The sequence below is a fragment of the Prionailurus viverrinus genome, chromosome B3 (genome assembly GCF_022837055.1).
Source record: "Prionailurus viverrinus isolate Anna chromosome B3, UM_Priviv_1.0, whole genome shotgun sequence".
Lineage (NCBI taxonomy): Eukaryota > Metazoa > Chordata > Mammalia > Carnivora > Felidae > Prionailurus > Prionailurus viverrinus.
Window position 1 is genome coordinate 66,917,280 of NC_062566.1, and position 136,733 is coordinate 67,054,012.

At 42.3% G+C, this 136,733-nt stretch overlaps 6 protein-coding genes, 2 long non-coding RNA genes and 1 other non-coding gene across 13 annotated transcripts; 4 read left to right on the forward strand and 5 right to left on the reverse strand.

Annotated features, from left to right (window-relative positions):
* Nucleotides 1–11,410: 11,410 nt before the first annotated feature.
* Nucleotides 11,411–18,444, reverse strand: KLHL33 (kelch like family member 33). The gene is made up of 4 exons (XM_047860969.1): nucleotides 17,691–18,444; nucleotides 12,350–13,274; nucleotides 12,071–12,238; nucleotides 11,411–11,963 (listed from the first exon to the last, which is right to left on the reverse strand). Exons 1-4 carry the CDS (start codon nucleotides 18,442–18,444, stop codon nucleotides 11,411–11,413), a joined length of 2,400 nt encoding a protein of 799 aa, XP_047716925.1.
* A 17,329-nt stretch (nucleotides 18,445–35,773) lies between these two features.
* On the reverse strand, nucleotides 35,774–42,369 carry OSGEP (O-sialoglycoprotein endopeptidase). 2 transcript variants are annotated; one of them, XM_047863404.1, is made up of 11 exons: nucleotides 42,177–42,369; nucleotides 41,790–41,912; nucleotides 39,529–40,007; nucleotides 37,853–37,948; nucleotides 37,680–37,729; nucleotides 37,454–37,532; nucleotides 36,822–36,887; nucleotides 36,618–36,708; nucleotides 36,316–36,391; nucleotides 36,121–36,219; nucleotides 35,774–35,975 (listed from the first exon to the last, which is right to left on the reverse strand). In XM_047863404.1, exons 2-11 carry the CDS (start codon nucleotides 41,902–41,904, stop codon nucleotides 35,936–35,938), a joined length of 1,191 nt encoding a protein of 396 aa, XP_047719360.1. In that variant the 5' UTR covers nucleotides 41,905–41,912; nucleotides 42,177–42,369; the 3' UTR covers nucleotides 35,774–35,935. The 2 variants fall into 2 exon arrangements, with proteins under 2 accessions (XP_047719360.1, XP_047719361.1); XM_047863405.1 differs by lacking the exon at nucleotides 42,177–42,369 and having other exon boundaries at nucleotides 39,529–39,704; nucleotides 39,888–40,007; nucleotides 41,790–42,113.
* A 72-nt stretch (nucleotides 42,370–42,441) lies between these two features.
* On the forward strand, nucleotides 42,442–45,129 carry APEX1 (apurinic/apyrimidinic endodeoxyribonuclease 1). Of its 3 annotated transcripts, none has more exons than XM_047863406.1 (5): nucleotides 42,442–42,522; nucleotides 42,858–42,983; nucleotides 43,183–43,370; nucleotides 44,003–44,195; nucleotides 44,337–45,129. In XM_047863406.1, exons 2-5 carry the CDS (start codon nucleotides 42,926–42,928, stop codon nucleotides 44,852–44,854), a joined length of 957 nt encoding a protein of 318 aa, XP_047719362.1. In that variant the 5' UTR covers nucleotides 42,442–42,522; nucleotides 42,858–42,925; the 3' UTR covers nucleotides 44,855–45,129. The 3 variants fall into 3 exon arrangements, with proteins under 3 accessions (XP_047719362.1, XP_047719363.1, XP_047719364.1); XM_047863407.1 differs by having other exon boundaries at nucleotides 42,481–42,553; XM_047863408.1 differs by lacking the exon at nucleotides 42,442–42,522 and adding an exon at nucleotides 42,564–42,707.
* Nucleotides 45,130–45,217: 88 nt separating this feature from the next.
* Nucleotides 45,218–49,368, reverse strand: PIP4P1 (phosphatidylinositol-4,5-bisphosphate 4-phosphatase 1). Of its 2 annotated transcripts, none has more exons than XM_047863410.1 (7): nucleotides 48,835–49,368; nucleotides 48,302–48,492; nucleotides 47,805–47,911; nucleotides 47,000–47,105; nucleotides 46,745–46,797; nucleotides 46,552–46,642; nucleotides 45,218–46,060 (listed from the first exon to the last, which is right to left on the reverse strand). In XM_047863410.1, exons 1-7 carry the CDS (start codon nucleotides 48,974–48,976, stop codon nucleotides 45,917–45,919), a joined length of 834 nt encoding a protein of 277 aa, XP_047719366.1. In that variant the 5' UTR covers nucleotides 48,977–49,368; the 3' UTR covers nucleotides 45,218–45,916. The 2 variants fall into 2 exon arrangements, with proteins under 2 accessions (XP_047719366.1, XP_047719365.1); XM_047863409.1 differs by having other exon boundaries at nucleotides 48,814–49,366.
* A 6,574-nt stretch (nucleotides 49,369–55,942) lies between these two features.
* On the reverse strand, nucleotides 55,943–63,790 carry LOC125168583 (uncharacterized). Its single transcript, XR_007153210.1, has 3 exons — nucleotides 63,740–63,790; nucleotides 62,974–63,151; nucleotides 55,943–56,381 (listed from the first exon to the last, which is right to left on the reverse strand). It is a non-coding gene; the product is annotated as an uncharacterized LOC125168583 (long non-coding RNA).
* Nucleotides 63,791–69,735: 5,945 nt separating this feature from the next.
* Nucleotides 69,736–79,049, forward strand: PNP (purine nucleoside phosphorylase). Its single transcript, XM_047863726.1, has 6 exons — nucleotides 69,736–69,868; nucleotides 73,291–73,460; nucleotides 77,089–77,192; nucleotides 77,386–77,561; nucleotides 77,672–77,862; nucleotides 78,427–79,049. Exons 1-6 carry the CDS (start codon nucleotides 69,858–69,860, stop codon nucleotides 78,642–78,644), a joined length of 870 nt encoding a protein of 289 aa, XP_047719682.1. The 5' UTR covers nucleotides 69,736–69,857; the 3' UTR covers nucleotides 78,645–79,049.
* On the forward strand, nucleotides 74,532–74,683 carry LOC125169376 (U12 minor spliceosomal RNA). Its single transcript, XR_007153671.1, has one exon. It is a non-coding gene; the product is annotated as a U12 minor spliceosomal RNA (small nuclear RNA).
* A 3,839-nt stretch (nucleotides 79,050–82,888) lies between the features above and the next one.
* On the reverse strand, nucleotides 82,889–94,835 carry LOC125168582 (uncharacterized). The gene is made up of 3 exons (XR_007153209.1): nucleotides 94,798–94,835; nucleotides 92,847–92,911; nucleotides 82,889–83,148 (listed from the first exon to the last, which is right to left on the reverse strand). It is a non-coding gene; the product is annotated as an uncharacterized LOC125168582 (long non-coding RNA).
* A 9,654-nt stretch (nucleotides 94,836–104,489) lies between these two features.
* Nucleotides 104,490–105,153, forward strand: RNASE10 (ribonuclease A family member 10 (inactive)). The gene has a single exon (XM_047861528.1). It carries the CDS (start codon nucleotides 104,490–104,492, stop codon nucleotides 105,135–105,137), a length of 648 nt encoding a protein of 215 aa, XP_047717484.1. The 3' UTR covers nucleotides 105,138–105,153.
* The last annotated feature ends 31,580 nt before the right edge of the window (nucleotides 105,154–136,733 follow it).

Here is a 136,733-nt window from a genome sequence, read left to right on the forward strand (position 1 = left end):
TTTGGGCAATTTTGATATATGCTGAAGTTTAGTAACCCCTGATTAAAACTAGGATTGTTGCTTACCATCCTCCATTACCCACCCCCCACCTTGAAAATTTCTGATTCAGTAGATCTGGGATAGGACCCCAGAATTTGTATTTCTAACAAGTATTGCTCAGGTAATATTGATTCTGATCCCTGATCCCAGGACCACATTTTGGAAACCACTGGTCTAAAGTGATTCCCCAAAGAGATAGTCACTACCTACCCCAGTGAAGCTTAATAAGGAATGCCCTTTGCCACATCTGAATTTCATATATATATATTTCATATATATATATTTCATATATATTGGGCCCAATTTGATTCCATCTCAGAGAGCCACTGACTGATCCCTAAAGGATATTTCAGCTGGACTTCGAGGGAGCCAGATAAACTCTCTCTGCGTTGCAACAGAGAAAATCTCTCAACTGGCAAAAAGTTTACAAAGTCCAAGTTTAGCTTTTCTTTCAGATGGACAATGCTAAAGGCATCTTGCCAATATTTGTTCTTTTGAGTTCTGCTTTTCTAAATTAGCCACCCTCTTGAGGAGAAGCAACCTTTCTTCAGATTACTATCATTGATTAAAGCAGGGAGTGTTGCCAAACAAATAACTATACCAGAGCTGAGGAGGCATTGTGTTCTCCACTGTGTTAACTCTCATAGACTGATCTTATTTGCCTCATTTCCTAGTTCTTAGAGGATACCACTCCATTTTTCCTTTATATCCAGCCTACACCACTAATTGCTCATCAGTGGCACTGAGCTACATGTCTAAGTGATGAGTGTGGTGTCCAGGCTGATTCCTTTCTGGGGTAAAGGAGCACTATCCTCCCAGCCCTCAGAAGTCCCTTTATTTTTTTTAATGTTTATTTATTTTTGAGAGAGAGAGAGATGGGGGGTGGGGAGGGGCAGAGAGAGAGGAGGACAGAGGATCTGAAGCAGGCTCTGTGCTGACAGCAGTGAGTGGGGCTCAGATTCACAAACCATGGGATCACAACCTGAGCAGAAGTCTGACACTCAACTGACTGAGCCACCCAGGCACTCCTAGAAGCCCCTCTATTTAGGGCCTTACCACCTATGAATATTGCTCATCTCTTCTCGTCAGTTTTATTGCACATTTCTTGTCCTCCCTCGTTTTGATTCAACAAACACCTGTTCACTAATATAACATAATAAAGTGTCAACTACACTTCAATTAAAAATATTGTTTAACTTGTTAAGCATCTATCAAGTGCAAATGATAGCATGTAAATTGTATAAAACATGAGTTCTTCTCAAGGCTTCATGGTCTCATGAAGGAGATAGATACATGCAGAAGTCACAAAAATACCAGGCAGATTATGAGAAATGCTACATTCCACTAAGAAACAAACTATAGGGTTATGTGGGGAAGGGACTTTGAGCAATTACCTGGAGGGATAGGACTTTGAACTGGGAAGGGCAGGCCTCCGATAAGAATGTAAAGGCCAGCCTGAGTAGCTCAGTCTGTTAAGTGCACAACTCTTGCTTTGGCTCAGGTCATGATCCACCGAGCCCCTGGTGGAGCCCCAGTCACACTCAGTGTGGAGCCTACTTGGGATTGTATCTCTCCCTCTCTTTCTCTGCCCCTCCCCCACATGCGTGCATGTGCACTTTTTCTCTCTCTCTCTCTCAAAATAAATAAACAAACCTTTAAAAAAAAGACTGTAAAGGCCACTGGTTTCAGTGGATTTTTCCTCATTTTAAATAATTGCCTTTAGATTTACAGCTTGTGTTTCTGTTCAGTCTAACCACTGCCAACTTTAAAATATCGCACAAGTTGTGATGTATGTGATATACTACTACAGTAGTACTTGGCATCCCAAAGGAGCCCTTCTGGGCCATCTGAAAGCCACAGAAGCCAATCAGTAGTTTACAAGAACTTCAGGGCCTTCTTCCTTCTGACTCCTCTGACTCAAAACAACCTTGCGACTGGTCTCCAGCCTGTTGACATTTGCCAACACCTCTCTTCATCCTCCTTCAATGAGCATTTCCCACTGTGAGCCCTCCTTCCCTGCCTAGTCTCCTTTACCAGGTATGGCAGATTAAAGTAGACCACATATTTTTTGCTTCTCCTGCCACTGAGAAATGGCGTCTGATTTTTCTCTTCTTGATTCTGGGCTGACCTGGTGACTTGCTTGACCGAGATACATGGCAGAAGTGTCAGTCTGTGACTTCTGAGGCCAGGTCAAAGGAACTTCACACCTTCTACCCAGGACTCTTGGAATACTACCTCTGGGGGCTGCCACATAAGTTCAACCACCCTTAGACTGCCACATGGAAGAGCCACATACAGGTGCTTCAGTTAACAATCTCAGCTGAACCTAGTTTTCCAGACCTCATCACCAAACATGTGAACCAAGCTGGCTTGGGCACTCCAGACTAGTCCACTTGCAGCGAATACAACCAAGTAACTTCTATCAATGAAAATAGGACAGAAGAATCATCTAGCTAAATCCTGTCCAAATTTAAGTGAAACCAATGACACATAAAGTCATGAGAAATATAGTACAATAGTTTTTGTTTTAAGTCACTAAAAGTTTTGGGTAGTTTGTTATGTATCATTACATCATTGGAACACTAGACCTGCAACATTTAAGGCTAGTTTACTTCAGATTACATTGTAGTGAACTCACTGTCCTAAAATCTTGTTGTTGTTTTTTTTTTAAGTTTATTCACTTTGAAAGAGACAGAGAGCACAGGCAGGGGATGGGCAGAACGAGAGGGAGAGAGAGAGAATCCCAAGCAGGCTCCTCAAGATCAGTGTGCAGAGCCCAACGTGGGGCTCGAACTCACAAAACCATGAGATCATGACCTGTGCCGAAATCAAGAGTCGGATGCTCAACTCACTGACCCGCCCAGGAGTCCCTCCTTAAATCTTCTAAATCACTTAATTCCCCATACATTGGTTTGTGCAATAGTTCCTTGTAATAGAATTGCTTATCATGGAGGTGGTTAGCTAAAGTAGATGCCAATCCATGTGGCAAGAAGATCTGCCTGGACAAGGAGCCTCATGTTTACAGAATAGGTTACACTCCCTCATCATTCATTCAACAAATATTTATTCATTGATATCAAATTAATCAACATCCAAACCAACCTCTGGGATGTATGCAGTGAAGTCATGTTTTTCTAATAGCTGTGCGGCCCACAGTTAGAGTCAACAAGTACAAGGAGACACTGGATCTATCAGATCCAGCACTCCTTCCTACCCTTGATCTAGTCTTTGTAGTGAGGGAAGTGGCCCTGTTTCTCAGCTTACAGAGAGGTATTGGGAAGAGGTCTTGACAGAAGACAATGAATAGATTTAATATATTGTTCCCATATATTCTTCTGCCTTTTGCATAAAAATTTAGTATCAATTTCCATACCCTCTTGGGATACTGGTTTTTAAAGAGTATCAGCACTAAGTGATCCCTGTTGTCTAAAACCTAACAAACAGGTAACTTTGGCACCTGCTCCTTGCATATTAGCAAAACACGTGTTTAAACAGACTATGCAAGTAGTCAGAGGCCATTTGGGATAGCCATATTCTAGGTGTGTACCACAATAAAAAACTTACCAAAATTCACTTCAGAAGTTACCAGGGCCAGGTACTCTAGCACTTAGCATCATATCCCTTAGCACTACCTCTTGTAAGGACCTGGAAAGAGGAGTCCATGCTGTGGATTAGTGATCCTGGAGGCTGTAAACCGGGCTTGGACAATCTTACCTCTTGCTTGCTAGCCACATTTTAACAGTTGGAGAAAAACAGCTCTTAACACTTTCCTAACTCTCATTTGACAGTCCAAAGGGTTCAAATGACTTGCCCAGGTTGAAATAGCTGGTCAGAGAAGGAGCTAGACTAGAACACCAGTCCCTTGATTCACAGTCCAGCCCTTGGCCACAGTAGCACCTGCTTCCTTTGACATGTCTTTAGCATTATTGTTTACAGAAGACCACTGCTAAAATGAACCATTGCCCTGAAGGCCTTTTACATGAACACATTAAAAGAGTATATCAGGGGACAACTGGGTAGCTCAGTCAGGTAAACATCTGACTCTTGATTTCAGCTCAGGTCATGATGTCATGATCGTACCATCAAGCCCCATGTGGGGCTCTGCATTGAGCAGAGCCTGCTTAGGATTTTCTCTCTCACTCTCTCTCTGCCCCTCCCCTGCTCACTCTCACACTCTCCCTCTCTCTTCCAAAATAAATAAATAAATAAGTGGTTTTTTGTGTGTGTGTGTTTTTTTTAAAGACTATGTCAGCAGTCCATAAGTCTTGGAAAATGGGACCTGCTTGAGAAGTACAGACTCATATCAAGAAAGTAATCATATTGGGGGTGCCTGGGCGCTCAGTCTGTTAAGCGTCTGACTTCGGCTCAAGTCATGATCTCAAGATTCATGAGTTCGAGCCCCAAGCCGGGCTCTGTGCTACAGCTCACAGCCTGGAGCCTGCTTCAGATTCTGTGTCTCCCTCTCTCTCTGACCCTCTCCTGCTCATGTTCTGTTTCTCTCTCTCTCTCTCTCTCTCTCTCTCAAAAATAAATAAACATTAAAATTTTTATTAAAAATATTTTTTAAAAGTAATCATATTAAAAATATGATCAGGACACCTGATCTCATATAGGACTTGAATGCTGTTACTGGGTGGGCAGGGCATTTCAAAGTAAACTTTGTATGTTAAAATAGTGGACTTGGGGGCATCTTTTAATGGCTTATAGGAACAATGAAACAAAACATGGGAATTAGGATGGTCCCAGGAGGACTGGAATACTTGGCCACCACGTTAGAGTAATCTAAGATGGGTGGAAATGGTATAAAATTGTATACATTTGCACTCTGGAGTCCAACAGATCTGTTTTTAAATTCTGCTTTGCTATTGATGGGCTGTGTGACCTAGGCCACAGAAAAAAATAAGGTAAATAATCTCATAAACCCTGAATGGCATAAGAGACTGGCCCTTGAGTCTGCATAAGAGCAGATGATGCTGATAAGGTAACAGGGCCAGTCAGGGTCCTCTATTTGAAAATTTCACCCAGTATATTGTACTCATAACAATCCCTGACTCAACACATCTTAATAAATTAAACAAACTATTGGAAGAAGAGCCCCTTGCTCTAGCTGAGCTTTGAAATTCATAGCTAGTATGTGTTATAGTAGTTGGATGTCAGATTCCTCAAGATTACATCTCTAAGCTTCCAATACCATGTATACCCTTTAATTTCTCCCATTTATAGAGTCCAACGATGAGTTTCATGAATAAATCCTGCCCCTCCGTGGAGATGGATCTACATCGGAGAGATGGCACAATAAAGAAAGCAGGCTCGAAATCCTTCTACTTGAGTTTAAATACACGCTCTACACTTACAAACTGTGTAACCTTGGGTAAAAAAATTCACTGCTCTAAGCTTTAGTTGCCTTATCTGTAAAATGGGATAATAACAGCATCTACTTTTGATGGGTTGCATTGACATTTAAATGATATCATGTATATAAAGCATTTAGCACACTACCTGGTACAGAGCGAGCATTTAAACAATGTTAGCTATAATCTCCAACAAGTGGTTTTTACTTTGTTATGAGAGAGTTGGCTTTCATTAATGACAGTTTGCTTGAAAAGTATGTACTGGGGATCAAATTGCCTATCTGATGATTAGTCAAGCTGGTATATAGTTAGAAGAATCTTAATCCCCAAAATGCTTTTGCCTTAGCTAGAGTCCCGATGAACCCACATCCTTATCTTGGCAGCAATGTTAGACCAGAGTAGCTGGGGATAAACTTTGTAACCCTTTGTGTGGCACTCATGGTCTCAGAGGCCTATCTTGTTTGACATCATCTAGCTCACTGATCTAAAAGGATGTGGCCTGGGAATACAAGCTGGTACAGCCACTCTGGAAAACAGTATGGAGGTTCTTCAAAAAACTAAAAATAGAACTACCCTACAACCCAGCAATTGCACTACTAGGCATGTATCCAAGGGATACAGGTGTGCTGTTTCGAAGGGACACATGCACCCCCATGTTCATAGCAGCACTATCAACAATAGCCAAAGTATGGAAAGAGCCCAAATGTCCATCAATGGATGAATGAATAAAGAAGATGTAGTGTATATATATATATATATATATATATACATACACACACACACAGATATATATATATATAATGGAGTATTACTTGGCAATCAAAAAGAATGAAATCTTGCCATTTGCAACTACGTGGACGGAACTGGAGGGTATTATGCTAAGTGAAATTAGTCAGCCAGAGAAAGACAAATATCATGACTTCACTCATATGAGGACTTTAAGAGACAAAACAGATGAATGTAAGGGAAGACAAACAAAAATAATACAAAAACCAGGAGGGGGACAAAACAAAAGAGACTCATAAATATGGAGAACAAACTGAGGGCTACTGGAGGGGTTGTGGGAGGGGGGATGGGCTAAATGGGTAAGGGACACTAAAGAATCTCTTCCTGAAATCACTGTTGCACTATATGCTAACTAATTTGGATGTAAATTAAAAAAAATAAAATGTAAAAAAAATTAAAATGCAACAGATTTTTGTGTATTGAAAAAACAAAATAAAAAAATAAATAAAAGGATGTGGCTTTGGAACTATCAAGGCACACTTAAGGACTACCAGAGCATACTTTTCTAAATGTGCCTAGAGTTCCTTAAGACTGTCCCAGGCTCTGGGGCTCACAACTATAACAGCACTCTGATGTTTATAGTACAGCTAGTCTTCCTGTTTTATGGATTAAGATACTGGCATTCAAAGTGATTAAGGGATTTACAATTACCAAAACAGTAATTGATTTGGGGCTCGAACCCAAGTTACTGATTCTAATTCAATATGCTTTCAAGCTGTACCTTTTTTCCATCATTCTAATCACAAATACAGATGATTATATCTTGAATCATCAACTATAACAATAATACCATGAACATCTATCTCTGAGGAAAAAAAGACTATAATCTCATGGCTAATGACATATACTATATCCCTGCATGTATGTATTTTTTTGTATTGCTAGGACCTGTGATAAATTCACACTTTTCCACTTATAGCCCCTTGATCCCAAGGGTTAGCCAGGATTTGGAATATAAATAGCCTGTGGCCCTGAAAGAGTGTTAGGACTTTCCTGACTATAGACGGAAACCATGATGCTTGTTCAGGCCAGCCACTTGATTCTTAGGTAAAGATATGTCACCTGGAAACTGCTCTCACAAAAGACTTTCCTCTTCATTATCCAGACTGTGCCACATTCCTTGGCTCTTTGCACTTTACAAATAAGGGTTTGAATTACATGATTTCTTTCTTTCTTTTTTTTTTTTTCAACGTTTATTTATTTTTGGGACAGAGAGAGACAGAGCATGAATGGGGGAGGGGCAGAGAGAGAGGGAGACACAGAATCAGAAACAGGCTCCAGGCTCTGAGCCATCAGCCCAGAGCCTGACGCAGGGCTCGAACTCACGGAGTGTGAGATCGTGACCTGGCTGAAGTCGGACGCTTAACCGACTGCGCCACCCAGGCGCCCCTTGAATTACATGATTTCTAACATCTCTTCATTCCATGATTCTATTAAATAATCTTTCTGTGCAATATTTCACTCTTCTGGTTGGACACTGTTGCTTCTACAGTCCAGACCATCTGGGTAAATAAGGATACATGGTTTTGTAGCTAGTAGGATCTTTCACCCTCCCCCCCCTTTTTTTTTTGATTGTTAACCCTTTGCTGCCTTCAACTTTCCAGGTGTCCAAAGCATCATACATGTTGTGTATTTGACAGAGAAAATATTGGGATAAGAAACCAGTTACGTTTCTATTTCAGCAGTTCAAAATCACGTATGAGTCAAGTGAAGAAGAAAGATAAGGGGAAAACAAGCCTAAATGACTTCAAAGCTTTGTGTCTAGGAAAAAGGGAAAATGAGAGTGTCAACGAAGCCTGATGAGTCTGAAGTCATGATAGTGGTACATCCAAGTAGAGGTGAGGAATGCTGAAAAAAAACAATAGTCTAGAACCCAGGTGAGTTATTACAACTTTAGATGGAAGTGAGCTGTCTGAAGAGGAACATAAAACAAGGTAAGAGAAGAACATGGGCAATCTATAATGAAGCACAGGAGACAAAGGACTCAGGTAGTCCAATGCATTTACTGGTACATCAGCCCACATGCTCAATCCTATTCAGTTCCTGAGTCACTCTTGAAAAGATGTGAGCAATAGAAATCCCTCCCTCACTCACAAAGGAGGTTGAAAGACGAGCGTAGAGGGAACTAGTAGGGAGAATATCTAAAACACCTTGCCTCTGGGGCGCCTGGGTGGCTCAGCTGGTTGAGCGTCAGATTTCGGATCAGGTTGGTTGTGATCTTGCAGTTTGTAGGTTCGAGCCCCTCGTTGGGCTCTGTGCTGAGAAGCTCAGAGCCTGGAGCCTGCTTCAGATTCTGCATCTCTCTCTCTGTCCCTTCCCCGCTGGTGCTCTGTCTCTCAAAAATAAAGAAACGTTAAAAAATTTAATAAAAAAAAAAACAAAACACCTTGCCTATCATCTGATGTACCAAAGGTAAGAATCCTGGGCCTCTATACACTCACCAAACTGTAGCCTAATCCCTGGATTGCCATGATTGCCCACTCTGCGTGAATGTTTTCCAGCCTAATTCCTGTTTCTCCTTCCTCTTCTGTTCTGGGGTTGCAATACTACCTTGAATCTCAGACCACTTGGCTAGGGCCCCAACCTGTTACTTGCCCTATATCAGTCCTCTCTCACTGAAGAGTGGACTGTTGACTGGTGTCCTGCTACAAATCAGGGGCCTCCTTCTGTCTTCTCACTCTATCCCTACTTTAAAAACTAAATAATGAGGGGCACCTGAGTGGCTCAGTCGGTTGAGCATCTGGCTTTAGCTCAGGTCATGATCTCACGTCCATGGGTTTGAGCCCTGCATCGGGCTCTGTGCTGACAGCTCAGAGTCTGGAGGCTGCTTTGGATTCTGCATCTCTCTCTCTCTCTGTCCCTCCTCTGCTCATGCTCTGTCTCTGTCTCTCAAAAATTTTTTTAAAAAGTTAAAAAATAAACCCTAAAAACTAAATAAGGAGAGCTAGAGACTTTTATAACTAATTACCCCCATCTGTATACTTTTGGACCCTCAAGCTGTCACCTCCATCTGGGATGGAGCCATTCCTTTGGACAATATTATTTGGTTTTTTTGATACCTGTTTGGATTGGTGAAATAAGAGAAGGCCCAGGAGAGTGTGCTCTCTGGAGCCAGGGGAGGAGAAATTTTTTAGGGTAAGAGTCAGTTTTCAAGCCAGTTGATACCTGCAGAAAGATGAAGGAGAATGAGGATGGCCTTAGATTATTTGGTGAGAAGTAGGTCATGGTGACGACGAGGCAGGGTAGTTTCAGTACTGTGGTGGAGATAGGAACCAAATTACAGGGGATTTTTAAGAACTTTTTATATTAGAGAAACTCAGACGAGAATCATTCATCAATGATGAAACCTTTATTTAAGGCTGTTTTTGCCTCCAAACCACAAAGAACATATTCATAGAAGTTAATCTTAAAGACTGCATATTCATAGTGTCTCAGTACCTTCAATTTCCTTCTTTCCTGGTTCTTCGATTTTTCTTCCCTTTTCTCAAATACATCCTATATATCCCTCCTCATTTTCATCTATGCTCCGAAACAGAGATATAGGGGAAAAAAGAACTCAATAATGAAATCTCAAAAAAATAAACAAAGCATGTAAACACCTCTAGGCCAGGATGAAGAAATGTAGAAAGGAGTCTCCTTTATCTCACCCTTAGGAATATGAGAATCTTAACAAACAATGGTAATAGAAAACTGACCTATACAAAGAACTGGCCCTTCTTTGCCCTGAGCTGCTCAGGGGTCAGAAATGGAAATACCAGGCAGGAAAGACTTAGAGGAGTTGTGGAGGGAGGGAATATACAATTAAGCGAAAGCTATTGTCTTCAGAAAAGCTCCAGAGTAAAAGATGGGCTGGTAACAGCAGCAGAATTCTCTAAAGAATCCTCTGGAATACTGACTTCCCCTTTGCTATAGAGACACAGGGCACGACATGACTTCTTTTCTCTGACTGGAGTGCCTTCCTCCTGCTCTGACTAGTGAGTTTCCAAGTAGTCTTCAAAATCCAACCCCAACTATACCCATTTGATGATGCCTTCCTTAACAGGAGCCTTCCCTGGGCAGAGTTCACTCCTCTAGTGTCTGGGCTGTCATACCTCTAAGTGCCTGGTGTGAGAGCGACGAGGTAAGTGTCCATACCCCTAAGTCCACTACAAAACCTGCATTAGTTTACAAGTCTACCTGCTGGTCAGGACCTCTCTGATCTTTGTATCCTTAGAGCCTCATTTAGTGCTGGCACCTAGTAGGTGATTGATCACTGTGTGGGAGAAGGGAGAAAAGAAAGAAGGGGGGAAAGAAAAGGAAGGAAGAGCAGGGTGGAAGAAGGAAGAGAGGAAGCGTCTGATTTAACTTTGCCTGGCCAAAAAAAAAAAAAAAAAAAAAGAAAGAAAAGGGGGAAATGGATTTTTAAAACTCTAGAGAAAAGGGAAAGAAAGGGGGAAAACCACTTTTCTGAGTCTTCTCTGCCTCTCACTTTTCTCTCTGCCACTTCCTCTCACAACTTAGCAGCTCACACCATAGCTGTCCTATTGTCATTCCTGATCCTTGACTACACCCCAAAGGGAAGGAAAGAAGCCAGTCAGGCTTCTGGCTTCTTCCACCCCACCCCTCAAACCTCACGCCATCCCTTCCCCACTCCAGGTGCCTGGCTCCTTCACCTCCGCCCTCCTCATCTTCCCCACACACAGCACTCGCGCCTCATCAGCTGGCACCCTGTGCAGCGCCAGGTCCAGGCAAGGACTTCCGCTTCAGAATGAAAACCCAGAGGCTCTTAGGGGCTGCAGGCTGAGGCAATGCTGGACTGAGCCTGCAAGTTACCTGAGAAAGAATATAGTTCATGGTTGGCCTTTCCACATTTTTCATCTTGATCCATGGGTCAGAATCATCATTTTTCTGACTCTCCTCTCTTGGCCCCTACACATTGGCTACTGGAGCGTCTTGACTGTCTTTCCAGCCAAATGCACTTTCCCCACCAAGAATGGTGTCAGGGTCCCTAAACCTTGTGGAGTTGTTCTGGGCCTCCTCTCCTTCCCTTCTCCAACAGCGTTTTCCAGGAATTCTGGAGCCACCTTTTCCTCAATGAAGACCATATATACAAAAGCGGTTTGTGAGTTGTAAAACACTGTGCTGGAATAAGATGCTATCATGAATCAAGCCTTCTCTTTCTCCCCCCATAATCTCTGTCCTTCTCTCATGACGTTTCTCATCCCTTCCTCCCTCCATGCACTGCCGCTCCCCACTCACCCAGCAGGTTTGGTTTGGTGCCGTGAGGGAACCAAAGCTATGTGCTGCACAGTGGGCAGGGTCAGGATGCAGGCAGGCATCTCAGCCCGAGGCCTTGGCAGAGTTCCCAGGCAGAGCCATCGGCCCAGGCCAGGAGAATAAGCATGGATAAGGTGGGAGAGGGCGTAAGTACGGTGGCTGTAGCCCCCCAGCACCAGAAGCTCTCCCTGCAGTGCAGCCCCTGCGGCCCCCACATGGGGGGAGGGCAAGGGTGCCAGGTGAGTCCAGCTATCAGTCCTTGGTTCATAGGCCTCGAAGCTCAGCAGGTCCCCAGTCTCACCTAGCCCACCCGCGACATACAACCGTCCACCCAGAGCGGCCATGACGTGGCCAGCCCGAGGTACCCCCATAGCGCTCAGAAGCACCCCTGGCTTCTCAAGTTTGGGGTCATAGTGCAGCAATGAGGCCAGGTATTGGCCAGCCCCGCTGCAGCCACCGCTCACGTACAATCGGCCCTCCAGAACCGCAGCTGCGTGGGCAAAGCGTGGTGCTGGAAGAGCAGGTGCCGGCCTAAGGGAGAACAGGGCACACGATCAGGCAAAAATCCTCTTCAACTCTCCTCCTCCGAGTCCTCTAGGCTTTCCCTGATGTCTAGAAACAGCCCCTTCCCTGCTCACCTCCAGACATTCAGCTCGGGGTGATAGGTCTCCACAGAGTTGAGGGCGACGCCACCGTTTCGGCCGCCCAGGGCATAAAGTAGTCCGTCCAGCGCCACCAGGGGAAAAAAGCTCCGAGCCTGGCACAAAGGCGCCATCTCCTCCCAGTCCTCTTGACTGGGGCCCCACCTGGACACAGCGGGACCAAAGAAGAGTGACCCCGGGCCCCCGTGGCTGGCTGGGCCAACAATTCCCCCTCAGCTGCCCACCTCGGGGCCTGCTATTCCGTGGGGCCCCTACCTGAGAGTCGAAGCCAGGGTGTTGGAGTGGCTGTAGAAATCCTGTCCCCCACACACGTAGAGCTCACTTCCTGCGAGGCTCGCAGCCCCGTGCCGGAAGCGCCCCGGGGCAGGCAGGGCAGGCAGCCGCCCCCACTCCACGGTTCGCACCAGTCCCGTGCCGCAGCAGAAGGCGCGCGCCCACCACACTCCTCGCGACGGCTGTCTTATGGCCATGTCTGCTCTGAGCCCGTCCCCGCCAATCACTACCAGTGCCTGGTCAGGCTCCCTGCGCCGCTCTTGACCTGGAACGGCAGCCTCTACCAGGAGCTGATGCAGCAAGTCCGCGGTCAGGGGTGGAGGCAGCCCCGCGGCCCGCACCCTCCGCAGCTCTCTGGTGGACATGCGGCCGAAGCGAACACATCGAAGCAGGGCCTTGGCCTCTGACTCCTGGGTCTCAGGGTTGGCAGCTAACCAACGCCACGCAGCCATGAAGGCCTCGAACTCCTCTTGCACGTGTAGTTCGTCGCTATCCAGGAGCTCAGCCAGGCAGGCAGCCGGTAGAGAAGGGAAAGTGGGGCACAAAGCCACAGCAGGCAGGTGGGTGAGGAGGTAGTGACGGGCTTTGCTCCAGAGCCTCTCTAAGCCCGGGGCTTCCGCTATGGGGAACAGGGCCAGGCAACGTGCGGGGCTGAGGCCCCGAGCCAAGGCTCTCTGGCACAGAGCAAGGCAGGAAGAGCTCTGGTACTGGAGAGCAGCCTGGGCAGCTCTCAGCAGTCCTGGCCACCTTGCCCGCACAACCCCGGAGTAGGCGAAGGAGACGAGGAGTCGCAGGTCCTGGGCAGAGATAGTGTGCAGAGACACCTCTGTGCCCTGGGATTCCCTCATCCCGCTCAGGAGCATGGCACCAAAGAACTCGCTGCCACAGGCCAGGGCTGCTCGGTGCACTGCAAGGAGAAGCAGAGGGGAATCCAGAGTGTTGCTGATTGCCAGGCACCCTGCTGACTTCACGTCCCCGACTTTGGGCCAACCACCCAAGGCCACAGGCTAAACCATGGTGTGCATCAGAATACTGTGCGGTGCTTGTTAAACTGTGGGTTTCAGGGACCCACCCCCAGAGATTCTGATTCAGTAGGTCTGGATGGAGACCCTAGGAATTTGTATTTCAACATTTTCAAGCACCCTGCATGATTCTCATGTTAGTGGCCTGAAGACACTGTGATAAACATTGCTTTAGTTTTTTGATCCAGGTCAATTAGAAAAAGAGTCTTGATTGATCAAGTTGAGTAGATGCTATAGACAGCTTTTGCTAAAAGGGGGCACAAAATAAACTGCAAAGACCAATGGTGCAAATTACATAGGTCTCTATCATGCACACACAAAAAAGTTCTTTCCTTTACAATTGTAAGAGCCACTGACATCAGCCAGGATTTTACTTAGAAAGTGGTACCACACGGGGTGTTTGGGTGGCTCAGTCAGTTAAGCGCCCCACTTTGGCTCAGGTCATGATCTCACAGTTCATGGGTTCGAGCCCTGCATCAGGCTCTGTGCTGACAGCTCAGAGCTTGAAGTCTGCTTCAGATTCTGGGTCTCCCTCTCTCTCTGGCTCTCCCCTACTCATGCTCTGTCTCTGTCTCTCAAAAATAAATAAATGTTAAAAATTTTGCCTAAAAAAAAATGGTACCACACTTACGAATCTCTGTGACCTAACCTAATCTAACTGCCGTCTCCCACTTAAGATTTCCCATGTGCAGCTTTTCGCTGCACACCCCATCTTCATCTCAGTACATTTCAGGTAATCGTGACATTTTAAGCTGGAAACCTTCAAAATCATCCAGTTCGATTGCTCCTTTTAACAGAAGGAAACTGAAAGAGAGGAAGTGATTTATTTTCTATTCCATGTAATGGCTGCCCGAGCAGATCTTCACCCCCCAACGCCACTGATGTCAGGCTGCAGTGAGCATACTTGTGTATCGGTACCCTTCTTACCTGCATGGCCCTCACGCCACTGAAACTATTCTGTTACCGGATGCTATTAAATATAAATGTAAATAAATTCTTTCTAATGTAATGCAATTTGAGATACTTGGCATCAGGTATGGAGTATTCTGACTAAACTGTTGAACCTAAATCTAATTGAACCCTTAGATCTAAATTCAAATTTATAGGAAATTGAGAAGCTAAAGGAACAAGCTAAACAAAACCATAATGGAAAACACACACACATCTAGAAAATGGAGCATTCTATAAGATAACTAATCTTATTTCTTCAGTAAGTCAAGTCATAAAAAAGGAGAGGACTGTACAAGAGTAAAGGAAGCTTAAAAGACATGTATCTGAGTACAGCATAGTCCTTGATTGACTCCTGGGTTGGATAAGCCAGCTCTACAAGACATTTTTTGGACAAGTGGGAAAATTTCAACTTGGACGAGGTGATACTAAGGAATTATTGTTAATTTTGTTAGAAATGAGTACGGTATTGTGGTTATATGTCCTCTTTTAAAGAGACATGTACCCAAGTATTTGTAAGGGAAATGTCACAGATTTACTTTAAACTTCGGTGATAAGCAAAATAAAGAGATGAGACAAATATCATAAAATGTTAATTGTTAAGTCTGAGATATGGGTGTTTGAGTGTTCATGTTAATACTTTCTTGGGGTGCCTGGGTGGCTCAGTCAGTGAAGCATCCGACTCTTGATTTCAGCTCAGGTCATGATCTCACAGTTTGTGGGTTTGAGCCTTGCGTTGCAGAGTCTGCTTGGGATTTTCTCTCTCTCACCCTCTCTCTCTCTCTCTCTCTCTCTCTGCTACTCCTCTGCTTGTGTTCTCTCTCGCTCTCTCAAAATAAATAAACTTAAAAAATATTTTCTTAATTTGCTATGTGTTTGAAATGCTTCATAATAAAATAGGGAGAAAATGCTGCCAGAAGTCCTCTTAGGCAGGTACCAGGGCCAAACACCCAGTGAAGCTATGAACATGAGGCTGCTTTGACCGACCGTGGCACGTTTGCCTGTCTCAAAGGACATGTGATGTTAATGTGGCTTTCCAGTGTCTTTTTAAAAAAAATCTTAAATGTTTATTTATTTTTGAGAGAGAGAGAGAGAGAGAGAGAGCGAGCAGGGGAGGGGCAGAGAAAGAGGGAGACAGAGTATCTGAAGCAGGTTTTGTGTTGAGAGCAGAAAGCCCAATGTAGGGCTTGAACTGACAAACCATGAGATCATGACCTGAGCTGAAGTCAGATGCTTAACCCCCTGAGTCATCCAGGTGCTCCTCCATTTTAAGCAGCAGGTAGTGCCTACATGCTTCCCAAATAGTAACTATCAGTGACAGTTTTCAGATACATATTGCCTGAGAAAACCTGCATTCCTTGAAGCAGGTAAGCCATTTCATTTTCCATGTAATCAACCAACCTATAGCTCAGAGTCACTGTGAAAGGGTCACAACTATTTACATTCTCCCTCCTCCTCATCATTATTCCCTAGAATTTTAAGTGACAGGTTTCTACCATTACGTTGGAATGTTTCTTAGGAAAATGAAAGCAAGGATAGAAGTATGTTTAAATTTGAAACCCTAGTGAGAATTTTATAACTATGAAATTTTATTTTATCTATTTTTAAAATAATTTATTATTGTTTATTTACTTTTGAGACAGACAGAGTGTGAGCAGGGGAGGGGCAGAGAGAGAGGGAGACATAGAATCCGAAGCAGGCTCCAGGCTTGGAGCTGTCAGCACAGAGCTTGATGTGGGGCTCGAACTCACCACGAGATCATGACTTGAGCCAAAGTCGGATGCTTAACTGACTGAGCCACCCAAGTGCCCCATAACTATGAAATTTTAAATCCCCCCTCCATCTACTACTATCAGAAACAATAACAAACACTTTAGAGACCTGCTATGGATTGAATGTTTATGTCTTCTTCCCTCCTTCCTGTGTTGAAGCCCTACTCCCCAGTGTGGTGATATTTGCAGGTGGAGCCTTTGGGAGGTAATTAGGTATGAGAGTAGAACCCTCCTGAATGGAATTACTGCCCTATATAAGAGATATGACTGAGATAATCTCTCCCTCCACCAAGTGAAGAGGATACAGTGAGAAGGTGGCCCTCTGCAAGCCAGGAAGAGAGTCCTAATCATAACCTGACCATACCAGAACCCTGATCTTGGACTTCCAGGCTTCAGAACTATAAGAAATAAATTTCATCACTGGGTTCTACTCCTGAAACCAATACTACACTGTATGTTAACTAACTTGAATTTAAATAAATACATTTTTCTAAAAAAGAAATAAATTTCTGTTGTCAAGCCATCCAGTCTATGGTATTTTTGTTAATGCAGTTCAAGTTATGACAGGATGCTTTTTCATCTGGGGGTCCCAGAAACACTGTGGGTTCCAGTCATCCTAATGAGCAGTAGCTATGTGACTTTGGACATGTCTTGAAGTCTGATTTCTTTGTCAATAAAGTATAAAAGCTGAACTAGATACTCTCTAAAGCAATACCTTTTAATTTAACATTTTTATGTGCCTGCATTCCAACTCCATTTGTCAGATCCTGTGTCTTTGGTTTGGTTGCACAGGAGGCAATGCATGGCCTAGTGAAAACAGACTGGGCTAGTGAATACTAGGCTTATATCCTGGTTCTCACCAGTTAACATTTCTGAGTTTAATGTTCTTTCCTTACACCTAGGGATAGTGGCATCCACCTCACTAGTTTTCAGCGAGAATGCAAAGACATGGCATGTGTAAAAATTCCTGGACCCCAGTACCTCACTCAGTACTGACAGAATCTGAATAACATTCAACTTATTCAACCCTCCTTAGCTTTCCTAGTGATGAGCCTAGTTAACTTCAAAGTGCCAGGTCCTGGTAGCTTTAAGATTATGGCAAAACAAAACCAGACCTTGCTCGTTAGCTGTAGAACCCGTATCTACCATGGAGTCAAGGACACTTAGGTGAGAGGACACACTGTGAGTTATTCCACCATATTCATCTGGCTTTCCTGTGTCCTAAATAGAAGATGCCAAGAAGGGCTTTTGGTTAATTCCTGTTTAAGTCAATCACTTTCTACTTGTTCCCCTGGCTCAGACTGTACTCATGACACCAGCCAACTGGCTGGAAATTCTTTGGTACTGGCCACGGGGAAAGCCACAGGTTGAAGGGTCAGCTTAAGTCTGCCTGGTGCTCCTGGGTAAACAACTCAGCTGCTCATGCCTTGCTCTCAGTGGGTCAGGAAAGGCACCAAAGGCCAACCCCAAGGAAATTCTGCCTGCAGCTGTGATCAAAACCACAATGGAAGGGATCAAACCACCTGCAGCTTGCACACACATAAATGAACCTGCAATAATGTAATGCCAAAAGGCCCTCACCCCGCAGCCTGCAGCCGCCTGCCTCCAGCTCCAGGTCACACCCGATGCCCTCTTGGTATAGGAGCTCGATGCTCCGCAGGTTCTCCCTCAGCTCCTCTGCCTGGCTGGGCTGCTTTTCATCTTCCCTGGCGCTTCCAGCCCCTTTGCATCTCCACTGGGCCACGGCCTTCACCCGGGGCGCTCCCAGGGCCTCTGCCACGACCAGCACATCTCCCAGCCGTGCAGGGCCCAGCAACCCCTCATAGGCAAATGTCAGTACGGCCTCCCAGGCCCCGGCGGCCACGTCCAGGCTGAGGGGGGGTTGTGGACCTCTGCCACCCAGCAGCCTGTCACGGAAGAGGCTGCTAATTGCAGCCAAGATTACCCGATGCACCCCGTATACTCGCCCCTCAACTGACACCTCTTCGTCCAACAACAACCTCTGCTCCCGCAGCCGCTGTGCCTCCGCGAAAAACTGGCTGGGATGCTCCTCGCTGCGCAGCTCCTCGGGCTCTGCCGCGTCTTGTTCGTCTTGGTCGTCTTCCTCCTCTTCTTCCTCAAGGGACAAGACTGGAGAGGGAAGGCTCCCTGGGGCCATGGGCCTGGGGACAGGCTCTTCCAAAGGAAAGGGGGGCAAACTGGGATCCTCATCTGGGGAAGGTGGCCAGGAGGGGGTTCTCGGGTCGGGCAAAGGTAGGTCAAGGCGATCCTTCTGGGCGGGAGCAGAGACGCTCCCAGGGTCCGAAGGACGATGTGAGGAGTCCGAGACGCTCATCGTCCAGGTTCGCTGTTTTGCTACAGGTGAACAGAGGGAAGGGGTGGGGGGTTCAGAGCTGGACCCACAGAGGCCGGAGGAACCCCTATCTCCAGCCCGGCGACATGGCAGTCCCTCTCCCTACTTCACAGCCCACTCCCCACCCCCTTCCCAAGGCTCGAGCAGCTAGGCTATACTGCCCAACACTGGGGTTCACGAAGAGCACCGAAGCGTGCCAGAAACATGTGTACCGATCCAGTACCCGGGACCGTATGCCACCCGGCCTGCCCCCGTCCCACCCGGATAGTCACCCTCCCTAGACACCAGCGTTCCTCCTGGCTCTCCCTTGAACCTTCTCCGCTTCGCTTTGGACCCTGTGACAGAGGAAACTGGCCCCTCAATCGGGTCAGCGGCCCCACCCGACTAATTATAGCCGGCGCTGACCGGCTAGGGGGCTGGGCTCCGGGAGCCCAGACTCTGACACCCAATCCCCCGGGCTCCGTCCCGAGATGACCTCCTCCCCCCTTCCACCTGTAGGTCACGTCCTTGTGCTGAGCGAGGCAAATTCAGAAGCCAGGGAAGATGTGGGGATCGGGTGGAGTGAGCCAGGCCGGAAAGGCTGCGTTCACAAGACGGGTCTGGGGGAGCGGGGGAGGGGGGGGGAGGGAGAAGAGAGTCTGGACTGCGCAGACCCTCCGGAACGTAGGGCCAGAAGAGGGAAGGGTGTGTTTGGAGTCAGTTCTAGGCTTTGACTGTTGGTTTTTCTGTGCACGATAAAGTTGCCGACCCTGGAGCGAACAAAATACCTACATGAAATGCGTACGTAACGCAGTTGAGTCCACCGAGGGCGAGCGGGAAGGGGAAGGGATCAGGGCTACGTGTAGGTAAACCACCCCCGGCTCGGAATTTCCTCCCTGTCCCCAGGTGGGGTCGGTGGTGAGCTAGAAAGGCCCAACCCTGTGTGTTCAGGAATTCTGGAGGAGTCTAACCCTCACCTAGATCTCTGGGATGAGGACGGATCAGTGGAAAGTGGGGTGACCGAGGCTGCGGGGACCAAAATCCTGGACTGGATGGGCCGGGGCGGGGGTGGGGGGGGGGGCGAGTAAGCACTCTCACTTAGGTAGGACACCAACAGCCACTCCCTCTGCCCAGGATAACACCTCTTTCCTATCCTGACACACCCCGCCCCAAATCCGGGCATTTTTGGCTGCATTTCTAGGTATCCTCATGGGGGAAGAAAGGGAATGGGACAGCGATGCCACTTCCCTCCCCTCTCCTGGTAAGGTGGGACAGGCCCAGGGGGCTGCTGGGGGTGGATTCTCTGGCCTATAAAAAGATTGGTCCAGTCTGGATGGATTGGCCCGACAAGCTGACTTAACCGGGGAGCAAACGATTATTCCTTAGGACTCTGTGAGAGGGTGGTGTTCACGTGAGGGAGGGGTGAGACTTGACCGGCTCCTCTTTCCTCTCCCCTCAGGTGGCACGCACTTCCTTATTTCGCGCAGCCTGAGTCCAAAGCTTGGCGTTTGCATCAGGATCATCTTCACTTTCGCCAATGCCTTAGTCATGGCTGTGCACACGGTGGGCTTCACAGAAGTCCTTTCAAACCTGCTCAGGACAATGCCCATCCCCTCCCTTGATATGCCCTTTTCCCAAGTTGGCTCACCACCAGCCTGCACTTTTTGTGACTCCAGCCTGGGCAAGTCATTTTACTGAGGGCTGATGCGGGGGTGGGAGGGAGGGGAGTGTGGGTGATGGGTATTGAAGAGGGCATCTTTTGGGATGAGCACTGGGTGTTGTATAGAAACCAATTTGACAATAAATTTCATATATTAAAAAAAAAATGAATCAGATGGGGGAGCCTGGGTGGTTCAGTCGGTTGAGTGTCCCACTTCGGCTTAGGTCATGAGCTCACACTCCTGAGTTTCCACCCAGTATTGGCTCTGTGCTGATAGCTCAGAGCCTGGAGCCTGCTTCAGATTCTGTGTCTCCCTCTCTCTCTGCCCTCCCCTTGCTCAAGCTCTCTGTAAAATGAATAAATGTTAATAGTTTTTTTTTTTTTTTTAAATCAGATGGAAGCATCAAATCAGTCAATAAAGTCTCTCTGACCCACTACCTCTATGTTCTGCCCTTCCAGGAGCATGGGTGCAGCTGCCTAAGGTGGATCCAGAAAATGAGTTGTTTGGTGGGCATGGTGACCATGATCGTCCCTCTGTGCCTGGCAATGGCTAGTGTGGAATGGAGGTCTAAGGCAGGGGGCAGGGAGTCAAGGTAGGGGTAAGAACTTTGGGGATGGGGGAGAGAGCTGGACATATCTGGAAGAGGCCAGCGTGGGGAGATGTGGAAGTGTGTGTGTGTGTGTGTGTGTGTGTGTGTACGCACACGCGCATGTGCGTGCACACACGCTCCTGCTGACAGAGCAGATTCTCAGGGACCCAACCTGAAACTGGACAAATTTGCTGGAACAGACTCCATATACCAACTCTTTAAGGGAAAAACAAGGACGTATTCTAGGGATCTGTTGGGACAAGCACTAGACAAGACTACCAGATGAGAAATGCCATTTCCTGCTCCCAGATAGTTACAATCTTGAGAGCCATCCCTCTGGCAAGGGAAGGGACACTTTGTAGTTTGTGGCAAGAAGGAAAAGGACACCCATTTACCCTTTTAGCTAGACTCTGTTATGGGAAGAGTCTCATGGGAAAGGGAACTGGAGGATGGGAAAGGAGAGTGAGGAGGAGGAGGAGTTATTCCTCCCCTTACATTTATACTTCTCCTCCCCCTCTCCCCCATAGTATTCCCAGCCCAAATGATCTTAATGGTCTTCCTGATCCTCTCTTTTATCAACTATCTGCCACAAACCCCCCATTCCTCCCCAGAAACCCCAGCCTACAAGCCACTTGTTTCTTTAGGTGAACTCAATGGGAAGCTGGCTGAGAACTGTATTAAGGGGAAGGCATGCCTCTGAATGTCACCTCCCCTTGGAGCAGGGTACGTCATTAGCCCAAGCCTGCTCAGAAAAGACATACATTCTGTATGACATTTGCAAGTTGACCATCACACTCAGAAACCTATAAGTCCCTGGGCTGGCCAGTTTACAATCTTGCCTTATTTGTCCCAGCCTAACCTAAGTCATTGACACTAAACTGGGTAAAGGGGTAATGATCTTGGCTGAATGAAGGCAAGCTAGGAGGTGCCCCTCAAAAACTTAATTTTTCTCTGTTCTTTTACATAAATAGTATTTTCTTTGAAAATATGGTCCCATGGCGGTGAGGTCCAGAGGGTAGTTGCTTTGGCATGTTTTCCATCTTCTCCTCAGCCACTGGGGTACTCACAGAGACCATGATCTCTGGAGACCTCAAGGTGAGAACCATGTTCAGGCACGGAGCACACTTGTTATCTCCCCGCCTTGTCTTGCCACTAATGGTTCAACTTCTGTTTCCGGGACCCTGCTACAGCTATCCTTGCCTTCCTGTGGACATACTTTCCTACCTGTGCATTTCTGCCACAATTGGCAAGGCCCTCTACTCCAGCCTTCTGTGCAGAATGACCTAGAGCCCTGGTTTCTGCCTGAGGGCCTAGGGCATAGGTAATGAAATGGCAAGAGGCTTCACCAATCACATCAAGAGTAGATTACACATAGGTAATCTCACATCTCACCTTCCTTCACCATTTCTCCCCATCCCTCATTTCACTGACAAATTGTATGATGTTCTTTGGTTATCAAATTTGGTATTTCCACCCCCCTCCCCCAACTTACACACAAACTTCCATTCCCCTCTTTGGCACTGGTGGTACCTAGATAGTCCTACTGCTTTGGGATGGGGTTCTCTCCCCACGAAGAATGTGTGTTCCCAATCTCATTTCCAGGCTCCTGTATGACTGGAGAGGCTCCAGGAAATAGGACTGGCATGGGTGTGCGGAATGGGAGCTGCCTGGGGCCAGAGTGTCAATATGGCTAGGATTTCTGCAGTTGTCAAGGGCAAGGGTCTTGCCTGTATGGGCTCCCTAATCACTACTAGGTGAGTGAACAGAGGGGCAAGATCAGTGAGATAAACTTTACCTAGCCCATTGTCTGGCATAGAGGAGATGCTAAAAAACCAATAATGACGGGGCGCCTGGGTGGCGCAGTCGGTTAAGCGTCCGACTTCAGCCAGGTCACGATCTCGCGGTCCGTGAGTTCGAGCCCCGCGTCAGGCTCTGGGCTGATGGCCCAGAGCCTGGAGCCTGTTTCCGATTCTGTGTCTCCTTCTCTCTCTGCCCCTCCCCCGTTCATGCTCTGTCTCTCTCTGTCCCAAAAATAAATAAACGTTGAAAAACCAATAATGACTTAAGGGGATTCATGTGGGTGGGGTAAAACCTTCAAAGAATAGGATAAAACTTAATATGCCCAGCAACCTCTAGGAAAGGTAGGTGAAAATGAGTGGAATGCATTGCTTCTGAAATGCATTGATTTCTGCCTCTGCCTGCTCTTCTCCTCAAGCCATGAGCATGGTGTCTGCCTTTATCCCCCTGAAGTCTATTGGAATCTTCGGTGCCATTCTGTCCTCTGCCCTTTCCTGTTTTGTTTCAACCCCCAAAGTCTTCTAGGTTAGTTGGTATCTTACCAAGAGGCTTGGGGGAGAAGGAGAAAATGCAATAGAGTCTAGGGCCATCCTAAGAGTATATTTTTGAGGAGGAGTACAAGAGGGCTCCGTCTCAGCAACCAGGAGTTAGATGATGATTTAGGGAGGTGGAGAGGACTGTGGTTGGTTGGTGTTTAGGAGACAATCCAAGCTCACATAGCAAAATTCAAAGTCTGCCTGTATATCAAGGCAAAGTTTAGGGAGGGTATCAATCTTCCATCTGCCTCCCGTTTTCCCTCCCCACATTACCAGGAATCTCACCACACTCTACTCTCATCCTTTCTTCATGTTAAGACCTGTAAGCTCCCTCAACTCTTTCCTCTGTGCTCCTCACTTGCTCCTGCCTCTCTATAGGAGTAGGGGCTATTCCCCCTCTTCCTGGAACCATCCCCCAATGACCACCATGCCTTCTTTTAGTGGTTGTGCCAGAATAAACTACCCAGTAGTTGGCTTTTTTAGGAAAAGCTATGGCAGGAGCCATGAACCTATGTGAGGCTATCTGCTCACGTTCTGTATTGCTATAGCTTTCATCCTTACTGGTGAGTACTTCTTCTCCACCCTCACACAGGGCTTCATTAATCACCTTTCCCCTCATGGCCCTCACTGCCCTACCTCTGACTTTTAGGGCTTGACCCTAAAGCCTCTTTTCTAGATCTCTAGTCCTGAAAGTGGAAGTCTGTTAACTTGGTGATGGTATGCATGGAAGTTGGAGGGGGGAGTAGGGAATAGGGAGCATGGGGGAAGGAAGCCAGAATATGATGATGTCCTTGTATCTCTAGACCTCAATCCCATGACTCATTTGGAGACCAACCTCCTGACCCTGCATCTCTTCCAAAGCTGATGTGGACACCACCCTATCATCTCCAACTTTTTCCTTTGCTCCTATCCCCTTGTCAACTTTGGTAGTTTTCATGCCTCCCTTAACTGGGTGCCTGGTTAGTATGGGCACGTATTAGTATGTGGTTATACTAACAGGGTTGGGAGGACCTGAGAGAGAGGAGCATCCTTGGGGTGCAAGAGTGGGTGGTACTGAGGCTAGGACAAAGGATTGGCTGAATTTACTCTCCCCTGCAGTCTAGTGCCCTTCTTTTCACAAGTACAGCCCCTGGCTCACCCTCCTGGGCTTTCTGCTCTGCCTATCACATTCCTTCTCACCTGGTGGGCAGCAGTCACTGCTATGTTGCTTATCCTTTGGCTACTGCTCTTTATATTCTACAAGAAACCTGGTGAATAAGTGGGCAGGTGGGTAAGGGAGTGAGGGAGTGTGATATGGCACGAGGTTGACGCCCATAAGAAGCCCAGAACTACCAACAGTAACTCATTTCCTTTCCTACCTGAGAAATGAGGCCCCACCTCTAATCATTCTGCACCACCCCTTCTGCAGCAGATGTGAACTGGAGCTTTTCAGTCCAGGTGAGCATCTATCACATGGCACTATCCTATTCAGTGAACTTGACCAACGTGCAGGACCATGTCAAGAACTTCTGGTGAGATTGAACACTGGTGTCCTCCGGAATGGATCTTACCTGCGTGAGTTCAGATGGTACAGCATTTATAATTTTTAAAATTAATTGCCAATATTTAACATGCATCTGGGAATTTGGGGCCTCCATCCCACATGACACATTCTGCTGGAGCTGAGTAGCTGCTCTCCCATGGGATAGGGCACTGATTCTTCAGTTTGCCACAGTTCCCACCTGGTCCACTTTATTCTTTGATACTATATAATGACTGGTTCTTAAAGGCTTCTGAGATTTCAATCCCTGCTCTAGCCATAAAAGGAAACCAGCTTCCCCAAATCTAGGAGGGGCCGTGAGGAAAAGGAAGGAAACAGAATGCTAGCAGGGTAGATGGAGTAAGCCTCCCTGAGGAAGGATGCTCCATGGCAGAGCAGATGCCACAGGAATCAGTTACCAGCTTCCCTTGTGCTCTGAGATGGAAAAGTCTAATACTCTTGGTTTCTCTCTAAAATCCCCCAGCAGGTGGGGAAGAGCTGATCTCTATTCCTTGCTGAAACTAGAATTCTTTTTTCTACAGCTAAAAGGCTTTTGAAGACTTAGTAGCCTTATACCAGCTACAACAGCTACCACCAAAGGGGGAACCTGAAATGTACTTTTCTCAACACTCCTGTTCCTTCAGGCTACACCTCTGAGCAGGACTTACAGGCAAATAAAAAGCAGGTATATAGGAACAGGGCCAGCAAATGGGGAAATAGTCTCAGAGTAGGAACTGACCATGGTGCTCTCCTGTCCTCTGCTCATTCTTCCTAATCATGTAGTCAGAATGGCACATATCTTCGTGAAGTCCTGTGGCAATATTCCCAGGATGCTGCCCTCATAGACATGGGAGTCTGCAGAAATTCCAAACCACAGAGCAAAGGCCCCAAGGGTAGGGCTGATCTGATGATTAGGTAAACTGAGGAACAGGTTCCCTTCCTCACACTGCCTTTTGTTAACAGGAGCCTACCTTTGATCCCTCAGTCACCCTGCCTTGGGGCCCTATACATGACTTGATTGGATGCTATCCAGTGGCCTGACAACCCCCCACTGCCTTCATCTGTGGAAATCAGCAGGACATAATGATCTTGTATACTGTCAATAAGAGACTCAGGAGAGACTGAGCTAGGAAGAGGACTTCAAAAGTTAGGACCCAAGCAGCCATGATTTTAGTCTCTTGGTTCTATAAACTGTGAGGCTATCTTGGGAAGCCTCAGCCAAGATCCCAAAGCTCCCTAAGGAAAGAAGTCTCCTAATAAGCAGTACCAGCTGGGTCTACAGTGCTAAATGTCTTCCCTGTAGGATCCATTCCATCCTATAATAGTAATAAAAACTTATAAATAAATACCCAAGGCTACTGTATAACATACTTGATGCCTATTTATAAAATTAACTCCCCAAGCCTAGAGGGCACAGATCATTCCTGTACTCAAATATATTTAAGGAGAGGAATTTATCTTTCTACTTGTGTCCCACTCTATTTTCCACTCTCGAATTTCTGATTTTAAATGTCCATGTTTTAGTGTATTTTCAACCCTCTATGGGTCTTTGTCCATGAAAATGTCTTTATCAGCACTTTCTACTTAGTAAGTAACTGAAAACGTATTCTTTTCCTAAGCGCATATAATCCCAATTCTTTTTATCTTTTGGCCCAAGTCTTACATTTATAGTCTTTGATTATCTCTTTGGTTTACCTCTGCATCAATTTATTCATTCCTTCAGCAAATGCTGAGTGTCCACCCTATTCTAAGTACTGGGAGATGACATGGCAATGAATCAAACAAGATAAAAATCCCTTCCGCTCAGGGAATTTGTATTCTAACAGGAGGAGTCAAACAACAAACATAAATAAAACTATTAGATTAGAAGGCGGTAAGTGCTAATAATAAAGCAGAAAAAAGGAGGGAAACAAAGGCAAAACATCATAATGCAAGACTTAGAGAACTCAGTGACTTATAAAAAGGAATAAAATTGGAATCATAGGAGTCCCAGAAGATGAAGAGAGAGAAAAAGGGGCAGAAGGTTTATGTGAGCAAATTACAGCAGAAAACTTTCCTCTTCTGGGGAAGGACACAGACATCAAAATCTAAGAAGCACAGAGAACTCTCAGTAGATTCAATGAAAACCAACCATCACCAAGGCATACTGTAGTCAAATTCACAAAATACACAGATGATGAAAGAATTATGAAAGCAACAAGGGTAAAAAGTCCTTAACCTATAAGGGAAGACAGATCAGGTTTGCAGCAGACCTATCCACAGAAACTTGGCAGGCCAGAAAGGAGTGGCAGGATATTTTCAATGTGCTGAATCAGAAAAATATGCAGCCAAGAATTCTTTATCCAGCAAGGGTGCCATTCAAAATAGAAGGAGAGATAAAGCATTTTCCAGACAAATGAAAATTAACCATCCCTGCAAGAAATTTTAAGGGGGACCCTTTGAGTGGAGAAGACAAAACAAAACAAAAAAGACCAAAACCAACAAAGACTAAGGATGAGTACTCACTCTAAATGTCAATAGACTAAACACTTCAATCAAAAGATACAGGATATCAGAATGGATAAGAAAACAAGACCCATCTATATGCTGCTTACAAGAGATCCATTTTAGACACAAAGACACCAGCAGATTGAAAGTAAGGGGATGGAGAACCATCTATCATGCTATTGGTGGTCAAAAGAAAGCTGAAGTAGCCATACTTAGACAAACTAGATTTTAAAATAAAGACCATGACAAGAGATGAATAAGGACATTATATTGTAATTAAGGGGTCTATCCCCCAAGAAGATCTAACAATTATAAATATATATGCTCCCAACGTGGAAGAACCCAAATATATAAATCAATTAACCACAAACATAAAGAAACTCATTGATAATAATACCATAACAGTAGGGGACAGATGGACAGATCATCCAAGCAGGTATCTACAAGGAAACAATAGTTCTGAATGACACACTGGACCAGATGGACTTAACAGATACATTCAGAACATTTCATCCTAAAGCAGCAGAATACACATTCTTCTTGAGTGTAGATGGAACATTCTTCAGAACAGATCAGATACTGGGTCACAAATCAGTCTTCGACAGGTACAAAAAGATCAAGATCATACCTTGCATATTTTCAGACCACAACGCTATGACTCGAGAAACCAACCACAAGAAAAGTTTGGAAAGACCATGAATACTTGGAGATTAAAGAACATCCTACTAAAGAATGAATGGGTGAACCAAGAAATTAAAGAGGAAATTAAAAAGTACATGGAAACCAATGAAAATAAAAACACGATCAAAACTAAGAGGCAACTGACAGAATGGGAGAAGATATTTGCAAACAACATACCAGATGAAGGGTTAGTATCCAAAATCTATAAAGAACTTATCAAACTCAACACCCAAAAAATAATCCAGTGAAGAAGTGGGCAAAAGACATGAATATACACTTCTCCAAGGAAGACATCCAGATGGCCAACTGACACGTGAAAAAATGCTCAACATCACTCATCATCAGGGAAATACAAATCAAAACCACAATGAGATACCATTTCACACCTGTCAGAATGGCTAACATTAACAACTCAGGCAACAACAGATGTTGGCAAGGATGTGGAGAAAGAGGAACCCTTTTGCACTGAATGCAGACTGGTGCAGCCACTCTAGAAAACAGTATGGAGGTTCTTCAAAAAATTAAAAATACAACTACCCTACGACCCAGCAATTGCACTACTAAATATATATCTAAGGATACAGGTATGCTGTTTCAGAGGCACACATGCACCCCAGTGTTTATAGCAGCACTATCAACAATAGCCAAAGTATGGAAAGAGCCCAAATATCCATCAATGGATGAATGGGTAAAGAAGACGTGGTATACATATACAATGGAGCATTACTCGGCAATCAAAAGAATGAAATCTTGCAACTACGTGGATGGAACCAGAGGGTGTTATGCTAAGCAAAATTATTCAGAGAAAGACAAATATCATGACTTCACTCATATGAGGACTTTAAAATATAAAACAGATGAACATAAGGAAAGGGAAGCAAAAATAATATAGAAACTGGGAGGGGGACAAAACATAAGAGACTTTTAAATATGCAGAACAGAGAGTTACTGGAGAGGTTGTGGGAGGGGGGATAGGCGAAATGGGTAAGGGGCATTAAGGAATCTACTCCTGAAATCATTGTTGCAATATATGCTAACTAACTTGGATGTAAATTAAAAAATAAATTTAAAAAACTTAGGGAAAAAAAAAAAGAAAAACACAACAACCAAAAACCTCTGGGATGCAGCAAAGCAGTCATAAGAGAGGAGTATGTAGCAATCCAGACCTTCCTAAAGAAAGAAGAAAGGTCACAAATATACAACCTAACCTTACACCTAGAAGAGCTGGAAAAAGAACAGCAAATAAGGCCCAAAACTAGCAAATAAGGGAAACAATAAAGATTAGAACAGAAACCAATGCTATTGAAATTAAAAAAAAAACAAAAAACAAATAAGCAAAAACAAACAAACAAACAGTAGAGCAGATCAATGAAACCAGGAGCTGATTCTTTGAAAGAACTAACAAAATTGATAAACCCCTAGCCAGATTGATCAAAAAGAAAATGGAAAGGACCCAAATAAATAAAATGATGAATGAAAGAGGAGAGATCACAACCAACACCACAGAAATACAAATAATGAGAGAATATTATGAACAATTATATGCCAACAAATTGGGCAGTCTGGTAGAAATGGACAAATTCCTAGAAACATATAAACTACCAAAACTAAAACAGGAAGAAAGAGAATTTGGAACAAACCCATAACTAGTAAAGAAATTGAATCACCAATCAAAAATCTCCTAACAAACAAGAGTCCAGGGCCAGATGGCTTTCCAGGGGAATTGTACCAAACACTTAAAGAAGGATTAACTCCTATTCTTTTGAAGCTATTCCAAAAAATAGAAATGGGAGGAAAACTTCCAAAGTCATTCTACAAGGCTAGCATTACCTTGAGTCCAAATCAGACAAAGACTCCACTAAAAAGGAGAATTACAGACCAATTTCCCTGATGAACATGGATGCAAAAATCTCAATAAGGCACTAGCAAACCAGATCCAACAATACATTAAAAGAATTATTCACCACGATCAAGTGGGATTTATTCCTGGGATACAGGGCTGATTCAATATCTGCAAATCAATCAATGTGATACATCACATTAATAAAAGAAAGGACAAGAATCACAGGATCCTCTCAATAGATGCAGAGAAAGCATTTGACAAAATACAGCATCCTTTCTTGATAAAAACCCTCAAGAAAGTAGGGATAGAAGGATCATACCTCAAGATCATACAGGCCATATATTAAAGACCCACTGCTAATATCATCCTCAATGGGGAAAAACTGAGAGCTTTGCCCCAAGGTCAGTAACACGACAAGGATGTCCACTCTCACCACTGTTATTCAACATAGAATTGGAAGTCCTAGCCTCAGCAATCAGACAACGCAAAGAAATAAAAGCCATCCAAATCAGCCAGGAGGAGGTCAAATTTTCACTCTTTGCAGACAACGCGATACTCTGTGGAAAACCAAAAAGACTCCCCTAAAAAGCTGCTAGAACTGATACATTCAGCAAAGTTTCAGGATATAAAATCAATGTACAGAAATTGGTTGCATTTCTATATACCAATAATAAAGCAGCAGGAAGAGAAATCAAGGAATCGATCCCGTTTACAATTTCATTGAAAACCATAAAATACCTAGGAATAAACCAAACCAGAAAGGTGAGAAGTCTATACACTGAAAACTATTGAAAGTTTATGAAAGAAATTGAAGACACACTAAAAAAATGGAAATAAACATTCCATCCTCATGGATTAGAGGAACAACTATTGTTAAAATGCCGATACCACCCAAAGCAATCTACATATTCAATACAATTCCTATCAAAACAACACCAGCATTTTTCACAGAGCTAGAAAAAACAATCCTAAAATTTGTGAAACCAGAAAAGACCCCGAATAGCCAAAGCAATCCTGAAAAAGAAAACCAAAGCTGGAGGCATCACAATTCCAGACTGCAAGCTGTATTATAAAGTTGTCATCATCAAGACAGTATGGTACTAGCACAAGAACAGACACATAGATCAATGGAACAGAAAAGAGAACTCAGAAATGGACCCACAAACGTATGGCCAACTAATATTTGACAAAGCAGGAAAGAATATCCAATGGAAAAAAGACAGTCTCTTCAGCAAATGGTGTTGGGAAAACTGGACAGAGACATGAAGAAGAATGAACCTGAACCACTCTCTTAAACCATACACAAAAATAAACTCAAAATGGATGAAAGACCTAAATGTAACACAGGATGAAAGACATCATAATCCTGGAGGAGAAAACAGGCAACAACCTCTTTGATCTTTGGTGCAGCAATTTTTTACTTGACACAAGGGAAACAAAAGCAAAAGTGAACTATTGGGACATCATCAAAATAAAAAGCTTCTGCACAGTGAAGGAAACAATGAGTAAAACTAAAAGGCAACCAACAGCATGGGAGAAGATATTTGTAAATGACATAGCAGATAAAGAGTTAGTATCCAAAATCTATAAAGAACTTATCAAACTCAACACCCAAAAAAATAATCCAGTGAAGAAATGGGCAAAAGACATGAATAGACACCTCCAAAGACATCCAGATGGCTAACAGACACATGAAAAAATGCTCAACATCACTCCTCATTCGGGAAATACAAATCAAAACCACAATGAGATACCACTTCACACCTGTTAGAATGGGTAAAATTAACTCAGGCAACAAGGATGTTGGCAAGGATGTGGAGAAAGAGGAACCGTTTTGCACTGTTGGTGGGAATGCAAACTGGTGGAGCCACTCTGGAAAACAGTATGGAGGTCCCTCAAAAAATTAAAAATACAACTACCCTATGACCCAGCAATTGTACTACTAGGTAATTATCCAAAGGATACAGGAAAGCTGATTCAAAGGGGCACATGCACCCCAATGTTTATAGCAGCACTATCAACAATAGCCTAAGTATGGAAAGAGCCCAAATGCCCATCAATAGATGAATGGATAAAGAAGATATTACTCGGATAATATATATGGAATGGAATATTACTTGGCAATCAAAAAGAATGAAACCTTGCCATTTGCAACAACGTGGACAGAACTAGAGTGCAGTACGTTAAAGGAAACAAGTCAGAGAAAGTCAAATACGAGATGATTTCACTCAAATATGGAATTTAAGATACAAAACAGATGAACATAGGGAAGGGAAGCAAAAATAAAACAAGGAGGGAGACAAACCATAAGAGACTCTTAAATACATATAACAAACTGAGGGCTGCTGGTGGGGTTTTGAGTGGGCGGATGGGCTAAAGGGCAAGGGGCATTAAGGAGGAGACTTGGGATAAGCACTAGGTGTTATATGTAAGTGATGAATCACTAAATTCTATTCCTGAAATTAAAATAAAGAAATAAAAATAAAAAATAAAAAATAAAGAAGGTAGTTAAGTACTATAAAGATAAATAACAGGGAAGGGGGATAGAAAGTGCTGGAGGGGTGCAATTTTAAGTAGGGTTGTCAGACCTCACTAAAAGAAGAAAAGTTGACCAAAGACGTAAGATTATGGGACTGATGGAGCAAGCTATAGCTGAGGGAAGAGCTTTCTAGGCAGAGAAAGCAACAAGTATGAAGACCTTGAGGGACTGGTACACCTTCAGTGTTGAAGGAAAAACAAAAAGGCCAATGTTGCTGGAGGAGGGTGAACAAGGTGAGTAGCAGGAAATGAGGTCAAAGCAGTAAGCGGGGAGAGGAGGGCAGATCCTGGAGGGTCTCACTTACCCTTAAAGGACTCTAGTTTTTACTCTAATATAGGAAGACACAGAGGGTTTTGAGCAAAAGAGTCACATAACCTGGCTTCTATGTTAACACTATTCAGTCTGGCTGCTGTGTTAAAAATGGACTGTAAGTGGGCAGTTGTGGAAGCAGATACACCAGCTACTGCAGAAGTCTTGGAGATAGAGAATTCTGGCTTGCTCTAGGGTGGAAGCAGTGGAAGTAAGAAGAAACAGGATTCTGGATATATTCTGAAGTTAAAGTCTATGTGATTTGATGAACCAGAGATGAAAAAGAGGTGTCAGGTAACATCAGGGTGCTTTGACATGGAGAATTATTAGGACGGGGTTGTCATTCACTGAAATAGGGAAGACGGCAGCAGTTAAAGGGGAGCAAAAAAGTCCAGCGTTTTGTATGTTAAATTTGAGATATCTATTAGGTATCCAAGTTGAAATGCCAATTGGCAGCTAGATATTCAGAACAGACTTCCAGTTTGGAACTAAAAATTGGGAGTCATCCACACTGAAATGGTTTTAATGTGTAAGACTGGATGAGCTCACTGCAAGTGTGTGTGTAAATAAATACAGAAGCAGTCCAAGGACTGGATTCTAGAGTTACTAGGTTGTAGAAATGAGGAGAAACCAGCAAAGGAAACAAAGGGCAGTCAGTAAACTAGAAGGCAAACCAGAGAACATGTCCTAAAGCTAAGTAAAGAAGGGCTTTCAAAGAGGGAGTGTCAAATGTTGCTATGCGGGATGAAGGTGAATACGCCATCAGATATGTGAAGTCATTGGTGACCTTGATAATAACAGTCTTGCTGGAGCGAACTTAACAAGGAATTGATTGTGAGGGAGTAGAAACAACTCTTTTAAGATGTTTTGCTATAAAACGGAACAGAAAAATGGGAAGCAACTAAAAGGTGAAATGGGGTCAAGAGGCGTTCATGTATTTGTAAGATGAGGAAAATGACAGCATATTTGTGTGCTGAGAGGAAGATCTAGGAAAGAAAGGCAAATATTGACTCTAAAAAAATGAGAGAGGCGACTGGGTGGCTCAGTCAGTTAGGCCTCCAACTGTGGCCCTGGTCACGATCTCATAGTCAGTGGGTTTGAGCCCCACATAGGGCTCTGTGCTGACAGTTCAGAGCCTGGAGCCTGCTTTGGATTCTGTGTCTCCCTCTCTCTCTGCCCCTCCTTGCTCGCGCTCTCTCTCTCAAAAATAAACAAATATTTTAAAAATTTAAATAAATAAATAAAAATGAGAGGGAACTGCTGAGAGATGTCCTGAAAGGTTAGAGGATGGAATCTACCATTTAAGTAGTTGGACAGGAGCATGGATAGTTTGTTCATAGCAGTTTCTCAACCTTGAAACCAATGACATTTTAGCCTAGATAATTCTTTGTGTGGGGAGCTGTTCTGTGCACTGCAGGATATTTTGCAGCATCCCTGGTTTCTACCCAGTAGTCCTGCGTTCCAGTTGTGACAACCAAACCTCTGGGGAGCAAATTCAATCCCAGCTGAGTATACAGTAACAGTTATTAACAGTATACTGGTATATACTAGCAGGAGAGAAAGCGGAGTACATGGGTATAAATACTGGAAGGTGATTAGATGTAGTGGTGGGAGCTTGTGAACATTTTCTAATTGCTTTTTTTTTTCTAATTTTTTTAATGTTTATTTATTTTTGAGAGAGAGAGCAAGACAGCATGAGCAGGGAAGGCACAGAGAGAGACAGAGACATAGAATCCAAAGCAGATTCCAGGCTCTGAGCTGTCAGCACAGACAGAGCCCGATGTGGGCTTGAACTCACAAACCGTGAGATCATGACCTGAGTCAAAGTCAGATGCTCAACTGACTGAGCTACCCAGGCACCCGTACATTTTCTGATTGCTTCTATTTTCTCACTAACATAGCAGCCAACATAAGAGTGAGAATGGGGGGGGGGGGGTAAGATATGGGAGACTTGAGGTGTCAGCAGGCATAATAAAACAGTTACCAGAAACAAGGCAAGCGAAAGGACTAGGGAACATAAAGGACCCGCTTGAGTGTCAGGGTTGAATTTAAAGTAAGACAGGTCAACCTGGCTGTTTTTTGCTGGCCCGTTTAGCTGCATGGGTCTAGAAATCAAGTAGGTGAAGAGTTGAGGCTGATGAAAGCCAGAGAGGTGAGGGAGGCGAGGTGTTTGCAGTGAAGTGCTCATGACCGGAGTTTAGCTGGAGGGAAATGAATACTTGTAGGGGATGAGGTCAGTGGAAAGGAAGAGCAACAGATTGTAGGGCCTGATGAAGAGATGAATTGTTGGATTCAGTGCACTAAAGGGAATGAGCTACAAAAATAGGAGGGATGTCTCAGAATGAAATATGGAGGAGCTGTAGGCCTCCACTAGGACCAAGGGAATGAGTGGCTGAAGTGGGGGTGGAGGACACGATCACGGGAAGAGCACAGAGCTGAGGCCAGAGCATTAGAATGATCACCTACACGGGTACTAAAATCATCAGGATTTGACAGGAGTGGTTGCGGCACGGGATAGTTAACGGATGACATGTGTTTCAAAGCTCAGATGTGTTAGGGATGAGAGGGAATAGATTGAACATAGTATGAGGAGAAAAGAGGTCACCCACACCACCCTCTCCAGGGCCAATGGATGTGGGTGAGAAAATACCATCATTAGACACAGTAGGAGAAGCAGAGTTCTCAGGGGGAAACCAGGGTCCTGAACAGGAACGTAAAGAGAACACTCAGAAAACAGGATGAAGATATAGGTAATTTTACTACCAATCAGTTTAGTTCCAGAGAGCACAAAAGAATTTCAGGAGGAACAAATAAGGGGTGGAGAGTAACAGTTATTAGAGTGCAAAGCTGAGAGGAGACTTGCTGGTTTGGGTCTCCTCGTGGTGCTGGACAAACAAGATAAAGGGCAGGATGTTAGTTCCAGAGGGCTGTGGTAGGGAGGGAGGTGGATCTGGGGCAACCCTTCAAATCCACCAGGGGAAGTATATGTAGGAGCATGTGGGAGTAAGTGCAAGGAGGAGGGACAGCTTTGCTCTTGAGTTACAAATTCGTACAAAATTAGACCTGGCCCCAGGCTATTCTGAGACAAGTCCTGAGTACCTACTCCAAAGAATTTAAATGGGGTGACGAACACAAAGCACTCAGCATAGAGCCTGACACTGAAATAGTATTAGTTATGACAATGCTGTTATTAAGGAGATGTCAGAAGAGGAGCTGAGATATCCCCTCAAACTCAGCTCCACAGCAGCAGCCCTGCACTCAGCCAAGGCACTGCTCTGACCCCTGCCTCCTTATCCATTCACCCCATCAACAAGAATTTATCCAGTGCCAACTCTGTATTGTTCCTGATTAACACAAGCCAATTACCAACATACAAAACCAACAATATTTTATTGCTGAATCAACTTGAGGTTCAAATTATGGGAGACAGGAGTCCATAGCCTCACCAGGGTGCCCAGATCAGACAGAGATTAAGGTCCAAGTTCCTGTAGGCTCTACTTAGGGCACTATCTACTCTGATCATGTTAAAGTTGTTAGTCCCTCCAGGTCACTTCTACTTCATCTGTCCGATACCTGTGAAAAAACAGGAAAAACTTGATGGATAGCTATCCCTTAGGATCTTCCATTCTTCCCTGCCTTCATGATCCTGGACCCTCTTCCCTGCTGATTTTTGCCTACTTCCCATATAATCCTATCTACCCCTCCAAGAGGTACACACCTCTGTGTGATTCCAGAATCACTGAGGGGGGTCCTATGCCCGGCCCGAAACATCTCCCAACCAGCCTGGGCTATCATGGCTCCATTGTCAATGCAGAATCTGGGAAGGAAAAGATATATGAAATTTGGAATCTAAAGGTGAAAAATCACAGTAATTAAAGAAAAAAAGAAATCAAGAAAGAGAAAGGGCCTTTACCTCTCATCTGTGGCAAAAAGCCGGGCTCCACGTTCCTGGCACATTGTCTCCATCATTTCCTGTAGCCTCAAATTACCTATGAAGGGGCAGGGGGTAGGGCTGGCTTAGTTTCAGCCATTTCTGCATGGTCCAGCTGTACACCTCATGTGTATTTACTTACAAAAATGAAGTAGGGGTTTAGGGGGCAGGCATTGGGAAGCGGAAACTAGCAATTTCCCCAAACTCTTAGGGATTAAGACTATCAGGAGGAAGATGCAAATGCCCAAGAACAGCAAAGAGGGGCACAGTTCAATGATACATACACCCCACACCGCCCACGATGAGGGCCTCCTGGGAGCCACAATGTGCCATGGCTCGCTCTGTGATCTCTACCAGCATTGCAAACACGGTTTCCTGTGGGGGACAAATAAGATGTCAACACCAGAGGGGATCCCAGCTTAGTTCTGCTGTACTATATAAAAGGTCTTCCAGTCCCAACGTTCAGTCCCAGCTTTTTATCCCATTACCTGCAGAGAGAAGCATAAATCCTCAGGAGTACACTCGCCTGTAGCCAGCATCCGTTGGGCTACATCCTATCATTAAAAAAATACATAAAACAATGAATTGTGGTTTGGGGATGACAGGAGAGCAAAAATTAGTGCACTTGGAGGATCATCATGTTTCACGACAATTCATCTCGCCAGCGTATCTACAGCATGCTTTTGCCTTTCACTGGCATTAAGCTACAGAACAGGCAACACTGATTCAGGATTCAATAATTACAAATGCCTGCCCTGGCACCCCCAACCTCCCCCCCGACCCCTTACTCTGCTTAACTTTTCTCCATAAGGCTTATCATCATCTGGCTCTTTTTATTATCTGCCCCTTCTTTGTTTCTTCATCTTGTTGCCCCCCTCCCCCATTACAATGTAAGCTCCAAGTAGGCAGGGACTTTGATTTTGTTCCATCCTGTGTTGCTATTGCCTAGAAGAGTGCCTGGCACACAGAAGATACTTAATACATATCTGCTAAATGAATTTATTCAGCATCTAACATGGCCCAGAACTATGCTACAGGCACGAAATACAATGGTGAGCAAAACAGATATGCCTCATATAAAAGCATGAAAGTGATCTCTCCTCACCTGTCCCACACTCACCTCAATGAAAGACAGGATCCCCGAGAATGAGACGTCCATCCCCTTTACAGTATATGGCAGCTCAACTAGTTTCTTGCCTCTGTGTGGGAGGGAGTATACGATGTCCTCAACCTGTAGTTAGTTGGCTGCTTACCCTCCAAAGCCCCTCCAAAGCCTTCTTAATGCACATACAGGGAAATCACTGAAGCCCCGCCAGGCAGCCTCCTCCCATCTCATGTCCCCTTACCGCTTTGCCATCTGTTCGATGTTGTAGCCCGGACTTGGGTCATTGGAAATCTAGCAGAAGGAAAAAGAGGATAGAGACAGATATTTAGGAGGCATAAGAAACTAATTTATGACCTTCTCCCTCCATTTCTAATTCATCCATATCTCATGTTTTCTCCAGCCCCAGTGGCTTACCTTTAGCACTCGAGCAAAACGATCCAGACAATTACCCACAGCAATATCGATGGTTTCCCCAAAGATGCGGTAACGATGTTCTGAATATGCAATCACCTAAGGGTGATGAGGATGTCCATGAAACCTCAAGTCTGTAAAGAGGAGTATTTGGCTTTGGGGAAGAGCATAAGAGAGGATCAACATGGCCACTGCAGCTTCCAATGACAAACAGAACAAAAGAACTTACCCAAACCTTGAATAGGTACTTTCTCATAGCTCTTATCTCAGAAGCCTATATGTACCCTGAGGATTCCTAGAGCAGATTTCTCATCTACAGAAGGTAGCCTAGGTCAGGCAGAAGCAATTCTCATTTTGAATACATTTTTCTAGATTGGAGGTTCCTAATATATCCTTTAAATGCAGTCTTGACAATATGGATTAGGAACAGGCTTTCCTGCTTGGAAGCAGGGAACCAGAGTCCTTCTAGATTATCCCACCAGCACAGCGTTATTTGGAAACAAAACAAGAGGTAGAGTTGAAAAACTCAAAAATCCCATATTGGGTCACACTAATGACCCACCCAACTCAACACTGGCAATCAACTTATGTCCATTCTTCACATATGACTAGCTTCTAGCACAGAGAATATTTATCACCCACTCACACATATACTCCTGACAATGAGTGCTTCATTAAGACTAAGAGAAGTCCTTTTCCCTTTTCGATGCTACTAAAGATTTCTTTCCATTCTGATGTAGATCATACTCTGCTGTTAAAAGGCTGGCCACAAAAGGGGAAGGAAAAAAAATCCTGCCTTTCTACTTCTGTTATCTACTCCTCTCTACCAATCATCTTCCCTGTTTTTCCCACCTAACCAAGTTTCAAGAGGGAGGAGAAAAACGATCACTGCTCCTCTTCGTTAACTCTTGCAAGCCTCCATTGCTACTTTCCACACCCTGAGTCCCTAATTTTGTATGTCATCCTCAGGCCCCAACCTGCTACTTGCCCTCTACCTGTAAAAGTTCCCATGTCATTTTCATGGGAATGTGTACTTCATTTTAAACGACTATTTCACAAAATGAAGTTTTAAGCCGTTCATAAGCTGGGGACAATGACTTTTTCTGACAATAACCCCATCAGGTGCTCTGTGGGAAAGGAAGGCTAGAGTTCTCCAATCCCAACCTAAAAAGGTCTCGTAAGGTACCCCAAACAACTCTGGTTTAGCTTATAAACTTAAAATACCTTCTACCTTATAAAATGTTTTAAAAATTACTTATATTTTCACTCTTAGAATAACAACTTCTATTTACTGCCAGTAACATAAAACAAAATAGGAAATTACTGTAAAGAAACAAATTACATGGTATCCCTCGGTTTTAGTTGCTAAGGTACAGGGGAAAAAAAGCTTCAAAATAATAAAAGTAAAAACACTTTCATTATTTTGAAGACCTCAATCCTTACCCTTCTTTCCTTTTCTAAACGGAAAGTTTTTATCTTTATAACCACGTATATGAAAGCCATCTAATGTTCTGATCATGCTGTCTAAACCTACAATGTTGTAAACTTTCTTGTGGGTTTTCTAGCGTGTCTTAGACAGTCCAGCTTTGTTCTTGAGTTGCTGCCATTCAGGTACAACAAGAAAGTTGCTGATACACTGCCTTAGAAATTATGAAGCAATGATGGAATACTCCAAATACCTGTGTATTTCCTCCACTGACATACAGCACGGTAGGGCTGGTGGCTCCAGTAATGAGGCGGCCCATCTCAATGTGGCCTATGCAGTGGTTCACGCCCAGCAAAGGCTTATTCCACAGTTGAGCCACAGTACGGGCCACAACAGCCACAGAAACCAGTGGGGCACCCATGCCAGGGCCTAGGGGGATAGAAATGGGAGTTAGAATCCTACAGACACTGGGAAAAACCGAGCTGGGGAAAGTAAGGGATGTGAAAGGTGGGGTAGGAGTAGTGGTGTAGTGGTGGTAGCAGAGAGCAGCAGGCCATTCTGACCTAGCCAGGCTCCAGGTATGTTCTTCTATCGTCAGTCTCCCAGCTATACCTTTGGTGTAGGCAATGCAATCAATATCCTGGGAGGTTAATCCAGCCTCTGTTAGTGCCTCCTGTAGCAGGTCCAGGATAACAGCTCGGTGATGCCTGGCAGTATCACCTGGAAGGAATCCTAGGAGATGGACACAGGTCAGAGATCATATGGTTTTTCTATACCAAAGGTAGGTAGAAGTCATAAACGGGTGTTTTAGTTGTTGTGAAACAGAATGAAAGAAATCTCACTTAAAACAGAGTCAGGAGGCTGTAAGGGGAAGCCTTCACACCCCACCACTCCTTCTCAATTGCAGACCCCAATGAGAAAAGAACATACCTTGCATTCCCAGCAGGAAGAAGCCTATCATTTACCACCCCATCAAGAGGAAGAGATTTTCCAGCCAATGAAAAGCCACTACACTTGGATCTCTCAGTTTACTTCAATGGACTAATTTAAAATTAAGAGTCCCTCCCAACTACCCCCACTTCCCTATAAAAGATTAATCCTTTCATTTGGTCTCTAGATTTGCCTATGGTTTTGCCAAAGCTTCCCTGATCTGAATCACAATTCTCTACTATTCCTAAATGAGCCCATTTTACTGGTAAAACAACTGGTTGTTTTATTTTTTTTTTTTTAATTTTTTTTTCAACGTTTATTTATTTTTGGGACAGAGAGAGACAGAGCATGAACGGGGGAGGGGCAGAGAGAGAGGGAGACACAGAATCGGAAACAGGCTCCAGGCTCTGAGCCATCAGCCCAGAGCCCGACGCAGGGCTCGAACTCCCGGACCGCGAGATCGTGACCTGGCTGAAGTCGGACGCTTAACCGACTGCGCCACCCAGGTGCCCCGGTTGTTTTATTTTTAAGGTTTACACAGTGTAGGAAGAGTCTCTTTCACTCTCCTCAAGTATCTTATCTTCCAGGTTTTCAGATATACTCTTTCTGGCCTGTTCAGCTAGGCTGACCAGCTCTCAGAAATGCCTTTCTTCATACTCAACTCCTACTCAGCCTCAGGACTTAATTCAAGGGATAACTAACTCAAACCATTTAGTGATCTTCTCTGTGACCCTACCAGCCCTGTGCACGATCATATCATTGTACTTTACACACTGTGTCGTATATCAATTATAGCATTATAATCACCTGTAGTTTTCCCCAATTTAACCATAAGCATCTCAAAGCATTGGCTATTTTATTTATCCTTGCATTCCTGGTGCCAAAATGCCTAGAAGAGTGAGTGCTAAACACAGATATGTATTTTCTAACGAAAGAGCTGTCACAACATCACCTGTTCAGGGAGGCTTTTCAGGTATATACAAGTCAGTGGTCCTCTCCTACATATGCAGAAGTTTTAGGGGTGGGCAGACAAAATACAACACAGTAACAAATAACATACAAATCACATTCATTAAAAGTAATACGTCTAACAATTTCTTTCTCAAGACTCAATAATGCAGGTATGACTATTCCCATTTTAAGAGTAAGGAACATAAATCCAAAAACAAATACTGAAAATGAATATTGCTGTTCCTAACACCCAAGCTGCAACTCTACACTCCTTCTCATTCTAGGAAGTTCTGACTGCATCTGCGTTACACTGTTCATCTTATCATAAACTTTTGTTTATATGTCCGACTCCACAGAAGCTCAAAACATCTATTTTTTGCTTCCGGCTGACGATAAGCACATCAAAAACGCTCAACAAAAGCTAAACGAAACCAGAAGATCCAGGTCCAAGTGTCTGTCACTCTTCTATCAGCCTAGTGAGGTTAATCCTGCCCCGCGAATCTCAGAGACTCGGATCAACAGCTCGGTGAGGGGACAACGCGCTCCACGCCCTACTTTGCTAGCGTTTGGGCGGATGGAAGGCGCTGCCGCGCGAGAAGGGCGCTGTGAACTGTCAATCCCGCACACACGCACCTGTGCCGGGAGGCGTGACGTAAGTCCGCCGCGGGTTCGCCAGCACCGCGCCATCCCGCACCACTCCCACGCCAATCTTGTTAGCGCTGCCTTCAAACCCCAGCACCGCCGGCATGGTCGAGCCTGGGAGAAAACGCCAGCAGGGCTAGCTACCACCGCAACCGTGTAGCCCTCAGCAGGCCGTGCTGGGCCGCGGATACCGCAGCGCACGGGAAGACTACGTACCCAGGGGCAGGGTACCAGCGTGCACCAAGAGATGCCAAAGGACTCCCGTGGAGGGCGCCCCCGCGACAGCCCCGCCCCCGTCATCACAGCGGCCCATCAAGGCCCCTTCAAGGACCTGTCCTCCTAACTGCCAGGGACGCTGAGCCGGCATCTGCTCCTTACATTCCTATCCATCTCTTTACTTCTCTCCCGTTGTCCAGCCAGCCTTCTCCACTGACTTTTTTCCCTCTCTTGCACAGCATTGGGATCTTCGGTCAGGGTGATAGAATGAATCCTGCATCTGGCACGCCGATAAACAGCCCAAGAATGGAAGGCCGGGGCCTTCAGTCCCCTGGAGAGTTGCAGAAGAGGGTGGGGGGGTGGGGAGAGTAGGGCGAGCCTTCCCGTCACGTGGTTCCAGACAGACCAATCACGCGCATGCCCCCGCCTCAGGCTGCACATCTCAGATCACCTGACCACTCCAGATACCCACGTGGGGGCACGGCGTGCACGAATTCTTTGTGCTCGGGTAAGGAGGAGCCAGGCTGGGAGCCGAGCAGGTCAGATGCAGGGTTGCTCTTATTTTGCCCAGCAGTGGGGTTTCTTGATCGTCTGATCTGCAAGCTAAGTCGGGACCCTTAATTAAGGCCCTCGATCGGCTGGAGGGCAGATCTCGCGAGCACGGCACAAAGCATAATGAAATGATCTAGTTTGGTGGGTGAGGGGCTGAAGGGCCTAGGTTGCATGGAGGCGGGGAAAGGATTCAGAGATAGTTTGATTTGAAAGGCGGTACCTAGTGCGGGGGCGCCCGAGGAAGTCGTTTTTTCCCCAGCTTTAGCTGGTTTCACGACATCTCGTCTGCAGGTAACGCGGTAAAAATACTGCTTCGGTGGGCGACGTGGTACAGGTTCAGAAGGGCGTTCGCTACAGTGATGCCGAAGCGTGGGAAAAAGGGAGCTGTGGCAGAAGACGGGGAAGAGCCCAAGATTGGTAAGAGAATGAAATGAGGCCCTCTCCCTAGGGGCTGCCGTGAGGGGGTTTCTAACCCCGGTGAACAGGAAGTGCGGACCTGCTGACTGCGTTTTTGCAGGCTGAAGAAGTCGCAGCAACTGCAAGCTCACAATGGGGGGTCCAATCCGGATCAGAGTTGGACTGCCAACTTTATCATTGTATATTGCTTATTTTATAGAGCCAGAAGCCAAGAAGAGTAAGGTTGGAGCAAAGAAAAACGAAAAAGAGGCAGCAGGAGAGGGGCCGGTCCTGTATGAGGACCCCCCAGATCAGAAAACCTCGCCCAGTGGTAAATCGGCCACACTCAAGATCTGCTCCTGGAATGTGGATGGGCTTCGAGCCTGGATTAAAAAGAAAGGTTTAGATGTGAGTGGAATTCAAGGAGGGTTCCAGAAGAGACATTCTTCAGTATTGAATGATTTGGGGATTTAATCACCTTTCCCTAATCTGTAGGTTTTTTCCCCTTGTCTAGTTTTTTTGTGCAAGAGTTAAAAGGAGGGGCTTCACCAACTCTTAACCTTTTTATTTCCAAATGTCTTTTTCAACTTATTTCCATTGTTTTAATGGCTTCATCCCTTCCCCTGCATGTTGCAAAAACCTTGTTACTGGACTTGGCTCCATTTCATTTCCAGTTTATCCTCCATTTAAATACTACTGCTTAGGGGTGCTTGGCTGGCTCAGTCCACCAGTTGGTGAACTTAAGCTGCTCCATGTGTGGCAGAGCGTAGAGTTTACTTAAAATTAAATATTCACTGCTTAAAAATCTTAGATGCCTATCCTCTGCCTGTGGAAGAAATATAATCTCTTCAGTGTTGAATGTAACACTCTTTTTACCTCTCAGTTGCCAGTTCTGTAATTTAGAAGTGTTAAAATCTCGTGCGACTCTCTAAGCAGTGTATCTCTAGTACTTGGCACAGTCTTTAGTAAATGTTTGATTGATAATCAAACGTTGCTGTCTGAATTGATAATATTTTTCTTACCTTTCATCTCGCTCACAGTGGGTAAAGGAAGAAGCCCCAGATATCCTCTGCCTCCAAGAGACCAAATGTTCAGAGAACAAACTACCAGCTGAACTTCAAGAGTTGCCTGGACTATCCCATCAATACTGGTCAGCTCCTTCAGACAAGGAAGGGTACAGTGGTGTGGGCCTGCTCTCCCGCCAGTGCCCACTCAAAGTCTCCTATGGCATTGGTGAGACCCTGTTAATTCCTAATCCCTGAGGTCTTTCAAACCAATTGCTAATTCCCGTTCCAGCTCCTAATGGGAGTTACTTTCTTTGCTTTCCCAATCTGTACACTTTTTTATGCTGATCTTGTTTCATTGTTTCTGTAGGTGAGGAGGAACACGATCAGGAAGGCCGGGTGATTGTGGCTGAATTTGACTCATTTGTGCTGGTAACAGCCTATGTACCTAACGCAGGCCGAGGTCTGGTCCGCTTGGAGTACCGGCAGCGCTGGGATGAGGCCTTCCGCAAGTTCCTAAAGGGCTTGGCTTCCCGCAAGCCCCTTGTGCTCTGTGGGGACCTCAATGTGGCCCATGAAGAAATTGACCTTCGCAACCCCAAGGGAAACAAAAAGAATGCTGGCTTCACTCCACAAGAGCGTCAAGGCTTTGGGGAATTACTAGAGGCTGTGCCTCTGGCTGACAGCTTCCGGCACCTCTACCCCAACACGGCCTATGCATATACCTTTTGGACCTACATGATGAATGCTCGATCCAAAAATGTTGGTTGGCGCCTTGATTACTTTTTGTTGTCACACTCTCTGTTACCCGCGTTGTGTGACAGCAAGATCCGTTCCAAGGCCCTGGGCAGTGATCACTGTCCCATCACCCTGTACCTAGCACTGTGACACCTCGCTTAAATTACTTTAAGCTGGGGAAATAAGCCCCCCAAGCTAGCTTTAAAACTTAACCTCCCCAAACTTCTTTAAAAACTGCTCTCTAAAGAAATCTGCACTGTTACTTCCCTTCTAAAAATACGAGTCCTTCAACCAGGCTTCTAGTGACACTTAGGTTTCCTTTAAACCCCAATTTTTTTGTGCTTTTTTTTTTTTTTTACATTAAACAAAAGCTACTGATGACTTTCTCTGAACTGTCCACATGAAAATAAAGAGCCATAGTTTCAGCCTTGCTGTCTTTGTATTCTACCCCTTTGTGGGGCTACAAATTCTCCTTATCTTTTCATATATAAAGATAAACAACTTGGAAAAGGATAGTCATGACCTTATTTATTTACAAGCACAGGATGAATCCCTAGCTTCCCCCAAGACAGAGCAACCTTATCCAGCTCAGTTAAATACTGCAACTGGGGGGTAAGGTTGGAAGGAGGAGTTAAGGGAAATTCAGGACTAGGGGAACATACCCCACATTAAATAGTTATATACACATCAGTTCCTGTGGTCTGTACAGAGCAGCGGCTGACCCCATCCCCACCCCCCGGGACACAGAATGGGGGGACAGGAGACTGAGGGGACTGAGGCCAGTGCCAGCCCCTGGTGAAGTGCAATAGCAGCAGCAAGGTCCTAATGGTGCACAAAAGGGAGGGAACCCCCAGGGCTACCCACCCCCACCCTGCCCTGGAATGTTTAGGGACAGGAATGGCTCTCAGGGAGTATACAGGAAGGACAAGGCTAGAACCCTCTTTTAGGACCCAGGTTTAGGGGCAACATTTTGCCTATTTCACCCTAAACACAGCAGCCCTTGGAGGAAAGCAGATGGCCAGCAGTGGTCTTATCTACCCCTCCAAACCTAAGTGAGGGTCTGGTTCCTTCCTACCTCTCCCCAGGGAAAAGGAAGGCAGCTGCTTGGCTCCCCTTACAGAAGCCAAGGGAGCCTTTTACCACGGTTCCCTTTGTAGTGTCACTGTCCCCACCAGGAAGGGGCCAGGCACAGTCTGTGGGTCGTTGTGGAGCTCAGGAGAAGTTCTGGACAGGGTGGCTGACCTTCATACAAGCCCAGTAGAGGGCCCGGCCCAAACACAGCACAGCCAACAGGATGACAAATGCCCAGGCCGCGTAGATGCCTCCATATCGCCGAGCATGCTTCCATGTCCCAAACTGATGAGGAAGAAGGAAGATGGGGTTACTGTTGATCTCTCACCACTTCCTAAAAGCCCTAGTAACAGCAACACAGAATGGAAGCTTCAGTGCCTGGTTGCCTAACCACGTGTATCCACCTTCAGAGACCTTCTTAAAGGCCCAATTGTGCTCTCTTCCCCTAGGGAGGTACATAACTTGTACAATCCCAGACATCTGTCAGTGTTTCTTAGTGTTGGACAAGGGAGCCAATTCTAACAGCAACTCTTAATTTAAGCCACTTCTTCATTGCCCTGTCTTTTGCATAAAGAAGATGGCTGTTTTTCACTCCCATAATAACAATGGAGATTGTTTATCAGTTACCTTCAACTTCAGCTCATGTGTACATTAAAACAAGGCAAAACAAACAAAAACCCCTCGGTTTCTTTCACTTTTTTTAGGTTAGCCATTTCCCAAATTGTAGGCTATGGAGATGAGGCTGAAGAACGAAGGGCCGGATCAAGGTTACTCACAGCAAGGCCAGTGGCAGTGACTGCCAAGAGTAAGCCAAGCAAGAAACAGCAGATACATCTCTTTCGTGGATATCTGCGCCCAATAGATGACCTGTGGGGAGGCAAACAAATTGATGCTTGCAATGGCCCTGCAGGTTTTACAGTACATGTTACAAAATTACCAGTTCAACAATGCCACTCTCCAGTCACTTACACTTTCCTGCAGTGAGGGCAACGGGCCAAGGTTCGGTCTGTGAACTCTGTCCACTATGGAGAACAAAAAAGGGAGAACCCAATTAATAGAAGCAGGGTCATGTCCAGTGAAGGCTCTGGGCAGGGGAGGGTGGGAAAAGGAACAGAAGGGAAATTAAAACAGACCTCAGTATTCATTATCATAACTCAGAAATATATTCATGATTACTTCTGTTTCTCCCGCTTCCTCCCAAGGCTTCCCAATGCTCCTCCTCACCAGGAAAGTATTCTTGCAATGTCCACAGATGACCCTGACACCTACAGGCTGTGGTTCTGGACTCAGAGGTCCTGGATGCACAGGCCCCAGGTTGATGATTCTTTTGCTGTAATGGAGAAAAAGACTACATTTAGGGGCGCCTGGGTGGCGCAGTCGGTTGGGCGTCCGACTTCAGCCAGGTCACGATCTCGCGGTCCGGGAGTTCGAGCCCCGCGTCAGGCTCTGGGCTGATGGCTCGGAGCCTGGAGCCTGTTTCCGATTCTGTGTCTCCCTCTCTCTCTGCCCCTCCCCCGTTCATGCTCTGTCTCTCTCTGTCCCCAAAATAAATAAACGTTGAAAAAAAAAATTAAAAAAAAGTTTAAAAAAAAAAAAAAAAAGAAAAAGACTACATTTAAATCATTTTTAATCCTAAAATGCCCACACTAGCCTTCCTTCATAGCTCCCAATCCCTGCCTTTCTAAATTCCTCTACTTCTCTGTACACGGCATATACTCTGCCCCACCCAACCCTAGCCCGAGGGAAGGTTGAGAAACAGCACTACTTAAACTTCAGGTCTCTAACTTCCATTATACCTGAGGATAATTCACCCAGTCCCCTAGACTCTCTATTTCCCTAACGGACATAAATTTCATCCCAGTCTTTTTACTGAGATTTGAACAAGATGGCTGTAAAATTCTAACGGTACAACAGTCCTTAACTTTTTCTCCTTCTAAATAAACACCTTTACATGCTCTGCAAACATTCATCCTTTTTAGGGCTTTCCAATTATTCCCACTGATGCCCTTCCCCACCTTATGCCTCTTACCAGTAGGGCCGAGGGCAGGCAATCCTCTGGGAAGTCACTTTGCAGATAAGGAGACAGTTACAGGGGCACCGAACGTATTTTTTCCCTGGAGGTGCATTCTTGATTGGCTAGAGAACAATGAGGACATCGGTAAGCAAACCTTTAATTCCAATCCCTTCCATTTCCTCCAAAAACACCTTCTGAGAAGAGATCAGAGAGATAAGGTCTTAGCCAGATAAGGTCTTAGCCAGGTCAGAGAAATGAAAGAAAAACATATAGCAGAAGATTTGCAAATAAAGATTAGGCTTAAGTATCCAGAATAGACATGAAGGTGCAGGATGGTAAACATCAGCTCTGGTGAGTGGCTGCTGGGGAAATGGTGATGTGAGACTCCTGGAACTGAAACCTGGGTTTCAGGATTACCATTCGGCTAACACCTGAACATCAAGGTCTAGAATCAAGAGATCAGAAAGAGGATCCAGGAAACAGGGCCCATTTCATAGATGTGTGTAACTCACAGTGGCTTCATTGCAGACGCCACATTTGACTACATGCTGATGCATCTTGCCTTCCACGTTGATGAGAGACTGGCAGACTCGGCAGGTGATCATGGGGGCACTCCCACTGTCCGGGCTGGTCAGGGGTGAGTAGGGGGGTGGGTCCTCCCCAGGCAACACGGCTGGGTGTCCCTCAGGGAACGGGGGAAACGCTGGAGAGGAAAGTAAAAAGAAGGGTGGCATCACTTGTAGACACCCCTACTGATGCTCCACGGGGTCAAGGAACTCTTTTTGGTCCTCAACCCTTCTGATCTAGCTCGGCGGGCTTCTTATAATCCGTGCTTCAGTCAGCTTCCTCAGACCCCCCTTCGGTTCCCAAGTTCCGGTAACAATTGCGGAAAGAAGAGAGCTTCACCCAGTCACAGGTGCAACTGCTCCGCACCTGGCGCCTGGGCCCCGCCTCCGCCCTCGGCCCCGCCCCCTCCCGCCTCTCAGCGTACCCCCGGGAACATCTTGGACCCACCCCGGCTTACCCTGGGGCGGGGCATGTTTACCGGCTCCGTACGGTGGTGCGGAGGGGGTCAGGCCTCCCCCGGGCCCAGCCCCACTCCCGCCCGGCCCCACTAATCCGTTGCCGCCGGCGCCACCGTCGATGGGCTCGGAGAGCAGCGGGGATCGCTCTCCGTCTGCCGCCATGGCCGCCACCACCGCCTACTGCTTCGGCCAAGGACCCGGCTCTATTCGCCGCCGCCGTCTCCGCAGCCACCGCCGCCGCCGCTACCGGGTCCCCAGGGCGCCTGCGCGCCGCGCGCCCAGCTCGCCCCGCAACCAGTGGCCTGCCCCGCCCGATTCCGTCCCGCAAGCACGTGATAGGCTGTCCCCGCCCCCGCCGTGCTATTATTCGTGGAGATAAATCAATTCTTGGTCCTGCGAAGGCAGCTCTTTTTTTCCATTGGGGAGAGTCGCGGCAACGTCAACTGTCACATGACCTCCCGGAGACCGCTGGGCCCGCAAAAACTGCACGTGACGAGAGGTTCTGCGAGCCATTGGAAGCGTGGCCCATCGCGTTACCTCCAGACCAGGAGGTGGGACTAGGCTGCTTCAGCTCACTGGTCACCTGTTTCAGGAAGCCTGGCTTCCTCTGTTACGCGCGCAGAGCGAGTGCATAATCATTGCTCCTCATTGGTCCAAAGATACCACTAAAAGACATCTCCTCTTTGCGGTTATAATTGGTCTCCTATTGGCTGGCCTCTCGGTCTTGTGACTCGTGAGGTGCAACTGTATTGGTCCGAACTTAGGTCCAGAACTCGGGGGCGTGGCTCTAGTGAAAGTGCTGGCGCTTGGGCTGAGTAGCCAGAGGAGGAAAGGCTGGCGATAGTTAGCCGCTCTGCTCAATGAAATAACCTGTAGAAAGTCGGAATAAAGATGTACCAGTAGGAAATGCATTAAAATGTTAAGATAATCATCCAGCCTTTCCCGCTGGAGTTACTTCTGGAACAGAACACAAGACTGGCTTCTCCAGGGACCAGCCCTGCAGACCCCACCCTCTCATTCCGCATCCCTGATTATGAAACTAACTTTTATGAATCTGGATCTATCACTACAGGGATATTTCATATTTCACTCAGTTTCATGACCCCTCCCAGTCCTAAATACATATGCATCATAAGTGTTTTTTGATTGAGTTAACCAATTAAGTACAAGGATGTTTTAGTAACCTTGCTGACAAGATGAGACAGTCTTGAGACTAGTCTCAACTTAGTCCCAGCGAGGAGACTGCCAACGGAGGTTATTCTGAAGTACTGGAGAATCTCGTGAGCCCCTCAGAAGTTTCAACATACAGCCAATCCTACTCACTCTCCTGTTCATCCCTATACATCCTCCATACTCAACTTGCATAGCAGATGACACAAGTTTACCCAGCCATATCCGAAAGTAGAGTCCTATGAAACCTTTCCTCAGCTGAAGTGAAAAAAACGAAGACAATTACCATTATTATGGAAAAAAATTTGAGTAGTCCCGAATCCCCAAAATAATCTCTTAGGGTTTTCAGATACCTTAGGACACATCTTGTTAACGGATGCACAAAATATATGGAGAAAAAAGTACAGATGCTCAAAGACAATTCAAATCTATGGCGGCTTAATGCTGAGTGTAGTTCCCAGGGAAGGAGCTTGGTGGTGCCACTTTTCCTTCTGTGCGAACGGCCTCCACCACAGCTAGCTGCAAAACAGTGAAAGCTATTTTGCTTTTCTGGTAAAAGTGAAAATCCTCTTTTGGATTTCTTAAGCTTAGGGAAACCACGTGCAGTCATACCACATTTCGGTGCACTTCGCTTTAATGCTCCTCGCAGATATTGTGGGTTTTGTTTTGTTTTGTTTTGTTTTGTTTTTTTAAACAAACTGAATGCTGTGGCAACCCTGTGTCAAGTAAATTTATCAGTGCCATTTTTCCAACAGCATCTGTTCGCTTTGTGTCTCCGAGTCTCATTTTGGTAATTCTTGAAGTACTTCAAACTTTTTCATTATTATTAGTATATTGGTTATAGTGATCTGTGATCAGTGATTACAACTTGTTGAAAGCTCAGATGATTGGTTAGCCTTTTCTTCACCAGTGAAATTTTATTTAATAATCAGATGCCTCATGCAATCTATCCTTCCAAAAAGCAACACTAATAAATTATAAGATTCTGAAATTTTCAAAGATATGAGTTACTTGCTAACAAATGTGAGTAAGCTTCATTACAGAAATTTCTTGGGTCAGTATACCAAGGGCTTTTCCCTTCTCAGATACCTGTTAAGTGAAAACAGATCCAAGAATATTGAATTATTTCTTTAGACCCCTTCTTGAATGCACATCTGAGTTGGTTTCACCTCCTTTGAATTATATCCTCCTAGCTCCAACTAGGCCGTATTTTCCAGAAATTTTTCACATTAAAATTTTTATGTCCATCTGTATTTTCTTTTGTGGGTTATGATGACAAGGTGTATATCTTTGGGTTTTTTAAAATTTATTTTTAATTAATGGTTAACATTTTTTAGCAGTAAAATATTAAGATACATACTTTTTTCAAACATAATGCTATTGCACACTTAATAGACTACAGCATTGTGTAAACATAACTTTTATATGCATTGGGAAACCAAAAAAAATTTATTTGAATTCCTTTATTGTGATATTGGCATTGTTTCAGTGGTCTGGAACCGAGCACGCAATATTTCTGAGGTATACCTGTACTAATGAAACTCTTTCATACAAGCAAAGTGGCATAACTTGAACTTATAAAAAGTAGGGAATACCTGCAATTTTCAAACCTATTGAAGTGCTCTACTAAATGGGTACCTAGACAGAGATAACATATGTAGGATTCCCCCCACCCTTAGGGAACTTTTTACTTTGTTCTTTCAACTTTGTTGGGAGTTTCAAGATAGAGCAGGGCCAAAAGTCAAGGTGAGCAGCCCCTTGTTATGTAAAGAATAATAGGTTAAACTTCTGGCTCTCGCTCAGGTCGTAATCTCCAGATTTGTGAGTTCCCGCTCTGTGTCGGGCTCTGGGCTGACAGCGCCGAGGAGCCTGCTTGGAATCCTCTCTCTCTCTCTGCCTCTACCCCATTTATGCTCTCTCTCTCTCTCTCTCTCTCTCCAAATAAATAAATGTTTAGAAAAAAAGAATAGGGGCGCCTGGGTGGCTCAGTTAAGCGGCTGACTTCTGCTCAGGTCATGATCTCGCGGTCCGTGAGTTCAAGCCCCGCATTGGGCTCCGTGCTGACAGCTCAGAGTCTGGAGCCTGTTTCAGATTCTGTGTCTCCCTCTCTCTGACCCTCCCCCGTTCATGCTCTGTCTCCCTCTGTCTCAAAAATAAATAAACGTTAAAAAAAATAATAATTTAGGAGAATTTCCTTAATCATATAAGTGTAGGGTGAATATACCATTATTTTGGGATTAATGATGGATGATAGACTAAAAGTGAGTCACCTTAAAGAGATCTTCCTTGTTTTAGGTGTTACTGACATAATTTCCTCTAATTAAGCAAGTGCAAATGGAAAGGACCCCATTGTCACAGGAGAAGGAAATACTAGGAAGTCAAGGGTGATGGTTCCAGTTCATGGTCATGGTAAAAATCTGATTGGTACAGATGTGACATTTTAGCTCAGGTCTATTTAATGTAGAGGCTCCTTAACTGAAAATAATGCTAGCATGGCTGCCTTTTCCTGAAGAACCCTTTAGCTGAGGGTTCTACCTCACCTTTCCCAGAAACCAAAGGAGAACTCTGAGGTCTATTAGTATCCACTGGACCCAACCGTTGGGGATAGTGCCCCCACCAGCCTCCTCCTCCAACCTCATGTGGTCTCTATGGGAGCCCGAATGGCACCTGGGTTTTCCCCTTGTCATAGCTCAAATTGTAACTGCCTTACAACTGGGAAGCAACAACGAATTGAAAAAATAACTCTAAGGACCATGGCCAGTTTGGCCAGAAGCCTCTCCACTGAGCCTAACACTGAAGGGAGTACAACCTACCCCACATATTTAATGATAAAGGAACTGCTGCTGTCCCAGCATTTGTGACTGCTACAGGAGCTGGAGACTTTACTTGGGTTCTGATTTTTAGACACAACTTTCCCAGGTTGTGGATACCAGCTTCTACTTAGACACTGGTATCCATCCACCAGTTGGGTCCCACAGGCGTTTAATGAACTAAGGAACCTCTGGATACAAAAGAGGAAGGGTTTGTGGCTCTACAGGGGGACAGGCCAGTTTACTGCTCTTTCTGGTGTTTCTGGCACGGAAGTTCAAGTGTTCACTCTAGAATGGAGCAGCGCTCATTATTTGTACATTGCTTATACATATATTCCCAAATCTGTCCTTTTATGACTCTCCACCGTCGACAAAGCCATATTTGGTGCCTTTTTAAATCTAGTTTTATCTTTATAAAAAAAGTGGGAGAGAGGGATAATTGGATACATTACCAAGGATCTTAAAGGGATGGAATAGTAAAATGGCTTATTCATTTAGTAGTTTGGGCTCCTGGTGATGTTTTCATTATAGGTTAAATATAGGGGTGTATGGCTAGAGAAGCAAAAGGAGAAGAAAATGTTAACCAATATAAAGCATGTTCTGACAGGTATAGGGGGCACTGAAGGAAGGTGTGATGGAATAATCCCTGAATAATGTCCTGTTAAAGCTCTCTTTCCATGCCATACTAACCTCTACCCACACACTAACCACCCCTATTAGGCTGTGGGACAGAGTTAAGACAGTGGCTCTCTAAGTGCTCTCATAATGAAAACTACTTTATAATAAACTCCTCTGGGACTTGAATTTCAAGACTCCCTTGGAAGGAGCCATTACTTATTCTGCAAATGGACTCATCACCTACTACCTACAGTTCTGGGTATAGTATTTTAGGAGAAATCTAAAACCAATAAGTTGTTTCACCCTCAATGACATTACAATCTGGTAGTGGTCAGAAGGTAATTACCCAGAAAGCAAGGTAGTAATTTGTGAGAAAGGCCATAAAAGAGATAGAGAAAAATCCTACCTACCCGGAGGGAAGAAATACTTCTTCTGCTCTTCAGCTGTCTGTTGCTGCACAACAAACAGCCCCAAACAAAGTGATGTATGTTTTTACCTTCTGATTCTGCATGTTGGCTGGATGGTTCTTTCATTGGTTTCACCCAGGCTCACTCATGAGTGTGCAGTGGTGACTGGTAACAACTGAATGGTCCAAGATGGCCTTACTTACATGTCTGGCAACTGAATGTGCTGGCCTGATGGGGCTTCTTTATGGCATGGCGGTGCTTAGGGCAATGGTCCAACAGAGTGAAAGGAGAAGCTCTAAGACATCTTTATGCCTAGCTCCAGCATTAGCACAACTTCATCCCTACTACATCTAATGGTTAGAGCAAGTCATAAGGCTGCCCAGGTTCAAGGCAAATGGACTTCACACCTTGATGGGAGGAGCTGCAAAATATGGTGGCCATGCTTTTTGACCTACTACAGATGGTAAAATTGAAGCGATTGATACATCTACGCATATTTGTTAAGTATCTACTCTTTGTGAAAGACACTCCTTAAGAAACGCACACTCTTGTTAGGGAGACATAATGTGAAAAGTCACTGTACAAAATATCAACATGAGTATCTTTTATTACGTGGAAAAATATGAATACGAGAAATTCATGATGCAAAATGTGCTCCACACCAAATGAGTTAAACAGTATCATCCAAGTTCAGGGAAAAAAGAAATCACTTCCATCCAGAGCAGCCAGAGAAAACTTTAGAACTATAAAGAGGGATTATTATATTATTGTGCATGGATAACTTGGATTTGAGCTCTGTCTCGAGTAGATCAACAGGCAGAGAATTACAAAAAGTAATGATAATATTTGTAACTTGCTCCCAGTTAATAAAGCACTTTTATATTTTGATTTCAAAACCCACTACAAGATGGACAGGGAAGGCAAGACTATATTTTATAGATATAGAAACGGAGGCTCTATAAGCTATAGTTACTTAAACTAAGTGGGAGATTGAAACGGGACTAAAAGTCCAGTTCTTCTGACTTACGGTTTAATGCTTCTGCACTCACATCATTTGCCAGCCAGATTGAAAAAGGAAGAAGCACAGAGGTGGCAGAATACCTGATATTTGGGATGGAGTCTTTTTTTATGCTCAATGCCTGGCACATGGAAGTTGCTATATAAATGGCTATTAAATTAATGAATGAACAAACTTAAGCACCATCTTGAGGTGAATTTGTGTACTGAGTAATACTGTCACCTGCGGTCCCAACCAGGGTGAATATCCAGCTGAGGTACTCTAATGTGGCTGGCATCAGGTGTTTATGGCTGGTGTTGACTGCTTGCTTGATTCCTGTGCGATCCAGGTGAATAGTGTCAATATTATCCCTGGTATGTGCCATCTTACTTGTGGGGTGGGGTCTTCTCACTTACACTGGAGAGGTGTATTAGTTTGCCAGGGCTGCCATAACAAAATACAACAGACCAGTGGCTTAAACAACAGAAATTTATTTTCTTACAGTTATGGAGGCTTGAAGTCCAAGATATAGGTGTCTACAGGCCTCTCTCCTTGGCTTGCAAATAGCTGCCTTGTCCACTGTGTCCTCACATGGCCGTCTGTGCACACGTATACCTGGTGTCTCTTCCTTTTTTTATATGACACCAGTCATACTGGATTAGGGTCCCTTATGACCTTATTTAACCTTAATTACCTCTTTAAAGTCCCTATCCCCAAATAGTCACATTGGGATTACAAGGTAAAAGCTTTAACAGAATGAATTTTGAGGGGAATATTTCATAAAAGTCTATGACCGGAGAATATCAAGAAACTGTAAAGATTTGGAAGCATTTTTTCTTCAGGCTTTCAGCCAAGTAGTAACCTTCCAACCTTCCAAGTTGTTGCTAAATAGATGGTGGAGAATAGGGTGAGAAACATCGGCCTAGCTTCTGTGACCCACAGTGTCCCAATTTGATTTCTCTTCTTCATATACCCTGTTTCTTCTTTCCCCTTTCCTGAAGTGGTAATTTACACCTGTGTGAAAACAGCACAGTCCCTGACTCCGTTTCCAGGGCAAAGAATGTTTTCAGTTATACCCAGAGTGAGTGAGTTAACCAAAATGCAGGGTAGTATGGGAGTTTGGGTGAGGTGGGAGAGGGTATAGTCTAGTTGTTTATTGTTGTTCTTGTTTAAGTAGGCTCCATGCTGGGTGTGGAGCCCAATGCAGGACTTGAACTCATGAACTCATGGACATAGTTCTAGCTTCTTTTAGGTACATACAGGGTAGCAGTGTCTAGAAAAGATAAGAACAATGCTGTGCAATAAAAATTTCTGTGATGATGGAAATGTTTCTCTACCATGGATAATGGTAGCCACTAGCCTCATCTGGCTGTTGAGCAGTTGCAGTGTGGCTAGTATAACTAAGGAACTGAATTTTTGTTTTTATTTCATCTTAATGTTCTTACATTTACATAGCCACATTTGGCTAGTGGTTACTGTTTTGAACAGTGCACAATAAGAGTTGATGTTGATGGGCTGGGTGCACCTCTGGTTGTTCTTCTTACCCAATTTATGGTTAGGCGGACCTAGAGAAACCAGAAAGAAAAAGAGACAATGGGGAATAATAATAATAATAGCCAACATTTACTATAATTTACTATAATTATAATTACTATAATTCCAGGCACTTATCTAAACACTTAACAAGCATTTTCTACACTTCTTGCAACAACAGTAAATACTATTATTATCACTACCTTACAGATGAGAATACTGAGGCAGAATGAGACTTTCACTTGCCTCGGATCACACAGCCAGTAAGTAAGGAGTGGAGAAGGAATTCATACACAGGTAGTTTGATTGCAGAGTCTACTCATCTATACTACATAAACTCGGGAATGGAGGTGGCATGGAGTGACTGGAGCCATAGTTTCCAAACTCTGTGCCCCGGTACAAATTCTCAGGGGTACCATGGGATATTTAAAGATTTTAAGGGAAACACAGCCATATTCAATATCTCTGTATACTCTGCAAACTACCAGTTCAAAGTAACTCATAATATGAACATTAGATTGTTGCAACATTCTTTTTGATGACAAAATGTCTTTGTGAAGTTGGGTTTTAGGAGGTCCCTCTGATAAAAAAAATAAGTACTGCATGAAAATCATCCCAGAACAGGAAATGAGGGTAGCAGTATTGGATTCCAAGGTTTGAGAAGTTGTTCAATGCCCAACAGGCACACACATCCCCTTAGGGATTATTTGCAGTTATCTAAGAAATATAAACGAATATTTTTTTTTCGTTCAGTGTGTGTGTATTATTTTTTCTAAATGGTTGCTAAGTTGTTAGGAACCAACTACTTAAAAAGTAAATGTGTTAAGTATTTATTTTGAACTAAGGGGGCTATAAAAAATTGCTGAGATACTAAGTGCACTGTAAACTGAGAAACTGGGAACCTCTTGACTGGGATGTTGAAAACAGATCAAAATGGTCATAAATGAATAGAGTATGGGGACTTGGCTTGAGGTGGCTTAAAGAGAAATAATAAACATTTCATATATTTGACCGTTAAGTATCTGCTGTATACAGTGTTCACAGTGCAGCAGATATACACACTCAAAATGCCTGAGTCTGTGCCCTTTAGAGGTCAAAAACTTGTGAGGTAGGCAGTAAGAGATGTAAACTAGCCAAGGTTAGGGGTAGGATGGGATTCAAGGTAGGGTCTGATGTGACCTGGACCCTGAGCCCTCTTGTTGGATAGGCCACAAGATAAAGATGTGGTCTGAGGAGGCCTGCTGAGTCTCATAGGGTAGACTCTTCTCTGGGCCATGAGTGAAACCAATGAGATTGGGGGTCTAAGTGATTGTGCTGGAGGTGGGTTGCTGAACTTGAATTCAGAATAAAGTATGTTGTGAAGTTCTAAAGGTAATGTCACCCTGGCCAAGGAGCAGTCTGGTAAACTGTCTTTTCCTGTCACATAATAGTACATTTCTTTGGTGACCAGAATGTTTATGTCTCTCTCTCTCTCTCTTTCTCTCTCTCTCTCTCTTTATATATATATATATATATATATATATATATATATATATATATTTATATATATACACCCTTCCCCATGTGATGCTGTGGAAACATTACAGAAGACTGAGGCTGGTCCCCCATTTTTCTTTTTGTAGATTTATCATAGATCATCTTCTTTTGGTTTATATACACTTACTTTAGACAGTCCATAAAATTAATTGACTAAGTTTGCACTTTCTTAAATATAATTATGTCATACTCTTGTCTTTTGTGTAAACTGGATTGGATTTGGGCAATTAAAAAAAACTTTCGCCAATCAAATATAGATGAATATTTCCTGGGGATGATTTTTACTTAGGACTGATCTCATCCATCATTTAAAATTGTGCTTTCAGGGATGCCTGGGTGGCTCAGTCGGTTAAGTGTCTGACTTCAGCTCAGGTCATGATCTCCTGGTTTGTGAATTTGAGTCCCATATCCAGCTGTCTGCTGTCAGCGTAGAGCCTACTTCAGATCCTTTGTCCCCACGACCCCCGCCCCTTCCCTGCTCGCTCGTTCTCTCTCTTTCTCTCAAAATAAATAAATAAATAAACTTTAAAAAATTGTGCTTTCAATGTTTCAATTGTTCATAGTTCATTACGAAGGTGAACTTTACTTTTAGATTACCCTGTTTTTACCTTTGCTAAAATTACTCAATGAATAAGGATAATAATAATAATAGCATAACAACAATAACGATGATAGAATATACCCTTCATTTGGTACTGGACTCAGTTTTATGAATGAGACAGAAACAGGGCTGGGAAACAGTGGCTTGGACCATAGCAGTGGGTAAGGTGGGTAAAATGGCAAACAGGAAAAATTGTGTTCAGGAAACTGGAAACAGATGGGGGATTCTGATAGCTAAGCAAGGGCCATTGATTTGTAATTTTATGTAAGCTTAATTAAACTTGCAAAAGAGGGGAGAGGAATAGCTGAGCTCTTACAAAGGTGCTATATTGTATAGTTCTATTATGAGGAGTCCCTTAGTTATCTGAATTGCTTGGAACCAGTATTGTGTCAATAAATGGATGGTCTGCATTTGCCGGTCACATCCCTATACCATCCCCACCCCAGTCCCACCCTTTCTCTTTTTGTTTTAAAGATCCAGGAATTCTTTCCCTGACAACTTTTTCTTCTCCCCATATGGGTCCTGGATTTAGAGTTGATACGTTTTCCCAAATTCTGTAACCTCCAGTTCAGCACAGTTTCTAAGGTTTACCCTATTTGTTTTCTCCAGGATGTGACTCACAAGGGAAAAAACCTGAAATGAAGTCAATCCTATTAAGAAAGCACATCTAAATGGAGCTATGAGTCCACTAGAGAAGTGGGGCTTATGCAAGGCCATCTGGGCACAGAACGTTAACGTTAAATATAGTTCATTCCTGGGGCACCTGGGTAGCTTAGACTGTTAAGTGTCTGACTTTCGCTCAGTTCATGATCTCACAGTTGGTGAGTTTGAGCCCTGCATCGCGCTCGGTGCTGACAGCTCAGAGCCTGGAGCCTGTTTTGGATTCTGTGTCTTCTCTGCCCCTCTTCCACTTGTACTTTGTGTGTCTCTCTCTCCCTCTCTCAAAAATAAATAAATATAAAAAAATTTTTAATAATAAATATAGTTCATTGCCAAACTGCAATATACTGCTTCTTGCAGCCCCAGATGGAAAGCTGCAATTCAACAGGAATTAGACTCTTTTAGCCAATTATAATTTTGCAAAACAATTTATGTAAGCCATCTTGGAATGCTCTTTTTTGCCATTAGAGACCCACTGCTTTTACCCATCAGCAGAGCACAATTTGGATTTTCTCCCAATATGTGTCTCCCAAATTGCAATTCTTAAGTCCCCAAATAAATTTTTGTTTGCCTTGCAGCTTCACTGCAAATTTTGTTTGACATTACATGATGTCAGAAGTGGGACCGGAGAGCATCTCATCTCCCTCCTCTGGCTCTCTCATAGATTCAAATGAGGTACTTAAAGAGTCCGTTGTGCCCTGTCATCTCCCCAGTGGTCCCAGTCAGAGTCTGATAAGTCTTCTTGTAATCCAAATTTCCCAGTCTGAGGTTCTGCTTTGAGTGTCCTCTGTTGCCACTTTTGTTCTCAGAACTTCACTTCCTGTCTGTTGCCCTGGTGAGTACTTAGTTCCTCTTGAAAATGCAGTTTGCTTTTTGAGAAATAGGCTGCTGGGCAGCCTTCTTCTGGAAATCCTACTGGTTTTATGTATAAGAATTATGGGCCCTCATCCTGCAAATTCCTGTCTCTCTGAACAATGATTACCTGGGATGATTTAAAATTTAATTGGCCAACCTGGGGCTCTTTCAAAATTCCTATGTTAGTTTATATGTGCAATCAATTAGAGAAAGAATAGAAGACTAAATAATCCATATGAGGAATTTGTTTGTAAAAGAGAGAGAGTGAGCAGGGGAGAGGGGCAGAGGAAGAGAGAGAGAGAGAGAGAGAGAGAGAGTCAGAAGCAGGTTCCACACTCAGTGAGGAACCTGATGTGGAACTTGATCCCATGACCCTGGGATCATGACCTGAACTGAAATCAAGAGTCGGGTGCTCAACCGAATGGAGCCACCAAGGTGCCCCATGGGAAGCTTATTTTAATTATCATTTCAAGTCTTCAAAATGTGTTCATGACTCACAAATTGTTTCCTTCCAGGATACTAATTCTAAACTAAGGCAAATTCTGAATTGTCTCAGAGACTTACTAAACTTGAAGAGTCTTCTGCTGCTCCATCACTCCCTCCATTTGCTCCCCACTGCCTATCTGTCCACCATCCCTCTCTCATTTTCTTGCTGAACTTCCTTTCTATGATTATCTAGAGACTTCTCAGGACCCACCCCTACCTGTAGCATCTTTTATAGTTAAGCCAGGAGATGACATTTTAGGATCCCAGTTCTCTCGTTCTCCTTGGAGTAAAGCTGAACTATGAGCTATTACCAAGGAGTTTCCTAACCCTAGAGAAAACCCTATTGGGTTTGCTAGACAATTCTTGATTGTAGTCCAAATTTATAAGCCAGGATTCTCTGATCTTTATCAGCTCATTCTCATGTTAGTAGATGAAAGACTTGCTAGAGAATGGATGCAAAAAGGAGTATGGACAGATCTTTTATTGGATTTCCCCACAAAAAGGCTGTAGACATGAAAGAAGCCTCAAAATTAGCTAAAAGACTCCACAAAGAGATTCTTGATGGTTTTCCCCATACTATTGACCTGGAAAAAAATCCAAAAAAATATGTCCAAAGATCGACCTGGAAAAAAATCCAAAAAATGTGTCCAAAGATCTGATGAATGGGTTTTGTATGATTTTGAAAGATGTGAGAAAATTTTTAAGCAATTATCTGGCATTGAAAAAGTTGACCATCACACCTCCACCTTGTTAAATTGTGCTTTTATTGAAGGTTTGCAAGAGGAACCTGCAATTCAGATTTAAAAATTTTTAATTAATTAATTAATTTTTCAAAACCTGCAACTTAAACAAACAAAAACAAAAACCACCCCTGCAACTTAACTGGGCTACTATGAAACTCCATGACCTAGTTAATTACTGCTGGGCAGCTCTCCAAAGCTATTCAAAAAGACACAAAAAAGAAACCCACAGAAGCCCTAAATACTCAAGTATAAGCAACCCAAATTAGGAACATGCAATTACAACAATTGACACACATCTTTTTTTCCAAAAAAAGGAAATATTTTTAAATTTTAACCTGATGAAAAATTTCAAGACGATTTCTTGGTTACTGTCCTTGTGTTATCTTTTTTTTTTTTTTAAGATTTTTTTTTTTTTTTTTAATGTTTAGGTAATCTCTACACTCAACGTGGGGCTCAAACTCACAACCCTGAGATCAAGAGTTGCATGCTCCATGGACTGAGTCAGCCAGGCATCCCCTGTCCCTGTGTTCTTTTTTTTTTTTAATTTTTTTTTTTTCCAACGTTTATTTATTTTTGGGACAGAGAGAGACAGAGCATGAACGGGGGAGGGGCAGAGAGAGAGGGAGACACAGAATCGGAAACAGGCTCCAGGCTCCAAGCCATCAGCCCAGAGCCTGACGCGGGGCTCGAACTCCCGGACCGCGAGATCGTGACCTGGCTGAAGTCGGACACTCAACCGACTGCGCCACCCAGGCGCCCCATGTGTTCTTTAATAACATAGCTCATACACCCAACTGTCTCCAAGATTCTATCCATGAGAAACTTTGGGCAAAAAAAATGCCACTGATAGAGGCCACATCCACTCTGCACCACCTATAAAAATTCTAGTGGATGAAAGAAATCCTCTGACAAATATTTACCAACATCCATTTTTTTTTTTTTTTTTTTTTTTTTTTTTTTTTTTTTTTTGGGGACAGAGAGAGACAGAGCATGAATGGGGGAGGGGCAGAGAGAGAGGGAGACACAGAATCGGAAACAGGCTCCAGGCTCTGAGCCATCAGCCCAGAGCCTGACGTGGGGCTCGAACTCACGGACCGCGAGATCGTGACCTGGCTGAAGTCGGACGCCTAACCGACTGCGCCACCCAGGCGCCCCAACCAACATCCATTTTTAAAAATGTTTTTATTTATTTATTTTTGAAGGAGAGACAGACAGAGCATGAGCGGGGGAGGAGCAGAGAGAGAGGGAGACACAGAATCCAAAGGAGGCTCCAGGCTCTAAGCTGTCAGCACAGAACCTGACGTGGGGCTCAAACTCACAAACTGAGATCATGACCCGAGCTGAAGTCAGACACTTAACCGACTGAGCCACCCAGGTGCCCCTGCCAACATCCATTATATACAGAGGCTGTTCAAGGAATCAAGCCCATAATTGAGGAATATATTAAATAAGGCCAAAAAAATTTTTTTAAAAACACACACAAAGCCTAACTGTTCAATATACAAGCCCTTGTAATATCCCCTTCCTTCCTGTACAAAAATCCCATGGAAGAGAATGGAGGTTTGTTCAGAAGTTAAGAGTTATCAACAATATCGTTATTCTTCAGCACCCAGTTGTGCCAAATCTTCATACTCTACTTTCAGTCTTATCTCCAGAAAGCACAACCTTCACTGTCATAGATCTTTGTACCGACCCTGAAAGCCAATACCTGTTTGCCTTTACATGGGAAAATCAACAATTTACCTGGACTGTTATGCCTCAGGGCTATACCAAAAGCCCTACCTATTTTTCTCAAATTCTGAAGGCTGATTTGCTGATGTCATTTTTTTTTTCAGAATTCTTCCTTTTTGCAATATGTGTATGATCTCCTCCTCTGTTCACCCTCAGAAGAGACATCCTTGGAAGACACTGTCCATCTCCTCTGAGAATTAGCAAAAAAAAAAAAAAAAAAAAAAAAAAAGGACATAAAATGTCAAAAGAGAAACTCCAGAGTTGCAAATTCAAGTTAAATACTGGGGCATCTAATTATTGATCATGGCCTCCATCTAGATCCAGACAGGAGTCAGGGCATTTTACCCTTCCCTTGCCATAGCACAAAAAGCTCAGAGGATCGGGGGGACTAGCAGTGTAGTGTAGGAACTGGATTTCACTGTTTTTGTTTTTTTTTTTTGCCATAGCCCAGTGTTTATACTCTTCCTAAAGCTGATCAGACTAAACTTCTCATCTGGTCAAAAAGGCTCAAGATTCCTCATTAAAGACAGCCTTCATGACTTACGTGCACTGGGTCATCTTAATTACAAGTTGCTTTTTTCCTTTTTTTCCACAAAATTATGGGAAATGCCATATGTGTACTTACTCAATGCCATGGGGATCAACATAGGCCCATAGGTTATTAGAGCCAACAATTAGATCTAGTAGCTAAGGGCCTCCCTCCTCATATGAGGCCAACAGCAGCTACTGCCAACTTGCCACAACGCATAAAAGAAAGAGTGATGGGTTCTCTACTTACCATCCACTCAGTAGAAGCTTTGCTTCACTCTCCCCACACTCAGCTCTTATCTACCAGCAGGCTAACCTCCACTGAAGGACTTTTGCTCCCCGCCCCCTCACCATGACCATTGCTTCCTGTAACACCTTAAACCTGGCCACACTTCTTCCTCTGCCAACTGATGAAACCTCTCATGACTGTTTAAGGCTGACTGATCAACTTTTAACCCCTTGGATTGATTTACAGGAAATTTATCTCAAGAATGCTGAATTAATCTGGCTTACTGACAGATCCTATTTAAAGGATAAAACCGGTCTCTATCTAGACGGTTATGCTATAATATCTAACTGAAACCACTGAAGCTAAACCCATACCAACGGCCACTTCTGTTCAGCAGGCAGAACTCTTTGCCTTAACTAGAGTCTATTTTCTAGGTAAAGATAAAGCTGCTAACATCTATTCCAATAGTACATACGCCTTTGGTGTTGCTCATGATTTTGATATGCTCTGGAAACAAAGAGGTTTCTTGACTTCTTCTGAACAGAAAATAAAAAACAGTTCTTATGTATTAGATCTATTAAATGGTATCTGGGGTGCCTGGTGGCTCAGCTGGCTGAGTGTCCAACTTCAGCTCAGGTTATAATCTCACAGCTCATGAGTTTGAGCCCCATGTTGGGCTCTGTGCTGACAGTTCAGAGCCTGGAGCCTACTTCGGATTTGGTGTCTCCCTCTCTTTCTGCCTCCCCCCCCCCCAAAATAAATAAACATTACAAATTTTTTAAATGTTATTCAACTACCCAAATTTGGTGATAATTAAAATTCTAGGACACTCTATGGCAAACAGAGAAAAGCAGAGGAAGTCGTTTGCCTGATGCAGTTACTAACTCAGCAGCTTTAAGTCAGCCGTCACCTTTAATAAAGGCACCTGCAACTTCCATGTCTCCTGAATTCGCTGACAATCAAAAACATAAAATAACAGAAGCCCAACAGTTAACTGTTTGGCAAAATAGAAAGAAATGGACAGAACAAGGTTATAAATCTGACCTCAGATAAAATCAATGGATAGATCCTATCAACCCATCCTCCGATTGCCTACAGAGACATGTCCCGCAATATATACATGATTTGACACATTAGAATACTGATAAGATGGTCTCACTGGGAAGACAATACTACTAGAAGCCATCACCAAAAATCATCTCACAGGTATACCCTAGTTGTCAGATTTACCCAAAACAGAATTCTGGAAAGCCTATTCATACTTGTATGGGACATTCCCCTTTGCCTTCTGGAATTTTCACGCTATGGCAAATGGATTTCATCCTGTTGCCTCCCTCCCAAGGATATAAATATATACTAGCAATGATTTATATGTTTTCTCAGTAGGTAGGTTGAGTTCATTTCCATGTTGGAAACCCACCACCAGAGCAGCAGGCAAGACATTGTTAGAAAAGATTATTCCTACCTGGGGAGTTGCCTCTGAACTTCATAGCAATTTGGGATCTCATTTTACTAGCTGAGTAATCCAATCTATCTGCAAAATGTGGCCCATTCTGCAGCATTTCCATTGTGCTTATCAATCCCAATTTTTAGGATTGATAGAATGTATTAGTGGAACCATTAAATTAGCTAAACTAATAGAGTCTTTTAAACTGCCTTGGCCTAAAGTTCTGCAACTGGTCTTGCTTAACTTGTCCTGGAAAGAACAGATAATCTCTTATTGAACTTACTACTGGCAGGCTTATGAGGCTAGATAAAAGCATGTATCAACTAGTTTTGCTTAAAGGAAATTCCTAATGTATTGCAAGGAACTTGTTAAAGCTTTAAAGGCTAACACCCAGCTTCTTGGGGTGCCTGGGTGGCTCAGTCAGTTAAGCCTCTGACTTCCGGCTCAGGTCATGATCTCACAGTTCATAGGTTGGAGCCACACGTCGGGCTCTGTGCTGACAGCTTGGAGCCTGGAACCTGCTTGGGATTCTGTGTCTCCCTCTCTCTCTGCCCCTCCCCTGCTAGCACTCTGTCTCTCTCTCTCAAAAATAAATACACATTAAAATTTTTTTTTAGAAAATAAAGGCTAACTCCCAGCTTCTAGAACAACCTTTACATAGCTTGCCCTGGGAAAACAAAGACATACACCATCATGACCTCCAACCTGGAGATTATGTTTGCTGAAAAAGACACCTTCATAAGGATGCTCTAAGCACTGATGGAAGGGGACATACCAGGTATTAATTAACCAGTCCTTATGCTGCCAAGTTGAGGAAGCACTGACTCATGGATTCATATTTCTCATTTAGAAAAGGCTCCTCCTCCTAAATGGTCTTCTCTACCTACCAGAGGCAGCCAACTAAGAATTTCCAGAAAACTTAAACTTATTCCAGGTGACTCTTTGAGTCCTGGACTGGAAGCCACCAGCATCTGATGTAAACTGCTTTTGCAAGAGTCAGGACCACACCAGTGTATCAATCCTTTGTCATAGTTATTACCCACTGTTTAGCTCTTTGATTTCCCTTTACTGCTGAAAGCTCTTTGATTAAGTTATTCTAATTACATTATTGTTTGCCACTTCCCAAAACAAAACAAAACAAAATCCAGAGATGCCAGTTATTGCAATGATATATGAAGACAATTAAGCTGGTTGAAATTCTTAGATTATTGTTCCTTCTAAGTAAGAATCCTTGTGATCTTTGCTCTTTCACACAAAGTTGGGATTCTCCACTGGTGGTAAAATCCCTCCTTTGGTTAAAAACCCATTCTACTACTATAGTATCTTCTTACTCTTAAATTGGTGCTGCTATTATCCTCCTTTAGTTTCTTTTCCTTTATTTCATTTAAATAAATTATTTTCCTGACTTGATGCCTCCTCCCTGTTTTGTCACAGAGGAAAAACAGTCACACAAATATCCCAGAGTTTAGCACAGGCAGGAAATCTTTCTGACTGTTGGATCTGCCACCATCAGGCCACTATAGGCTATGGAGGATACAGTGCCCCTTTGGTCATCCCTGTTTACAACCTCTCTTTTCTCTCCAATGTCACCATAAATCAGACAGCCCCTTTTGACCTTACTTACCATGTTAAAATAGCCTTACCTCCTTCGAAAGGGAAGCTCTCCTTGCTTTACCTACCCTAATCCCTGCCCAAGAACTGACCTGGGCAACATCTCCCATGGATAGTCACCCTCCAATCTCGTTCTAAACTTCATCAAGAATTACCTGCCAGGGGTGCCTGGGTGGAACGGTCAGTTAAGCAACTGACTCTTGACCAAGTCATGATCTCACGGTTTGGTTTGTGAGTTGGAGCTCCAGTCCAGCTTCGTGCTGATGGCAAGGAGCCGGCTTGGGATTCTGTCTCTCCTTATCTCTGCCCTCCCCCGCTTGTGCTCTCTTTCTCTTTCTCAAAATAAATAAATAAACTTTAAAAAAAAGATTAAAAAAAGAAAATAATTATCTGCCACTAGCCCTTGCCTCATAAAAACACATTGGAGCCTGACTAGTTTTCCAACAGACTCTTCTGGCTGTAAGACCCTCTTTTGTACAAGGTTCTTTCAACTACGCTATGATATCAAAAGAAGCATTTATCTGGCTGCTTGAATAAAACAGACCCCTGGTCTTCTCCTGTCTTACCCTCCATACCTACAAATGAGTCTGTTGATAATCAGACTTAAAAAGGAATATTTTGCACTCCCACAGAATATATTTTTGCCCGTGCCTATAAGTGACAACCTTGGACATTTACCTGCCTAGACAGTCAGAAAAGAACGGGACAATATCTCCTAGGTTATTCAATTTCTCCCTTCACTATACTTCAATTGGTCACAGGGATCTTTCCTGCCCTAAACACTTACCATAGAAACAAGAGAGTTCTATCCATTATAAATGACTACCCAGATGACAACTCCTCCAAATAGGAAGACAATGGCTACACACATTCTCAGGACTGTGACCTCCCACAGGGTACAACCCTAATGAAAGAATGGATTTGGGGATCCATTTTGGGATCCTTTTTTGGAATCCTTTTTCCTGGTGGGATCTGCTGCAAATGAGGCCATGGTTAAGAATCTGCCCTAGGCTGTTAATAGAATAACCAGATCTGGCAGGGTGGGGGGTGCTGGGTGGCTCAGTTGGTTAAGCATCCGACACTTGATCTCAGCTCAGGTCTTGATCTAGGGTTGTGACCCCGCTGGGCTTGGAGCCTACTTTAAAAAGAAAAAAAAAAAAAAAAAGAATAGCCTGATCCACTGCTAGGGCCATTAGAGCTCAGTGGTCTCTAGATTCCCTTGCCTGAGTTGTACAAGACAACAGAAGAGATTTGGATTACTTCCTGGCTGTTGACTGAGTCTGTGTCATCGCTAATACTTCCTGCTGCGCAACTAGATTAACACCTCATAGCAGGCTGAATTGGAAACTTAAACTGGCCATCATTAAAAGGAGTTTCTTTCAGCCCTCTAACTCAGTTTAATTTTAAGTTTTCAGACCTTTTCAGTTGACTCCCCACAGGACTCCCCTTCTAAGATCTGGATTACAAATAATCATACTTATTATTGTTCTTATGTGTTCCTTTTTTTTTTTTTTAATTTTTTTTTTAACGTTTTATTTATTTTTGGGACAGAGAGAGACAGAGCATGAACGGGGGAGGGGTAGAGAGAGAGGGAGACACAGAATCGGAAGCAGGCTCCAGGCTCCCAGCCATCAGCCCAGAGCCTGACGCGGGGCTCGAACCCACGGACCGCAAGATCGTGACCTAGCTGAAGTCGGACGCTCAACCGACTGTGCCACCCAGGCGCCCCTGTGTTCCTTTTTAATTATAATTACATTACTGATGCTTTGTATGTCTCACTGTTGTTTGACCATCTAAAATGTCAAAATTATGGACACATTAAGGCTTAAAATAAAATGATCAACCATGGCTATCCATTGGCAACCCCTGAAGACAAGTCAACTATCAACTTCATGGACTTTTAAGATGAGGACAATGCCTAAGACTTGCTTCCTGAAAACCTCTTTGTTGCTGTGACTGTATGGTCTTAGTGACATTCTTTATAACATTTCATTTTCCCTCCTCTGTGGGACATGACCTTCTAGGAATGAACCTTCCTAGATAAGTAGACAACAGATGATCCAATGGTTGATCATTAATGCTTTCCAAGGAAAGATCTTGGTCAAAAGGGGAAAACATGAAAAGAAAAAATTGAAATGGAATCACTGCTGTCAGGAAAAATGGAGCCAGAAGGCCATTAGGGAAGTGGGGCTTATGCAAGTCCACCTCTGCAGGGAACATGAACTTTAAGTATAGTTCACTGCCAAACTGCAACATCTTGGCTTCCTGCAGTCCCAGAAAGCAAGCTGGAAATTTAACAGAAATTAGACTGTTTTAGCTAATCATTGTAAGTTACATCATATGTAAGTCTTCTTGGAATCCCCCCTCTGCACCCCCCCTTTTTTTTTTTTTTTTTTTTTGCCTTTAAAGACCCTCTGCTTCCCCGCCCCCCCCCCCCTCCCGTCAGTGGAGCACTATTTGGTTTTCCTCCCAAATCTAAGTCTTCCAAATTGCAGTTCCTCGGACTGCAAAAAAAATTTGCCGCCTCGATGTAAATTTTGTTTGACACATCTCAGACACAGGCTCATTTAATTTTATTCTGGAGTTGCAGGATACAAGGTTTAAATTTTTCTCTTTTCAAATCCCTCATGGTTTGCTCTAGACACAATCGGGAATGAGGTTCCAGATAAAAGGTTTTCGGGGCCCTCTTCCGGCTTCCAGCCCTCATCTCGAATAGGCTTCCTTGAGGGAAACTTCGGCCCTGAGGACGAAAGTGGGTGCAGGGATGCTTTGGTAGACGTCCCCAGGGAGTAGGGTGCGGCGCGAGTCAGGTTCCAGCTCTGCAAAGAATGCAGATTAAGTTGTTAGCCTAGCCTCGGGCGATTGAATCTGGGTGTGTCGCCATGGAGATGGGGGCCGGCCTGCGTGTTCGGCTGCTATTGGCTGGGGACTCCAGGCTGGGATATAAGCCAGCTGCGAGTAACAGTACACTCACTGTATACACCGCACCCGGCGAGGACAGCTCAGCGCAGGGCGGCGCAGCTCAGCAGACCGGATCCGAGCGGAGAAGGGCGGGCTCCTCGAGAGGGCGGCGGTGGCACCATGGAGAACGGGTGAGACGAGCACCAGGCCCGGGGAACCCGGGAAGGGGAATGGCTGTCACTGAGACCTGGAAGCCCGGCACCTGGGCCCCGAGAGGGCCAGGAGAGAGAGCGAATGCTCTGGAGATGTAGAGACCCCTGGCGGGGGAGCCCGTGTCGCGGCAGGGCGGCAGAGCAGTGAGGCGGCCAGCGACAGCCGGGGCACACGCGGGAATCGGGTAGTGATGGCCCCACCGGAGCAGGAAGGGGACACGGTGTGGTACCGTGCACTCTACTTGGGAAAGGGGGCGGGTGTGTTTATGTGCGTGTGCGCCGGCACTGAGGTGCAAGTTGTAGGGGAAGCGTACTCTCTCCCCCAGCCACCCCGACCGGCATACCGGGAAGAGGTCAACCCACCCCTTGTGCTTTTCACTCCCTTTGCAGAGTCTAGGTAAAGCTGCGAGGTTCTTTTGGTGTCCGTATCTGGAGTTCCTCCTTCAGAGGAGAGATGTCTGAAGTTCTCTCAACACCTTTCTTCCCACCAAATTGGAGATCCAATTAAAATAAGTTGGGGACTGGGCAGCTGGCTGTGATTCTTGATAGAGTATGTGACTCTTGATCTCAGAGTCGTGAGTTCAAGCCTCACGTTGGGCGTGGAGCCTACTTACAATTTAAAAGAAAAATTTATTTTTTTTATTTAGGAAAAATTTTTTAATGTTTATTTTGGAGAGAAACGTAACGTGAGCGGGGGAGGGGCAGAAAGAGGGAGACACAGAATCCGAAGCAGGCTCCAGGATCGGAGCTCAGAGCTATCAGCACAGAGCCCCACGCAGAGGAGGGGCAGAGAGAGGGAGACACAAACTCTCAAGCAGCCTCCAGGCTCTGAGCTGTCAGCACAGAGACCAGCACGGGGCTCGAACTCATGAACCGCGAGATCATGACCTGTGCGGAAGTCCCACGCTTAACCGACTGAGCCACCCAGGCGCCCCTAAAAGAAAAGTTTTAGGGGCACCTGGATGGTTCAGTTGGTTGGGTGTCCGACTTCGGCTGAGGTCATGATCTCACAGTTCGTAGGTTGGAGCCACACGTCGGGATCTGTGCTGACAGCTCAGAGCCTGGAGCCTGCTTTGGATTCTGTGTCTCCTCTTTCTCTGCCCCTCCCCTGCTCACGCTCTGTCTGTCTCTCTGTCTCTTTCAAAAATAAATATGCATTAAAAAAAATTAAAAAAAAAAAAAGAAAAAGAAACATTTTAAATAAGTTGGGGATGAAGTCTCCAAGGAGAGAAGGAAATCCTTATTAATTGGACCGAACAATAGACTCTGCCCTTTCCTCCTACCTCCCACCTCTGAAAATTCTTCTGTCTGCTTTGGCCCCAGAAATCCGAGTCCAAGTCACCAGAATCAGGGACCACAGTGGCTTTTGGATGCACAGGGATCCAGGGTGTTCTTGGGGAACTGATGGCCCATTGAAGAAGTCCTATAAGTCGTTGCTAGATATGCTAGGGGGCCAGGGCTTCATACTTCTCTCATTTTTTTTTTTTTTTTGCACCTCTTGGGGATGCTATTTGATTAACTTTTAATCATTTCATTGCTTCTCTCTCCATCATCCTGTGGCTCCATCTCCCCTGTCCCTTACCCAGCTACTTCCCTGAGGGTAGCCTGTTGTAGAGTCATCTGGTTTCAAAGGCTCTGCTTTTGAAAAGGATTTCCTTTGGAGGCTTGGTTAGCTGTGTTCAGCTCTGTCATACCTCAGTTCCACTTGTCCCCCACTTCAACATTTCATTTTTCCAGATAGGGGTTTGAGAATTGGCCTGGAATTGTGAGAAAAATTCTGGGTTGGTTCTTGGGGATGTATGGGCACGGTAAGTGTATGTGGTTAAGATGTATGGGTATGGCAAGTGTATGTGGTTAGGTCTCTGAAGGGCAAAGAACCTTGGTGAAGAGAAGGGAGATGGGAGAGGTCAGGGAGGAGAACAAAGGCAGGGAGGAAGATTCAAGTGCTTTGGACTCAAACCCTGACACAATGGAGTCTTAACTGGTAAGGTTTTGGAACTTACTGATAAGTTTTTAATTAATTTTAAAACTGTACCTATAAGACAGGTGGGGTTAGGGTTGCCAATTACTTCCTTTTTACCCGAGGAAAGAATTTGAAACACATTTATTTGCTTAAAAAGACAGAATTGAGACTAGAACCCAGGTTGAGTTCTGCCTTCCTCTTGACCAGAAATAAGTAAGCCTGGTTTTTGAATGAGAATTACCTAGGACACTATTGTGGATCCCCAGAATTATGGATCTCTAGGATTAGGCTCCAGAATTTGTATTTTCTTTCTTTAAAAAAAATTTTTTTAATGTTTATTTTTGACAGAGAGAGACAGACAGAACATGAGCAGGGGAGGGGCAGAGAGAGAGGGAGACACAGAATCTGAAACAGGCTCCAGGCTCTGAGCTGTCAGCATAGAGCCCAACGGGGGCTGGAACTCACAGACCATGAGATCATGACATGAGCCGACCGACGTCGGACGCTCAACCGACTGAGCCACCGGGCGCCCCTAGAATTTGTATTTTCAAGCATATGCTGAAATAGTTCTGTTTCAGCCACTGACCACCAAAATTGTGGACTACTCCATCTGCTTTTTTGTGCTTGTCTAGTCACTGGTCTTGAATTACTGCTTGCAATTTCATTTGACAGGATCTGTATTTTATTGGTCTGGGTATCCCAGAATAGGGATCTGGGGGAACTAACTGGCACATAGATTTCTACTTTGGAGTGTTCCCATTGCCTTTTTTTTTTTTTTTTTTTTTTTTTTTTTGTCAACCAATAAAAGTGTCTGAGGGAGGAATTGGAGGGCAAGGGTCCAAAAGGAAATTGGGTTTATCCCTGCCCTCAGGGTAGTGTTAATCACATTTTGAGTGTCCTTACTGATAAGTAGGGTAGGAGGATTATATTGGGTTTGTCACTGCCCTAAGGAAGGTCTTAATACCATTTTGAATATACTCTTTAGCCTTCATCCTCAAATCCAGCCCTTTTACTTCTTTGATTCGATTATTTCCCTGTACTTCTATGTAGATTTATCATCCCTTCCTCTCTAAATCTTTGTCATAAAGAGAGATAATTAAACCTGCTAGTGGTAGCAAAACTGAAGTTAGGGTTGGGGGTGGAAACATAGGCACCATTAACTTTTGCCAGGCTATAGAATGAGGAGGGACTTTCCCATCAGACTTTCAGTGGGTCTGATTCAGAAAGTGGGTCTGATTCAGAAAGAGGAGTGGGTGGGTGGATGAGCTTAGTGTGGACCCTGCTGAGAGAGGATCCTCCCTTCTGGGGCAGCTCTTTGGCCCCTTCTGTGTCCCTTCCCACCCCAGCACTCCTAGCAGCCTTTCTGCACTGAAGGTCATTAGTCTATGATGCCCTTGGGAGGGGAGCAAGACTTAACTTTCATTTTCCTTTTTCCTAGATTTACATATGAAGATTATCAGAACACTGCAAAATGGCTTCTGTGCCGCACCAACCACCGACCTCAAGTGGCAGTGATCTGTGGTTCTGGGTTAGGAAATCTGGTCAATAAATTAACTGAGGCCGAGAGCTTTGACTACAGTGAGATACCAAACTTTTCCCAAAGTACAGGTACTGGCAAGGGGGGGTGAGGGATTGAACTGAGGGATACTGATGGGATTCTGATGAGAAGGTCTGCTTTCACCAGGCCTGCACCTGATTATCCTGTATAGCATTTGACTAAAGACAACTTGTTTGGGGCGCCTGGGTGGCGCAGTCGGTTAAGCGTCCGACTTCAGCCAGGTCACGATCTCGCGGTCCGTGGGTTCGAGCCCCGCGTCAGGCTCTGGGCTGATGGCTCGGAGCCTGGAGCCTGTTTCCGATTCTGTGTCTCCCTCTCTCTCTACCCCTCCCCCGTTCATGCTCTGTCTCTCTCTGTCCCAAAAAAATAAATAAACATTGAAAAAAAAAATTAAAAAAAAAAAAAAAGACAACTTGTTTAAGAGAGGGGAAAAAGACCACTATGAATCAGAATGACTTTAGAAGGAAACTCCCCCAGTAGAAATTTCATAATAGATTGGGCATGTGTGTGGCAATGATACCATATGATGACATATTTCCTATGCTGTAATGATCCAGAGCCCCTTAAAGCTTTACAGCACCTCACTCACACTCTCCTCCCCCATCCACACCAGGGTACCCACCACTTGCACATATCCCTCCCATTTCTTTCAGTCTGCAGGTTAAATGGACAAAGTAGTGCCTATAACTTCCCGGGACAAAGTCAGGCGACCCCTGTCCTATGTCTTCCTGCCATTCCCAATCTCCCCAGCTCTAGCTCTTGTCCCATGATAAGGCACTCACTGGTGCACTGGTGCGCAGCAACAAATGAACACTGCCATGTTCTTGCAGACAAAATACACAGATAACACATGAACACACAAGACCTGATTCACACTGACCCTTTGAAGGAGGGAAGGAAGCAGGTGTTACCTGTGCACTGTGGAGCAATGATGGATCTGAGGGTAGCATATCCAGCATCCTAATAGCTGCCAGAAAACTCTAAAGCTGTGGTTTAGAAAAGAGCCAGGTGTGGGGTACCTGGCTGGCTCAGTGGGTAAAGCATGCAACTCTTGGTCTCAGGTCATGTGTTCGAGTCCCATTTTGGGGGTAGCCTTTATTTAAAAAAAAAAGGGAAAGGCCATGCCTTAAACTTCATGAGTAAGGAAAATAACAATTCAGGGTGACACCTGAATCTTCCCAGCTAATGTGAGATGGATTTTTGAGCAAGTAAAGGTTGCCCCTAATGTGACTCAACCTACTTTGTGAGATGTCTGAGAGTCACGATCTGTCCATCCCCTTTTAATACTGAAAAAGTAGACTGGTATGAAAGAAAAATGAGGTTGAGAAGGTGCTTGTTTCCTATAAGTGATAACTTGGATTAACCCTGAGGGTTTATGGGTCCACTGTGGGCAACTCCTGGAGTGGCCCTGCACTTTCCTTCAGTACTCTCCACTTCCCTTCACTATTAGCCATGTTGGCTGAATCTTTTTTTTTATATATAATTTTTTTAATGTTTATTATTTTTGAGAGAGAGAGAGACAAAGCACAAGTGGGGGAAGGGCAGAGAGAGGGGGAGACCCAGAATCCCCAGCAAGCTCCAGGCTCTGAGCTGTCAGCACAGAGTCCTTGTGGGGCTTGAACCCACAAACTGAGATCATATCCTGAGCCGAAGTCAGGCACTTAACCGAGACCCCCAGGCGTCCCCTTCTTTTTTTTTTTTTTTTTTTAAGTTATTTTGAGAGAGCAGGGGAGGGGTAGAGAGGGAGAGAGACTCTCAAGCAGGCTCTGATACGCTCAGCGAGGAGCCTGACTCAGGGCTGGATCCCAGGACCTGTGACATCATGACCTGAGCCAAAATCAAGAGTCAGATGCCTAACTCATTGAGCCACCCAGGCACCTCCGCCACTGCCCCCCACCCCTCCCATGTTGGCTGAATCTTCTAAATTTACTGAAATTTTCTAATGGCCTGTGAAACTGTTTTCACCTATGATTCATGAACGTTAGGTTAACAACCTTAGCCAGTTCTCTGGAAAAAAGGGGTGGGAGGGACCAAGTAAATTAAGGAGAAGGGTAGTTTATTTGGTTTACTTATTAATTCTCAGATAACTAACTTCCCATGATTTATTAATTTTATAAATTTCTACCTTCTGTCCTCTTTTCCCCAGAGAGTTAAGACTTTGCACATATATTTTTCCAAACCCGTTGGAGCAAGATTGGAAGACCAAAGCAGGGAGGTGGGGGTGGGGGTTGGGTAAAGAAATATTAAACCGAGAGGGAGGGCAAAGGGCAAAAAGTTTCCTAAGGGAAAGAGCAATGACATTGACCCCACCTGCCACTCCTTCCCACTGAGAAGGGCACTGCAGTAAGTGATTAGTGGATTAATTTTTAAACTTTATTAGCCTATTTTTTATACTCAGGTTTTCCTAACTCTGCCACCTCTGCTCTATTACTGGAATTTTTTTTTTAAATAAGCTCTTTTGTCTCTGACTCTCCCTGAACTCTTCCTCTTGATTTTGGTCCCTCTCTCTCGGACCACCCATTCCCTAGGGGATAGGTTGGCTGCCTCCATTAGAGGAGAAATGCTAGATAAGGGAAATGGTAATAATGGCTATTATGTCTGTGTGTGGAGTTATTTTTGCATTCCCACCCCCCTGCAGGGCCCATTTGGGCTATGTATTACCACAGGACTATTTTGTGGGTCATAATGGAGAAGCCTTGTAGGGGTCCAAACTCAGCCCCTCCCCCTGTTGTTCAGTAACCTCTTCAGGACCCTCATATACTATGAACTCCCTTTCAAGAGTGAGGAGGCACATGGTTTAGTTAGGGTAATAAATATGGAGACATATTTGGAGAATTTAAAAATTTTTGGAAAAGTCTATAAGGACTGCATTTGCTACATTTATTATTACCCACTTTTTCTATTTTTTTTTTTTTTTTGCTCACTTTTATTCTCTTACAATATGGCTTTCTCATTCTTTTGAAGTTTCTTAAAAAAGAAAAAAACCTTTCCCTAAGGCACCTGGGTGGTTCAGTTGAGCCAACTTGATATTGGCTCAGGTCATGATCCCAGGGTTGTGGGATCGACCCCCGTGTCAGGCTCCATGCTTAGCATGGAGAATCTTTAGTTTAAGCTTAAGAGAATTTTAGCTTAAGATTTCTCTCTCTCCCTCTGTTCCCCTCCCCCACTCACACACTTTCTCTCTGTAAAAACAATTAAGGGGTGCCTGGGTGGCTCGGTTAAGCATCTGACTTCAGCTTAGGTCATGATCTCACGGTTTGTGAGTTCAAGCCCCACGTTGGGCTTGGCACTGACAGCTCCGAGCCTGGAGCCTGCTTCAGAGTCTGTGTCTCCTCTACCCTTCCCCTGCTATGCTCTCTCTCTCTCTCAAAAATAAATAAACATTAAAAAAATAATAAAATAACAAAAAATCTTTCTTTTGATATGTGGTTCACATTGAGCATCCTTATCCCTTAGCTCTAATCTCAGGATGTACTTATATACTCATTTGTAAGCTTATGATTTGTTCCTGTCTCCACCAGACTTCAGCTTTCTGAAAGTGGAGTTAGTAATGTCATCCTTTGCTTAATTATACCCTCTCATGTTGAGCACCATGAGTTGGCTTGTACTAGGTGCTCAGTGGATATGTGTTGTATGAAAACATCATCCTGTTCTTCTTTCTTTCTATTTTGTACACAGTGCCAGGTCATGTTGGTCGACTGGTGTTTGGGTTCCTGAATGGCAGAGCCTGTGTGATGATGCAGGGCAGGTTCCACATGTATGAAGGCTACCCACTCTCAAAGGTAATTCAGGGGCATAAGCCTGGTCTGGAAGAAGGGGGAGAGAGTTCTCAGTCTCATTTTATGACCTATCTACCTGGGCTAGGTTGACTTTGGTCCCCTCCTTTCTCTTTCGTGGTGTGTATCATGCATGTCTGTGGGTAGATTGGTGAAATTTTAAAGAACTCTTTCTGATCTTTTATGTTTTGTTTGTAAGGTGACATTCCCAGTGAGGGTTTTCTACCTTCTGGGTGTGGACACCCTAGTGGTCACTAATGCAGCTGGAGGACTCAACCCCAAATTTGAGGTTGGAGATATCATGCTGATCCGCGACCACATCAACCTACCTGGTTTCTGTGGTTTGAACCCTCTCAGAGGGCCCAATGAAGATAGGTATGTATCTTGCAAAATTTTTTTTTAATAGCTGGGTACAATTTAAGGACTTGTCTGGGGGTCAGAACTCATTATGTTCCAGTAATCTGAGATTCCAACCTGTGCCCTAGGTTCGGAGTTCGTTTCCCTGCCATGTCTGATGCCTATGACCGGGATATGAGACAGAAGGCTCACAGTGTCTGGAAACAAATGGGGGAGCAGAGAGAACTTCAGGAAGGCACCTATGTGATGTTGGCAGGCCCCTCCTTTGAGACTGTGGCCGAGTGTCGGCTGCTGCAGAACCTGGGGGCAGATGCTGTTGGTGAGAAGGGGAACCGACTGGAGGCTTGAACAGGGAGGGATCTGGTAAAATAGGGATGGAAAGGTGTAAGATTGTAGACCTAGACCGTAAAGTGAGAGATCTGACTCAAGGGAAGATTGAGTTAAACTGACTTTAAAGGTGTTGGGGTTTGATGTGTTATAGCATTAAACCTTCCTACCCAGCACCTAGGGCTTTAACAGCTATAATGCTAATGACCCATCCATGATTTGATGTTTCTGAAGATTGTTCTAAAAAATATAGCCGCTTTCTGTACCTCTGGCTGGAAGATGGAACCGCATCATTAGAACTGACTTCAAAATGACCACAAACAGAAATAAAGCATTGCAGTGGTAATACTTATAAGAAATGTGTAAGGTCCTCTGAAGCCCCACTCTTTTAAGCAATACAGAATAACCTAAGCTAGACAAGAAATCAGCTGTTTCTTTGGATTTTTTTTGAGATGTGGAATTGTCAATGAGGTAATGAATGGGGATGAGGGCAGAGGGTAAAGAAAAGAGTCATTTGAGGGTCCTGACAGTTGTTTTCCCTCTCTCTCCTCATCAGGCATGAGCACAGTACCAGAAGTTATAGTTGCAAGGCACTGTGGACTTCGAGTCTTTGGCTTCTCCCTCATCACTAACAAAGTCATCCAGGATTATGACACCAAGGAGAAGGCCAATCATGAGGAAGTATTAGAGTCCGGGAAAAAAGCCGCACAGAAATTGGAACAGTTCGTCTCTATTCTTATGGCTAGTATTCCACTGCCTGGCAAAGGCAATTAACCAGCCCTGGAGTGGTCTGGCCTCTCCCTAATAGGATCCAAGTAGCTACTACCTGCTTTGGCCCCTTGCTGGGGTCATGTGCCTCTGCCCTTAAGTAGTAGGAGAAAGGAGAGGAAGATCCACCATTTCTCCCACCAGACCCTTCTGTGCTAGCTTCTCTTGCTCAGTTGTCTCAACAGTTTCCACCCCTGTTCTTCCTCAAGAGCTGGGGCCCAAGCCCTATCACACAGCCATGTATATGCCCTAGGTGTGATTTGGGCTGTTGAACTTGGCACAGGTACCTACTGCTATCTTTCTGAGATAAGATGATTTCACATTCCTGAAGACTCAGTCTGCCTCGCACAAGTCCAATACCTCTTGGACTCGAATACTATTCATATTTTGAGAATAAAAAAGATGAAATAATTTAATGTTTAGTGCATTTTGGGATAAGGCTTGGAGCACAGGCCAAGTTTGGCATGAAAGACTGAGATCACATGTCCAGTGTGACTATCTGCTTCTGAGACGAGCCACTAAAAACTGAGATGAGGTGGTGTGTAAATGCAGGAAAGGATGAAGGAAAGACAAAGATGAGAGATAAAGATGTCAGAAGATGAAGAAGGAAGAGCTAACACCTGGCACAAGACGGCAGCTTTCCTCAGACCAGTCTTGCCTCTGACCTTAGCCTTCTGATTGTGCTGCTCCCTGTCTATGCCCTCATGAATATCTGAACCGTCTCACTGGTCTCACTGTTCCACAGTGGCTACTTCTTAAGCCCTAACTGTTTCCTGTTTTCTTTCTCCTCCCTACCCTAACTTCTGCCATAATTAAGGACAACCCAACATTCCTTCTCTGCATTCTGACAACGCTGTAGCAAATACTGAATACTAGAATACTACATCTTTCTCTGCCAGCAGCCACTCCATGCAGATTAGAGTCCTGCCAGCCCCAGGCAAACCTGTGAAGTTGACTCATACTTCACTTCTTAGAGCACTTCCTTTCCTTCCCTCCTCGTTTCCTTTCTGGGTTCTAGTCTTTGGACTTTTGCTCAGTCAGAACCTCCCTGTCACACAGCATCTAGGTGTTGCCCTTTGTTGGTTCACTGCACTATTTTTCACTTACCAGTTTGCATTCAGCTGACTGGATGGCATGTTTCAAAACCACACTACCCTCCCAGGCCTCTTTACCTTTTGATAAAAGATCTAGCTGGATGAGCCTCTAATAGTAATGGCATTTCAATAGAAATTTACAATAGAAAGCTTTTAAAACCTCTTTTAAATCCTTTGGTAACTAACCAACTTACCTGAGCCCAACACAAAAAGCATTCTGGAGTGGCCCTGTCACCACCCCCACCAGCTCTAAAACCCTACCTGGACCTTGAGACAATCTGCTAGCATCTGCCATTTGTCCATAAGCAAGCTGGTTTAGAGGAAAGTACTGTGTGTCCTTTAGATATATATGCAACTTGTTCATCTAATGAGATGGTTTATAAACATTTCTTTTAATCAAGTTATTGAATTACCTCTATAACACTCAGCTAAGAATGTTAAATTGAGAATATAACAAAGGCTCTCTTTAACCGCCCTTTAATCTTAAGAGATATATTTGTGAAACCATTAACTGTTACTATAAGACAGTATAGAATATTCTACACATTACATACAATGGGAGCCCAAAGGATAGACCTGTTGTATACACTGGACCTTGAGAATTGGGTTGGGTAAGGGAAGTTTCATAGAAAACTTTTGAGTTCAGTCCTAAAGGATGGAAGGCAGGAAAAGGACTTCACACCAGGTGAGTGAAAGCACAGAGCTGTAAAATGTAGTCATGTTCCGTGGGTCATTATCACAACAGGTGTGTTTAGAACAGAGGACATGCAGGGCTCTAATGAGACATGGGCAAATACTTGGAAGTTAAAGAGAGTGCATGTGGTGCTCAGCTTTCTCACCCTGATCTGGCTCTTGGTGAGATGGCTCAGGAATGAGAATGGTGCCATCTGAAAAACATGTCCCAGAGAGACTCAGGTGGAATATTTAAGCACATCTTTGGTGTTTAGACTTAGTATATGGGTTTGCCCATTTACCCTGTAAAGGGCATCATAAATTTTGTGATAGAATACTAGATTCAAGAAGAATATTCATTTGTTGTCCTCATGCAAGAGTCTAATTTTTTAGTTCTAAGTATGAAGAATAAGGCTTACTGACTTTACAGAAGTGTTTATTATTATACTCATGTTAGGACATTGAATATCTCCTGTAGTAACAAAATTGTACATTCTTTATAGGAAAACTAAGATATGACAAGGAAAGTAGCTACAGGCAAGTACTATTTAGTTATAGGTAATGAGTATCCTAAATGCACTGGAATACTAGGTTCAAGGCCATATGGGCTGGAGAAAGAAAACACAAACACATTGTCTTTGATTTCTTTTTTAAAGTTTATTTTGAGAGAGAGAGAGAGCACAAACGGGGGGCAGGGGGGGAGGGCAGAGAGAAGGGGGAAATCCCAAGCAGGCTTCTTACCATCAGCACAGAGCCAGGTCAGGTGTGGGACTTAAACTCATGAATTTGAGATTATGACCTGAGCCGAGATCAAGAGTAGGACGCTTAATTGACTGAGCCACCCAGGTACCCCTTTAATTTCTATTTTGAAGGCTTATTTAATGAGATAGTTTACATACAATAAAATTCACACATTTAAAGTGTGCAGCTCAATGGCTTTTAGTATTTTCACACATAAGTGCAATCATCCCCACAGTCCATTTTGGAACATTTTCATCAACTCAAAAGAAAACCTTGTACCTTTTAGTTATTCTGCTCCCAACCCTCCTGAAAACCACTAATCTCTCTGCTCTGTAAGATAGAACTATTTTGGGCCTTCATATGAAGGGAATTGTAAATAGGATCATATGGACTTTAACTGGCTTCTTTCTCTTAGTATAATGTTTTCAAGGTTCATCCAAGTTGTAGCATGTATCAGTACTTCATTTATTTTCATAATTGAGTACTATTCCACTGTATGGATACACTACATTTTGCTTATCAAGCGTCTTCAAAGTGCCAACCAACTCAACCAAAATGAATGTACCAGTTTAGATGAGCAAGAAAATAAAAGCAAAAGTCAAGGGAGATGGGTCTGGGAGGAGGACCCAGAAAAGGGTAGTTCTTGAAAACAACTGGTGATGACACTATTGCTCTCTAGAGAGGCCTACAAAATGGACATTTTCCTGTATCTCAGGATAGGTGGCAAAAAACACACACACTTCAAGTTAGGGCTTTCTACCCTGGCCCTGTCATGGTCATCTTTATCAATACCAATAATGTTTATTAATCATATACATTGCATACAACATTGTCTTAAAGCCATAAAATAAACTAATAAGACAAAGAGCTTCCAATCTGAGGGGGAGACAGGATATATGCATTAAAAGCTGAATTAGTTGTGCCCTCTATGCCTACTTTTAGTCTTTTCCTATGTTATATTGTCACCATTTGGAAAATTTTTGAAAAAGGAATAATGTGTGAGAAGTAGCACATGCTAAGTGCCAATGATAAAATATGCTATGGGTATTCAAAGGGAACCAACCTGGGATGGGGAGTAGGAAGGACCGGTGAGACTGAGTTAGACCTTACAGAAAACATTGGTCAAGAGGACATGGCAGAAGTTACTGCATGCAGGCAAATTCGAGAATGTTTGATCATTGAACAGAACAAAATGGTGAAATTAAAGACATTGTGAATAGGAGCACTGGGAAATAAGGTGGACAAGGCTAGATTGTTCGGGGGTCTCTTTTCAGGCTGAGGAGTAAGAACCTTCTCTAGGCAATATGACAAGCCATTTAAGGCTTTTTAAGTAGGAATTGATGGGTGAAAATCATGTTACTATTTTGATGGATTGAAGCCTAACGAGAAGCAGAAAGAGTTGTTCTGATGGTAGAAATACTTTCACCCCAAACTAGCCGTATAGAATAACAGAACCGGTGGTGTTTAGAATTTTTTAATCAGGTTGGAGGCTTTTGCAGTATTTATTTTTTTTTTTTTTAAATTTTTTTTTTTCAACGTTTATTTATTTTTGGGACAGAGAGAGAGACAGAGCATGAACGGGGGAGGGGCAGAGAGAGAGGGAGACACAGAATCGGAAACAGGCTCCAGGCTCCGAGCCATCAGCCCAGAGCCCGACGCGGGGCTCGAACCCACGGACCGCGAGATCGTGACCTGGCTGAAGTCGGACGCTTAACCGACTGAGCCACCCAGGCGCCCCTTGGCTTTTGCAGTATTTAAAAGAATATGCTGTTATAAAGCAAAATGTAAAGGCAAAAGCACAAGCATTTTGGAAATGAAAAATACATACACTTAAGTCAAATTAGTAGTTTTCTCCTTTTTCAGATTAAAATTTTGAACACATACTTAAAAACTTACTCAACATAAAATGTGTAAAGTTTTACCTCCATCCTGTCCTTCATCTGCCTTTCCTTCCCCACCCCACTGGTAACGACTTAATAGTTTCTCACACATTCTTCCAGTATCTATAAAAATATTAACAAATACAAATACATGTTATTTTTTTCTCTTCCTCTTATTGTCCACAGAAGTTAATACATTATATGTGTTGTTCTGCATCATGCTATTTTCTTTAATGTCTTAGAGATGTTTTTGCATCATAATTAGTGTGTTTTCTTATTGACTTAGGTCAGTGCTCTCAAGGACACATGTCTATCACCTCAACATTTTTAGAAGCAAAGGAAGAATATGGCTTTAATGTTTTTTGTTTTTAGCCAATTCCCAGTCCATTTGTTGGTTGCCTTGAGGAATAGAGACAAAGAGGGGTACCTGGGTGGCTCAGTAGTTGGTTGAGTGTCCAATTCTTAATTTCAACTCAGGTCATGATCTCTGGGTTTGTGAGACAGAGCCCCACACTGGAATCTGAGCTGAGTGTGGAGCCTGCTTAAGAACCTCTCTCTTCCCCCGCCTCTTTCTACCCCTCCTCCCCACTCTCTTTCTCTGTCTCTCTCTCTTTCTTCCCCTCCCCCATAAATAAGTAAATAAGTAAGTAAGTAAATAAATAAATAAATAAAAGTGTATGGTAGGGATAGACGTTAGGACTTTAAAAAAATAAAGGAATAGAGACAGAGATAATACCATTGCTGGACATTAGGACTTTGAAAAAATAAAGGAATAGAGACAAAGAGATAATACCACTGCTGTCCCTTTAAAAAAAGAAGGTGGGAGAGACCACAATTGTTCTTCCTCTGCTGTGCCCTCTGGTCTAAATCTGATTTGGCTTAGATTTGCATTCATTTTTCCTTTGTAAACATGCATCTGCTTTTCATAACTACTTTGTGTTTCTAAAGGACATCTTTTGAATAAACACTGGCTCTCTGCCTGGTTTTTCTGTTATTGTAAACTTGGACTTTAATAAAAATGGAAAATTTCCAGTCCTTAATCTTTTTGTCAGAATTTAGGTTTGGAAGAAATCAGATCTGATATTGTTTGGAGTGAATCCTTAGTCTCTGGTTTTCAGGTCAAAACCCCCTACTCTTCTATTTGTTTTTCATTTTCACTTCCGTTCTGAGTTTTTTCATTTTAGGAAATTTATGATCTCTCTTGCCAATCTCTCTTTTTTTCTTGTTTTCTTTCTTTTCTCTCTGTTATTCGTGGTTGTTTTTTTTTTTTAATGTTTATTTTTGAGAGAGAGAGAGCGTGAGCAGGGTGGGAGGGGTAGAGAGAGAGGGACACACAACCTGTAGCAGGCTCCAGGCTCAGAGCTCTGGGCTGACAGCCCAGAGGCCCTTGTGGGGCTCTAACTCACAAACCCTGAGATCATGACCTGAGCCAAAGTTGGACACTTAAGCAACTGAGACACTCAGGCACCCCTCATATTTTTTAAAATGCCATTTTGCTTGTTGGCTATTTGTTTTGGCCTTAGTCTTCCTTTTTCCTATTTTATTTGGAACTATTTCTACCTGAGCTCCTGCTATAAAAGATTAGTAGGAATATAGTACTACACTATGTGTAGCCTGATCTGCTCTAGTTCTATCAATGCAAACCATCAAAGGTTGCCTAAGGTCAATTCCAGCTCTCAATATCTCACTGCTCCCCTCCCCCCAATCATAATATACAGTCACCATCATTGTTAGTATCCCACTCAGTCCATCAAACAAAGTATGAAAACAATTTGATTGCTGTCAGGGGATAAAGTCGATACTTGGCTCAATGTTGTTGTTAATATACTTGTTTTGGAGTGGAAAGGTTCTCACTCTGGACCCATGGATAGAATGTAAGGGAGCCTGTGAAGCTCCTGAAATGCAAAATTATGTGACTTTCTGAATTTGGGGCCCAGGAGAGGGTCATTTCCTTGGATGCTTACTCTGCCAACTCTTCCTCCTCCTTCATACTTGGATAGGAACCACTAGTGCTTAAAAAAACTAGGATAGAGTTATGGTACAAGTAATTTCGGATATTTTCTGCTACTCTGTCATTCTTTTTGACTGTCTGTCTTCTAGAATATTTCCTACCTACTGACACTTCATTTCAAGATAGCTCTATGGCTGGTCTAAAGACTTGTTAGCAGGATTCCCAAGATCTAGGAAACTGATCCCTGTTATGGTTCCAAAATACTCAATTCAGGAATGTTCTCAGACCAGGATCTACTAGCTTGGAGAGTCCAAGAGAGATGCCTTAAAGAACCAAACTGCATTCTGCAGTAGTAGTATATATCGTATGACCCTTAGCCACATGAAGTGCCTCCAGCCAAGGAGGGGCTTTGGGCATATTCACACTCACTTATGAGTACAACTAGGCTGGACTGAGAGATACTGCTATATTTTCCATCGAGTCTAATGTGGCCTTCATTTACTTAGAGTTTCAGTGATAATATACCCTTCTGGTAAAGGTATTGGAGTCAAGATGTTTGTAGTCCTGTCTGAGTTGGAAAATATGTTCATCTCTCTGAGTTATTTTGCAACCTTTAGATAAATAATCCTGCTCAGTTTTTATTCGGAGTATGTCTGTGTCAGGTCTTGTCATCAATCTGCACCTAGTATTGACATTTAGCAACATAATGGCCACTCAGATAACCATAGCTTTTACCCGACCACCCTGTATTGCTTTTGTCCATTTTTTCCCCTCCATTTATTTTGAACTTTGTCTTTTTGACAATCAGATGTATTATGCCATACACAGAAATACTGGTATGTGTGTGTGTGTGTGCATGTGCATGTATGCATGTGTATGCAAGAACCAAAATTATTAACTTATAAACTGTTGCCTTGAAGAAGCTTGAAGCTTTTCAGTGTCTCAGACAGGCATTTATCAAGTGTATTTTTCTGGGCTGCTTGGCAAGAAAAAGAGGAACACATGAGGAGGGTATGTTTATTCACTAACTTAATAAATGTCCCAGGGATTAGAGAACAGAGAAGAACAAGAAAATACTCCTGCCTTCATGGAGTTTACCTTAAATTGGGGGAGTCAATTTGCAAATAAATACAAATGTAAAAAATCTGAGGTAATGGTAAATGTTAAGAAAAAATAATCAAAGTGAAGGAATGGATAGTAATAGAGGAAGGAAAGGCAAGTTAAAACTACAATCAGATGCCATTTCAAGTCACCAGATGTCTATAATAGATAAGGCAGACATCGAAAATGTTGGCAAGGATACAGAGAAACAAGACCCTCATGCATCGCTCATGGGAATGTAAAATAGTATTGCCACTTTAATATTTGGCAGTTTCTCAAAAAGTTAAGCATAATCCTACCATACGACCCAGCGATTTCACTTCTAGGTATCTACCAAAGAGAAATAAAAACATATCCACATAGAGGCGCCCTGGCTGGCTCAGTCAGTAGAGCATGCGACTCATAATCTTGGGATTGTGAGTTTGAGCTCTATGTTGAGTGTAGAGATTACTTAAAAATAAAATATTTAAAATAATAAAAAAAAATAAACACATAAAGACTTACACACAAATGTTCACAGCAACATTACTCATAATAACCAGAAAACAAAAAACTGGTGAACAAAATATATGGAATATGTTCAGCAATAAAAGGAAACAAACTACTGACACATGTTATGTCATGGATGAATCTCAAAACATGCTGACTAAAATAATTCAGATAAAAAAAAAAAGAACCTTTACTCTTATTCTACTTATATGAAATGTCCAAAAAAGACAGACTTATAGAGTCTGAAAGTAGATTAGTAGTTTCTTGAGGCTCAGGGTGGAAATGAAAATTAAATGGGCATAAAGGATCTTATTCAGGGGTGAAAATGTTCCCAAACTAATTTATGGTGATGGTTGCATCACTGAGTAAAGTTACGAAAAGTCATTGAATTACACACTTGAAAAGGGTGAATTTTATGATATGTAAAATATGCCTCAGTAAGGTTATTAAAAAAAAAAAGTAATAAAGGGGAGAACAATTCCAAGTGGATTAGTGCAGGGAAGTCCTCCCTGAAGAGCTGTCATGTGACCAGAGGCCTGAATAAATGAGGGGATGAGCAATGCAATGATTAGGGAAGAGTGTAGACGCAGAAGGTACAGTTAGTATCAAGGTTCTAGGAGGACTTAGCAATTTAGGAGCAGCAAGAAGGCCATGGCATTAGAGTGGAGTGAACAGTGGGATTGTGGGAGATAAGGCTGAAGATGTAGGCAGGTGCTCCTGCTGCAATGATTGTATATCCATGTGTGTCCATTTCTGCTTGACCTGCTGTAGGATGGGAGCTGAGGAGCTGGGGTGCTAGGTCAGGAAGACTAGGGAGCTGTGACTGATCCCAGACAAAAGTGGAAGCAATTGGCTGCTTCATCCGGCAGGGAAGGGCAAACTTTTGTGTCAGCAATTGAGAAATCTTCAGCAGCACACCAGGAGAAATTCATCAGGGACTGACTCAGAGGCATAGGTGGGGAAAGCGTTATACAGGAACTTTGGGGAAGGACTGGTTTATGGATGGAAGCTTTGCACAGAGGTGTAGTCAGTGATGAAAGAAGCCATTTGTTCCAGGAGAGAAATTTAGATGGAGTATGTTTTGTGTGGGTAGTAGCTTATGAAGGAAGTGTTTGTGGGGAGGAAGGTTATGGAGCTAGTGATACGCATGGGAGCACAGGCAAGAAATATGGTATGTAGGGAGCTTGCTTGGCTGGCTCTGGATTTGGGGCAACAGAGCAGGGGGTTTGGTGAGAGAGGCCACTGGGGCAGAAGGAAGAGTCCTTGCTGTGGCCTTTAAAAATAGATATGTAACGGGGCGCCTGGGTGGCGCAGTCGGTTAAGCGTCCGACTTCAGCCAGGTCACGATCTCGCGGTCCGTGAGTTCGAGCCCCGCGTCAGGCTCTGGGCTGATGGCTCGGAGCCTGGAGCCTGTTTCCGATTCTGTGTCTCCCTCTCTCTCTGCCCCTCCCCCGTTCATGCTCTGTCTCTCTCTGTCCCAAAAATAAATAAACGTTGAAAAAAAAAATTAAAAATAGATATGTAGCTTTAAAATAAATTTATTTTATTGTTTTAATCTTTATTTTATTATTAAAAATAAATTTTAAATAAGAATAAATAGAATAAAAGTCTTACATGATTACAAAAACAATACATATCAATGTAGACTAGTTGGATGATACAAAAAAACCACAACAAGAAAAAGGGCAAAAAAGAGTGCCTCAGTCAAGATAGGCACTATTACGGGTTTGGTGTACAGACAACGGATTTGACATATTTTTTGGAAATTTTAACGTCCACTTTGTCCCCAACCTTTTACTTTGAAAATCTTGAAGACTGTAGAGAAGTCAAAAGAATAATGTGATAAACACTAGCGTGCCTTCCACCATCAATTTTTAGTATTGTACCACATACACACTTCTTTTTTTTTTCCTGAGCCATTTGAAAGTAAGATGTTGCAGATACCACATCAACTCACTTCTTTTCCACCCCGAAGTTTATTTTTGAAAGAGAGAGAGCTTGTGCAAGTCAGGGAGGGGAAGAGAGAGAGGGAGACAGAGGATCTGAAGAGGGCTCTGTGCTGACAGCAGCAAGCCCAGTGCGGAACTTGAATTCACCAACTGTGAGATCATGACCTGAGCCAAAGTTGAACGCTTAACTGAGCCACCCAGGCGCCCTCCATCAGTTCATTTTTAAATACCTTGGCATGAATTTCTTTCTTTTCTCTCTCTTTCTTTCTTTCTTTCCTTCTTTCTTTCTTTCTTCTTTCTTCTTTCTTTCTTTCTTTTTTTAATGTTTAATTTATTTTTGAGAGAGAGAGAGAGGGAGAGAGAGAGAGCACGAGTGGGGGAGGGGCAGAGAGAGACAGAGGCACAGAATCCAAAGCAGGTTCCAGGCTCTAAGCTGTCAGCACAGAGTCTGACGCTGGGCTCAAACTCAAGGACCATGAGATCATGACCTGAGCTGAAGTCTGGCACTAAGCCACCCAGGCACCCATTCTCCTACATAATAACAGTATCTCAGCTGAGAAGATCAATATGAATTCAGGAAGATCTGAATGTCTTACTTATCAATATGTCTTACTACAGATTGTAAATGTTTTCCCTTTTCTTACTTGTCTTATCTTTGAAGGCAGAACTTCAATCACTTACCTGGCTGGCTAAGCCAAAGCAACCGTATGCTAGGGGAGGAAAGAAAGAGACTCTCTAAGAGCATAGAAACTGGGAAGACTGTCAGAAGTCCAGGAGTCTAGGATGCTTCCTTTCCCCCGAGCTCATCTTCCAGGCTGTGGGCTAGAGCTTTGCTTTGGGATCTCTCCCTCTTTTTCTCATTCTCTCTTCCCTCATTTCATCTCTGCTTCACCAAATCTTACTGAGTACCTCTTCTATGCTAATTCTGCACCAATGTCTGCCGACCCAAGTGAACTTGATCTCTAATTTCAAGAAAGTACAGAAAAGGCAGAGTTTCTCTTTGGTGCATGGTTTCTGTCCTGGGCTTTGTAATTTGCCATATAACAGCATCATGCCTATAGGACTGGCTTGTCCATCTGGGGACCTTACCAGGGTGTAGGGGCTTCCCATGGAAAAAGCCTCTGCTCCTTGGACCACTAGTTGCCCCAACAATCATTATTACTTGACCAGGGCACCAGAGACAGTTTCATGAAGAGAAAGCAAGCCCCTTTACTCTGAAGTTTTAGTTTTATTGTTTTCCCATGGGATGATTCTTTGCACTGGGAAAGTATCTCATTTGCAGATTGAGGGGCACCTGTGTTTACTTTCTTGACCTAGGATCCTTCTTTTCTTTCTTTCTCTTTCTTCTTCCTTTCTTTCCTTCTTTCATACCGTTGTTGACTGTCTTTTGTCCTTTCAAGATTGTTTTCTTACATGAAAGATTGTAAATATTGAGGTCTGTGAGCTAATTTTAACATTTAGAAATCTTTATGAAAACCACAAGTTTACTGTAAATAAGCCTATGACATGCTAACTAAAACTAAGTTTATTTGAATTGTATCAACCCATTGAGACAACCCTGGTTATCTCCTTCTTATTAAAAACTCTTTGGTAAGTTTTTTTTCATTAATATAAATTAGAAAATTAAATTGTGATTCATAAATATAATAGCAAAATCTCAAAACTAAAAATGTTTGGTACTGTCTGCGAATTACATCATGTCAGATCAGCATTTGGTAAATAGTAACCACCATTTGTAAAATCAAACTCCTAATCTACCCAAACTCCTAATCTGTCAATGGGGTGGACTAAGAACCCACAGACTCCAGCTTTTGGGGACCAAAATGCAGGCTTAGGCAAGTATAGTGACTTTAGCATCCTCACAACTAAAGTTTAATCCATAAAGCTGTATTCTTCCTCTTTCCTTTTCCCTAAATTTGAGTTGTGTTATCATTCATTGTAGATAGTTTTGCAAGCTGTCTTTAATCTTTTCTTGGAGCAAGGTAAAGTATAAAAGGATACAAACCAACAAGCGTGCAGATATATTGTAAGAAGGAGATTGGGGGGAGCTTGGAGATTAGAAAGAGAAATTCTACATTTGGGGAATTGCTTCTTTATAAGCCACATCTCAGGGTTAAGACGCTGGTTTAGTGCTTAATTCGGAGTCAGAAATGTTTCCTTGTCCTCATCCTGGCCTGACTGAACCCCAAAACTGCTCACCACTCCTGCTTACTCAGCAAATATCTCTTCACTATTTGATCTCTCTCTTAAGTCATCAGTGGTTTATTTCCCACTGTATGTATATTTCAGTGCAGCTCTTGTTTATAGTTTTATTTTGGGAGTGGTTCGTATGAGTCAATCCTGTGAGATGGAAAAGCCCCAGACGTACAGACAAAATCATGTGTGGATGTGTGAGTTGAGGACAGGACCCAAGGGGGCTCGGGTAATTGTACTGCTTCCACCTCCGGAAGTCCTTTCTGGTGGCCATCCAGCCTTTCCGCATGCCTTTGTTATCTAATCTGGGTCTAAGCAGGAGAAATAATTGCAATTTAATGTTACAATGCTACATGTTATAATATTACTTGTAGGGACTCAAGAGGGCTGGGAATAATAAATTGTCCTTGTGATTAAAAGATTAGAAGCCACCAGTTTAGCTGGTATGTCTTCTTTTGACTTTTTGCTAATTGAGTTAAATGGGGTTCCACTAAACTTGTTTGACAACTACCTCAGGTTGAAATATCACATAATGACAATTGTTTGAAAGTTTGGTTCTTTCTCTGTGAAGTTCATTCTTTCAGTATTTTGTGGACATGCTAAAAGAGTTAAGTTGTTATTACCTATCAACCATTTCACAAGTGGTTACTTTTCACTCCAGAAGACACACACACACACACACACACACACACACTCACACATTTCTTTATTAGTGCTCTTTCCTTCTCACTCCCAGTGTCTAGTACCATCATGCACCTCAGGGATTGTCAAGAATCCCCCCAACCTGACAGTCTATTTCCATACTTGGCTTCCTAGAGCAGAGATTTTTAATTTTTTTAAATGTTTATTTATTTTTGAGAAAGAGAGAGACAGACAGACAGAGCACGAGCAGGGAAGGAGCAGAGAGAGGGGGAGACACAGAATCCAAAGCAGGCTCTAGGCTCTGAGCTGTCAGTACAGAGCCTGACGTGGGGTTTGAATTCATGACCTGTGAGATCATGACCTGAGCCAAAGTCGGACACTCAACTGACTAAGCCACCCAGGTGCCCTAAGAACAGAGATTTTTAGTCATACTGGTCTGAGTTCAAATGCTGCCCTTGTCACTTAGTCATTTTACTGAAAGTTCCTAAAGCCTTCTTTCCACATTTATAAAATGGAGCTATAGTATCATTTACCTCACAGTGCTAGATGAGAAAATGTAAATAGAGCGCTTGACACAATTCTCTGGTACTTAGCACCTTATATGCTAGCTATTATTTCTCAGAGACAATGCATTTTGTTACAAGGAATCACACTAAGTTGATATTGACTGCAAGCCCAATTGAATGTGTCAAGCATTTTGGGAGTAATTTTGTTTAAAAAAAAAAAGGCAGAGGAAGGAGATTAATGTTAAAGAAATGAATCTCAAACAGTGGAATCTTACACAGTATGACAAGCTAGTAGGAGAGAATTTTGTTGGAATGTAATGGAAAGAAATCTCAAGAGTCATGAGGTGTCATGAGGTGAGTTTTACCCTGTGTTTCCCAATAACTGGCCCCACATGCAGCCATGTTGACCTGAAGATAATCTGAAAGAGCATTTGTAGTCTAACACAAATGAACAATGCTCATTTTTTTGCCCAGCTTCCTCTCTCCTGGGGCCAGATGGACTACATTTGATCCTGATTTCCTTCAGTGTCACTGCTGGGGGAGGGAATGACAAACAGAGGGCACAGTGCTTCCCACTTTCTTGGTGTCTCTTCTCTGGTCTCCAGCATTGATTCAGACATATATACCCCCTTCTCCTGCCCCCTCCTAAGCCCTGAGAACATTCCATTCCCATTCTACTCATGGCAATATCTGGCTGCTGCCCAGTCTCAGATCTGGCATGGCTCAGCTGAAAGACCAGTGTGTGGGTGAGGTTTGCCAGCATTCAGTGCTGAAATAATCCACTTGAGCACTTCCCTCCCTTTGTTCACTCTTCCAGGAAACCTCTGGTGTTCTGCAAATGTCCCAGGAGTGGATAGCCAGAAGAGGAAGGCAAAAGTGGGTCAGGGAGTGGTTTGAATTAGTGGATGCAAAAATCCCAAAACAAAACCAAGAAACTGCCCGAACTCACTCATCCCTCATTTCCATTTCTCACAGAGCCCTCAGACTTACTTTGTGTAATTTTCTTCTCCTCCAAGGCGATTTTTAAAAACTTTTTAGTGTGGAAAACTTCAAACCTGCATTGAAGTGGGAGAGAAGGGTATAATTAATCCCCAAGTGCCCACCACCTGCAACTCAATGATAATCAACATTTTGCCCATCTTGTTTCATCTCTCCTATTTTATTATTTTTACTTACGTGTTCATTTATTCCGGGAGTATTTTTGAAGCTAATTATGAGTTTATTTTTAATGGATGCTACCCCTCCCCCAAGTTACAGCTGGAAGTGGGCAGAGGACACCATACTTGGTGGGCTCAGGCCCCTGCCCTACCTCCCCAACCCTCCATCACTGCCTTGTGGGCGGAATCAGGCACAAATACAATTCCATAACCTGATTTTTATTCTTCCAATAAATAATGTTGACTACCTTCTTCATGCCAAACACCGTGCTAGGCACTGAGGGTAAGAGAGAAGTTAAGAAACTCTCAGTTCAGTGGGAAAGAAAAAAAGTAAGGGGCAATACTGTTGGTTTCGTCTGATTATTTATACACTTGCAGAAAGAGTGTTCATTTACCACATCGGTCTTCTTAATCTGCTTTGTAAATCTAGAGCCATATTATTATTGACTAGGCCACAAAATTTACTTTTTTCTGGAAGTTTCCTTCAGAATCTCAGATTGGACTTTTAAAAGCCTCTACTGTTTGCTACCTTCGGTTTAGAAAAACCAAGCCCAAGAAACCCTTTCCACTAGGTTTCACCCATTGTACCCATAAATTTGGGTGAATTCCTTTCTTCTCAAGGTCCCCACAATTTCCTAAAGTTCCTGGCCTGACAAGAAGAGATCTTCCTCATCTACTGCAAAACTGGGACCCTGTAAACCAGGTACTACACAAGTTTTCCTGAGATGACTTTGTAGACATTAGTTCATCATACTGGATTAAACAAGGATCATTCTCAAAAATGACATCTGGGCAATAACTTGGTTGCATAACTGATTTTTCTATTATATTTTGGTAAAAATGAGGACAAATTCTTAAAAAAAATTTTTTTTAATGTTTACTTATTTTTGAGAGAGAGAGAGAGAGAGAGAGAGAGAGAGAGTACAAGTGGGAGACAGGCAGAGAGAGAGGGAGACACAGAATCCAAAGCAGGCTTCAGGCTCTAAGCTGTCAACACAGAGCCCTACCTGGGGCTTGAACACATGAACTGTGAGTTCATGACATGAGCTGAAGTAGGATGCTTACCCAACTGAGTCCCAGAAAAGGAGGACAAATTTTTACTGGACTTATGCAAATAACTATACTGCCATGAGAAGTAAGGACACCTGGTAAAATACTTATGTACTAAAAAAAGGAGACTTCCTGAATTCTTGGCAGTGGTGTGTGAGTCAGTAAGAATCAGATATCATTTAAGAATGTTTGTTTCAGTTTTAAAAAGTAGAATCTAGTAACTTGTTATAGATTATAGAGAGTTTAAGAAGAAAGAAAAAAGCCTTATTTTGATATTCAAAATAGAACATCAAAACAACATCAACACTGAAGTAGAACATTAAGACAGTATTCTGAACAGGGCTGCTTGGGTGGCTCAAGTTGGTTAAGCGTCTGACTTCGGCACAGGTCATGATCTCACAGTTTGTGAGTTTGAGTCCCGCATCAGGCTCTGGCTGGCGGTGCAGAGTCTGTTTGGGATTCTCTGTTTCCCTCTCTCCCTCTCCCCCTTCCTTGTGTGCATTCTCTCTTTCTCCTTCTCAAAAATAAACAACAACAAAAAAGCTTTAAAACAATATTTTGCTATCAAACTCAACACCCCAAAAACAATCCAGTGAAGAAATGGGCAAAAGACATGAATAGACACATCTCCAAAGAGGACATCCAGATGGCCAACCGACACATGAAAAAATGCTCAATATCACTCATCATCTGGGAAATACAAATCAAAACCACAATGAGATACCACCTCATACCTGTTAAAATGGCTAACATCAACAACTCAGGCAACAACAGATGTTGGTGAGGATGTGGAGAAAGAGGATCTCTTTTGCACTGCTGGTGGGAATGCAAACTGGTGCAGGCATTCTGGAAAACAGTATGGAAGTTCCTCAAAAAATTAAAAATAGAACAACCCTACGACCCAGCAATTGCACTACTAGGCATTTATCCACAGGATACAGGTGTGTTGTTTCGAAGGGACACATGCACCCCAATGTTTATAGCAGCACTATCAACAATAGCCAATGTATGGAAAGAGCCCAAATGTCCGTCTTGGATGAATGAATAAAGAAGATGTGGTATATATATACAATGGAGTATTACTCGGCAATCAAAAAGAATGAAATCTTGCCATTTGCAACTACGTGAATGGAACTAGAGGGTATTAGGCTAAGTGAAATTAATCAGTCAGAGAAAGACAAATATCATATGACTTCACTCATATGAGAAATTTAATATACAAAACAGATGAACATAAGGGAAGGGAAGTAAAAATAATATAAAAACAGGGAGGGGGACAAAACAGAAGAGACTCATAAATATGGAAAACAAACAGAGGTTTGCTGGGGGGGTTGTGGGAGGTGGGATGGGCTAAATGGGTAAGTGGCTTAAGGAATCTACTCCTGAAATCACTGTTGTACTATATGCTAACTAACTTGGATGTAAATTAAAAAATAAAATAAAATAAAACAATATTCCATACAAACAACTACAAATTTTCTTTCTTCTTTCTTCTTTTTTTTTTTTTTTTCTGCCAACTTTCCTTATCAGTTCATTCAGTCCCATACAACTAATTCTTGTTCTGCTGGATCTTGAGTAAGCAGTCTCATGAAGTTGTCTGCTTATTGACTAAATGGAGTTCTGGAAATCTTGGGTCAGTCCACAGGCTTGGTGTGAAAGTTGACTAAGTGGTGTTAACTCAAAAGCCTGTTCTTAAGAATCTATGCTTTAAAGTGTCAACAGGGGCACCTGGATGACTCAGTCGGTTAAATGTCTGACTCTTAATCCCACTTCAGGCCTTGATCAAGGTTTTGAGTTCAAGCCCTGTGTTGGGCTTAACACGAGGGATGAAGCCTACTTGAAATAAATAAATAAACAAACAAATAAATAAATAGTCAATAGCTTTAAGTATCTGGTACAAATCCTTTTTCATGAGGCTCTGACACTGTCCTTTATTAAAGGCACAATTTCAGTCTGTAGTTTATAACAGAGCCTCCAGGCAAGCAATAGAGTAAAATAAAAACTATCTGTAGGTGACAGAGCTTCAGAATGCCTATGGTTAGTTGATAGCTGATAATTTTCAAATGTGAAACCTTACGAAGTTTCATACTAAGAATAATGCAACTCACAAGGACATTTGGTTGTTTCTGTGGCATGTAAATCAGATAATAAAGCCATTTCAAAAAAAATTTTAGACAATATGTCTTTAACGATAATTAAGTCTATTTTAAAGAAGTCAGTGAATGTTTCTTATGCTGATTGATAAAAATGGATAACATAATTTTTATTGCAAATGCAACCCATCATGTTGGTGAGCTGGCATCTTTCCTAGTAGAGGTGTAGAATGTTAGGTGTGATTTGGGGGAGCTCTTTCTGTAGACTTTGTTGGTTCTGGAAGTTCCTGTTGCACCAGAATAGGGTGGTTGTGGTCTGTTTTATTGGTCATATATTATTAACAAAACTCCCCCAACATTAGAGAAACTGCCAAAACCACTCAGTTAGAAAGAATAAGACATAGTACTGTAACTCCCCCAGAGGATCATCTACCAAATGAAACCAGGGCTACGCAGGGACTGAACAAGACAAGCCCAAACCAGGGGAACTGCAGCAATTCGAGGGGATGAAAAGATTATAAGAATGAAAGATCTGGCAGAAGTTAGAGGGGTTGATTTCTGTAGACAGTGAGCAGCTTTATGTGAGTTCATTTTACAAATGTGAATTGTAATTTTTAATAAGAATTTGATAACAATTTTAATACAATTTTTAATAAGTGTAATAACTGATTTTTAATCACGGAAAATGTCCATCTTATATTAGATGGATGTTTATAAGATTGTTTTGGGCATCAATGGTAGCCAGTTATTCTCTACTTCCATGAGGAAAGGACCTCAACTGGAACAGACCATCAGGGGCGAGACAGATGGTATGAGAGAAGGAACAACAGGTGGGAGCCTGTAGATCAGAGTCCTGCTCCTGTTCTGGTACCTGCTACCTACATGGCCTTACCTGAGTCACTTAACATCTTAAGGCCTCAATGTTATTATAAAACAGGAGAAATAATTCTAGCTCTTCTTACTTGTTGGGGAAGTTGTAAGGGTCATATATGGTCATTTAGGTGAAAATGAACCAAAATGAAAAGCCCTTGATTTAGATCCCTAGAAAGCCTAAAAAAAAACACCTTTGTATGAGCTGGAAGAAAAGCCAGTTCTTCCGGGTGAAGTCGGTTCTGTGCCCATTTGTACGGTGTGTTGAGCAGAGCTCAGTTAAGGTTCAGTCTCTACTTACCTCCGTGGCTGGCCACCCTTGAGTAGAGCAGAACCTTCAGAACTGTTTCTGTAAGAAAAATTACATTACATGATATCGTAAGGAAGTGTTTACTCTCAAGATGTTTGCCGCATATCCTTAATAGTCTAGAGCCCTTTGTGTTTGGTGGGTCAGGCTAAACTGATGGAGCACACTGGAGTCCTAACAGATGCCAGAATTTAAACACTGGGTCATCTCAAATAACATGTCCATCTCTGAAAAATGCCTCCCCACCCCACTGTCCCCACTCTGGACTTTTGTACATCTGCTGGACAAGTGCATGACCAAAACCTGGGGATAAAAGCCAATGGTTTATTTGGGATCCACAGAAGAGTCGAATTCCTTATTAGTGAAATGTTGTTCCCTTTCCCTTTTGTGTCTCATCTTAAGAAACTCCTCATAGCTGGAGAGCATCCAGCCCAGAGCTGAGCGTCACTATCCATCCAGTCAGCTGTCACTGGGCAGTAGCAGCTGCAACCACAGAATGAAGAAAAAGCTCCCAAGTGCACAGTGTAGCAAGATCCCTGACCATTACTAATTCTTGTGTAAACCAGTGGTTCTCAACCATGTCTCCAGATCCAAACTTTTATAGAAAATATGTTGCATGTCCCTTTCACTCTCCTGAAGTGTGATTCACAGATACAATAACACATGTTTATGTATAAACCCAGGCAATTCGTCTTCAGTCTGAGCACTCAAACATCACTGCTCCAACAAATCTTGCCTTTTGCTCCTGCATTATTGGTTTTCCTCTCTGCTTAGTCTTTATTATCAATAAACAACCTGTTGTTTTTCTTTTCTTAAAAATAAAACAAAGTAGAAAACCAAACTTCTCTTGATACTTATGCTCATTCAGTCTCATACTTTAGGTACCTGGTCATAAGCTGATGTCTCCCAAATGTGTATCTCCACATCAGACTCGCCTGCTAATACAGGCTCCTATATTCACTATACTTAACTACCATCTGACATCGCAACTTGTAATTAAAAAAGAGAGAGAGAGAAAGACAGCACATGAGTGGGGGAGGGGCAGAGAGAGAGAGGGAGAGAGAGAATCCCAAACAGGCTTCACAGAGCCTGATGTGGGGCCCGATCCCATGAACTGCAAGATCATGACCTGAGCTAAAATCAAGAGCTGGGGGCTCAATAGACTGAGCCAGCCAGGCACTCCTCAACTTGTAATTTTTATGGACATGTTGAACTTAACATCAACACAGGGCTGAGTGGGGTGGGAGAAGATCACAAGGATATACACCAACTGTAAATAACCGTCTAGATGGGGGTCTGGTGTGTGCATGTGTGCGTTTCTCTATACTATTATGTAAAACATCTATAATGAGCCTTAACACTTAAAATAAGTTTTTATTCTGAAAAAAAAAATTGATTTACAGGGAGCTGCAAAGATAGTACAGGTCTAACGTACCTTTCACCTGTCTCCTCTGGTGATTACATCTTACACATTAGCATGATGTGTAAACTTGACATTAGCATAATGTGTGTGAGTATAGTTCTGTGTCATTTTATGTGTAGATTCATGCAATCCCCACTGCAATCAAGATACAAAACTATTTCATCACCACAAAGGTCTCTCTGTGGGGGCGCCTGGTTGGCTCATTCAGTACAGCATGCAACTCTTGATCTCAGGGTTGTGAGTTTGAGCCCCACACTCATAGGCATAGACAGTAGTTAAAAAAAAAAAAACTTACAAAAAGATCTCCCTTGTGGTACCTCTGTATAGTCACATCTGTGTCCTTATCCCCACCATTCTAAATCCCTGACGAACACTACCATGTTCTCCATATTATATGATCTCATCTAAATGGAGTCATATGGTACATGACCATGTGATATGTTTTTTTTTTTTTTTTTTTGCTCAGCATAATGCCTTTGAAATTCATCCAGGTTATTGTATCAGCAGATCATCCCTCTTTATTGTTGAGTGGTATTCCATGGTACACATGTACTACAGTTTGTTTAGCCCTTCACTTGGTGGAGGATATTTGGGCTGCTTCCAGGTTTTGGCTGATGCAAATGAAACTGCTGTTAATATTTGTGTACAGGTTTTTGTGTGGACATATGTTTTCATTTCTCTGGGATAAACACCCCAGAGTGTGATTACCAAGTTGTATTATAATATATAGTTAGTATTTTAAGAACCTTCCAAACTGGTTTCCAGGGTAATTGTACCATTTATATTCCCATCAGCAATGTATGACAGATCCAGTTTTTCTGGATCTCTCCAGGCTTTTGCAGTCTCGCTATTTTTTCACTATAGCAATTCTGATAGATGTGTAGTGATATCTTCCTCATTGCAGGTCACTGGAGTTCTTTCTCTGCAGTCTTGTGCCCCCTGGTATTCTGCCCCATGAACTCTAGTTGCCTGGGCCTCCTTGGACTCTCAATTCTATCGCCTCAACTCAGGGAGACTGACAGACTCTGCCTGGGTCCCCCCTCTGTACCACCTGGCCTAGAAACTCTCCCCAGGGGGGGAGGCTGGGGGAGTAAGCTCATCCCGTTTGGTGGCCCCTCTCTCAATGATCACTGTACTTCATTGTCTCTTGTCAATGCCTTGAAAATCTATCATTTCATATAATTCATTTTTTTTAGCAGTTTCAGGCAAAATCCAATCGCTGTTCCTCTATCCTCACTACAAGTGGAAGTCCATATTTTAGATTGATTTACGAGAAATAGCACTTATACTTAGAATCTAAGTCTTAGATGGATTCATTGTCAATTTTCTTATCAGAGCATCTATTCTATCTGTATCTCTCTATATCTATCTACCTGCCTTTTATCTATCATCTATCTATCTATCTATCTATCTATCATCTATCTATCTACCTATCTAATCTATGTACCTTCCTGCTTGCCAATCATTGGTCTATCATAAATTTTGCTTAGCTAGAAGTCAAAGTTCTAATATCAGAACTGCCAATACTTACCTGTAGCATCTGAGACATTAACCTCTTCGAGTCACTTTATTTGTTTTTTTTTTTAACATTTTATTTATTTATTTATTTATTTATTTATTTATTTATTGAGAGAGCACAAGCAGGGGAGGGGCAGAGAGAGAGAGGGAGACACAGAATCCAAAGCAGGCTCCAGGCTCCGAGCTGTCAGCACAGAGCCTGATGTGGGGCCCTAACCTATGAACCATGAGATCATGGCCTGAGCCGAAGTCGAATGCTCAATGAACTGAGCCACTCAGTCGCCCTTTGAGTCACTTTATTTGTAAAATGAAGTGTTGGTCTATATGAGCCATAATTCCTTCTCTGAGATTCTAGATGTTGTTTGCCTTCTCAGAGAAGCAGTGAGCACTGTTGTTAGCTGCAGCTCTAGGATGTGTTATTTCTGATAGGAAAATGCATTGAGCAGGTAATGAGAATGTATTGATAATTGCTATGTAATAATAACTACAATAGCTAATATATTGATCCTTTTACATGCAGTGTCTTGTGTAATCTTGACAACATCTCTGTGGGGTAAAAGCTACTATTAGTCAAATTTAGAAGATGAGAAAGCTCAGGGCACCTTCTGGCTCAGTAGGTAGAGCCTGTGACTCTTGACCTCAGGGTTGTGAGCTAGAGTCCCACACTGGGGGTGGAGATTGCTTAAAAATAAAATTAAAAACAAATTCTTTAGAAGATGAGAAAACCATGGCCTACAAAAGGGAAAAACAAAACCAAAACGCTGTCAGTCTAAAGGTTATACTTAGACCACAGACGTATGTCCTTTTTTCCTTTAATCGAGGCTTAATTTCAGACAATTCCTAATAGTAACCAAAACACCTGATTATAAAGAAGAAGGTGATGAGTGTGGTTGAATGTATTATCTTTGCTGACTCTAGACAGCTACTGGGTTCAGCAGAGGATTCCTTATGGCCTCTTCATGTTCCAAATAGACCTTACCAGAACAGATGGGCAGAATGGACACCAGAGAAGGATAGCACAGGCAACAAGAGGGTGAAATGTAATAAACACCTGGAGTGAAGTAGATGCTCAGTGTTGGTTAGTTGTTATTATACTTATTGTAAATGATCATCCTCATCACTGCAGAAGGTCAGCGAGGCATACCTTGCCAATCACAGAGGCAGTTCCCAGAGACAATTTGAAAACCCCTGCCTGAATGACAAAGCAAAAGATCCTCCTGAAGAGACTTGTTTGCATCCAGAGAAGGTTTGCATAGTGTTTTCACAATCTCCAGAGTGTTTTAAAAACTATTATCTCATGATGGCACTTTTAGCTAAGGAAGAGAAGAGAATCAACATTGTAACCCTCCGGGTTTTACTCACTCAGGCTGCAGGAACTGACAGAGGTAGTGCTGCTTTGGATACGGTCTTATCTAGGGCTAAATTGTCAGGTTCGCAAAATCTGTCTGTTCTTATGGGAATGTGGTTTTTGGCTGGGTTGCAAATAGGGAGCAAGGAGTGGAGGACAGGGATAGGCTTCATAAGTTAAGTTATGTGCAAATTATGACTGACACAAATATTCCAAGTGTTCAAATTAAGTCATGACACAATTCTATAATGTAAAAAGCAAAATAGCCATGTCGGTCCATATAAAGGCCAAAGGTCTTGATGTTCCAGAAATGACAGGAAAGGGTTAAAGGAAGTACATGCGGAGAATATTAAAAAATGACTTGATCTGAAATTCATGACAAAATAAGGCTGCTATAAACCTCAGGATAGTGGGTGTAACTTAGGAGTCGGACAATTGACCAAATGAAACTGGTTTTCCTAGGCTGGAGACGTTTCCTGCCTTGGACGTCTGGGTCTGTCTCAATGTCCAAATAGCCTTACTTCAAAGTGTTTGTGGGAGCAGAGAGAATTGGGTGAGTGTGTTTATTCAGTGCTGGTGGGAGGAATGGAAGGAGGTTGGGCTTGGGAATTAAGTCTGGGTTTAAGAGCACATGGACCAGCAGGAGCTAACCATTTTTCTACAGACGAGCATCCAGGGCACTTTTCAGGAAGAAGGAAACCCTGGGAGGGAAGAACCTGGGGAACAGGAGAACGCAAAAATCTTTGAGGCTACTTAGGTGTGGAGGTAAGTCACAGTGGTGTTGAGTGCCCTAGGGAACAACATGGGAAGTTCTTTTACTTTAAAATTTTTTTTTAAAATATTGACATATTTTTTACTTTAAAGTTACAACAATATTACAAAGAACTCCTGAATGCTCTCTATTCAGATACATAATTTTAAAAGCTTCCCCCCTGGGGCACCTGGTTAGCTCAGTCAGTTAAGCATCAGATTCTTGATTTCTGTTCAGGTCATTATCTCACAGTTCATAAGTTCCAGCCGCAAGTCAGGCTCTGTGCTGACAGAATGGAGTCTGTTTGAGATTCTTTCTCTTCCTTTCTCTCTGCCCCTCCCTCACTCTCCCTATCTCTCTCTCAAAATAAATAAATAAACTTTAAAAATAAATAAAATAAACAAAAACTTGCCCCTTATATTAAAAAAAATCATTTTCTTTCTTTCTCTGTAAAGGCATGTATATACATACATATAACCTATATTTTGAACCATTTGAGGGTAAGTTGCAAACATTGTACCCCTTTATTCCTTAATATTTCAGGTTTCATTTTTTAAGAAGATATTCTTTTAAATAATCATAGTATACTATTTCAACTTCAGTATATCAAAGATTGATAGAACACTCCTATCTACTCCACAGACTATATTCTAATTTTATCAATTATCTCAATGCTCTTTACAGCAATTTTCTTTTCTAGTAGGGAAGGTCTCTCTCTCTCTTTAAGTTTATTTATTTGTTTTGAGAGACAGAGATAGTGTGAGTGGGGGAGGGGCAGACAAAGAGGGAGAGAGAATCCCAAGCAGGCTATGTGCTGCCAGTGCAGAGCCTGACATGGGGCTTAAACTCATGAAACCGCAAGGTCATGACCTGGGCCAAAACCAAGAGCCAGATGCTTAACCGATTGGGCCACCCAGGCGCCCCAGGAAGATCTCTCTTTGACTGGGGGATGAAATTGGCCTAGCAGGACAAAAATACATGTTCCTACTCTCAGCACTCATTGGGATCTTTATTAGTAGGGGAACCCCAGAAGATCAGTTGTTTGGTTGTTTTGGGGTTTTTTTGTTTGTTTCATTCTTACTCCATTTCCTCTCTGAGAGTACAAAACTAATCAGCAGGAAATATCCAAGTGCTAAAGAATATATATAAGAATATATATATATATAAGAATATTATATATAAAGAATATATATAAGAATATATATAAGAATATATATATATATATATATATATATATATATATATATATATAGGGGCAGGAGGGGCAGAGAGAGACAGGGAGACACAGAATCTGAAGCAGGCTCCAGGCTCTGAGCTGTCAGCACAGAGTCTGAGCCAGGGTTCAAACCCACAAGCCGTGAGATCATGACCTGAGTTGAAGTTGGATGCTCAACCGACTGAGCCACCCAGTGCCCCAAGTGATCTTTAGTAGTAGAAGGTTTCTGGCATGACATCATGTGGTTTTAACAGGGTCCTGGGATGCGAAATTGGGCATAGCCTCCCTGCCAACACCCCACCTGTCCCTACCACACAGTCTAAGCTTAGTAGTAAGAATGGACCATGGTACTTCTTCTATTTCTTTTTATCTTTTGAGGGGAGGGGTGGGTAGAAAGGAGAGTAATAGATGCTTGAAGGAGCAAAAATTGACTTGGGGTAAAAATAGAGAGATCGTCTCCTATGACAATTCTAGTCCTTTACTGAGAATAAGGCTTTCTCTAGGAATTTCTCTCAAGGAAAGTGACTGTACTTATTTGTCTTCTCAACCATTCTCTTGGGTTATTTGGGTTAATTTCTGTTTAAGAGTCACTGGATGTCAACTTTCCCCACTGACTCCCCATATGTGAACCAATTTTAGGGCTGCTTCTCCCCACCATCTTCCTGTTCTGCAGGATAAGCTGTGGCTTATCACACAGCAACAGGAATGTTGTGGGGAGTGACCAGAGAAATGGGAAAAGAACAAGCAAGAATCTCTCCCTTGAGGGGATTGGGTAGTGCGGAGAAAGGAGAGGAGACCCCAAAGACCAAGTTGTCAGGGTTTAGGGAGTCTGGGGTCCCCGATGGAGCCAAGTTTCATCTCAAAGCCAGTCCTTCTGTTTCCCTTCTCCCTCCAGGAAAGATGAAGCTGACTCTGGTACAGATCTTCTTTATGATGTTGCTGCTGTTACTGGGCCTGGGGGTGGGTCTGGGGTTGGGACTTCAGATGGCTGCCGCAGTCCTCGAGGATAGTGATGAGCCCCTGAGTGAGTTTTTGTCTAGCGATTCAGAGGACAAGACCAAAGCCACTAAAGGAGAGGGCATCCGAACTACAGAAACCATGCTGCTTAGCAACAAAGGAATAGTGCAACCTGGCTGGCCAGAAGAGACAATCCTTGGTGAAGACGAAGTTGGAGGGAACAAGATGCTCAGAGCTGAAGCTCCCTTGCAGAGCAACAAAGACTATCTCAGGTTTGACCTGATGGCCAGGGAATGCAATGCCCTGATGGCACACAAGGTGAAGGAACACAACCACACATGCATAGCCCAGTACACATTCATCCACGAAGATCTAGATACAGTCAGAGCTGTCTGTAATAATCCTGTTGTTGCCTGTGAACTCAAGGGAGGCAAATGCCACAAAAGCTCCCGTCCTTTTGATTTGACATTCTGCAAGTTATCCAAACCAGGCCAAGTCACTCCTCACTGTAATTACCTCACTTTCATTTTTGAAAAGTTTATTATTATATCCTGTAATGACATGAAGGTCCAGGTGATGTCTGGACAATGAAGCAACTTCCCTTCTTCTTCCCCTTCCCCGTCTCCTCTTTCCCTTCCTTCCCACTTCTTTCTCATACCCTTTTCCTCCTGTTAGGTGTTCTGCAAAAAAGGTTCTGGGAAGAGAGGCTGACCTATTCCTTACCACTGTCCCCTGAAAACACAATTCTTCATTGTCCTAGGTTTCACCCACCCTGCATCTTTTTTTGCTGGGGTTACAGGTGGCAAAATAGGGTAATGATATATGGTCTCTCCAGGTCCTCCATCACTCCTGCCCTGGAAAGGGATCAGTGAAGAGATTCTCTAGTATCTACTGTGATCCTTGCCACCAGTCTGTTCCCTGGTATGTTTGCCTTTGGATATGGACTACAGGAGCTCACTGTAGTCCCATGTCCTTCCCTGTGATCCATGAGCCTCTAGGACAATCACATGAGCCCCTTGGGCTTTCCACACAGCACCCCTGCACTGCAGAAGCAAATCAGTGACTGTATCTAGGACTGTAGGACTGCATCTGGTGAACCATGTGGATAAGGTTTTTTTTCTTGAGTTACCCAAAATAGAAGTTTCAGGTAAAGAATTGTGGACCTGTATACATGATTTAATTAGCCTTTAATTAATTTGAGTATACAATATATGACCCTATGAAGTCATAAGCATCTTTGTAGAAGCAATATATTATAAGTTTCTCCTATATTCTTCTTTGGCACATTTATTGATTATCTGCTTGTTGATTATCTGGGACCTTTTCAGGAGTTATAAAAATTGTATGAAACATAGAATCATTCAAGAGAAGCAAGTTTTCTGACCCCTGTCAAACACTATGCAGTCAATAAAAACTGCTGAGCAGCCTGATTCACATTTCAGAGGGCTCAATGTGTTCTTTTCTCTTCCAGACAAGCAGGAAGGAAGCTATCCTTCTATGTGGACACTCTACTAGATGCTGTCACATACTTGGTTTTACATAATCCCCATAAAGAGGGACAGTAGATAAGCTCCACTTTACAGATGAGAAGTAACAGGCACAGAGAGGCCAATTTCACCTTGACCAAGATCACCCCACTTATAAATGGTTGATCTGTAATTCAAATGGGGTGTTCCTGCCCTTCCCTTCATTTGCTGCTTCCTGATTTGCAGCACCCTTCAGTTTGGTCTCCTGGACCCCAAAGGGTAACATTCAACTCACTAGAGGTTAGGGCCTGGATTCTGGATTCTTTGTCTTGTGATAAGTACATATGTACTATATACTATAGGAAAATGAGAGAGAGAGAGAGAGAGAGAGAGAGAGAGAGAGAGAGAGAGAGAGAATGTTCAGAAGAGAATCTCTAGGTTTTGAGTCCTTCTCTCAGGACATGAACACAGAGCCAGACTGTGACTTTAGAGGCCCAACATCCTGGATAATTATGGATTCTACCCAAAATACTTAAAAAAAAAAAAAACAAAAACAGAGAGAGATAGAGAGAGAGACCTGGGGCACCTGGGTGGCTCAGTTGGTTGAGCGTCCTACTCTTGATTTTTGCTTAGGTCATGTTCCCAGAGTCATTGGTTTGAGCCCCATGTCAGACTCTGCACTGAACATGGAGCCTGATTAGAATTCTCCCTCTCTCTCTCTTTCTCTACCTCTTTCCCTCTTCCCTGCTTGTGTACTCTCTCTCCATCTCAAGAAAAAAAGAAAGAAAGAAAGAAAGAAAGAAAGAGAGAAAGAAAAAAAGAAACCCAACTAAAACATAGTACATTTATATGAAAGTTCAACAAAGTTTGGATTTTTACCCAGATTACTACACAAATCCTTTTGAAAAAAATATAAATACATTTTTTTCAAAATCAATCTCCTTGCTCTCACTAATATTCTCTTTTTCTTTTTGGCCCCTATTTTGCTAGTGATCTTACTCTGCCTGTTGGGTAACATAGCACTGAACATAATAAGCTGCTGGAAGGGAGGGACTAAGGCCAAAAAAATCACTTTATGATCTGCAAGGCATTGAAACATCATCTTCAGAACACTCTGTACAAGTTTCTCTCAACCTTGGCTGTTCATTAGAATCTCCTTGTTAAAAATACAACGCATATAATCCCAATAAGTATAATTCCAGGGATATCGATCCAATTAGTCTGAGTTTGGGTCTGCACACCAAGTGGAATCCAAGCATTTTGAGGTTTCTGTTACAATTCCTCTTACAGCAGTTTTTCTGTGAATTGTTTTCAAAGACTGTTAATAGACATGTGAAAATGATTTGGGAGATGCTGGGTGAAACAGAGTTAAGTTTGTTTTATGCAGATCTCACAACCTTTACTATTAGCGTGGCTGTGAATCTCTAATAGGCAGAGTTCAGATCATATTCAGTATTGCTAAATTGATTTTACCATGAAATCCACCCTTCCCTTAATCATTTAATAACATCTTCTAGAACTTATGTTTCTAGTTGGGAAAAGTTGTCCTAGAATTTTCTAAGCCTTTCTCCTGGCTTTGTTCATTTAATATGGCTATCACTGGGCCTACCTTAAAGACTAACAACTAGATAAGATTATAAAGTAATCTGTGTTTAGACTATAAGTCAATTTCATGTGATATGCTGCTGTAGGAGAAAGGAGCCAGTTCTTGAGAATCATATAATCATGGCATGAAATTGAAGCTCTGCCACTTAAAAGCAGTTGTGATCATGGATAATAGTTCTTAGGTCTCAGAACTTCAGTCCCTTATTTGTAAAATGAGATAATAGTACCTACTTCATAGGGTAGCTATGAGAATTATATGAGGTTAAATGGCCCATAATAGGGTTCAGTAAGTGGCAGCTGCATTTGGTGGTGATGTTGCTGGGCTCGGTGCTCATTGAGCACCTAACCATTTCTTTAAAAAAATTTTTAATGTTTATTTTTGAGAGAGACAGAGGAGCATGAGCAGGGGGAGGGGCAGAGAGAGGGAGATACAGAATCCGAAGCAGGCTCCAAGCTGTTAGCCCAGAGTCCAACACAGGGCTCAAACTCAAGAACCGCAAGATCATGACCTGAGCCGAACGCTTGATCAACTGAGCCACCCAGGTGCCCCAAGCACCTAAGCATTTTGACAGGCTCCATCTGGAAGCAGTACTATAATACAAAATGCAATACCATTGGCATGTCTTACAATTTTGGGCATGTTGGCTACTATGTGGATATGTGGGATCCTGTAAAACTCCTCAAATTCCATCCCTTGGATATCCACAAAATTTATATACTTGGGGCTAGTGCAGTCCTTAGAACTCAGCAAACAGGCCCTCTGCCCTGGGCCCAACCCCTCAGAACTACCCTACACTTTTGGAGTGCCTTTCACATAGCAAGTCCTCCTCTTGTGTCTGGTACTGACTAGGACCAACAGTACCATCTAGATCAGGTGCTCCGAGCTTGAACTGGGACCTGTGTAGGCTTGAGTCCCATTTATCCCCTTGAGGGCGCTGCTCCCCTATCCCATGTGTAGGGCCAACCAGCTGCCCCTCCAAGAGTTCTGAGACTTGCACATACACAGTTATCCTAGAGGCCTAAAGCCAAGCCCTGGTTCTAGGAGGGTGGCCTGGAAAGTGGATCACTCCCTCTGGCTGGCATGGTATTTCTTTTGTGGGATCACATGAAAGTGGGTCACCAGAATGGTGCTCACATATGAATTTGGCTTAAAACACATCCCAGACACAGTATGAATTTAGCATTCTGAGTCACCAGTGGTCACTACTGACTCTTGGAGTTGATGCATTGTGGGAGGCTTTTACCAGTTCATGTTCTTACTGCTCTGCTACTTCTAGCTTATAACACTTGAGGGGGGCAGGGATAGCAGCACCTGTTCCTTGCCCTGTGAGCCCCCCACTGCTGGCACCCAGGGTGGTTACTCCACTGTTTGCAAGCTCCACACCATGTGGAGATAGGGAATAGTTACTCCCGTCTCCTGTAAGGGCTTTGAGGCCATTGCTTTGTAGGACCCATGGGGTACTTCTAATCAATGTCTTCTCTCACCTCTGATCGATAGGTGATGATGTACTCTCTTGGGTTGGTCTTGATAAAGATAAATAATTGTCGTTCCTTATGTAAACAGTACTGCTCTTCTTACTCTGCCCATGGGCCCCTTGCCTATCCTCCTTGCTGGTGGCTATGTGCAGAAGGCAGGAATGTAGTGTTGTTAGTTATACAAGAGGTCACATCCTAGGAATGCAGTGATTATGACCCACAGAGTTCAAGAGAAGATATGGTTGGAAGATATATTGTTTTATGTTTATATTATAAAATTACCAATGACAAATTCCATATGACCAGAAAATGAATTATCATTCTCATTTTCCTGCATACTCTGGGTGCCATGGTCTGAACATGTGTCACTCCTAAATTCCCAAAATGTAATCCTAATGCCGAATGTGATAGTATTAGAAGGTAGGCCCTATCGGGGCACCTGGTTGACTTGGTTAAGCATCAACTTTGGCTCAGGTCATGATCTTGCAGTTTGTGGGTTTGAGCCCCACATCAAGCTCTCCACTGTCAGTGCAGAGACCACTTGGGATCTCCTGTTTCTCTCTCTCTCTCTACCCCTCTGCATTCATGTGTGCTCGTGCTCTTTCCCTCTCAAAAGTAAATAAACATTAAGAAAAATATATTAAAACAAAAAAAGAAGGTAGGGTCTATCCCGGGGGATTAGGTCATGGAGCACTTATGAATGGGATTAGTGCTGTTATAAAAGAGATCCCCCAGAGTTCTCTAGTCCCTTCTGCCATGTGAGGATACTATGAGAGGTATACAACCCAGAAGAAGGCCCTAACGGACCATGCTGGCACTCTGACCTTGGACTTTCAGCATCCAGCACTGTAAGAAATAAATTTCTGTTGCTTGTAAGACACCTTATCTGTAGTACTTGTTATAGCAGCCTGAATGGACTAAGTCACTGGGTAAGACTTGCATTTGTGGTTATTGACAACAATGTAAGGTAACAAAATAAACTTCCAGAGAAAGTCATTAGAAGCTGGTGCTTACAGGCAGCTCAGTGGATGATACAGTGTCATGAATCATGATATAGCCAGCACTAAATAAACAGCATTAGGAAACTGCAGAGGCAGGAAGATCTCCATTGTCTAAATTCAGGCAAGTTTTGAAAGGTCATGAAATTTTACTTCCTTTTTCTTATGGTGGGAGATGTAAAATTATCCAAGAACAATAACATCTGTCAGTAAAGAACACAAAAAAATGGTTCCTAGGTCTAGCAGGAAGATATGGTGCCCAGATACCACAAAGAATCTGCATGTGCACTGATTGGACAATAAACATATGTATAATCTTTTCTCTACCTATAATTCTACATCTTCAGCAATAAATCACTATACTTCTGACATGGAGACTCTTCTTCAGCTCCCTCGAGTGCTCAGTCTTGGCAGGCAGAGTAAAATGAGCTGGCTCTCTTCTACCCTTCTCCTTCCCAAGGTGATAAAGTTATAACATCTGGCAGAGACTCATTCTTGGTGGGATGTGAAGGGAGTCCAAGGGACAGACTTATCATTATGTTCAGCAATCCTTTGCTTTAGCATGTAACTTGCTGATGCTCTTGCCTCTGTACCCTGCACCCTACCCATAGGTCCACCATTTCTTCTTCATGTGTGCAGACTTGACTTCCGTTAGTTTCCAGGAAGTGACTCAAATCAGAGATGCTGCCTCTAAGAGCAACTGGGCTGTCTCTTTATTAGACTTATGACTCAAAGACCAAGTAAAATATGGATTTAGGGGAAGAAAAAAAGAGACGAGGAATATGGTGGAAATAAGGCTAAGCAGAAGGCATGATGAGGGAAATTGTGAGAGCTCATAGGGCATGATAGCTCTTCACCTATTTGTACAGGATACAGGATTTTAGGAGGCAGTGGGTGCCCCACTGTTTGGAAGTGTCAGATCTCCATCACTGATGTGAGACTAGTGTCTGGAATTATACCCTTATGAACTTATTGTGCATTCCTATATATAAGGATATAAAATTTTTAGCTTCAAAGAATGAGTGGGATTTTCAGTACCTTTATAAGATGACAAGAAAAGCAACAAGAAAACAGTACTTACTATGAATTCTTTTTTAAAAGATATATTGTTTTTTTTAATGTTTATTTACTTTTGAGAGGGGGGAAGGGGCAGAGAGAGAGGGACAGAGGAAAAATGGGCTCCACGTCAATAACAACGAGCTCAATGTGGGGCTCAAACTCGTGTCCGAAGTCGGACACTCAATTGGACACTCAATGGACCAGGTGCCTCTACTTTATGAACTCTTTTACAAGGGTTCAGCAGTGTGCTGGTTACTGATTATGCATTCTTTTTTTTTAATAAAAGCAAAAAACTAAAACCAGTTATTGTGTCTGCCATTATAGCATATCCACAAATGAGACCCATAGGGAAAAATTGTGAAAGGAAGAGGGGAGATGACGTGAATTGATCCAGTATGTGGCACTGCTCTGGAAAGCTAGTCTGTCTAAGGACCAACATACGTCAAACAACTCCATTAGGAGACTGGGGTTACAAGAATGTATTTCCAAAGCAAAGGAAAGGGATTCCAAAGGGTCAGATGATAAAGACAGATATCCTTTGCCCCAGCTGCTGAGTGTTACCTGCCACGAATTCCCAGTTGCACCCTTCTCTGGAGAATCACCTCCAAAGAGGGCAAGGGTGAGGGGGGCTTCCTCATTGGTGATGCCTAAGAGTTATGTCCTTCCACCAGGGTAGCTCATAGCCAATGACTGATTGATACAGATGAACAAGAACCTGGACCTCTTGCCTTAATTTTTTTTTCCTCTTGCCTTAATTTTATGTCAGTTATGTTCCAGAGCTCTCCATGGGGTCAGGTTTGAGGCTGGACTTTAGCTAAAATCACATCTTTGTTCAACTTCTTCTTCTGCCCTATCCTGCTTCAGTTATTTCCTTACAGGTATCTCCTGAGAGTATGCTCTCAATGAATTACTAACTCAAGAATTTCCATCATAGGATCTGCTTTTTGGCCACCTGGCCTAATACTTTTGCAAAGAGCAAGCCTTGAAAGAAGCTGATTCTTTAGGACCTATGTATTCTAGGAAAGAATAAAGAACTCATTTTACTTGAAAGTCTCTAAGGAGCTGAAGGCCAAGGGCCCAGGTTGAAGATTACTTCAGGCAAACAAGCAGGCAGGGTAGACTCTAGAATGTCAGTGTGGCATCATGGTTAGTTAGGCACAGAGAATATGGAACTTCACAGCCTGTGTTCAAATCCAAGTTCAAACATTTACTATCCGATCTTGGGCAAGTAACCTCTCTGGTTCTTGTTTATCAGCAAGTGAGGAATATCTTCAGCAGAACTAACAATACCTCGTACATTTTTAGGTGCTCAATGTATATGTATTAAATTGAACTCACAGTTTTTTGCATGGCTTCATTCTCAAACATTGCCTGATATGTCCTGATCCTCCTTTTATAACTAGTCAATACCACTTAAGAGAAAGATGGTCTAGATCTCCTGACCCTTAAATCAACAGTGTTACCACTATACCATGTTTCCAATTTTCTTGATCTGGGGATAGTCAGCCACTTGTCATCAATATCTGAGACTTTCCAGAGATGCCTTGATAAGAGCTTCATGGTTTCTAGTCATTGTGGTGATTTAATGTCTCCATATTCACTGAACTTAATTCCCCTGCCCTTGGGGCGCCTGGGTGGCGCAGTCGGTTAAGCGTCCGACTTCAGCCAGGTCACGATCTCGCGGTCCATGAGTTCGAGCCCCGCGTCAGGCTCTGGGCTGATGGCTTGGAGCCTGTTTCTGATTCTGTGTCTCCCTCTCTCTCTGCCCCTCCCCCGTTTATGCTCTGTCTCTCTCTGTCCCAAAAATAAATAAACGTTGAAAAAAAAATTATTTCTCCTGTCCTGAAGTATGGGCTGAACTTAGTGATTTATTTTTTTTTAATGTTTATTTATTTTTGAGAGAAAGAGAGAGAGGGAGAGAGAGAGAGAGGGGGCAAGGCTGAGAGAGGGAGACACAGAATCTGAAGCAGGCTCCAAGTTGTCATCACTGAGCCCAATGCGGGGCTCGAACTCACGAACTGTGAGATTATGACCTGGAGCCAAAGTCGGACCCTTAACCAACTGAGCCACCTAGGCACCCCAGTGATTCATTTCTAGTTGATCGAATGTGACACCTTGTGATCAAAGCGATAGCATACTACTTCTAAGATAAGCTGAAAAAATAAAAAATAAAAAATAAAAACCAAGGCTTCCTCCTTATTCTTGCTCTTGAATCACTTGTTCTGGGGTAAGCTAGCTGCCATGTCATGAGGACACTCAAATAGCCCTTGTGGTGAGGAACTGAGGTCTCCTGGTAATATTAGTAAGGAACAAGGCTTCTTCCAAAAGCCAGGTGAATGAGCTCTCTTGGAAGTGGATTCTCCAGCCCCAACAAAGCTTCTCGATGACTGTAACCCAGGCTAAAATCTTGATGGCAACTTCATGAGAAACCCTGAACCAGAAACACCCAGGTAACCTGCTTTCAAACTCCTGACCCTTAGAAACTGTGACATAATAAATATTTGTTGCGTTAAGCTGCTAAGTTTTAGGGTAATTTGTTACATAGCAATAAGTGATGAATACAGTTAGGAAATGAAAGATTTCCGTTCTGGAATGGCTCATTGTAGTGTTTTACATTTCTCTATTTATGATCATTATTTTCTTTTCTTTATCTGGGACCTAAAGAATTATTATACTCCCTCAACTTCATGACTAATAACTGACCTACCAACTTAGTTAAAAACCACAGGTTATCTATCACTTCCAGGACATTTATAAACTTTTGAAATGCATCTGTATATCAAGATGTCTCCAGAAATGTTAAAGATTATTATTTATTTGGACTACATAAGTTCTTCACAAAGAAAAAAAATGACAATATCCAATGATGTCCTGGCCTGTAAGAATGTAAACTGATACATAGTTCCAGAGGGTAATTGTACTTCCTTTTTCTTGTGGTGGGAGATGTGAAATTATCCAAGAATGATGTGCAGTAAAAGCTCCTAAATTTTTTTTCATACTCTTTGACCCATGGACTCTACTTTTCATAATTTATCCTAAGGACTTAATTTGGCAAGTGCATAAAATTATATGAACAAGGATGCAGTATGGTTTATAATAGTAAAAAGTGGAAAATCCTAAATGTCCAATAACAGGAATCATTAAATAAGTAATAGTAATGCCACAGTAAAATACTACTTAGCACCTTAAAGTGATAATAAACACCTACATTTATTAACATGGAAGAATGCAGATAAGTTCAATGAAAAAAAGTTTATAGTGTGTTTATTAAGATTCCACTATATGTGTGTGTATATATATGTGTGTGTGTGTGTGTGTGTGTGTGTGTATTTATATATATGTGTTTGTTTATATATGTGTGTTTATTAAGATTCCACTATATATATATGTAAAAAATCTTGGAAGGACATATGTCAAAATATCATCAGTGGTTAACTTTCAGTGATGAGATTTAGGTCAATTTTAATTGATTGATTATTTTTTTTGTTTGTACATCTGTATTTTCTACTTTTTCTTATAGCGATTTAATGAATCAAGAAAAAAGGTAATAAAATTCATCATAGATAATTAGAAAAATACAGAACAAAGGAAAGTCATAGTCAAATGTACTTATACTATTCAAAGTTAATCACTCAATGTTTTGGGACAGATACTTTTATCTTTTGTATGTGCAAATACACATACAAACATATATATCTCTAAAAGCACGATTGAAATGAAATATTATTGCAGTTTTCTATTATATTTTAAAAATATTTTTGAGGTGTCTGAAATAATACCAAACTCAGAGAGAAGTTTCAAGTACAGTACAAAGAATGTTTTTTCCTAAACCATTTGCTCCTTCACCCCTGAATACATTAGTGTATCTTTTGTACAAACAAGAATATTTACTTACATAACCGCAATGCAACTGTCCACACCAGGACATTAACACTAATATTATGCTACCATCTAGTTCAGACTCTATTCACATTTTTTTCTTAATTTAAGTTTTAGTTAATTAACATACAGAGCAATATTGGTGTCAGGAGTAGAATTCAGTGATTCATCACTTACATACAACAGCCAGTGCTCATCACAACAAGTGCCCTCCTTAATACCCATCACCCATTTAGCCCACCTCCTACACACCTACCTCACTCCATCAACGCTCAGTTTGTTCTCTATTTTTAAGAGTATCTTGTGGTTTGTTTCCCTCTCTTCTCTTTCCCCCCTTTCCATATGTTCATCTGTTTTCTTTCTTAAATTCCATATATGAGTGAAGTCATACGGCATTTGTCTTTCTGTGGTTGACTTCTTTCACTTAGCATAGTACACACTCTAGCTCCATCCACCTAGTTGCAAATGGCAAGATTTCATTCTTGATGGCTGAGTAATATTCCATTATATAAATACCACATCTTCTTTATTCATTCATCAGTTGATGGACATTTGGGCTCTCTCCATAGTTTGGCTATGGTTGATAATGAGACTCTATTCCAATTTTACCATTTGTCCCAAAAACGTCCTTTTTTAGCAAAAATAATCTAATTCAGAATCGTGTATTTCTTTTAGCTGTCATGTCTCTTTATTCTCCTTGGCTCTGATCTAGATCTTCAGGCTTTCTTTGATTCGTTACTGACTCCTTGGAAGCTTATTTTGTACCTATTTTTTTTTTTCCTAAGTAGGCGTCTCCCCCAGCGTGGAGCCCAACATGGGGTTGGGGTTCAAACTCACAACGGTGAGATCAAGACCTGAACTGAGATGAAGAGTTGGATGCTTAACCAGCTGAACCACCCAAGCGCCCCAACCAGCTGTTTTGTAGAATGTCCCTCACTGTGGGTTTGTCCTGATTAGAATCAGATTGTACATAGAAGTGATGTGTGTTCTTCCCACTGCAATCAGTGAAGTGATGTTTACTTTATTCACTTGATTAAGGCAGAATTTGTCAGGTTTCTCTATTAAAGTTACCATTATTTTTCTCTTGTAACTAACAATAAGTAATAAATATTTTGTGGTGATGTACTTTGAAACTGGAAGCATTTAATTCCTTTTCACATTTTAAATTATTTATTTATTTATTTATTTATTTATTTATTTATATCAGTAGGAACTCATGGTTTCTTGTTTTGTTCAAGGAGTTATATAATCTGTCCCCAAACTGGTCAGTGAAATCCTTTAAATCTGGCTTCTGGATACTGTTGCCATGCCCCCATTATTCTTTAGGCACTTCCTTGCTTTGAGAAACAACATAATGGTCCAAGCTCATCTTATATTTCCCTTGTCCTTGAACCAGCCATTTCTCCAAAGACACCTGGTTATTTCAGTGGAGAACAGTGTTTTGTATTTATGGTTGTTCAGTTGAGAGAGCTCCAAGAGAGTTACAACACTGACAGAGCTTGGGAATATAGCAAAAAGATCCAATTACACACACACACACACACACACACGTATTTTATTTGTTTACACTAAAAACCATGAGTTCACACCAATACCTCCAATTCCAGTCTAACCTGAGAGCTCATATTAGTTTTCTCCCCTTCCATATTTATATCTCCATTTCCATAGTTATAACACCCTTCTTCCTTATTTTCTTTAATATATTGACTTATTTGATCAATCTCCATGTATGCAACCAATCTTCCATTGCTGTCACTGTCCCCCTTCCATATGGATGCTCTTTGCCTACTCTGATTCTGACGCTCTGCAAGGCTGTCTCCTGCCATGGATGCTCCCCATTTCAGTTTCCAAACCCCACACCAGGTCACCCTCTGAGTGGTCACCTCCTCTAGCTACTCAAGCTCTAACTCTCCATGCTTCATCCCCCCCCTCATACCTCACCCCAACTCCATCTCACCCCCTATATGAATGCTCCATTCACCTGTTTCAGGCTCTGACTTCCTATTCTCCATGCCAGCCCAACCCTCCTTGTGGATGCCTACCTTGCTCTACTGCATCTAATGGCCTCAGGACAAAATTGTATACGAAGGGAAGAAAGGGGAAATAAAGGGAGGAAAGCAAAGAGAAAGGAAGGGAAGTGAAAATAAGCAAATGAAAGGGAAGAAGTGTATTTTTTGAAAGTTAAAATTATGCATTAGCATTTTATAAATAAAAAATTACTAGCTGTATATTATTAATTAAATATGATTTATTTAACTCTTTCCCTACTTCTGGACATTGAAGTGACTTCCAATGATAAATAATTTGCACTGATGCTTTTCCTTAAAACAAATTCTTCTGAGTGTAATTATTAGGTCAGAGAATAAATAATCTTAAAGTTATAGGTACTTTTAGGTTTTCACACATTCCCTTTTAGTAAAGTTGTACTTATAACCCCATTACCAGTATACAGACTGGATCTGTGCCCTCTATATCCTTTGCATAATTTGGTATTATATTTTATTTTAATCTCTGACAGTTTGATAGGCAAAATATAACTTCTCATTATTACATAACTTTGCATACCTTTTACTGAACAGGCCATTTCTCTCTCTCTCTCTGTCTGTGTTTTGAATGGGCCATTTCTAAACAAATTCTTAATGATTCAGTGTCTCCTCTCCCCTGAGACTCTCTCCACTTCCTGACACAAAGCTTCATGAATCTGATTTTCACACACACACTCTTTTATACCCTGTAAACACAAATTTAAAACTCTTTAAATATGAGTGGATTATTCATGATGGCTGCACCGTATCTTCGGTCATGCCCTCCGCACGTTGAATTTGGAATCTTTTAGGAAGATATCCAGAGAAGATACGGTTCAGGAATTTCTCTTGGAGGAAATTTTCCTCGAGGGAAATTATATCATAGTGCTCAGTTTGTGTAAGCACCATGAATGTCTCCTTATTCACCCATGTTTAGTCTTGCCACACACCCTTCTGTGGGTAATGTCAGCATCAGTGTTTACTGTTCCTAAGATTATCTATACCAGCCTGGACAGGCTGCTCCCACACCCAGGCTTCCCCTCACTGCCTCTTCTCTTAGAATCTATTTGTTTTGCTCAGATTAGTCACCTCAACCACTTTTGAAGTGACTTTTTTAATGTTAATCCTAGGATGGAAAAAGATTTAGTTAAAATCCCAAGACTAGATTTAAAAAAAAAAAAAAAAAGGACAAGCCATTTGTAAAATCGGAACTTTTCCCCTTGGAAGCCCCTGTTTAATGGTGACTCATGTTTTTTATTCTGAACAGGCAGCATCACATCCAGAAATAAGCAAATATCCTCATTGGGATCACTGCAATTCCCCACTTCCATAGTTCTTTAATTCTTCACAGCTGTGGTCACTTCAATCCATCTTGTGCAATCCTGGACTTGGCATTTCCCTAAGCACGGGTGTTGTTAGGACACAGACTTGGCAGAAGACGAATCTTATCTCTGCTCATGCTTTTTTTTTTAAATTGTGGTAAAACATATGTAAACATAAAAATTGCCATTTTAAAGTATACAGTTCAGTGGCATTAACTACATTCACAATGCTGTGAAACCATCACTACCATCTATTTCCAAAACTTTTTCATCATCCTAAACAAAAACTCTGTCACTCAGGTCACATCTTGTATTTATCAAAGGAACACACACACAGAGTTAAAAGCTACAGTCTCTTTCCTCACCACTTTCTGACTCCAGTCCAAGTCCTAAGAGGCACCACTTCCAGCTCTGGGTAATTTGCTTAACCTTATCTTTTGATCCAGACACTGATTCTTTTGTTCCCCATGACATTTCTATATTTATTTTACAAGTGTTTATCCTTTTTCTATTATTACTTTTTCATAGCAATTTGTTTTTGTTTTATGAAAGCAATAGCTCCTCTGATAACTCAGAATCCACTAACTTGAGGTCTAATTATTAATTATTATGATTTTATCCCATAGTTCCTGCCTCGTGATGTTTGCTTTTACTTCATGTTTTTTTTTTAACTGCAATTTTAAAGAGATATGGAAACCATTCAATATGTGAAGAAAATTGACTTTGCAAACAAATAGGACTAATTTTGTAGCCCTTGGAAAAGTAAATTTCTCTTTAAAATAAAGGGAGCTCAGGGGTGCCTAGGTAGCTCAGGCAGTTAAGTGTCTGACTCTTGGTTTTGACTCAGGTCATGATCTCATGATTCGTGAGTTCCAACCCTACATCGGGCTCCATGCGGACAATGCAGAGCCTACTTGGATTATATGTAGATATATATTAATATATGTATATAAGTATATCCATATGTGTGCAGATGTGTGTGTGTGTGCATGTCTGTGCAACACAAGGAAATGGTAGATGCTGAATTTATGGTGGTGTAATTTTTTTTATGTGTTCACTTCTCAAAAATAACCCCACAGCATCTACAATGTGTATGAGGTGTGCCAGCAGATGGCACCAGTGCACAAATCTCATGATTGGAACTATGAAAACGGGTCCCAAGCTTTCTTTAAAAATTTGAGTACATGGGCACTTATTTTACTGAATAAGATTAACCAATAAGTTAATCATAATTTTCTCTGGATGACAGAATTATCTGTGAAGATTAACCAATAAGTTAATCATAATTGTCTCTGGATGATAGAATATGGTTAATTGTTTCAATAGTATCTTAGTCTTCAACAATTAATATGCATTACTCAAGAGATTAAAATCAAAATGATATACCTCTGTAAAACAGTTCAGTTTCAAAATCAGATGTTACAATACAGCTCTTAACATTTGGAAGGGAAAGAAACTAACATAAAGGTACAAATTGCTGACTCATTAATTATTTCCTTGTCGCTATTTTAAATTATTACTCCAAAGCTAATCTCATGAACAGACTCATCAGAATGTTCTTTTTGTTTGTTTGTTTGTGTTTTTTTTTTTTGTTTTGTTTTTTTTCATCAGAATGTTCTTTTTCACCTAATTCTATTAAAAAAAAAATTAAAGGCACTTCCATCTCCTCTGCCTCCTATCTCCACATTTAAGGACTCTATAATTAAGTCTCTTTGATCTCTTTCAAAAAAATGATAATATAAATCAACGATATAGAAAAGAATAAAAATAATACTAGAACACACACACTTCCATCAATACTTTTAAAATGTAAATGATTGGCCATATGTGGTTCAGATCTTTTTATTTTATTTTATTTTATTTTATTTTATTTTATTTTATTTTACTATTTTACTTTTAGAGAGAGAGTGTGAGTGGGGGAGAGGGGCAGAGGGAGAGAGAGAATCCCAAGCAGTCTCCACGCTCAGCATGGAGCTGGACTCAGGGCTCCATCCCACTGAGCCTGGGATCATGACCTGAGTGGAAATCAAGAGTCTGACTCTCAACTGACTGAGCCACCCAGGTGCCCCTTACTATTTTTTAAAAGAATTAAGAGAATGCAGATGCAGCTAATGTTATTCCCCCATTGTTTTCTCTTCATTTTCCAGCAGTAACTACTCCAGAGACGTTAGTACTATTTTCCCTGTGGATATTTTTATGCTTTTACTAGCTTTGCATATACCACAAACTATATACATATATATATATATATATATATATATATATATATATATATATAAAGTATACCACTTTGTGTTTTTAAAATGTACATAACTTAATTCATGTTGTGCATATCCTTTTGCCACTTGCAATTAACAACCAACATTGTTACTGGGATTATCAACACTACTGTATGTAGATCCCATTTGTTGATTTTTTTTATTAGTGTATTCTAAAAGTATACTGGATTATGTATTTGTTCCTTTATAAATGGGCATTTAAGCTTCCAAATAGTAATTATATAAATAGCGCTTTAATGAACTTTCTTGTGCATCTTCCTTTGCCTGTATGTGTGTTTCTCTTGGGTATATACTTGGAAGAATTCCAAATTATAATATGTATGCAATTATATCTCATTATCATAATAGTTTACATTTCCCACATTGCCAGTGGGATTGAACATACCCTCAAGTGCTTAATGACCATACATATTACTGCTTCTGCTACTCTGAGAATTGCTAGTTCATATCAGACTTAGAGAAAATTTGTAAAAATACTAAAAAAAAAAATCATAACTTTCTATACATCTTTAACCCCGTTTCCCTAATTGTTAACATTTCACATTTGATTTCAGAATTCTGTCTATAATTTTGGGGGCAACCATTTGAAAGTGAGTTTCAACATGATGCCTTTCTATAACATTGTTTTTTATTGCTGCCAAAATTCTTAGTCTTACTGTATTTGTCATTTTACTGCTGTATAACAAATTACCACAAGTTTAGTGGCTTGAAACAATACCTATTTATTATTTCACAATTCAGTAGGTCTGAATTTTGGCTCAACTGGGTTCTACGCCCAGCATCTCACATTCCAGGAGTTTCAGCCAGAAGCTGAAACTAGTGAAAACATGTTGGAGTATTTCTTAAACATCAGTACAATTGGGTTTCTATCTTGCAACGTACAGTAAAAAAGATTTAATATGAATTAAAAATTTAAGACATTGAAAAATTACATTATAAAAGCAAAGCAGAAGATAAAGGAAAATGTATTTATAATGTTAAAGGATATGCAAATCATTAGTTGTAATTCACTGCACAAATTTTAAGACCTCTGGATGATGAAAGATACCATAAACATATTTGTAAAAGAAACATCTAAACAGAAAAACTATTTGCAGCATACACCAGAAGGATTGATACCCATTGTATGTAAAGTGCTCCTAAGATCAATCAATAAATATAAACAACCCAGTAGAAAAATATGCAAAGTGTATGAATAGGGAATTCACAAAAGAAAAGAATAAACTGTCAGTAAACATTTGAGATATTTAACCTCACTAATAACCATAACCAAAAAACAGATTTTTTTCTATCAGAATGGAATATGATACCTTTGTTAGCAATGTTAGAAGGATTTAAATAGACTCTCTGTAAGAGTATGCATTGACATTGCTTTTTTTGGGAGAAAATATGTGAATATACATTAGGTTTAAAAATGTAATTTTTCTTTGATCCAGAAACAAATGTAAGACCCATTAAAGTTGAAGTATAACACAGTTATAGAAAAGCATGTAAAATATGTGTACATTTCAGTGACAATCACAAATCAAATACTCACATAACCAGTAAAGTTTACTTCTAGGATTCTACCTCTTGGAAATATCTCCAGAGACAAAGAGGTTTATTTAAGGATGCTGACTGCCACATAGTTTATTGCTGTTTGAATGTTTTTTTAATTCCAATTATCTTAACATTTAATTTTTTAAGATGTCTCTGTCTAATCACAGCTCTGCTTTGGATAAGTAGGGGAATGAAATAGTAGATATTAGGGCCTAGGAGTCAAGGGGAAGCTGTGTTTTCTCCCTTGAAGCCAAGGCAGTGCTGGAAGCAGAAGCACCAGTGTGGAGGCAAGTTTGCAACATCCTCTGACAGAACAGTCAGTGGACATGACCCCTGAACAGAGAGAAGGACCTGAAGGATCTGTGAGATTGCAAGAAGTCAGCAACCCCAGGAGATTCAGAAGTTCCCCAAAGACAGTAAAGGGAGATTACATGCCTGTCTGGGGAAATGAGCACTTAAAAGTCTTTAAAATCAGCTTTTGTATTGGAAGTGTAGCTTTATTTTATACTTACAGGCTATTGAAGCCTGGAAATTTAGCTTTCATGATTTCTATCATTACTATTTGAAATTGGAAGGAAATCAGTACCTGTTCCCATGTAGGGAGAACACCTGACCTCTGATACCTCCTGAATAATGAGGCAAATGAGGTCAGTGTGTGCATGGACTACACATATCAGAATGTTCCTAATTTCCTACATTATTTTTTTTAACCCATCAACTCTGTCCTTTGATCATGCCCAAGCTCTGCCCCAGGGGTTTCCCAAGGTCTCCAGTAAGGTCCAGAATCATCATTCTACTTGTCTTGGCCCTCAGCTAGAAACAGAAGTCCCAGGGCAGGCGCTAGGCCCTAGCATCATTAGGATTTTTCTGTATGCTTGGCACTAGGCAGCAACTGAGGGCATGCAGACAGTACAGACTGTTAAGGAGCAGGGCTGTGAGCGTGGATGTGAGGTTTTTGGTTGCACTCAAGGCAGTTTTTCCAGAATGCCTATGAAGAATTTTATTTTGGGAAGGACCAAGATGGGGGAACAGCATGGAAGGGTTTTTTGCATATCTTGTCCCTGAAACACAGCCAGATCAACACTAAACCATCCTGCACACCTTGAAAACTGATTTGAGGATTAACACAACAATCTGCACAACCTGAACCAGAGAACTCAGCAGGTACATGGAACGGAGAGGTGAACTGGGGGAGAGAAGCCACAGAGGGCAGGGACCTGTTTTTGCATGTGGAGAGAGGATGGAGCCGGCAGGGGGAGAGGAGGAGTATGGAAAGCATCCCTCCGCCTGAAAGCAGCTGGAGAGAAAAGAAAGAATATGCAAGGGACTGAACAAAAAAGGGATAAAGGAGAAAGGAAAGGATTTAAATTCCATTAAGACTTCATACACACGGGCAGTGCAGAGTCTAAAACTCCGCAGCTTGATACCTGGTGGTGCTCTTGTAAGAAGGGCGAATCTCCAGGAACAGAGTGAAGTCCGAAGTTCTTTGGGCCAAACAGGGAGAGGCAGTTCCCCTGCTGGAAGGACTCCCCATAGGCAAAGGCCCCAGTGGACCCCAGAGAACAACTACATTCACTGGTGCTGGAACAAGGATGTTAAGGGTGAAGCCTGCAGCCAGATGCATGTTGTGATTTGCCATAATCCCTGAAATGCTGCTGCTACATGATCATGTGAACTTTTTCTGGAGCAGGCTGGCACCCAGCCTCAGTATCTGGGCATCAGCAGCAGCGTGGTCTCCAGAACGTTCCTGGGGGCGGGCTGGTCCCTGGCCTTGCTCAGTGAGACCCTCCCCCAGAAGGTCTGAGCAGGTCAAAGCCACAGTCCCACAGAAGTAAGGGGGTTAGGAAATAGCCACATCTGAGATAAAACTCAGGAGGGAAGTGCCGCCTGGCAACCTGACGGCTTCGTTACAGACAAAGCAGTGATGACTTGGTGACGGTGTAAAAGCAGGAGTGGACGGAGGCTGGAAGCAAAGGAGGGGTGCACGACTGCTGGTTGGGGAGAGTACAGAGTTCTGATACAAGAGACTGGGTAGCTGGGTGATGCCATTTTCACCCCTCCTGCGCATGCGTATACACACCTACAGGCACCACAACAATCCACCTGAGTAAGCTAAGCAGCGCCATCTATTGGAGAATGGAGCCATTACACTAAGCTCCGCCCAACTGGGCCAACCTCGCTCTTCAGGAACAACACACATCTCTCTGCACGTTTAGTTTATGGACTATAAAGTGCTTCATAGTTTGACTTATAGGGGAAACCAATGTAATTTCAATCATACTTCAGTCGGTTTGCTGGACCATCTATTCGATTTTTTTTTCTTATTCTTGAATACAGAAAGAGAAAAAAAATTATCTTTTTTTAATATTTCGATTAAAAATATTTTTCTTTGGGGCACCTGGGTGGCTCAGTCGGTTAAGCATCTGACTTCAGCTCAGGTCATGATCTCACAGTCTGCAAGTTTGAGCCCCATGTCAGGCTCTGTTCTGACAGCTCAGAGTTTAGAGCCTGCTTCAGATTCTGTGTCTCCCTCTCTCTCTGCCCCTCCCCTGCTCATGCTCTGTCTCTCTCTGTCTCAAAAATAAAAACATTAAAAAAATTTTTTAAATATTTATCTTTAATTTTCTCCACTATATTTTTTACTTTTTTGTAAATTTTTAAATCTATTTTTTTACTTCCATCATTTCATTTTATTCCATTTCATTGTATTCATTTTTTCAAATTTTCAAATGCTTTCCTTTTTTGTCTTTTCTTATCTATCCCTTTTTTCTCTAATCTATCAACCTCCTTTCAACAACCACCAGAACACACCTAGGATCTAGCAACCTTATTTAATTTTTTGTGTTGTTTTGAATTTTTTAATTTTAATTTTTTTACCTTATTAATTCCTTTTCTTCCTTCAAAATGACAAATGGGAGAAATTCACCCCAAAAGAACAACAGGAAGAAATGACAGCCAGGGACTTCATCAATGCAGATACAAGCAAGATGTCTGAACCAGAATTTAGAATCACAATAATAAGAATACCAGCTGGGTTGAAAACAGATTAGAATCCCTTTCTGTGGAGATAAAAACTATTCATGATTAAATAAAAAATGCTATAACTGAACTGCAATCTCTAATGATTGTCACAGCAGCAAGGATGGATGAGACAGAAAAGAGAATCAATGATATAGAGGACAGACTTATGGAGAACAATGAAGCAGAAACAAAGATGTAGACTAAGGAAAAAAAGCATGATTTAATTATTAGAGAAATCAGTGACTCACTAAAAAGGAACAACATCAGAATCATAGGGGTCCCAGAAGATGAAGAGAAAGAAGAGGGGGTAGAAGGGTTATGTGAGCAAATCATAGTGGAAAACTTTCCTAACCTGGGGAAAGACACAGACATCAAAACCCAGGAAGCACAGATGACCCCCATTAGATTCAACAAAAACTAACCATCAACAAGTCATATCAAGTCAAATTCACAAAATACTCAGGCAGGGAAAGAATCATGCAAGCAGCAAGGGAACAAAAGTCCTTAAGCTACAAGGAAAGACAGATCACGTGTGCAGCAGACCTATCCACAGAAACTTGGCAGGCCAGAAGGGAGTGGCAGGATATATTCAATGAGCTGAATCGGGAAAATATACAGTCAAGAATTCTTTATCCAGAAAGGCTGTCATTCAAAACAGAAGGAGAGATAAAAAATTAAAGGAGTTTGTGACCACTAAACCAGCCCTGCAAGAAATTTTAAGAGGGACTCTCTGAGGGGAGAAAAGACAGAGGAAAAAAAAAAAAAAGACCAAAAGCAACAAAGACTAGAAAGGACCAGAGAACACCACGAGAAACTCCAACTCTACAAGCAACATAATGGCAATAAGTTCATATCTTTCAGTACTCTAAACGTCAATGGGCTAAATACTCCACTCAAAAGACATAGGGTAACAGAATGGATAAGAAAACAAGATGCTGTTTACAAGAGATGCACGTTAGACCTAAAGACAGCTTAAGATTGAAAGTAAGGGGATGGAGAACCATCTATCTTGCTAATGGTCACTGAAACAATGCCAGAGTAGCCATACTTATATCAGACAATCTAGACTTTAAAATAAAGACTGTAACAAGAGATGAAGAAGGGCATTATATCATAATTAATGGGTCTATCTACCAAGAAGATCTAACAATTGTAAACATTTATGCTTCAAATGTGGAACTACCCAAATATACAAGTCAATTAATCACAAACATAAAGAAACTCATTGATAATAATACCATAATAGTAGGGGACTTCAACACCCCACTTACAACAATGGATAGATCATCTAAACAGATAATCAACAAGGAAACAATGGCTTTGAATGACACACTGGACTGGATGGACTTAAAAGGTATATTCAGAACATTTCATCCTAAAGCAGTGGAATACACATTCTTCTCCAGTGCACATAGAACGTTCTCCAGAATGGATCACGTACTGGGCCACAAATCAGCCCTCAGCAAGTATGAAAAGATCAAGATTATATCGTGCATATTTTCAGACCACAAGGCTATGAAACTCAAAATCAATCACAAGAAAAAATTTGGAAAGGTAACAAATACTTGGAGACTAAAGACCGTCCTACTAAAAAATGAATGGGATAACCAAGAAGTTAAAGAGGAAATTAAAAAGTACACAGAAGTCAATGAAAATGATAACACCACAGCCTGAAACCTTTGAAACACACCAAAGGTAGTCTTAAGAGGGAAGTATATAGCAATCCAGGCCTTCCTAAAGAAGGAAGAAAGGTCATAGATACACAACCTAACCTTACAACTTAAAGAGCTGGAAAAAGAACAGCAAATAAAACCCAAAACCAGCAAAAGACAGGAAATAATAAAGATTAAGGCAGAAATTAATGCTACCAAAACCAAACCAAACCAAAACAAAACAAACAAACAAAAAAAACAGTAGAACAGATCAATGAAACCAGATGCTGGTTCTTTGAAAGAATTAACAAAATTGATAAACCACTAGCCAGTTTGATCAAAAAGAAAAAGGAAAGGACCCAAATAAATAAAATCAAGAATTAAAGAGGAGATATCACCACCAACACAACAGAAATACAAGAGAATATTACGAGCAATTATATGCCAATAAAATGGGCAATCTGGAAGAAATGGACAAATTCCTAGAAATATATAAACTACCAAAACTGGAAGAGGAAGAAATGGAAAATTTTAACAGACCCATAGCCAGTAAAGAAATCAAACTGGGAATCGAAAATCTCCCAAAAAACAAGAGTCCAGGGCCTGATGGCTTTCCAGGGGAATTCTAGCAAACATTTAAGGAAGAGTTAACATCTATTCTCTTGAAGCTGTTCCAAAAAAATAGAAAATGGAAGGAAAACTTCCAAACTCTTTCTATGAAGCCAGCATTACCCTGATTCCAAAACCAGACAAAACCACACTCAAAAGGAGAACTATAGACCAATTTCCCTGATTAACATGGATGCGAAAATCCTCAACAAGATACTAGCCAACCAGATCCAACAATACATTAAAAGAAATATTCACCAAGACCAAGTGGGATTTATATCTGGGATGTAGGGCTGGTTCAATATCTGCAAAACAATCAATGTGATTAATCACATCAATAAAAGAAAGGACAAGAACCACATGATCCTCTCAACAGATGCAGAGAAAGCATTTGACAAAACACATCATCCTTTCTTGATAAAAACCCTCAAGAAAGTAGTGATAGAAGGATCATACCTTGAGATCATAAAAGCCATATATGAAAGACCCAACACTAATATCATCCTCAATGGGGAAAAACTGAGAGCTTTCCCCCTAAGGTCAGGAACACGACAGGATGTCCACTCTCGCCACTGTTATTCATATTGTATTGGAAATCTTAGCCTCAGCAATCAGACAACACAAAGAAATAAAAGGCATACAAGTCATCCAGGAGGAGGTCCAACTTGCACTCTTCACAGATGATATGATACTCTATATGGAAAACCCAAAACATTCCACCAAAAAACTGCTAGAACTGATTCATGAATTCAGCAAAGTCACAGGATATAAAATCAATGCACAGAAATCAGTTGCATTCCTATAAACCAACAATGAAGCAACAGAAAGAGAAATCAAGGAATTTATCCCATTTACAATTGCACCAAAAACCATAAAATACCTAGGACTAAATCTAACCAAAGAGGTGAAAAATCTATACACTGAAAACTATAGGAAGTTTATGAAAGAAATGGAAGAAGACACACAAAAATGGAAAAATATTTCATGCTCCTGGATAGGAAGAACAAACATTGTTAAAATGTCAATACTACCCATAGCAATCTGCATATTCAATGCAATCCCTATCAAAATAACACCAGCATTCTTCACAGAGCTAGAACAAACAATCCTAAAATTTGTATGGAACCAGAAAAGACACTGAATAGCCAAAGCATTCTTGAAAAAGGAAACCAAAGCTGGAGGCATCACAATCCCGGACTTTAAGATGTATTACCAAAGCTGTAATCACTAAGACAGTATGGTACTGGCACAAAAACAGACACTCAGATCAATGGAACAGAATAGAGAAATGGACCCAGAAACATATGGCCAACTCATCTTTGACAAAGCAGGAAGGAATATCCAATGGAAAAAAGATAGTCTCTTCAGCAAATTGTGCTGGGAAAACTGGACAGCGACATGCAGAAAAATGAACCTTGACCACTTTCTTACACCATACACAAAAATAAACTCAAAATGGGTGAAAGACCTCAATGTAAGACAGGAAGCCATCAAAATCCTCTAGGAGAAGGCAGGCAAAAACCTCTTTGATTTTGGAGGCAGCAACTTCTTACTCAATAGGTTTCCAGAGGCAAAGGAAACCAAAGCAAGACTGAACTATTGGGACCTCATCAAAATAAAATGCTTCTGCTCAGTAAAGGAAACAATCAGCAAAACTAAAAGGCAACCGACAGAATGGGAGAAGATATTTATAAATTACATATCAGATGAAGGGATAGTATCCAAAATCTATAGAGAACTTACCAAACTCAACACCCAAAAACCAAATAATCCAGTGAAGAAATGGGCAAAAGACATGAATAGACATTTCTCCAAAGAAGACATCCAGATGGCTAACCGACACATGAAAAAATGTTCAATATCACTCATCATCCGGGAAATACAAATCAAAACCACACTGACATGTCACTTCACACCTGTCAGAAAGGCTAACATTAACAACTCAGGCAACAACAGATGTTGGCGAGGATGTGGAGAAAGAGGATCACTTTTGCACTGCTGGTGGGAATGCAAACTGGTGCAGACATTCTGGGAAACAGTATGGAGGTTCCTAAAAAAATTAAAAAAAGAACTGCCCTGGGGCGCATGGGTGGCTCAGTAATTTAAGTGTCCGACTTCGGCTCAGGTCATGATCTCGTGGTTTGTGGGTTTGAGCCCCGTGTCAGGCTCTGTGCTGACAGCTCAGAGCCTGGAGCCTGCTTCGGATTCTGTGTCTCCCTCTTTCTCTGCCCTTCCACTTCTCATGCTCTGTCTCTGTCTCTCTCTCTCAAAAATAAATAAACATTAAAAAAATAAAATAATAAAAAAATAACTACCCTACGACCCAGCAATTGCACTACTAGGTATTTATCCAAGGGATACAGGTATGCTGTTTCAAAGGGCCACATGCACCTCAATGTTTATAGCAGCACTATCAACAATAGCCAACATATGGAAAGAGCCCAAATGTCCATCTATGGATGAATGGATAACGAAGATGTCATAAATATATATATATGTATATATATATATATATATATACACACACACATATATATGTATACACACACACACACACACACACACACACACATATATATATATATATATATGGAGTATTACTCGGAATCAAAAAGAATGAAATCTTGCCATTTGCAACTATGTGGATGGAACTAGAGGGTATTATGGGTATTATGCCAAGGGAAATTAGTCAGTCAGAGAAAGACAAATATCGTATGACTTCATTCATATGAGGACTTTAAGATACAAAACAAATGAACATAGGTAATGGAAGCAAAAATAATATAAAAACAGGGAGGGGGACAAAACAGAAGAGACTCTTAAATATGGAGAACAAACAGAGGGTTGCTGGAGGGGTTGTGGGAGATGGGATGGGCTAAATGGGTAAGGGGCTTAAGGAAACTACTCCTGAAATCATTGTTGCACCATGTGCTAACTAACTTGGATGTAAATTATAAAAAATAAATAAATTATAGAAAAAAAATAAAAATAAAAGCAAAAAAAAAAAAGAATTTCATTTTGGTTTTAACAGTGGGAATTAAATTGGTTAAAATTCAAAATGAAAACCCAGGGACGCCTAGGTGGCTCAGTCAGTTAAGCATCTGACTTCGGCTCAGATCATGATCTCATGAATTCTCGTGAGTTCAAGCCCCGCATCGGGCTCTGTGCTGACAGCTCAGAGCCTGGAATTTGCTTTGGGTTCTGTGTCTCCACCTCTGTCTTCCCTTACCCTGCTCGTGCTCTGTCTCTCTCTCTCTCAAAATAAACATTAAAAAATTTTTTTAAAAAAAACAAACAAAATGAAAAGCCATAGTTCTTCCTCAGTCGTTTAAGTTTAAATCGCAAATGTTATTATTTAAGTCAGTAGATACCTTATTGAGTTTTGAATATCTCACAAAGCTGTCTTTTGAGTATGGTCATAAATCATGAGATGGATATGGAGGGATCTCAGTTTGGGTCTTGGCTGGCGCTTACAGAGCCAAAAGGTTGACCAAAGAGCCTCACTTCTGCCTGCAATTGTCTTCGAATTAAGAAGATTCATCTTTGGCTAGCTAATGAAACACAAAGAATTTCTGTGGTCCTCCAGGCTCATAAATAAGTCAGTGATGCAGCTAAATACGTAATTCCCAATCTAAGAGTTGTTTCTGCTAATCCTTATATTTGAATGTTCTTTTGTTGTTCTCCCATGCCAGCATATTTGAGGTAAAGCATGGGGATTGAGCAGTAAAGAGGGTTGACACTTCTCTAACATAGCATAGCTATTGTGCTTCTATTTTTCCAATTGTATCATTACATGTAATTCTTAAAATTAACACCAGGCATATACTTTGGACAACCTAGATCTCAAGCCTCACCAGTCGGTGGTTATTGATGTAATTGTTTTAATAGTAACCACCTACATCTCACGTGATTATGTTCCCTCCTCCCCAAATCCTGCATATATCAATTGGAATTATTGTGCAGGAGACAGAAACTTCAAATAACAATGGTTGAAACCAGATAGGTGTTTATTTCTCTCACATTTCTTTTTCTAAAGTCTAGGAACAGACAGTTTAGGTCTATTATGGTGCTCCATGGTGTAAGATATCCAGGTTCTTTCTATTTTGTTGTTCAGTTTTATTTTGCTCAAACCAGGCATGTGGCTTCCATGTCAGGGTCTAAGATGGCTACTCTATACCTTCAGCCATCGTGTCCATGTTCCAACCATTAGGAATAAGAAAAGGAAAATAGGGGCATTCCCCTCCCCTTCAAGAATATGTCTCAGAAGTTACACTCATTTCAGTTATTTTCCATAGACATCCCCTGTCTAGAAATTAGTCAGATGGCCAATTTTACTTGCAAAGAAAACTGAAAACTACCTCTTTTATTTTGGGTGACTGACTATGTGCTCAGGTAAAATTTGAGGTTCCTATTATGAACCCCAGTAGAAGAAAGGAATTACCAATATTAAGGGACAACAGATAGTGTTTCCTCTACTATACACTCTGCAGAGGCTCTTAAAATCTCACTTGTGTCATGTCTGTCATATCTTGGATTCTCCAGGGGAGAGGATGGGTAGAGTGTTTTGGAGTTGGATACTTTCTTTCCCCCAGGTCGGTTAGACTCTGATAATTCCCCAGCAGATTAGCCTCGGTTTAACTAGTCTCTCCAGAGGGCAAGACTCATTAAGAAGAACAGGGTGCTTCTGTTAAGAAAACAGAACGTTAAGAACAGAGAAAAATGTTTCCTTTCCCCCTCTCCCTGCCAGAAGCACTAGGAGATTTTTTTTGTGATACAGGAAACCTGTTCAGGGAACTTGCTCAAGCATGGGGAGGTAAATCTCACAAAACTTGGGGCCTCCTCATGAAAAATTTCTCCTGAAATTTTTAACTCTCAGAGTTGTCCATACAACATTGCCTCCAGCAATGTATCAGTGACAGTTCTGATTTTCCTACCCCTGCACTGGTTCCCACAGTGGTTTCCCCTGTTAAAGATAAATTGAGGCACACTGAATTTTTCAGTTTATTTGATCAAAAACCAATTCAAATCATGTGCCCAGTTAGAAGTGGTTAGAAGCACTTCACCAAAAGGAGCTAAGGGAAAGACTTTTATAGAGAAGAGGTAAGAAGCAAAGCAGGGAAATTATTTATTTATTTTTTTAAATGTTTTTATTTATTTTTTGAGAGAGAGAGAGACACACACACAGAGCGCGAACAGGGGAGGAGCAGAGAGTGAGGGAGACACAGAATCTGAAGCAGGCTCCAGGCTCTGAGCTGTCAGCACAGAGCCAGATGGAACTCACAAACCGGGAGATCATGACCTGAGCGGAAGCCAGATGCTTACCTGACTGAGCCACCCAGCCGCCCCAGGAGGGAAATTATTTAATTGGCTATATCCCACGAGGTCACCTTCTTTGGGAAAGCCAAGTTGGCTGCTTGTGATCGACTGTCCTTAGGTTTTAATTTTTTCACCTTGAGGCATTTCAGTCTTAGGTTTTGTAGTGCTTACCTAGGGTACTCAGGAATTAAAGCCACTTCAGTCTAATGGTCTCCTTGTCTAGTTAATTTAACACTTCATGAGCCTCTCCTCCATTAAGCTGTTATTCTCTGTATTTGCCTGTCAGTCTCTCCAATCTTGGGGCAGTGGTTTGTCCTCTCCTCAACTCTTTTACAGATCCTAAAAGAGTTGCTGATTTTTTTAGTCTGTTCAGCTTTTTACTTGTTGTTAGGGAGCACTGGCAGCTTCCAACCTCTTTACACGTGGAAGGAATGCCTTGATTCCAGAAACAGAAGCTACACTGCCATTCTATTTTGTCTCTATGAATTTGACTCTAGGTTCCTCATATAAGTGGAACCATACATTATTTGTTCTTTTGAGTCTGGCTTATTTACTTAACATAACATTTCAAGATCCATCCATGTTGTAGCCTGTATCAGAATTTCATTCCTTTTCAAAGTGAAATAATATTCTACCATGTGTATGTGCCACATTTTGTTTATCCATTCATTCACAGATAGACATTTGAGGTTTTTTCCATCTTTGGGCTATTGTGAATAATGCTGCTATGAATATTGGTGTACAAATATCTGCTCCAGTCTTTGCCTTCTCTCCTGCCACGGTGCAGAAACAGAAACTCCTCTCTCCTCACATAGTTCCTTTCCACAGAGAAGTGGAAAAGGAAGGGAGACCCAACCAAATTCCCCATGAGTGGTGTCTCGTGAGAACGGCAGATTAGTTATCCACAAAATGAAGACTTTGCCTTCTTTTCTACACATCTGAGTTGTAGCAAAAGGTTAATTTTGAGATCGTTCTCTATGATGATTATTGCACTTAGGTTAGAGATGTGACAAAAATGTCCCTAATTGAGGCTGGCTACAATTACCTTGGTAAAACTGCTACGAGTGAGCATCTGTTCTTAGCTTTGCTTTCCAGACACTTAATTTTATTAACACACCCCAAATTAAGCAAATTGAGATTTATTGTTAGGCATCATTCATATATTAACTTATAATGAAACCATACAAATTTATAATGAGAACCAGAACAGCCAGAAAGACTAATTCTCTTCCCTTGGTCATTGGTCCCATATTATTTTTCAATGGGTTGCTTCCTTCCACCAACCAGAGCAAGGAGACTTAGGTGTGGGATGTTAGTGAATTTTCTCAGCCATCCGTGATAGCCTGATGCACACACCTCTAGTAAAAGGAATCTCCTATCTTGGGTATAATCATCTTGCCGGTTTGTTTCAATAGTTAGACTTTTGGCATGGACGCTCTTTTCAGTTATCCTGAACTCTGGCTGAATCTTAGAATTGCCTGTGGAGGTTGTGAAAGATACATATGGCTAGGTCTCATCTAGTGAATTAAATAAATCTCCAGGAGCTTCAGCAATTTTGTTAAAGTTTTACTAAAGATTCTGGTTCATGAGTGAGAGTTGAAAATCAATGGACCAAACCTTTGCTGGTGGGTTTTAGCAATCACTTTAGGCTGACATTACTGGTCATCGATTCTGTACTGTTCCAGGTTGGCTGAAATAAGATTCTGCACAAGGAGCCAACACTCTATTCCTCAATAATAATCCTACCTAGAAATGCTCATATTTGAAGGCCAGTAAGTAGTGAGTACATTCCCTGAATTCCTATAGAGGTCTGCAGTTGGTCAAGGCAGATGTTTAAAGACTGAATAATAGTAACAATGATGATCAACTGCATTGAGAAAAACATTTCCTTAGGTCAGATCAGATGTTTGACAGACCAATAATTGCTTCCCTAGATACATTTTTCTATTCTTCCTTTTAGTATCAAACCACATTCTGCAGATTTCTCACCTTAAGTGTGCCCTTGGCACTAAGTTCTGGCCAGTGTGATATGAGCTGAAGAAATATGAGCAAATTCTTAGCCATGTCCCCTTCAGAGAAAGCTGGCTTCCCTCTACCTGTTCCCATTCCTGTGCACTGGAGTACAGATCTGTGGTGAGTTGGCTGCGGCCAACTGGACAAAGACAACACCTCGGAGCTGGGGAAATGATCATGTGGATCATGTGGAAGGAACCCCAGTCCTTCAGTGATCACATAGAGCACCATCACCTTCCCACCCTGGACAAATTGCCTCCCCTGGATTGTCATAGAAAGGAGAAATCAACTGTTATCTGTTTGAGGTACTGTATTTTAGAATCTTTGTTGCATCGGATTCATCTATACCATAATTAAAACAGAAGGTCACAGGACCAGTAGTCTTAGATATTTACTCACTTGTTGAATTCTTGTCACTATCCCCTTCTCCAAAATGCCGGGGTCAGAATGTCAACAAATGAGACACTAAAAAACTTTCACCACCTATTTGTCTAAATGTGCAACCTAACATCTTTAAGTGGCAATGGATTATGGCAACTCCATCTCTTAGTGAGTGTTCAACACCCTGTTGAAGATCAGCAAGGGAAGGTGTGCTATTAGAAATGAGGTCTCGGACTGTCTCCCTCTGCCTTCTCTAGAAATATTCTTTCAGACCTCCAGGCTGTCAGCACATAAAGGCACAGAAAGTGTGAAGATACAGACACTGGATAACGTTCACTAATGACTTCCCATGTGCTAACAGCGCCCCTTAAAATTGCCCTTTATTGACATAACCTTTATTCTTGGTATGAAGGCCTCCTCGTGACCAAGACTTGCTTTCATCTTCCCTCTCTACCTCTTTCTCTTACTCTTGCTTCCTCCTTGAAATTTCTCCCTTTCATATTCTTAATGTCTACTCTTTCTTAGAAGTGCTCCCTCCATTTTGACATTTGTTTCACAAGCTTCTAGCCCAATATCCATAAAATGTTTTGCTTCCTGAAATCCTCGAAACCTCCTGCTCTTCCCTCTGCTCTGGCACTACTGTTAGAGCATATATTAAAGTGGTGAATTGCTTATACTTACTTCTAATGAAGATTTTTTTCATTTTTTAAAAAGTTTATTTATTTTGAGAGAGAGAGAGCTTGCACACATGTGGGAGGGGCAGAGAAAGGGAGAGAGAGAGAATTCCAAGCAGGCTCTGCACTGTCTGTGCAGAATCCAAGGTGGGGCTTGAACACACGAACCACAAGGTCATTACCTGAGCTGAAACCAATAGTCAGATACTTAACGGACTGAGCCACCCAGGCACCCCTGAATATATTTTAATAAGAGAAGGAAGACAATCTTCAACAACTGAATAATGTCAAATATTGACATTTTGAAATGTCAATTTGTATATATACTCATTATCACTGTGAATGTCCTTGTTCTCCTGAAGTTTATATTCTAGTAGTTGGAAAACATAGTGTCAGAGTCCAGTCTTACAGAAAAGGTGTTCCTGAGTTCAAAATCTCATTTGGATAAAGTATCTTCTACTTTTTGTTTTGATAGATTAGAGTCATGTCTGGAGAGGCTCTATGTCACTGGAGGTATCTCCTTTGATCTCTTAGAGAAGAACTTGATAATATTTACTAGCTTTTGTAATCTTCTGACTATGAAAACTGGGGTGGAATATTTATCTCATACTCAATGCAAATCATAGAATGCACCAAATGCAATAAGGGACAAACCATTTCTTTCTTGTATTTCAAAAAATATGATAGCTCATAGATATCAAGATCTTTATATTTCATACATGTGAAAGATATCCATCTTAAAGAAAGAAAGAAAAGAAAGGTTTGGATAAAGTGTGTGATGTCATTGCTGGTCCTAAGTTGTGTGTGATCAGGACAAGTGACCAAGCATATTTCTGAGCAAACAGTGGACAGAGAATATGACTCCTTCATTTGT

Coding starts and splice junctions, on each gene's coding strand:
- KLHL33 (XM_047860969.1), bottom strand. CDS start 18,444: ATGAGCGTCTCGGACTCCTCACATCGTCCTTCGGACCCTGGGAGCGTC. Junction 13,275..17,690: donor AGGCGGCTGCAGGCTGCGGG/GTGAGGGCCTTT, acceptor TTCTCCTTGCAG/TGCACCGAGCAGCCCTGGCC. Junction 11,964..12,070: donor CCCGAGCTGAATGTCTGGAG/GTGAGCAGGGAA, acceptor GTTCTCCCTTAG/GCCGGCACCTGCTCTTCCAG.
- OSGEP (XM_047863404.1), bottom strand. CDS start 41,904: ATGCCGGCGGTGCTGGGGTTTGAAGGCAGCGCTAACAAGATTGGCGTG. Junction 37,949..39,528: donor TCAGTGGAGGAAATACACAG/GTATTTGGAGTA, acceptor CATCACCCTTAG/GTGATTGCATATTCAGAACA. Junction 35,976..36,120: donor GATTCTGGAATCACACAGAG/GTGTGTACCTCT, acceptor GTTTTTTCACAG/GTATCGGACAGATGAAGTAG.
- APEX1 (XM_047863406.1), top strand. CDS start 42,926: ATGCCGAAGCGTGGGAAAAAGGGAGCTGTGGCAGAAGACGGGGAAGAG. Junction 43,371..44,002: donor TTAAAAAGAAAGGTTTAGAT/GTGAGTGGAATT, acceptor TCTCGCTCACAG/TGGGTAAAGGAAGAAGCCCC. Junction 44,196..44,336: donor CAAAGTCTCCTATGGCATTG/GTGAGACCCTGT, acceptor TTGTTTCTGTAG/GTGAGGAGGAACACGATCAG.
- PIP4P1 (XM_047863409.1), bottom strand. CDS start 48,976: ATGGCGGCAGACGGAGAGCGATCCCCGCTGCTCTCCGAGCCCATCGAC. Junction 47,106..47,804: donor GCCTGCCCTCGGCCCTACTG/GTAAGAGGCATA, acceptor TCTCCATTACAG/CAAAAGAATCATCAACCTGG. Junction 46,061..46,551: donor TCACTGCCACTGGCCTTGCT/GTGAGTAACCTT, acceptor CTTCCTCATCAG/TTTGGGACATGGAAGCATGC.
- PNP (XM_047863726.1), top strand. Junction 73,461..77,088: donor AAACTTTTCCCAAAGTACAG/GTACTGGCAAGG, acceptor TTTTGTACACAG/TGCCAGGTCATGTTGGTCGA. Junction 77,562..77,671: donor AGAGGGCCCAATGAAGATAG/GTATGTATCTTG, acceptor CCTGTGCCCTAG/GTTCGGAGTTCGTTTCCCTG.
- RNASE10 (XM_047861528.1), top strand. CDS start 104,490: ATGAAGCTGACTCTGGTACAGATCTTCTTTATGATGTTGCTGCTGTTA.